Here is a 121896-nt window from a genome sequence, read left to right as displayed (position 1 = left end):
GCAGAAGTGGACAGGGGTGTGTGTGGTCTGCTGTGGAGTCACCTTCTGGCCTCTGCTGCCATGGTGGTGAGAGGAGAAAGAGGGTGAGAGAGAATGTCACCATTCAAAGTGGTGAGCCATGGTGAGACATGAGGTAGAATTCAGGAGCCTTAGGGTGGCCTCACTGCCAGATTTCACAGGTACCTGGAATGCCACCATTAGTGTTGAAACACTGTCCCAGTGGATATCAGAGTGACCCATGTAACAAGTGACACACAAACCTTTAACATATAAACACTGAATACTTTAGAGTTGATTAGTTTATTAGTATTTTTCCAAACCTGAAGAATGGTGAAAGTAAGTTTGTGGTAAAAAGTGTGAAAGTAAGTGTGGGGAAAACAGTAAGTATGGCTTTGGGCAAGCCGTTTCCCTTCTATGGCTCTCAGTTTTCCCATCTGCACAATGAGGGGGGTGCACTGTGCAATCTCTAAGACACTGAATTTCAGTCTGTTCTCTACCCATCAGTGGATATATGAGATGCAATGCAGGGGTGCTGGTCTGTCCCTGGTAATGAGTGAGGATATGAGCAAAGCAGTGAGTACAGCCTGGAATTTCAGCTACTCGGGAGGCCGAGGTATGAGAATCGCTTGAACTTAGGAGGCTGAGGTTTCAGTGAGCTGAGATCTGGCCACTGCACTCCAGCCTGGGCGACAGAGTGAGACTCTGTCTCAAAAAAAAAAAAAAAAAAAAAAAAAAAAAAAATCTATGACTATGATTCTAAGAGTGTAAAATTCCAAGATTTTCTTTAGAATTAGTAGAATAGTCAAGATTGGGGGCAGGGCAAGGCGTGGTGGCTCATACTGTAATCCCACCACTTTGGGAGGCTGAGGCAAGTGGATCCCTTGAGGTCAGGAGTTTGAGACTAGCCTGACCTACATGGTGAAACCCCGTCTCTACTAAAAATACAAAATTAGCCAGGCGTGGTGGTGCACGCCTGTAATCCCAGTTACTTGGGAGGCTGAGGCAGGAGAATCGCTTGAACCCAGGAGGCGGAGGTTGCAGTGAGCAGAGATCGTGCCATTGCACTCCAGCCTGGGCAACAAGAGCAAAACTCTGTCTCAAAAAAAAAAAAAAAAAAAAGACTGGGGGCAGGTTGTACCTCCTAAAGGGTGGGGCCCCTAGTTCCCCCAAGAGCAGGGAAGTCAAGTGAATGTTCTGTTGATGGGCTCTATTCAGAGCGTTTGGGAGGCCTTTCAGGCCAAGTTGACCAAGGAGGAGGCCTGCTGGAAAAGTGGCAGAGAGGTAGGAATGAGCCTGGAGGACCAGGCTTAGGCTAGGGCGCTGTTCCGTAACTCACTAGCGGTGCAGTCTTGACCTCTGCTTTAGCCAGGGCTTTTCTGGCTGCAGGAGCTCAGACCCCACTCCAGTCAACTAAAGTAAAGGGGACTTTCACATAAGGATAGAGTGAAGCCCACGGGAGTCCAAAGACAGGCTCGCAGGCCTGAGGGACTGAGTCCCTGGACTAGAAAACAGACACACTGAGGTAACTGTCTTCTGTTTCTCTCAGGAGCCTCACAACCATCTTATTTTACCTGTATGTCTAGAAAATTCTGTCCCTCAATTGGCAGCTTCCCAGTGTTTTCTCACCTCTGCTCCCAGCCTCTTCTGCTCTCAGGCCCTCCAGTCTGGGTGGGCATTTCAAACCGCCCGGGTGTCACAACATCCCCATTCACAATTCCTGACAGAGAATCGAACTGGCTCCGCTCCCAGGCCAGCCTAAGGCAGGGGGTCCGTCCAGACCTGGTCCCACCAGCTGGGCGGGGCCTGGGCGGGGTCCCTGGGAGCCTCCGGCCTGGGCACCCGCATCCTAGAAGGAGACCGCCCGGCGGTCCCGCGGCGCACTGGCGCCCTCGCCCTCGCGCTCCATAGTCTCAAAGAGCAGCCGCACCAGCGCCAGCCGTCCCTGGGCCACCAGGGCCCGGGCCAGACCCAGCACCTCGTCCGTGTGCCCGCGCCACACGCGCTGCAGCTCCTGGCGCAGGCGCGCCGCAGGGTACTTGTCCTGGGCGCGGCGTAGCCAGGCGTCCACCTCGCGGCCCAGCTCGCAGTCGCTCATCTGTGCCTGGCTCCACTGCGCCAGCAGCGCCTCGAGCAGGCAGCCGAAGCCCTCGGTGTGGCTGGAGCCCGCGTCGTCCAGCTCCACCGCGCGCTTGAAGCAGGCCGCCGCGTTGGCGTCCTCGCCCTTGATGCGCAGGCACTTGCCGCGCAGCAGCTGCAGCTCGGGCAGCGTGGCACCCAGCTCCGACTCGCCCGCCTTGGCCAGGAACACCAGCGCCTGGTTCAGCGCCGCCTCGTCCACCGCCAGCAGCTCCTGCACTGCGTCCACGCCCATGTAGTAGTAGACCTGGGGTGGGGGACACGCCCTTCACTGCAGGCCCGGCTCCATGCTCATTCCCGCCCCACGCTTGCTTAAAAAAAAATTCCATTCCTTCACTCATTCCCACCCTCTCTCCATCGACAATTATTAATCACACGTTTTATTCCTGCTCCTCTAGGAAAAGAGTACCCCGATTCCAGTTCCAGCCCCTTCACACCTAGCCATGTAACCTTGAGTGAGTCAATCTCTGGATCTCGGTTTTCTTGTATCTAAAATTATGATATTGTCACTTCTTGGTAAACATTCCCTGAACACAAAGAATAGATATCTTCAAGATCAAGAATAATGCCCACACTTCCTGAGTGCTTAGGAAGAGCCAGGCCTTGTTCTAAATGCTGTACACACATCTTATTCAATCCTCACCATGGCTGGAGGAGATGGGTACTGTTATGAGGGAGTGCAACTTTTTCCTCTGCATCCTGGCCTAGCCCTGGCCTAGCCTGGCAAGGAGTAAACAGATTCTTGCTCAGCTATTGGCTAAGCCAAGAGACTGCCTTACCTGGCCGATGTCCAGGTACGCCTTGAAGCCTGGGCACACCCTGACCACTTCCTCTAGGTCAGCCTTGGCACAGGCCAGGTGGTTCCTGTCAGGCATGCCCCCGAGACCCATCTTGGCCCGCTCCAGGTCGTGCAGGTAGGCTCTGATGTGGATCTGCCAACAGAGAGCCAGCTTAGGAAAGATGATCCAGGCAAGGGCCTCTGCCCTCCTCTCTGTTCTAAATGAACCCAGTCTTTTTTTCTAACAGCAGCCAGGGAGGTTCTGTGCTGCAGTAGAAAGACCCTGAGGCTGGGACCCAGGAGTCCTAGGTTCTAGCCTTGGACCAACTTGGGCTAGCCACACCCTCTTTCTGGTCCTTAGTTTCCCTGTCTGTGCAATGAGTGAATGAGTTTCCCTCTCTGTGCAATGAGTGATGAAGTAAGAGTCCCTTACTCATTCAACAGATATGTATTGAGAGCCCACCATGTGCCAGTTCCTATGTTGGGTACAGGAGGTACCGTGGTAACAAGATAGATGAGGTTCCCGCTCTGGCGGAACTTAACATTCCAGTAGGGGAGGCGGTCAATAGGAAACAGTACTATTTCAAGTGGCAAGTGCTATGACAAAATAAACATGACAATGGGATAGAGATGATTGGGGAGGATTATTTTAGGTAGGATGGCAGCACCAATTTTGGGAGAGTTTATGTCAACAAGCAGTTTGGGAAGAATGGCAGGTAGCCCCAACTGACAAGCATCACATTACAAATGATCTCAGACCCTTGCTTTCCTTAATTCCTCCATTTTCCTCACACTTAAGAGCATTTACAAAGTTTGGAGGTTTAGGAGTGGTGGGTTTGGGTTGGGTAGGAGGAAGTGAGGGAAAGGGGGCTATTGTTGTTGAAGGTATTAATGCTTTATAGTCGTCAGAAGGGCTTTGATTATAAGACAGCATCATGGAGGCAGGGGGAGATGAATCTCTGGCTTTCGGGTCAGTTGGACTAGGGTTTGAATTTCAGTCCTTCCCTCAACCCCTAGCTATTAGCCATGTCATCTGGAGGGAGTTCCACAACTCTATGAACCTGAACCTCATTTCTATATCTGAAAAATTAGTTCATGAATATCTTCCTGGGGGAATTACCATGATGTCTGAAAGAACATATTCTAGTCAGGAGCTAGCATATGGAAGGTGCTCAGTTCATTCATTCGTTCAGCAAATATTCATTAAGAGCCTCCTCTGTGCCAGCCACTGTTCCAGGCATTGAGAATGCAGTAGACAACAAAACCACAAAAATCCCTGCCCTCAAGTAGCTTATATGTTTTGGGGGAGAGAGAAAATAAACATGATAAAGATGTAAATAGTGTGTAGGGGAGTGATTAATGCTAAGAAAACTAAACGAGGAAAGGAAAACATAAAACGTTGGCGGTGGCGAGGTGTGGTGGCTCACACCTATGATCCCAGCACTTTGGGAGGCTGTGACTGGAGGATTGCTTGAGCCCAGGAATTTGAAACCAGCTTGGGCAACATAGGGAGAACCCTGTGTCTACAACAAATAGTTTTTAAAAAATTAGCTGGGCGGGTGTGGTGGTGCACACCTGTGGTCCCAGCTACTTGGGAGGCTGAGGTGGGAGGATCACTTGATCCCAGGAGTTCAAGGCTGCAGTGAGCCATGATCACGCCACTGCACTCCAGCCTGGGTGACAGAGTGAGACCCTATCTCTAGAAGAATTTTAAAAATAAATAAATTAATATATTTATATAAATATATATAAATAATATAAATATATATATATAATTAAATGTTGCATGGCTTTGATATTTTCAATTAGATGGCCACTAGAAGACCTGTAGGAAGTGAGGGAGGAAGCCAATCAGATACCTGGGAGAAGAGCATTCCAGGCAGAGGCCCTGGCCAGTAGGGTTGGAAGACTGAGAGAGGCATGAACAGAGGGAGGTGGGGTAGAGAGCTCATGGGGCCAGGGCCATGCTTATGGGCCGCAGCATGGACTGAGGCTTTTACACAGATAATGTGAGTTCCCTCCTCCTCACCGTCTCTTCTCCACCATCCTGTGCTCCTCTGGTCATCTGAGTGACCTTTGGCACCACAGAGAGGCCAGGATCATAAGACACCAGATGGTGATGGAGGGAGGAGAGTAAAATTGGAGTTTCTGATTATTGAATGCAGTTCTTTGGGGAAGTTCCCTGCCTCCCTGGTTATATGTGGCCTCATATGTAGGATGGCACATGTCTGGCCTCTCTCACAGGATTCTTGTGAGCATTAAATCAGATCACGAATATGAAAGTGCTTGATGAAATGCAGAATTTTATAGAAATATTTTATTATTTACTATTATGGTTAATATTATTATCTATAATAATAACCACATCCATGACAGTGAAGGAATTTCACTCCTGCCTCATACCTGCTGGCAAAGTAATTAAGCCACTGAGACCAAGACTGGGAGAGGATTTGCCACTAGGTCATGTGGATGGTAGTGGAGAAGATGAGGGGATGGGGGGACTCTTCGGCTTGCAGTGAAGTAAACTTGGAGCTCCGAGTCTGCTTCCTCAAGCACATGGGCTCTGTGTGGGCTCTAGGGGGTGGGTCTGGGACCGGTGCAGGAAGCTAGCGGGAGACAGCACTCAACTAAGTGTGTAACTTGCAGACCTAAATGACTATGCAGTGGACTGCCTCAAGAGACAGTGAGATAATTCAAAAATATGCCTAATATTAAATTAGTAGCAGTCAGTCTCTTATGAAATCTTACTGTGTGCTTGATGCTGAGTTTTACATACAAAATCTAATGTAATTCTCATAACAACTCTATGAGACATATTATCATCTACAGATAAAGAAACTGAGACTCAGAATCTGGGCAAGAGTATTTTGCCAAAGGTCCCATAGCACGTGGTGTTGTGGGATTTGAACCAAGGCTGTCTGTGTTCAGAGCCAGAGCTCTGATCCACTATATTAAATGACCTCTACTGGCTTTCAGAGAAGCACCTCCTATGTCCAAGGCACTGTGCTTTAGATGCTACCTCACTGCGTCTGTTGACAACATTTTAAGGAAAGTGTTCTTATTTATATCTTACAGATTTGGGAACTGAGGTTTGCGGGGGGGTGGGTAAGTGGCTTGCCACAAGTTCCACAAGGTAGAGAAGCCAGATTTCAACTCTGGTCAGTCTGATTCCACCTGTGCCAATCCAGAAGAGGCTGGGGGCTCACTGACCAGGCATTGTAGAAGGGATTCCTGCAGTGAGTGGAGGCTTATGCATTCTTTCACTCAAAAACCTTACAGGGCTGGGTGTAGTGGCTCACACCTGGAATCCCAGCACTTTGGGAGGTCAAGGTGGGAGGACTGCTTGAGCCCAGGAGTTTGAGATCAGCCTGGGCAACATATGAGACCTCATCTCTACTAAACAAAACAAAAATTAGCTGGGTGCGGTGGTGTGCCCCTGTAGTCCCAGCTACTTGGGAGGCTGAGGTGGGAGGATTGCTTGAGCTTAGGAGGTCTAGGCTGCAGTGAGCCATGGTGGCACCACCATACTCCAGTTGGGTGACAGAGTGAGACCCTGTCTCAAAACAAACAAAAAGCTGTATAGAACCCAACTGTGTTTTTTGATGGCTCCTAAGCTCCCTTCCACCATGAGGATTCCCTGAGCCTTGGGCCCTGGCAACAGGGTCTTGGCCTATGGCCCTTGTTCTCTGATTCCCAGTGGCGGGGTGAGGTGGCGCAGGAAGCTGACCCACCTTGGCCCTTGTGCAGTACGCCTGCCAGTTGAGCTCTGGATCTTGTAGGACATCCAGGGCCATGTTACAGGTTCCAATGGCCATATCCTGCTTTCCTAGGAAGTAGAAGATTTTGGCCAGGCGATTCAGGATGGGAGGCTGGTTCTTGGCGATCTCGATGGCCTAGGTAAGGGAGGAGTGCAAAAGCAAACCACTTGCTTGGTCGTTAGCCAGAGCTGGCTAAACAGTGCTGAACCACCGGAACCCCATTTCTGGATACATCCATATCAACACAGTGCCCTTTACCCATATCCACCCTTATCCACCTGCCAGTAAGTTGTCATATCATAGAACCCAACACCTTGGGGCACAACCCATTGACACTCAACTCCTGAGAGCCCGGCCCATGACCACATCACCTGTCACATCCAATAAAGCCTTCTAGATCCTAGTCAGACCCCTCCTTCCCAGTGTATGCTCCCCCATCTTCCCGGGGCAGGTGAGAGGAAGGGCCAGAGGCAACCCTCATCCCCCAACCTTACAAAGTATAGGGTTTTTACCTGGGTGATAGCACTTACCCCCACTATTGTCATTGACTGCTTCTTGTTGTCAGTGACTTACCTTAGGGTCACACAGCCTATGGCCAGGACTGGCAAGGAGACCCCAGCTAAACTCGTCATTCTACTATGCCACTGGGGGTGGGGAGGTAGGGAACTCCTGGCAGAGGGAGTACTGTGAATGGAGGCCTCAAGGGAAAAAGTCTAAGGGTCTGTTTCAAGGCTGGAGAAATGGGCTGGGGCCAGATTTGGTATGGGGAGGGTCTCTTTTGTTTTGAATGAAGAGAGGATGGAGAGCAAGGTCTGGAGTAAGTGTACTTCCTGGGTGGACCACGCGGTGGGGACTGATACCCAGAGAAGCCTGGGTTCTGGGTGGAGAGGCTAGGGTGCCAGGCTCCTTCTCAGTTTAGAGGGTGGGTGTGGCTGGGGGCACGTACCTTGCCGAAGCAGTCCAGAGGTTCGGTCCCCGAGTACCCGCAGTCATGGACGCCCATGGGGGTGGTGGAGAAGGTGTCATTCCGCTCCAGCAGCATCCCGAGGTAGCACCAGGCCAGGGCTGGGGGTGAAGGGTGGGAGAGGGTCTCTAGGAAGCAGCAGGGTGGAGAGAGGGAAGGGGCCATCTCCATCTTAGGTGTTGCCCGTGAAGACAAAGCAATGGACAGTAGCGTGAGATCACTGAGGGCAACTTGCCAGGGACAGAGAGAAGCAAAGGTGGAGAGAGGGGCCGTGTGAGGGGTTAGTGAACCCGTTTTAGTGCTTATTCTGTGTTCAATGTGTCATCCGGGGGAACTCATTTCAGGTATGTAGGTCTCTTCTGACTTCAGCTCTCACCAGCTCTGGTGGTTCTAGTCCCTGTTCTTGCTCTCTGGCCCTGCAAAAAAATGACTCAACTCCTCTTCAACGGAGGCTTCAATCTTCTGACAATAAATAATTGGAAACAGGGGAAACTACCTCTCACCCTCCAGGTCATGAGCTGCAGACGGGAAGCCTGCAGTCACAGTGACTTGTAGTTGGCATGTTCACTTGGGCAAGGTATGTGGGCTCCTTGAGGTGCCCAGATGAGTGTAGGGGACAGAGAGAAGGAGGAAGAAACAGGAGCCAAGAGAGGGAGGTAGTGCCAGAGGTGGGTGCAATGCCAGCAGGCTGGTGGTGGGGGACAGAGGCTGCTGTCCTACCCATCCCCTGGGCCCCTACCTTGGTGGCGGGGGTCCTCAGACTTGAGCACTTGCCGGAGCAGAGCCAACGTGCGGTTGAAGGCGGGCAGCCTCTTCTGCTCCTCACTGCCCAGCTCCAGGAAGATACCATCTAGCCTGTGGCCAAGAAGGAGATGTGGTTGGGTGGCACCCCCTCCCAGCTGTCCTGTGTGCTGCCAGCCCTGCCCAGGCCCGTGGTGGTGGTGGTGGGGTTTGGGGAGCCCTTTCCAGCAGGATGGACCCAGCCTCCTTTGCCCTTACCCTGCTGGCTGGGTACCAGGCCACACCTCTCCCTCCACCATCCCGTACCCCTGCCACCTTCTTGCCTGACCTGATGTAGAGTGTTGCCATGGTGAAATACCAGCCCCTTTTCTCCTCCATCGGGATCTAGGAAAACAGAGAACAGCCCTCGCTGCCATTACTGAGGTACTCTGGCCATTGTTCATAAACTCCCACACTTGCTGAACCCCAAGAAGCAGCAGGCACAGTGGGAAGGGCTTTGACCTTAAACACCCTTGATTACAGTCCTGGCTCTGCCCGTGACTGGCTGGGTGGCCTTGGGCAAGTCACTTCACTTCTCTGACTACAGAGGCTTTGTGAGGGCCCCCAGTGAGGTGCCTATCCTAGAGCAGGTGTGGTAAGCATTTCCTCCCACACCCTCCACAGGCTCCCCAACCCCAGGGCGCATACCCCACTGCTCACCCTCTCCTCCACGCCCACCTGCCTCTCCCTTTGGTGCCATCCCTGCAGGCTTTACCTTCCTGAGAAAGCCCCTTTGGGCATGTTAAGTGAGCCCAGCTCAGCTGAAGCCCAAGACCCCCCTGAACTGTTTTGCCATTATTATTCCTGCCAACCTTGCTGTGCGACTTGGGCACCAGATAAAATATTTATGCTGTTATTTATGGGAGTAGCTGCTCCGGCTTCGGGAAGGAATTTTAATGAAAACCAATAAAACCCCCAGTGCATATCAGCAGCTCTCCCTCAGGCTCCAGCCCCTCCCTCCACATTCATCTCCCATCCCTGATCTGGAGGCTTCACTCTGCACTCACCACCCCCACTGTGGCCTCCTCAGCTGTGGGGGAGGGGAGTCCATCTTCTCTCTACCCCCATCCCCAGCAGCTGGGGTGAATGCATTTGTCAGCACCTATGGCATAAGGCCCTGCGTTGGGTGCTCTGGGAATGTGGCACTGAATGGGACCTGCACCCTCACCCGAACGCACTCACAACCTGGCAGCGGAAGCAGACCCAGGCTTCAATAATAGGATGCGGCTCAGTGCCTGCATGTGCCAGGATCCTGACACCCATCTTCTCCATCTCACAACAAACCTATCAAGTAGCTGTTATCCCCATTTTATAGAGGAACATATTGAAGCTCAGAGAGATAAAGTGATTTGCCTGAGGTCACACAGCTTTTGAGTGCCAGAGCTGGGATCCGGTCCCCGTTTATCAGCTTCCAAAGCCCATGCTTGCTTCCCCACACCGGGTTGCCAGTAGCTGTGGTATGAAGCCAGGTCTGATTGAGGCCATGAGACTGGTACAGAGGGAGTGCGGGGGATGGGCGGGCCACTCCCAGTTGGGGGATGAGGGCTTAAGGAGGGTCTTGGGTCACATTGGCACTTCAGAGGGTGGGCTCCAGATGGAGAGCTCCCATGAGCAGAGGCCTGGAGACGTTAGGGATGGGGAGCTGATGGGTGTGCAGCACAGAGTGTGTGAATGGGGACCCGGGGGGGCCAATGCTAGCAGGTTAGGCTGTGGCTGCTCCGGGGACACCTTGGATGAATTTGGAGGGAGGAAGAAAGGGAGGGGTCCTTATGAGTCAGATCCCACCAACTGGTATGACTGCCCTTCAGGACAGGATCTGGAACCCAGGTCCCAGTCAGACCACCCAGAAGCGGTCCCACTAATTGCATTTCTCAGTCAATATTCCCTGAGTAGCTTCTCGTGTGGCTCTCGGCTGGGCAATAAAGACAGGAGACAGAAGGCAGGTCCCACATTTAGGGACTCTGGGTCCTGCAGGAAAGCCAGACCCAAAGACACAATTAGAGTAGAAGGAACACGGGGGCTATGGGAGCTCGGGGAGGTATCCTATACAATCCAAGGACTTCCCCATGGTTTTCCAGAGGAGGAGGTACTAGGGCAGTGTCCTCAAGGACAAGTAGGAATCACTCAGGTGGATACAGTGAGAAAAGGCAATCTAGGAGGATGGGACATCAAGTGCAAAAGCTCAGAGAAGAGCGAGCAAGGTATGCTGGGGTCTGCCTGCAGCCCAAGGACTGGAACCCTGATAGTAAGGGGTGAAGGGAAGAGCCAGCAGGGGCATAATCAGGAGGGGCTTCTGAGTGCCAGGGTCAGGACTTGGAGCTCATCTGCAGGGTACTGGGGAGCTATAGAAGGAGAGAGAGCTGGGGAGTTGGGCACAGTAGCTCATGCCTATAATCCCAGCACTTTGGGAAGCTGAGGCAGGAGGATCTCTGGAGCCCAGCAGCAGTTCAAGACCAGCCTGTGCAACATAGTGAGACCCTGTCTCCTCAAAAATCAAAATCAAAATAGCCAGGCACAGCGGTGCACATTTATAGTCACAGCTGCTCTAAAGCCTGAGATGGGAGGATTACTTGAGCCCAGGAGTTTAAGGCTGCAGTGAGCTATGATAGCACCTCTGCACTCCAGTCTGGGCAAAAAAGTGAGACCTTGTCTCAAAAAAAAAAAAAAAAAAAAAGAGGCTAGAGCTCAGGAATGCCAAAATCTGATTGATGTGTGCTTTTACATTTGTATCACCTTGAAAGGTAATCCTGTTACTTAGGTGGGAATAAGCAAAAAGGCAGGGACAGGACTCTGGATACCCTTATCTGCTTTACTTACACTGGACCTGGGAAGGAAGAAGGAGACTGGGATTTATGGAGCACCTAGTGTGGGCCAAATTGGCATGATGTGTCAAAACCTGACCATGCGAAGGATCAGGGGCACGTGGTGCCTCAGGCTTCCTGGCTTCTTCTGCTTCTGCTGCTTCTGCTTTTCCTTCTGCTTCTGCTGCTTCTTCTGCTTCTGCTGCTGCTGCTTCTTCTCCTTCTCCTTCTCCTTCTTCTTCTTCTTCTCCTCCTCCTCCTTCTTCTTCTTCTTTTGAGATGGAGTCTTGCTCTGTCACCCAGGCTGGAGTGCAGTGACGTAATCTTGGCTCACTGCAACATCTGCCTCCTGAGTTCAAGCTATTCTGCCTCAGCCTCCCGAGCAGCTGGGATTACAGGTGCCTGCCACCACACCCGACCAGTTTTTGTATTTTTAGTAGAGATGGGGTTTCGCTATGTTGGCCAGGCTGGTCTCGAATTCCTGACCTCAAGTGATCTGCCCGCCTTGGCCTCCCAAAGTGCTGGGATTACAGGCGTGAACCACCGTGCCCGGCCCCCTGGTTGCTTCTATGTGAGTGATCCCATGACCTCTGGTCCCTCACCTGCTTTGTGGTTGGCTCAACTGAGTCATGGTGGGGAGAAAGAGAACCCACTCTCCCTTCCTTGCTCCTGGCGAGGGAGCCTAGCATCCAGCAAGAACAGGTGTAGTAGACTTGGGGGGTGGGAATGTGAAGAGCTGAGGCTTGTGTGCCTGGCAGGCCTGGTCATATGAGATGGGCGACCTTGGGGGATGAGTTACCCCTGGCAGGTTATGTCCTTATCTGCAAAGGAGGATAATCATATGGGCTTCTCAGGAGTTGTGAGGGCAGTGCCTGGCCCAGAGTAGATGTCTGTTCCCTTCCTCCTGGTCTGGGTAGAGCTGAGAGCTGAGTGGGGTTAGGGTTCTCTAGGAGGTTGCTTTGTCTGCTGTGGCATGTTTCAGTGCCCGATGAGGCAACATGGTCTTTGGCCCTGGAATCTGGAGCCATCCTGGGGCACCCTGCTGTCCTCTCCCACTATGCTCCCAGGACCTCAGAATCTCCAGTCCCCTATTGGGTCCCAGGCACCTTTCTTGCCTCCACAGGTCCTCAGTGTTGGAGACTAATGTGTTGTCCTCAGGGCTTTCCCAGCCACTCTCTTGCTTGGTATTCAAGTGGCAAGAAATTAAATTATGTGTCCAAACCACACTTAGTACATGATAGAGCTGGGGCTTAGACTCATGCCTCCATGATTCTATTCCTAAGCCTTGTCCACAACACTCAGTTATCCTGATCAATCTCCTTACTAGATATCCAAGGACACCGAGAAGAGAGAGGCGAGGTGGCTTACCTAAGGTTCCACACTAGTTAGCATCAGAGTTTACAATCCAGTGGTTTCACCACCACTCTGCGCGCTGTTGAGTATTACTGATTAATTCAAGAGACTGGTTACGGTTTTCACTAAGCAAGCAATACCACCACCTGGTGGCAGTATGCCTGAATTGCAGGGGCAACTCCTAAGGGTCAACTCTCCTCCCCTTTAACTTGATGACTAAAATTGATTTTCAAAAAAGTAGCTAGTTGGGTGACATCTGTGTGACAAATCGCTAAAGTAGTCCCTCATCAGATCCGGCTTAAGAGCCGCATTTGCAGGAGGGCTTGTGGGGTTGCAGATGGGGTCAGTGGATATGGAACAGAGTTAATACAATACACAGATCTAGTCAGAAGCCTCACTGTGCCCGGGCTTTACTCCTCTATCCCTGTGGTGAAGCTGGTGTTGGATGTTCACTCTGTGCTGCAATTCTGGCTCTAAAATAGACTGTCTGTCTCCCTCTCTTTTTTTTTTTTTAGACGGAGTTTCGCTCTTGTTGCCCAGACTAGAGGCCAATGGCGCAATCTTGGCTCACCGCAACCTCCACCTCCAGGTTTAAGCCATTCTCCTGCCTCAGCCTCCCAAGTAGCTGGGATTACAGGCATGTGCCACCATGCCCAGCTAATTTTGTATTTTTAGTAGAGACGGGGTTTCTCCATGTTGGTAAGGCCAGTCTTGAACCCCCAACCTCAGGTGATCTGCCCGCCTCGGCCTCCCAAACTGCTGGATTACAGGCTTGAGCCACTGTGTTCGGCCTTGGACTGTCTCTTTAAAAATCCTTCTGGTTGTAACTTAAGCAGTAACTGAAGCAGCCGCTGAAGCTGTTACCAGGGGCAACCTGGCAAGCCATAGTGCGTTAAATTAAATTAAGCAGGCTTGTGACTGCCCCCTCCCCTCTTGGAGAAGGGAGGGGGCATTCCACCTCTATCCTGGAGAATAAAGTTGCTGTGAAACCTCTTATGGCTGCAAGGAATTCAGTTACAGAGTTTATGACTCCCAGAGGCAAGGTGTTTGGAGGCAGCCTGGGAGGGGGCTCACAGGACTTCTGCCAAAAGAGGAGTATTTACGGTGAACCTGCCTGGGGTAGGTGGCCTCCGGTCAGGACACCCCCCCCCCTTTCTTTCATTTGGTCCTTATCACAATCCCATGGGCTGGGGATTCCGTGGTCTATGAGAGAGGCTGGCCAGCGTGTGAGTCCAGGCTTTGTGCTGGAGGAGCTTACATTAGGCTGCTGTTCTGTGGCAGATTCATGGGAGGGAACTAGGCGAGGCCCATGCTGACCCCAAAATGAAATTTGTAGACCCTGGTACAAGCTGAAGGTGAGAGAGACAGATCTCAGGTGAGGTGTTCTCAGCACACTTCCTAGCTCTTCTGAGGCCCTCGCTATTACTTTCCTTATATTAGGGATGGGGAAACCAAAGCAGAGACCTGCCTATTTGACCTGGTACTTCAGGCCAGGTCTCTCTGACTTCAGTGCTCTTCCCACAAGATCCAGCTGCAAGGAGCTACTGTTTGTACGGTGTTTACCATTTACAAAGGGCTTTCACACAGATTCCATGTGATCCTCAGAACAGCCTCATGGAATGTAAAGGGAGTATCATTACCCTCTTCATACAGCTGGGAAGACTGAGGCAAGATGCTATGTTCAGAGTCACATGTCCAGTGTGACAGCCTTGACTGAAACCTGGAGATGATGCTCTTTTGCTATACTAATAATAGCAACTTTTGAACACTTACTATGCACCAGGCACTTCATTTACATGTGTTACCCCATTAGGCTTTCTCAAGGGTTACCTATGGGGTAAGGATTGTTATTCTCCCAAGTTACAGATGAGGCAACTGTGGAACAGAGTGCTTAAGGCATGCACCCAGAGTGACACAGCTAGCAGGTAGTAGGGCTGAGAACTCTGCGACTTAGCTCCAGAGTCTTTGCCTCCAACTGCCTTAGACAAGTGGTTCTCAAAGTGTGGCCCTCGGTCCAGCAACATCAGCAGCATCACCTGGGAATTTGATAGAAATGCAAATTCTTGACCCACTGAATCTAAAACCCTGGGGGTGGGAGCCCAGCAATCTGTGTTTTAACAGGCCCCCTACTGCATGCTGAAGTTTGAGAACCATTGCACGAGGCTCTCACTGTACTACCCTAAGGTGGAGCAAAAATGGGCTAGAAAATTTCTCTCTTTTTTAGTGAGTAAAAGGTCAGAAATTGTGATCCTCAGGGAAGCCTGAAGATCGAAGCTCCTGTGGGCTGGGTGAGTAAGCAACAAAGGTTAGTGACCTGGCAGAAACTGCAGGAAATGGTAGGATTAGGATAAGCCATTACCAGAGCAGGTATGTCTTAACTCGGGTCGGGTACAAGGTTCAGCGTCCCATTTACGTCAAAAGACAGCCCCGAAAGAAGGAAATATTGGGGAGCTTGGCTATTTTAAGTTATTCCAATAGAAGATCTTTCACTACACCAACAACTTACAATATATATGGATTTGAATAGGCTATACAGAGACCTTGCTGGTTCTTAAAGAAAATATTTGCCTTGTATTTTGAACTTTGCCCCTGATGATGGGCTGTCCTCTGGATTCAGAGTCAGTTCCTGAAAGCTGACTAATTTTCTTTCTGGGGAGGAGGAATGACAAACAGGAAAGAACATTTCTCTAGTGTCACTGGGCTCCTCAGTGCATCATGGCACTGGGTTCTCACAGCAGCCTTAGAAGGTGTGATGTATCTTCCTCCTTTTACAGATCAGGAAACAGAGACTACAGAAAAAGCCACCAGCCCAGCCCCATAGCCCAGGGCAGAAGTGCCAGGATTCAAGTTCAGATCTGCCTTCCTCCAATGCCCCTGTTGTTTCCACCTCATCCTGCTGACTCCGTGAAGGCTGACACTGCAGAAATAAAAGTCACAAGGTGGCAGGCCTGTGGATATGTCCTTCCTGCACAACTGGAATGTCCTCTGTGATGACACAGAACAGCCTTTCTGCTCCTGCACACGGAGCCCCGCCCCACCTGGCCCCAGCCTGCCGCCTGTGGGCCATGTACAAGACAGGCAGGGAAGAGGGTTGCTGTTCCCCACACCCAGCTGCAGGTGGTGATGCTCTTGTGCTCCTGCCTTGTCAGGTGTGGGGAGGAAACAGAGGTTGAGATTGGAGTCCCACCCCTGCCTCTCACTCCTCTAGGGGTCCTGGAGAGCCCACTGGCATGGCTCAGCTTCTACATCTGCAAACAGGGGTGACCCCACGTGGCCTGCCTGCATCAACAGACATGTTGGCTGGGGTGATATGTGCACAGGTGGAGGGAATTTGGGATTTGAGTGTTATGCCATGGAAGCACATATTTGGCCCTGTCTTGGGCTCCCTGGATAATTCCCTGTGGATTTTAAGCTTTGAGCAGCTCCCTGTTGGTCAAAGCTCCTTTCTGGTCCTAGGTCTGTCATGCAAACACAGGCCCTGTCAGTTTTGCTCTGTGCTGGATCCCAGACTTGCTGGACTGTGTTGAGCCACTTCTCTGTTTCACTATCCCTAGTGAGAGGGCAATTCCCTGTCTGGTCCAGCGTCCAAATCCAACTCTAGCACCGGCAGTAGCTGAGTGGGTCTGCAGGAGTCTCTTACCCTCTGCACTAACAACAGTGATGCCTGAATTTTCTCAGCTCCTCCCGTGGGTCTGTGCGGTGCTGCACTCTAACATACATCATCTTTTCTCCTGCAAAAGAGGTGGTTGGGCCAGATGATGCTTAAAGCAGTTTTGGCTCTGGGCTTCTGTATCTGTGAGGAGGAGGACACCCAGTTCTTAAACTTCCCAGCCAAGTGGGGAGAGAAGCCAGTAGCAAACTTAGAGGGCATTGACATGCAAACGTGAGCACCCCAAGGCCACAGAAGGTTGAAGCCAGACCCTTAGGAAAGCTGTCCATCTTCCTGGGCTTTGATGTCCCATAGTCCTGAGTTTAGTTCCTGCCAGCCACATGTGCCCCTGGGCAAGTCACAACACCTCTCTGAGCCTTAGTTTGCTGTCTGTAGAATGGGGTTAATAACAATGTGGATTTGCCAGCATTTCTGTGAGGATCAAATGAGATAATCGATGAAAAGCACTTGTGTGCACAGTGCCTGGGATATCATCCAGCTTCATCTACCTCTTCTTGTAGCTGAACCAAATCAAACCACTCAGAATTGTGGAGTCGCGTGTGTGTGTATGTGTGTGTGTGTGCGCGGGTGTGCGTCTGTGAACACGCATGCATGCCAGATATCCTAGGCTTGCTGACCTCTGACACTCTCTTGGGCCTTCCTGCCAGGTCCCCACCCCGCTGGGCGCAGTGATGGATTGGAATGCCCACACCTTTGTTTGTGAGTCTGGCCGCCTCCCTCCCCAGCTGCCTCAGCTGGCTGGTGAAGTGTGGACAGCCCCGCAGGCACTGGGTCAACCTGGGCAAGTCCCTTCCCCTCCCTGAGCCTGTTATGCCTGGGGTGTGAGGGGGAATCACAGCACCTGGCAGTGTGTCTGTGAGGTTTGAATAAAATTAAAATGCGCGAAGGCAGGTAAGATCCTGAGCTCAGTGCCCGGTGCACAGCCGCCATTGCAGGTGTGGTTCCTGTCATCACTCAGGGCCTGCCTTGGTGTGTGTGACTGCATGTGTGTGTTAAGGCACCAGTGTTTTGGGAAAAGGAGAAGAAAATAACATAACTGAGTTGGCTTGGGACAGGGATTTTTTTTTTCTCTTAGACAGTAAGTTCAAGTTACCTTATTTTAAAAAATAGGGATTTTAAAGACAAAATCCAGATATTCGACCAAATTAAACAATGGCTGCAAACTCCCCTTGGTGTTCAGCTCTATGTCAGACATTGAGGAGGGTGGATGGGGAAGAGAGAGAAAAGCCCAAGACAGAATGCCCACACTCTAGGGGCAAGACAGAAACCACATGGGGGTAAACCAGAGGCTAGAAGGCTCTGTTGAAGAGCAGTGGCGAAGTGCTGTGGGCCAGAGCAGGCAGGGAGAAGCCCCAGGCAGGACCTCACGTGCTTCTGCCTGGTGGTCTTCATGTTCTCTCAATCCTCACAGCAACCATGTGAGGTTCATGTTAGAACCCCATTTTACGGAGAAGGAAACTGAGGCTCAGAGGAATAAAGAATTGCCTGTAGCCAGCTAGTGATGGAGGCAGAATTCTCACCTGGTCTAACTCCAAAGCTTGTGCTCTTAATAGCTACTCAATCTAGAGATTTGCCACTGACAGTCCATCTGTGAGTGTGTGAGAGATGGCGTGTGCAGACTTCCCAGTCTCTGGACATGTGTGTATATTTACAGGGGTGATGGGAGGAGGAGGGGAGTGATCAAAGCCATCTGTCTTCTCATATTTTTTTGTAATTTAAGAAAGAGAAATGTGGCTGGGTGCAGTGGCTCACGCCTATAATCCCAGCACTTTGGGAGGCGGAGCCAGGCGGATCACCTGAGATCAGGAGTTCAAGACCAGCCTGGCCAACATGGTGAAAACCAGTCTCTACAAAAATACAAAAATTAGCTGGGCATGATGACAGGTGCCTGCAATCCCAGCTACTTGGGAGGCTGAGGCGGGAGAATTGCTTGAACCCGGGAGGTGGAGGTTGCACTGAGCTGAGATCATGCCATTGTACTCCAGACTCAGTCTGAAAGAAAGAAAGAAAGAAAGAAAGAAAGAAAGAAAGAAAGAAAGAAAGAAAGAAAGAAAGAAAGAAAGAAAGAAAGGAAGAAAGGAAGGAAGGAAGGAAGGAAGGAAGGAAGGAAGGAAGGAAGGAAGGAAGGAAGGAAAGGGTAGGGAATGAAGAGCAAATAAGGGAAGTCACAGAAACAAACCCCCTCCTATACAAACACTGATTATTTTTAGATTATGGGCTGAATGATTAACTTTTATAACGTTTTCTTGTATAATTTGTTCTTATTATTTTGTAGTTTAGGTTAGCAGATGAGCAGCTGTTCACAGTTCTTCAGCAGCTCTTTGTCCTTTGAGCTCCAGAGGCTCTTCCCCACCTGGGAGAGTCCCAGCCCCACAAAGATGGAAAATCTCTCACTGCAGGGGGTCCCTCCTCCTCCTCCTCCTCTTCTGGTCTGACTTTGACTTCACCTTCTACCTCATCCTTCCCAGTCTCTGGACACATGGCAACCCACCCACCTCCTCTCTCTCCATACTCCTCTGCCTTAGATTTCCAGGAGTACACCTGTGAGGGGTCTCCCCTCACCATCCTGCTAGCCATCTGCATTATACCCACTTCTCTGAATTCTCCAGAAAGAGCAAAGACTTTGCAGTCAACCAGGGTGGCATGGATTTAACTGCCATTTACTAGCTCTGTGACCCTGGGCAAGCTTCATTCCTTGCCCCAGTTCAGCCAGCACTCAAGCCCCCATGCTTTGCAGGCCCCACCACAGGGCCTTTGCATGCACCATGCCCCTGCTGGGTGTGTCCCCACTCATTCCCGCCTGGGAACTCCTGCTGAAGGGGCGTGTTCCCTCTCTGACTCAGTCACTCCCACTCTATCCACAGGGCCCAGACTTTCCAGGTCCCTGTTGATACCAAGCTTCGGACCCCATATCCCCAGAGTGTACTTTCATTGTCAGCCCCTGGGGCCCTGTTTTGGGTTCAGAAAGTGTGACCTCTGGGTGTACAGTACTTAGAGATAATTGCCAATGACACAGGCCTGTGATGAATGCCTGTGTTCTCAGCCAGCAGTAGACATGTCTCTGATTTGTCCCTTTGGCTCCCACTCCCAGAAGAGGGGCTCAGGTAAGCATAGTTAATGAAGAAGCAAATGTTTGCTTCTCCTTTTGTTCAAGCGCCTCTTAAAGGCAGGGACTTCTTAAAAACAGAGTCTGGCACACAGTAGGTATTCAATAAATGTTAAAATGCTCAATAAATACCTCTCAGACATGCACAGAATTTTCCAGTTTATGGGCATTTTTACTCCCATCATTTGTTGCATAATACCAATAAAACTGGAGCTGATCAATGTTTATGAAGCGGGAACTCAGGCAAGTGACAAGAGATGACAAGGGACTTGTCCACAGCCACACAGCAAAATAATAACAGAACTAGGTGCTCAGAACCAAACCTCTGGACTCTAAAATGATGCAACCATCATTAGTGTCATCCTGTCTGTAACTATTTCTTGAGCACCTACTCTGTGCCAGGTGCTTCAGAAGCATGTCATCTAATCCTCAGATGATAAATGGGGTCTCCAAATCCCAAACTCTCTCTGGAGGTTTGTGTAGGGGGCTGACCACAGCTGCTCTATGCAGAACTGTGGGGCAGCTGCTGGGCCACGCCCCAGGACACAGCACAGAGCTGGCAGCCACACCCCCGTGGAGCAATAGGCTCCCTCCCTGGAGTGCTGGGCATCCTGCTTAGCACTTTCTCATCTGGATGTTCACTCACTGGGGAGTCCCCACTGTAGCCGTGTTCCCAGAGAGGGAAGAGCCAGCCTCTGTTTGATAGCTACCCCGCAATCACTGCTTTCCTGCTCACCTCCTCCAGGAAGACTTCCCCCAGTGAATGGCCTCCTAAGAGCAGGAAAGTGCCTCAGAGACCATGTAGCCCCTGCTTCCTGCACCCATTTTACAGATGAAGAAACCAAAGCCCGGGGAGGAGAAGGCCCCACTGTGGGTAGTGTTGCAGCTGAGACAAGAACCTAGGCCTGCTGGCTCCTAGCCCAGGGCTCTTCAGGCCCCTTTCTGCTGCCATGACCTGCTGCCATGACCACACTCAACACATCAATGTTGGCTATGCCTTCCACTGAGGGTAGCCTGGCATTCAGGGCCACAGGCTCAGGACTGAAACAAGAGACCTGGGTTCTTGTTGACCTCATGCAATCAGTGGTCATGTCTACACTCAGCTTAAGAGCAGAGGAAGCTCTCCCAGCCAGGGAGAGGGAGGGGTCATCTGTGACCCTGCTCATCCCTGTGCAGGCTCTTTCTAGGTGCTTTACAAATATTAACTGTTAATTATGACATCAACCAAGTGAAGGATGTCCCTATTTTACAGATGACAAAGCCTATGACATATGTAACATTACTATCTCCATCTTACAGAGAAGGAAAAGGAGATTGGTGGTGCTAAGCACTGATTTGAAGTGAGTGAGCATGGGGGAGCTGGAATTTGGACCCAGACCATCTGACTCAGAGTCAACTCTCTTAACCCCTACCCTGCATGCTGTCCTTAAGTCAGGTCCATGCCCTCCAACCTGTACCTTCTGAGGTCTTGACTCTCACATCTTCTCTTACAGAAGCCATGAACATTCATGGAAAAGGCACTGAGGGGAGTGTGCAGAGCCTTTGTGAAGGGAGTTGTGCTACCCATGTGTGAAGGCTTGTTATTTACATATCACAAATCTAAAATATTATAAAACATAATTGTTAGCAGCTCAACCCTGTCTGTGCTGTGCCTTCATGGAACCCCTCTGAACTGTGGTTTCCTATTCTGTAAAAGAGAATAATGCTCTACCACATCATTTGTCTGTCATTCAGTACAGGCTGCCTCCGAGATAGCCCCAGTGATCCCCACTTCCAGGTATTCATGTCTTTGTGTAATCCTCCCCTTTGAGTGTGGGCTGAACCTGTGACTTGCTTCTAATGAGCAGAAAATAGCAAAAGTGGTGAAATGTCCATGTGGCAAGGAAAAGAGGGAAGCCATTGGCAGGAGCCAGTGAGGAACTGAATCCTGCCAACAGCATGTGAGTGAGCTTGGAAGAAGATCCCCCTAGTCAGGCAAGCCTTCAGATGAGACCACAGCCCGAGGGCACTGAGTGAAGCCATGCCTGGATTCCTGACTCACAAAAACTGGGCCATAATATATACTTAATATTTTAAGTTGCTAAATTTTGGGGGTATTTGTTATGCAGCAGTAGATAATATACCTAGTATTTGCCTATTGAGTGCTAGGCCCTATGCTGCACATATATCCATTCATTTATTAGATACATTTATTGAGTGCCACTGTGTGCCAGGTGCTGTGCCGGTGTGTATTGGGTTTACAGTGGTAAACCAGACAGACATTGTCCTCACTCTCAGAGACCTCACGGTTGAGCTGGAGGCTGGGAAACGGACAGTGTGAGCAGTGCTATGGGAGCCCAGAGGAAGCGCTGACCCAGCCTGAGGAGTTAGTGGCGGCTTCCTAGAGGAGGGGATGTCTGAGACCAACCCGAGACTAAAGACAACCTTCTAGGCAAAGGTGGAGCCAAAGGGCACCCCAGGAAGAGGCTGAGAAAGGGACAAGGTGAGCTGTAAGGAGATCTGGCCCATGGAGGAACAAGGGGAAGTAGAGTGTGGCAAAGTGACACACAGTGGCTTGGAAGGGGGAACGTGGCAGAGGAAGGACAGACAGGTAGATCATGGAGGATGTTAAATACCCATCAAAGAGCCTAGGAATTATCTACCAGGCAGTGGGGACATGGCCCGCGAGATGGAGCACCACCACACTGGCAGCAGATGGGAAGATGAGGCAGAAGGGTCAAGCTGGAGGGCAGGACCCCAAGGATGGGTGACAGCTGCTACACTGGTGCATGCAGGAAGGTATGGAAGCTGGGCTGGCAGAGGAAGGCTGGAGAAGTGTGGAGAGACCTCAGAGATAACAGGAGGTTGAAGGGACAAGATTTGGGGACTGAATGGATGGGGATGGAAGTGAGCGGGAGAGAAGAGGTGGGAATGTGACCAAGTTTCTGGCAGGATGCGTGATTGTGCCTTTTACTTAGGTGGATGTGCACAGGCGCAGGAACAGGCACTTGCTGGGAGGAGCAAGGTAAGAAGGATGAATTGCCCAGGTTGGGCTTGTGCTGTTTCCAAAAGAGAGGCTTGGGCAGGCAGTCCTACTAGGAAGCGGTTCCACTCCCTAGACCAGGAGAGGGCTACAGGAGTGGCTGGGGCAGGCCGGGGATGCACATTGGACAGGCATTTGGGAGACCGAAGAACCGGGGTTGAGGGAGAGTCAGGGGTACCGGAGCATCTCTGCAGACAGAAGGGACCATGGTCACAGTCCTCCCAGCGGGAGGTAGGGAGACAGGGGTCACCCACCTGCTGCCCGTAGCCCAGCGCCTTGTCGTAGAGCGCGATGCCTGCCGCCAGCCCCCGCGCACGCTCCTCTGGGCTGGCGCAGCCCACGTCGAAGCCGTGCGCGTAGCCCTGCTCGGCCAGGCAGCGAGCGGCGCGGAGCTGGGGGTCCCCGGCGGCTTCGGGCTCCTCCGCCAGGCCCATGAGGCCGGCCAGCCGCGCGGCGCACGCCTCCTCCTCTTCCTCCTGGCCCAGCCGCCCGTACACGTGTGCCAGATTGGCCCAGGCGTTGAGGTTGCCCGGGTGCTCGCGGGTCACCTCGAGGAAGCACTCGCGGGCCTCGTCCAGCTCCTCCAGGTAGAATGCGAAAGCGCCCAGGAGGTGACGCACGGCGGGGCGCTGCGGGGCGGCCGCCAGCTCGAGCTCCTGCCGCAGACCCTCCCGCTGCAGCTTCATGTCCCGGGCGCGCTGCGGGGCCGGCGAGTGCGGCTCGAAGTTCAACTGCATCTCCAGGTGAAAGTGGCCCGGCAGGTAGTCCAGGTCGTCGATGAGGGCGTCTAGGTCATCGGCCACAGCCTCCGGCTCCGCCATGGCTGCCCCCTTTGCTTCCCTGGCCTTGCCCTTGTGCCTGAGGCTGCGGAGGGCAGTGGATGGGGGCGTCCCCCGAGCGAGCGCCGTGCGGGAGGCGAAGGGCAGCCGGCAGAGGCCCCGGGCCCGGCAGCCTCTAGGTCTCAGGGCGCCTCCCGCAGGTGGGTGGGCCCGAGGAGTGCCCTGTGGGTGTTTCCGCTTTCGCTGCTCAGCTGCTTCTAGACGCTGACATTGCACAACCAGGTGTGCCAGAAGAACAAGCGCATTGTCAAATACGAGGCGTGCAAACTTCGGTGCAAAGCAAAAGGCGTGTTTTTACTCTGCTAAGCAGGGAGGAAACTGAGGCTCAGAGGAGAAAACTGAGACTCAGAGGAGGAACAGAACTTGCCCAGATCACAGAACTGGGCGTACCCAAGTAGGTAGGCCTGGAACCCCAGGTTGCTGAAGGTCGGGCCCTTCCTCCAGGGGCGCTCCTCCGCCCTGTCTGCTTGAGCTGAGTCAGGACTGGCCAGTCTAGCTGCGGCAGCCACCCTCACTCCTGCCGCTGTCGCATCCTGTCCGCAGGTCCTCAGTGCTCTTCCTCTGAATGGAACCTGCCACCTCCCTCCTCTCTTTTTTGACCATTATTTATGAGGCTTCCTACGTGGAATTTCTCTGCGCCCCCTCTGCTCCGCAGTGAGCTCCTGTGCAAAGACTATGGGCTGCATGTGCTGGTTCTAATTCTGCTTCTCCAACCCTAATAAAGTATGACCTGCCACACTTTCATCACCTGTGATGTGAGGATGACAATCCTTCCCCATTTATCAGGTAAGCCTGATAAATGGCCACTCTGGATAAATGTTAGCTCCCACTCCTCCAGCTTGGTTCCCATCCCATCCTGCACCCCACCTGTGGTCCCAGTTTTCTTGCTTTGGCCAGTGTTCCTCCCAGGTCTAGAGTGGTCCCCTAACCCCTAGCCTGGAGGCTGGCTGGCAGTGCTCCCTGCTGCAGGGGCCAGTTCCTCCCGCTCTTCCTTCCACCTGGGCCTGGCTCCTGCCATCCCTGTTGTTTCAACTTGATAGACAGATGAAAAATATATACAGGTGAAATATAGTTGGAGTATCTCTAAAGATATAGATGTAAATATTTACATTTCATGTAGATGAAATATCTATATATTTCAAGATGAAGCAACAGAGACCAGCATTTCAAAACAGGAAATAGAGCCAATTAGGAAACTTGAAAAAAATTTGACATTAGCAAAAAAAAAAAAAAAAAAAAAAAAAAAAGTTAAATTAAAACAACATCCTGGTGCTATGTTTCACCTGTTGATTTTTAAATATAAAATTAATTGTGATGAAACTTGTTCTCTTACCCGCTTGAGAGTATCAGGGATGGATTGACAGAGGCTTTGGCTTTGAAAAAAAAAATTGCAGGCCGGGCGCAGTGGCTCACGCCTGTAATCCCAGGACTTTGGGAGGTCGAGGCAGGTGGATCACCTGAGGTCGGGAGTTTGCGACCAGCCTGACTAACATGGAGAAACCCCGTCTCTACTAAAAATACAAAATTTGCCAGGCGTGGTGGCGTGTGCCTGTAATCCCAGCTACTCGCTGAAGCAGGAGAATCGCTTGAAGCCGGGAAGTGGAGGTTGCAGTGAGTCGAGATTGTGCCACTGCACTCCAGCCTGGGCAACAAGAGCAAAAAGCATTGTCTCAAAGAAAAAAAAAATTGCAACAACGTATACTTCACAAAAAATTTATGGTGTTAACCATTTTCAAGTGTACAGTTCAGTGGCATTAAGAGTATGAATGCTCCCTTGGCCTTGTCCTTGTCCCTGAGGGCACTGTTGTACCACTGTTTCCACCTTCCATCTCCAGAACTTCTTCATCTTCCCAAATGGAAACTCCATACCCATTAAACAATAACTCCTCATTCTGTCTCCACCCAGCACCTGGTACCCACCATTCTATTTCTGTTTCAGTGAATTCAACTACTCTAGTTACCTTACATAAGTGGAATCATATAGTATTTGTTCTTTTGTGACTGGCTTATTTCCCTTAGCATAATGTCTTCAAGATTCATCCATGTGGTAGCACGTGTTAGAATTTCTTTCCTTTTAGAGGCTGAAAATATTCCATTGTATGAATATATCACATTTTGTTTATCCATGTATCTGTTGATGCACACGTGTGTTGCTTCTACCTTTTGATTGTTGTGAACAATGCTGCTATGAACGTGGGCATACAAATACACGTTTGAGTTCCTGCCTTTAATTCTTTTGAGTATATGCCCAGGAAAGAAATGGCTGGATCATATGGTAATTCTATGTTTAATTCTTTGAGAAACTGCCATACTGTTTTCCATAGCAGCTGGACTATTTTACTTTCCCACCAGTGATGACCAAAGCTTCCAATTTCTCTATAGCCTCTCCAACATATGTTATTTTCTATTTTTTAAAGATAATAACCATCATAATGGGTGGGTTTGGCTTTTGATTGGACTCTGAAGAAGATAAGTAAGAATTGGGTGGGAAGGGTAGGTTGGTGGGGGGCGCATATCATCAGCAGCAAAGGTATGAAAAGGCCAGAGGCTCTCCAGGGGAGGGTGTGTCCTAGGGATAGAGTAGCCTCGTGGCTGGAGGTTTCAGACCATGGGGCAAAGATGGCTTGACTTGATTCCACTGACATACGAGGTGGCTCTGGAGTCTGGACGGGTTAGACAGTCTTGCAGCTAGGGAGCTCTCAAATGTCCTTATGAGTCCCATATTCATGGTGTGACCCTATGCCTGATGAGATGTGACCAGGGCAAGTTATTCTCCCCATCTGAGCCTTAGTTTCCTCTTGTGTACAATGAGGGTGCAATGGTGCCTATAAAAGGAAATGGGTGAGGTGCTAGACAAGGAAGCTGCTGTGATGGGAAACTTTGGGCTGACCAGAGCAGACGGCCTTGCTGCAGAGCTGACTCACTTGGCCCGTTCTGGCCTTCCTGGCAGCCAGGACTCCCAGCCCAGTGGACCTTGGCTTATAGCCTTTCGTCATTCCTCCATGGGTCCTGGAGCCATGGGGCTCAGGCCGGAAGAGAAGCAGCAATGTAGCTGCAGGCATGTCTGGACCACCCTGAGAATACCGGAGCAGACCCAGGGCTGGCTGAAGTGCACAGGACTGGAGAGTGTGCACATCCACACCTCACCGACACCTCAAAACAGCCTTTCCAGGAAGCTACAGTCATAGGTCCATGTCACAGAAGAGGAAATTGAAGTTGGCAAGGGTAACTTGCCCAAGGTCAGCACCCAGGAAGTGGCAGAGCCAGATTTAAATGTGTCTTTGAGGATTTATGTGTTATTGGGTAGCTGGACTAGATGCATGTATTCATTCCCTTGTCATTCAGCAAATATTTCCTGAACATTTACTATGTGCTAGATGCTGCACCAGGAGGAAATGAGACAAGTGTCTGTCCTCAGGCATCTGTAAAGGTCCCTAACCAAGGGCTGGGAATGACCTCCAGTTGAGTGCCTGCTGTGTGCCAAGAGTATTGCCTAAATCAGGTCATTTCATCCTCACAGCAGCCTGGGAGATAGAGATGATTACTTTCATTTTATAGAATGAAACCGATAATGCTGTGACTCAGAGAAAGAAGTGACTTGCTCAAGTTCCCACAGCTGGGAAGGGCAGAGTCTGCTTAGATGACCCAGGCTCTCCATTCTGTGCATGTTCCTGAGGCCTGCCACCTCTGACCCTCAGCTCAGTGGTGCAGTGCAGACGCTCTGCCAGCAGTGGCCATGTGCCCGCCAGGCCTGGAGCCCAAGAGTCCAGCTCTCAGCTGTGCTGGGGAGCCGCACTTCTTATTTAAATACTAGCTTGGGATGTCAGAAGGGCATTGGGTGGGGCCTGGCAGAAGACCCACTGTGCCTCTGGTTCAGCTTCACCATGGGCTGGAAGCAGGACCTCTGGTACAACCTATACCTCTCTGGCTTCAATCCTGTCACCATGGAATGGGATATGAATCTCTGCCCCACCTTTGGGCCTAAGACCCTTGGGAAGATCACAGGCCATCGTGGGAGAAATTAGACAATCTCAGAGCATGGCTGTGGAGCACTGGTTGGGGGGTAAGGCAGAAGGGAAGAGAGAACTGACTATGCCCTGGGTGGGGTCCATACCCTCAATTCCTTTCTTTACTTAGAAAGTCATCCACATGGGCCGGGCGCGGTGGCTCACGCCTGTAATTCCAGCACTTTGGGAGGCCGAGGCGGGCGGATCACGAGGTCAGGAGATCGAGACCATCCTGACGAACGCTGTGAAACCCCGTCTCTACTAAAAATACAAAAAAATTAGCCGGACGTGTGGCAGGCGCCTGTAGTCCCAGCTGCTCGGGAGGCTGAGGCAGGAGAATGGCCTGAACCTGGGAGGTGGAGTTTGCAGTGAGCCGAGATCGCACCACTGCACTCCAGCCTGGGAGACAGAGCCAGACTCCGTCTCAAAAAAACCAAACACACAAACAAAAAGAAAGTCATCCATATGCTTCAATGTTGAGTTTGGAATTCTCCTCCTCCAGGAAGTCTTCCCTGACCTACCTACCCACGGGCTGGGTCAGAGGCCTCCCTCTCTCATGGACCTGACCATAGTATGTGGTCATTGCTTCCCCCATTATTTTCAGGGCAAGGACCACATCTGGGTCCCAGGCATTCTGCATGGTGTTTGCCCAGAGTGGGTGCCAGGGACGTCTAGGGGCCGATTGAATCCTGACTGCCCCTGCAGCCTTGCCCAGCCCTCCACCCTCTGGCTTTCCTTGCCCTTTCCCCCTTACTTCGGCTCCCCTGACTCCCGAAATGGAGAAGGAGCTGGGATGTCATTTGCCCAAGTCTGCCCTCTCTGTGGGCCTGTTTCCCATCAGCACAAGGTGAACATTAAAAGGTTCTTTCTGAGCCTAGGCAGGCTCCATGCAGGGCTCTGGGATAAAGCCAAAAATCAGAAATACTTGCTCAACAAATGGCTGTAAGACCCCACCCACTGGCATCCATAGTAAATACAAGAAGGGCCATTATATCTGCAGGGGCCAGGGAAGGACCGTGAAAATGTGCATGGACAAGGGAAAAATCAGCCCGCTACGTGTGCACGCCGGTGGGGGCGCCACGTGGGCGAGGGCGCGGCCTACGGGGCGCATCACAAGGCCCACGTTGCCGTGGCAGCAGCGGAGGCGGTCGGAGCGCAGGCCTGCCATGAGGGAAGGCAAGGATGCCGCCGGAGCTCGTGGCTGGAACCGCGCCGGCTCCATGGCCACTAAATGGTTCACCGGGGCGCCCTTCGGGGTGCAGAGCCACAGGTGGGGCCCATTTGCGTCCTGGGCTCATGCCCATGGTCCAAGGCAGCTGCTGCCCACCCCGAAGCCACCCTTGGCCTCGGGAGAGAGGGTGTCCACCTACACACACGGCTGAGCCTGGCAGGGGCGGCAATGAGGAGGGGCTGGGCTTTCTCTCCCCCTCATACTTACTGCTCTTTCCTGCCCAGGGTTCTTTTAGCTTCTAAGTGAGTTCTTTAAAACCATTCAAGAGCACCTACTATGTGCCAGGTTTACAGAGGTAACATGGCCTGGTCCATAGCAGGCCACTCAGCTCAGAAGTGGTAAGTGAGATTTCAGCCCAGGTGTCTGTCTTCCATTCATTCATATTCCACTCTGTCTCTTTCTCTCTCTAACCTACTATGTTCCAGGCACAGTTCTAGGATCTGGGGCTACAGCAGTGAACACAACAGCAAACCCCTGTACTCACAGAGTTTGCTCTTTTCTGTGAGGGGTGTGGGTGAATAATAAACAAAAGTATGTGTATCTGTAAAACGTTGGGTATTGATAAGGACTGTGGAGAAAAATGAAGCTGGGAGGAGGAGCTGACGGGTGGGGTGGGGTGAGAGCAGCCTGGAACATTCGAAGCCACTGCAACTCCACTGCTTTTCTTTCATGAGCTTGCTCCAAAGTCACCTTCCTGGGCAGCCAACTCCCCCATGCTCCAGAACTGCCCACGCCAGGGCCGGGTGCCAGGCACGGGGCTCTCACTGGGCCACCGTCCCTCCCTAGGTTTGACATCTCTGCTGTTTATCCCAACCGGAAGAAGTTCAGCACCTTCACTGAGGCCCCATACTCCATGCGTTATTCTACCCAAGTGGTGAGTTTGCACAGCTTCCCTGACTCCTCCCACAAGGCCTGAGCGCCGCCCCTTAGAGCTGCCTACTGTGGTGGATGAGCTGAGCTGTAGAAGGGGCGTACCTTCTACCATCTTCCGGCACGGAGCTGGGCCCACTGTGGGGGCTTCCAGTGTTTGATAAACAAGGGACTGCACCACTTCCAGCTTGTGCACTGACTACTTCTGGGCTCTTGAAGGCGCTATTATACCTCCCTGCAGTGAGGGGCAGTGATAGAGGATGTTGTGATTGCACCTTGAGTGCCAAGCCTGTTGATGCCAGCCTTGGTGCTGAGGGTGGGAGCCACAGGGGGGATTGCCTACTCCCTTCCTCCGGGTCAGGGTGGTGGCTTGGTGAGGGCCTGCTCTGTGGGTGGACGGGGCGGGTGTGGCTGTCACAGCTCTGACCACACTCTGACTCAGTCCCACATAGGCCCGGGGACTTACAGCTCAAAGGAGACCTGCTTCAGCAAGAATAAGCTGATGAAGGAGGTGGACACAGGCTGGGCCAAGGCCCAGGAAGCCACGCAGCTGACCCAGCTACCCCACTTCCAGTACCAGGCCATCATGAAAGAGAAGCGGCTGCAGGTGAGGCCTCTGGGGCCATGCCTCTCCCTCTCTGGTGCCGGGTCTTCCTGTCCACTGCGGCTGCTCCGTGTGGCCTTCAGTGTCCTTCCAAGGCCAGATGGAGATTACCCTTTAAGGAATATCATCATGCCTTGGGCTTTTTCCTGTGTGGACTTTCCCAGGTTTAAGGCTTTCATTTTCTCTCTTCTCTTGGCATAGGAGCAAAAGCTGGGGCCCGGCTCCTACAATGTCAAAGACTTCTTAGAACAGCTGCAGGAGAAACCGTGTAGCACCCGGGGGCTGCTCAGCTCTGGGGAGGTTCGCTTCCGAGGACTCATTGGGGTAGGTGTTCTCATCTCTGGAGTCCCGAGCCTGGCATACATTGGGTGCTCAACAAATTCATTCACTTATGTATCCATCCGACCAGCCAGGAATAAGGATTAAGCACCTCCTAAGTGGCATACACTGTCCTAGGCCTTGGGGATCTAGCAGTGATGAAGACAAGGTCCCTGCTCTCATGAAGTAGATGTCCTAGCAGTAGAAACAGTAGTACAAAAAAGGAAGTGTAATACATATATAAGCAGGGCTATGAGCACAAATTAGACAGGGAAGGGACAGGCAGTGATGGGGGTGCAATTGATAGAGCGTAGTCGTGCTCTGGGAGGAGTGACATTTGAGCAAACCTACAGGTCATGAGCAATGGAGACTTGCAATGTCTGGTAGAGCATTCCAGGCATTGGGAGCAGCAGAGGCTAAGGCCTAGAGTGGGAACATGCTCGTCGAATCAGACTGGCAGGCCGGAGGCCAGTGTGGCCAGAGGGCACTGGCTGAGGGAGAGAGGAGGCAAGCAAGAGGGCAGAGGGCTGGGTCATGAGGACCCTACAGCCAAGGTGGGGCCTTGGTGTTATTCCAGGTGCTGCCAGAGGGCAGTGGAGGGCTTTGACAGGAGGAGGACCTGATTTACCTTTTTAGAGGAATACCCTCGTGAGGGCCAGGATTTGGAGGAGGCGATGGTGCTGAGAGGTGGGGGTGGCAGCGCCAGGGGATGATGATCCCATCAGGAGGACACTGAGTGAGGCTGACACTCAGTAAGGGCATGAGGGAGAAGGCAGGAGTCACCCCCTACTGAGGGAGTCAGGGCTGCAGTTTGTTGGCCTCGACCTCTCTGTGCTGGACACTCTGTTATCCTTCTCCCAGCCCCTCACATGGGCCATGCTCTTTCACATGGTTTGCCCCTGCTGTTCCCTCTGCTAGGAATGCCCTTCCTCCCTTGGCAGCCTCTTCTCCTTGGGCACACCTACTCATCCCGCGGCTCTCAGCTTCCAGAAGCCTCCCTCGGCCCCACTAGGTGGTGTCTCCCTTCCTAGGAGTCTCCACTGTGGTTGTGTGTTTAGCGTCCCTTCCCCACTGGACAGCAGCCCCTGAGGGCAGACCACGTCGGCCTGGTTCCTTCACTGCAGCATTCTGAGGTTCTAGCAGTGCCTGGCACACACAGGCACACAATAAGTATTTGTGGACTGAATAAGTGCATGCATCCTGAGTATCAGGTGCTCCAAAACATTCTCTCTAATTGTTTGCAACCACTCCAGATGAGGCCCTGGAGGCTCAGAGAAGATAAGCAAATTTGCCCCAGGATGCACAGCTGCCAAGTGGGCAAGCTGGGATGCAGACATGGGAATGTCCAACCCCAGAGCCAGGCTCTTTCTCCTACACCTCGCCACTGGGAATGCTTCTATGAAGGCTGGAAATTACTCCTGACACGGTCTGGGGATGAGCAGATGCATCTTCAGGTGCAGAAGCTGTAACTGTAACTTAGGGAGAGGGAATACCTGGAGCATTTGAAAATGTCATTACCATCCAATCTAAAGTAATAATAGTGGACATGTAGCATAGCACTTACCACATACTAATTAATTTCATATTTATGACAACCCTATGATTATGTCCATTCTACAGATGAGAAAAATGGAGTACAGATTGGTTAAGTAACCTACTGCCCAAGGTCATGAAGCTATCAACTGGCAGAAGCAGGCTTTTGAATCCCAGGTGTCCAACATCTACCTTGCATTTCATCCACAGGCTTGGCCCCTATAGTTCTTGGACTTTGCTCCCTGCGTCTCTTTGGAGGCCAGGGCCTGGGTGTGGGAATTCAGCCGAGCTGATGGCAGGGGAGCTAGGGGGACAAGCATGACTCTATTTCCTTCCTGCCTTTGCTCTTTTTGAGTGGGGGACCTTCCCACCTTCCCTTATACCTATCTTTTGGGGATCCTTCTCATTTTTCAAAGTCCAGCCTGAAGAAAAAAACAAAACAAAACTTAAAAGTGATGATTCATTCATTTCCACACTCCCCCTCTTCAATTAATCATTCCTGTTTGAATCCCCAAAGCTCAGACAACATAACATTCTAGTTAAAACTATAGACTTTCCCATCAGCCCAAGTGTGATGCTGAACCTCTGAACCTGAAGGTTTTAAGGAAGAAATGGGATTATCTTGACAAAGTGCCCAGTGCTGGGCTTGCCTCTGGGCTCCAGGAGCAGGGCCCTTTTCACCCTTGGTATAACCCTCATCTTCAACGTCTCCCAGGTCCTGTGGTGCTCACTGCCCACCTACCCCAGTGCTTTCCACTGGAAACAGTAGAGGCTCAGAAAGGTTATGGATTTTGGAGCTGAAACTCTCATGCTGTCTCTTTCTGGAGGTGGGACCTGACACATACAGTTTGCCTCTCTGAGACTCAGTTTCCCCATCTGTTAATTGTGGATGGTGCTGACTTGGTCTCCCCCAGTCACTGCCAGGACCAAGATGTTAAGGCTTGTGAAGCACCTAACACACCATTCCGGGATCCAGCTATCCTCGGGGGCTTTCTCCAGAACATACATGGGAACCCGGGAAGGAGACATGTAGTCCCGTTCCTCTGGGAGCAAACAAATCTGATGCCCTCAGTGACCTGACTCCCCATGCAGAGGTCCCTGCCCTCCCCGCCCCATCCTGTTTCCCCAGGGCCAGGTTCCAGGCTCAGAGGTAGGGCACAGCCGAGCCATCGATGGAGCAGCAGTGACCCCGCGTGGCTAAAAGGTGCAGAGCAGCAGAAAGCATTCTGCCAGGTGGACTGCTCTCTTCACTCGGCCTACAAAATCACCCTTCTGACCCTGGCAGCCCAGGTCCCAGACGGTCATTCCAACCAGTTTCTAACCTCTCCTCCTGCCCCTCAAGACATTCAGCCACCCCACACTATCGTGTGTCAGTGTCCACTCTGTGCCAGACACTGTTGCCCGTGAGCCTCCACTACTGCTCATACCTTCACTTCCAAGTTCAGCCTCTTCTCCAGGGCCCTACTGGCCCGTCCATGCTATGTCTCACTGCCTCTTCCCTGCGTCCCACACTCTGACATGGTGGGCCCCTCGCTGCTCTCCAAGCACATGCCATTCCGCCCAACCTCCTTCCCTTGCTTGCAGACAGTATGTAACTTCATCGCCATTACCTGGAAGAAAGTATTCCTATCCTATGGTACCAGTATGGACCATGAGACTCAGAAGGCCCAGGGTCACTCAGCTAGGAGGCAGCAGAGCCAGGATCTGAACCCAGAATGGGAGTCCTTCCCTGTCACAGCGCTGTTCATAGCACATTGAGAAAGCCCTCATGTCACGCAGGGCACCTCTGTGTGAAGGTTGGAATTGCCGAATCCACTGAAGCAGGCAACTATCTCAGGTGGTAGTGGGAGGAAGCCTTCATTCCCAGGAGAGATGACATTTGAGCTGGCTTTGCAGAAGCAGTAGAACTGTCCAAGGCAAAGAGGGCAGGAAGGGCATTCCGGGTGGTGGTTACAGCATGAGCCAATGAGGGAAGAAGGTTGGGCAGAATGGCATGTGCGTGAGAAGCAGCAAGAAGTCCGCTATGTTGGCCAAAATGTGCAATGTAAGGAGGAAGCAGTGAGATATAACTTGGTCAGGCCAGTGGAGCCCCGGGGAAGAGGCTGAACTTGGAGGTAAAGGTGTGAGCAGTGGTGGACGCTCACAGGAAACAATGCTGTGTGTCGGAGGGCGGGTAGCAAGCGGGCACCCTGAAAATCCCATTCCCTTCTTGGGGATGGCAATCTCAGGTGTTTGTTCCTCAGGCACAAGGAGTGGTTCTGACAGCCTCTATGCCCCCACCCCTGCCCCACAGAACTACTATCCAGGCCCTGGAAATTATGGGGAGAAGGGCAACCCATACACCAAGCTGGAGGAGAATGCCTGGAACCGGTCCCATTCCGAGGGCCTCATGTGCAGGATGAGCAACAAGCCGGACCCCCGGCCTCATCAGGTACCCCCTTGGCTGGCCAGGCCTTGCCTGCCTTCCCGTCCTGCAGGGGCACTCCCAGGGCAGAGGGGGCAGCTGAGCTCTCCTGCAGGCCTCATCACCTCTGCTGTGCTCTAGGGGAGTGGTCTGGGACCCGGCACCTACTCCTTCAAAAGTGACCTTGAGACATACGTGGCACGATCCGTCGGCACCCGCGGCCCCTATGACACTTTTTCTGGTGATCGGAGCAAGCCACTGCCTTATGGGCACTACTCCATGCAGGTGTGTACCTGGGATGGTGGAGGGTGTTAGTCCATGCCCCTGCAGGATGACAGGCCTCACTACTCAGCACCAGGAACACCAGCTTGTGCGCCAGGCTCTACATCGGGCCGTCCCTACACCCCCTCACTTCACTCTCACAGCCAGGGCCAGATCTGGCTTACCATGTTAGGCAGGGAAAACTGAGGCTGGCCACCCAGCTGGAAGGAACGGAGCTGGGATTTGAACCCAAGGACATCTGTCTGACTTCACTGCCAGCTCTCTCCTCTGCACTGGCATGAAGTGCCCAGGAGGTGAAGATGGCCTACAGTGCCAGGGGAGCTTGGTCATGAGGAACCTTGATGGCACAAGGGGGGGACGTCCTCCTATTTTGGAAACGGCAGGCATTATAGACCAAGCTGGCTGGATTAGTGCCAGTGCTGTTAACAAAGCAGAGAACAGGAGGCCCAGGAGGGGAAATTGAGGTAGAATTTTATCTTGATGGCCTCCTTTCCCACCCCCGTCAAGTCCCTGTGATGTGATCTCACAGTGCACTTGCTTTGTGCTCGTGGCCACTGGAATTAAGTTTTGTCTAATTCCCTGTTTATCTTGTCTCCATTGCGCATTCTCGCAGTGGGTATGATTAAGTCAGGTAGTAGGCGAGGTGCAGGGGAAAGCAGCCCTTGCGGAACTTACATTCTAGTGGGGAAAGAAACTCAGTCATCAATGAGTAAGAAAAAAATTCTCGAGTGTGAGCAGCCATGAGTGCTATGGCAGAGCTCAGGAGCGCTTAGGAGGGTGGAGGTTAACGTAGAAGGACCTCAGGACCAGCTGGCAGGTAGCCACTGAGCTCTCAGCCTTCGACCTGGCTGCTCCCTGGAGCCCCCCAGACCTCCCCATGACCAGCTATGGCAGGGGTCAAGGGACCCTCCTCAGGCACTGTGGCCAGTGCCCATTCTGACTGGCCAGTGCCCAGGCCACGCTGTTAGCTTTTGTTTGTTAGAATTTTTTTTTTTTAAGATCAGTTTCAGGTTCACAGCAAAATTGAGTGGAAAGTATAAGGAGTTCCCATGTACCCACTGCCCTCCCCATACCACGCACAGCCTCCCCCACGATCAACATCCCACAGCAGCCTGGTCCGTTTGCTGCAGTTGAAGAACCTACACTGATACATCATTATCGCTGCAAGTCCGTGGCATACCTTAGGATTCACTCACGTGGTGGACATCCTGTGGGTTTCGCCAAATGCGTGACACGCAGCTACCATTTTAGTATCATACAGAATAGTTTCACTGCCCCCCAAATCCTCTGTGCTCCTCCAGTCACTGTGGTTTTAAATATTTAAGACATCGTTCCTGCTTAGAATGGTGCCAGACTCAATACATGTCCAACAAATGAAAGAAAGAAGAAATGGATGAAAAGGAGCTGGGCAGTAGGGTGTGGCAGGTGCATGGTGCAAGAGACTAACACCGCCCCAACCTGCTGGTTGGGGGAAGACTATGTCCACCAGCCCAGGTCAGGGTGGCCTCGAGGCTGGCCTGACCTCCGGGATGTCTGCACAGCAGGATAGTAAGTGATGCCCCAATGCTTTTCTCTGGTTGCGGGGGAGGGTTGAGAAAGGAGCTCTGATTTTCCTGGCGTAACAGATTGCTTTTACTCTCCTTTTCTCAGAAAAAAAAGCCCAGGGAACTGATGAATTTCAAGAGCTTTGTAGAAGAACTTAACTCACGTCACAACAAGAAGCATGGGGTTTTTTCTAAACTTCCCCGCAACCCAAAAACCCCTACAGAGAGGATTTACTGGGCCAGCCTCAGCCAGTGCCCCCGCACGCTGGTGAGTTCGCTCCTGTGGCTGGCCTTCCTCTCTCGGAGGGCAGCTCTCCTTCCGGGGCTGGGCATGGGGTAGTGTGCCTTATTTCATGGGGAATAACTCAGTCTTGGGATCAGACTGACTTGGTTTCCAGTCCCGGTCTTGCACGTTGGGACATTTTAGGTGAGACCTTGTTTGGGCCTCGGTTTACACCCCTGTCCTATGAAGATGGAGAAGTGGTTGTGAGAATTAGCTGGGGCCCTGTACTCGGAGCCTACAGCATGGCGCCTGGTACCCAGGAAGCCCCCAGCCAATGCCAACCTTCCCCCTGCGCCTCCCTCCTCTGGCCTCAGAGCGTTGGAGGATGGGCAGGGGAAACTGGAGCAGGGCAGAGTACAGTCTACCCACTGGAGGGCCTGCCCACCTGCTCCATCCAAGGGAGTGGTGTGCTGGGCCCTGGTGTTAAAGCAGTTCTCTGGGGGTCTGAGCAGGCCCCCAAAGCAGGGTCTGCCCCTGCTAGGCATTTTACAGCCCGTCTGAGGTAGGAATTATCATTTGCATTTCACTAAAGGAAACTGAAGCCCAGACCTGGAAAGGGATTGGCCAAGTTCCCCCAGCAAGGGTGAGAAGGGGCTGGGATTGGAACCCAGCTCATCTGGCTCCAAGTCTGCTTGGAACTTGGAGTGGTGTGGTGTGGTGTGGTCTCCTTCCTCAGAAATAGGGTCTTCAGCTCTCCGGGCCTCACCAGACAATGAAGACCCTTGGGCACCTAAAAAGAGGCATCAGGCTGTGACGGGTGTTTGTTAGATGGGTGGCATGGGTCATGAGAGCCCTTTTGCTCAGAGGTAGCTGGGTACCTCCACCATCCTTGGCTCAAGACCCAGGCTGCTGGATGGATGGAGTCAGCTGGCCAGAGTCCTCACCTGCCCTGAGCCCAGGCTGACACTGCCAGCCTCTTCAGATTTCAGCCTTCCTTCCTTCCTTGTAGGCCACATCTGGCCCCAGTTTCTGGCTTCCACAAGAGAAGAAATGCAAATCCGTCAACCAGCCCCCGTTCCTGTTGACCTCCAAGGGGTCAGGCGCAAAGTCCTCTCAGATGATTATGGGAAGCTGGGTGAGTGGGTCTGGGGTGAGGGATACATGGGAACTGTCTCCTGCCTCTATAGCCAACACCAAAGCCTCTTTGTCCCCAGGTAACCGATGCTTTGAGTGAGCCATATGCCTCCCCTTTCTTTTCCCCAAGGGACCTGAGTCCACTCCACTGTCTTATTTTCCTAAGGCATTGGTTCTCAAACTTGAACTGATAGTAGCCTCACCTACAGAACTTGTTAAAACACAGATGGCTGGGCCCCATGCCAGAGCTTCTGGTACAGTAGGCCTGGGATGGGACATGGGAATTTGCATTTCCAACAAGTTCAGGTGATGGGGATGATGCTATTGCAGGGACCACACTTTGAGAACCAATGATCTAAGAAACATCCCACTGCAGCCATGCCATTCTAGAGAAACGCTCCTTCCATTCTCTGTGTTTTTCTTGGGCCTCAGGGGCAGCTGGTGAAGCTGGTGCATTTCCTGTCCCTCGCTGAGCAAGGCCCCCTTCTGTCCCCTTCCCTTTCCCACTCTCTTCCTCATCTCCAGAGGCAGCCATCCCCAAGTGTGCAATGTAATCTTTAGTTAGTGTTCTTGTAAACCAGCTAAATTCTTGGCCTTGGGCTTTGACCTCATTCTGTTTCTTACTCCACCCCTCTTCAGTTTGTAAATGCACCTTTTATTGGAGTCTAATAATCATAGAGAAAGGCGCTGAGTCCTAAGCGCACAGCTCCATGAATTACCACATGATGGCCGTAACTACCTCCCAGAACATTTAACAGCTCTTATTTCCAGCACCCCAAGAATCCCTGCCATTCCCACCCCCACCCCCACCCACAATTAGATAGCCTGTTATCCTGACTGACTTCCAGTAGCACAGGTCAGCCACCTCACCTCCTTACCTTCCCACACGGTGGCAAGGTCCTCAGCGTGCCCAGACCCCAGTGACCAATTCTTGTGAGGACCGGCTGGTTGTCCCTGAATCCTTCCTTTTTCCACCTCTAGCCTGCACCCCCTGCAGGGGAGAAAGTCTTTACCTGAGAGCCCCCAAGTGAAATGTTTAGACCAGAGCCAGATGACCCTGCTGCTACCACAGAGCCAGCCACTGTGAAGTGGGAAGGGCTGATGTGAGGTCTGGGTTCTGGCGGCTCAGTTGGCCACACCCCACAGGGTGGGAGAGCCCCTCTACTTGTACCCCCGAAACCTGGGCGCCTCATGAAACAGGCTTCTCCCTTGTAGGAGGCAACTTGTGTTTAGCACGGGACTAGCTCCTGGGTTCTAACATCTCCCCAGCCCACCCCTCAGGACTGCTCCGCAGATGGCTGGGTTCTTGTCCTGCCTTTATTCTGCCCTTGCCATGTTACCTTGGGCAAGTTACATCTCCTTTCCCAACCTCTCTATTGGTGCTTCTAAGATCTGTGACCCCGATATCTGGGTGGGATGCTGTATTCCCTTCCTAGAGCTGCCACAAACTAGGTGGCTTAAAGCAACAGAAATATTCTCTGACAGTTCTGGAGGCGAAAAGTCTGAAATCAAGGTGTCTGCAGGTCCGCGCTCCCTCTGAAACCTATTGAGAAGAATCCTTCCTTGCTTCTTTGTAGCTTCTGGTGGTGGCCAGCAATCCTTGATGTTCCTTGGCTTGTAGTCATCACTCCAATCTGTATCCTGGCATGGCTGTCTTCCTGTGTGTCTCTTCTTAAAAGGACACCAGTCACATTGGATGAAGGGCCTACCTTACTGCAGTATGACTTAATCTTAACTAATTATGTCTGTAGCAACCTTATTTCCAAATAAGGTCACATTCTGAGGTACTGTGGTTGCTCGGGGTTAGGACCTCAACATATCTTTTTGGGGGACACAATTCAGTTCATAACAGATGGAGTAGGGAAGCGTCCAAGAGGAGGAGAGGAAGCTGAGACGCAGTCTCCAAGCCAGGCTTGCTAATGTCCTGCCATCCTCTCCCTGTTGTAGAACCCAGTAGGTGTGGGCCGCTACCTCAACACCTGGCTGATGGAGACAAAGGACAGGCGGCAGCGATACCGGTCCCTATTCCTGGGTGGATCCAAACGCTACCTCTCAGACCTGGCCCGGGACATGCTTATGCAGTGAGTGCAGCTGGAGCTGCAGGCGAAGGGGTGAGGGTGGTGGTGGGTTCTTACTCTGGGGTGGGTTGGTAGCTCCCCATGTTTGGTTCCCATGGGAACACAGCTTCTGCCCCTAATGCCAGCCAAATAGCAGAGGCAGTGGAGGGATGTTCACGTTCAGATCCTGGCTCTGCCACTTACTGGACATGGGAGGTTGGGCATGCTGTATCACTTCGCTGAGCCTCATTTCCTTCAGCTGTCAAAAGAGCAGATATTTGAGGAGACCCAAATGAAATGATCTGCTGAAAACCCTTGGTAAGGAAAAGGTACTCAATCGACCCTAAATCCGCCACTTGGAGCCCACACAGTCCAGTCTCAGCTCTCAGTGGCTTCACCACGTGGAATCTGTTTCTTGGTGTTCATAATGGGGGTTGCTAAAACTCATTTCAGGAGGTTGCAAAGCCTAAGAAGGGAAAAGTACATTAAATACTGTGGCAAACTATACAACAGCTTGTAAATGTTAGCTGCTGCCATATTTTATTGACCTAAGAGGCCATCAATTGCAATATAATAACAATTTCAGAAATGTTACAATGTTGACAAACGTGCGTGTTAGAATCCAGTTTTTTTTTTGTTTTTATTTTTTTTTGTTTTTTTTTTTTTTGAAATTATGGTGAGGACATGAGGACCAGATTCTGAGGACCAGATTTCTCAGGAGAAATCAGCTTTTAAATGTAATTTCAAAAAATATTTTATTTTTTATCAAAGTTGTGCTGTGTCTTCCTCCTTCTCAACTTACCCCCTTGTTTTGGTGGGTTCCTGAGAAAGGGCCAAGGAAGGTAAGATTTTTGATAGAATGTATGCCTGAAAAAGTTTATTTTTCCTTTCTGCATATCTGATCAATAGTTTGGTTGGAAATAAAATTCTAGGTTGGATATAATTTTCCCTCTGAATTTTGCAGGCCTTTCGTAGCTTCCTAGCTTCAAATATGGTTGTTGAGAAGTCTTATGCCATTCTGGTTTTCCGTGCTGTGTATGTGACCTGCATTTTCCTTCCTGGAAGCTTTCAGGATCTTCTCTTTGTACTTCCTGTTCGGATGCGTCTTGGCATGGGTCTGTTTCATCCTTTGTGCTGGGTACTTAGTGGGTTCCCTCCATCTGGAGACTCAGCACCTTCTATTCTGAGAGAATCTTTTGAGTTTTGTCTTTGACGATTTCTTCTCCTCTGTGTTCTCTCTGCTGCTTTTCACGTATCTCTTTTAGATGAATGTTAGATGCCCTGGTTTGGCACCCTAGTTTTCTTACCTTTTTTTTCCTCTCCTTTCTTATTTTCCATCTTACCTTTTTGTTCTACTTTCTGGTAAAATTTTCTTGCCCTTATCTACCCTAGTATTACTTTTAAAATTTTGGCTATCATATTTTTTCGTTTCCAAGAGTTCTTTTGTTGTGGATTGCTCTTTTCTTTCTTCTTTTAATAGCACCCAGTTCTGTGTCATGTATGCGGTGTGCAGTATGTTCTTTTTTTTTCTTTTAAGATGAGGTCTCACTCTGACTCCCAGCCTGGAGCACAGTGATGCAATCTTGGCTCACTGCAACCTCTGCCTCGCAGGCTCAAGCGATTCTCCTGCCTCAGCCTCCCAAGTAGCTGGGATTACAGGCATGCACCATCACGCCCGGCTAATTTTTGTATTTTTTGTAGAGGCCAGGCTTCGTCATGTTGCCCAGGCTGGTCTGGAACTCCTGAGCTCAAGCAGTCTGCCCGTCTCAGCCTCCCAAAGTGCTGGGATTACGAGTGTGAGCCACTGTGCCTGGCTGCAGTATGTTCTTTTATCTAAGGATGTTAATTAAGTTTTCCTGAAGTTCTTTTGCCCTCCTGTGTTGTCTCCAGTTCTTTCAAGTTCCTTTTTTTCTTTTGCTTTTTTGTTCATATTGAAGAGGAAAGCACTAAATAATACTGTGAGTCTGGGTGGGGCCTGTCAGTTGCTGTGAGTGATTGGCAGTGGATCTGGTCTTTCTGTTGAGACCCTCAAATGCCAGTGTCTCTAGGTATTTTCTGTGGGACTATTCAGCTTCTCTAGAAAATAATCTTCTGTCCTGGGTGGGGGTAACTGTGGTTGTTGGTGATTAGAGGAAGGAGACAGGGCTGTCTCATTCAGCGTATGGACTGCCTCCTACCCCCTCTGTTCTCATTGTGGGACCTGTCTGCCTACATTCCACTGTGCGCCTCCTCCTAGCCCCCTGGAATCTATCCACAAACCAAACCTCCAGTCTACTGCTGACTGGGTGAGGAGTCAGCGGGAGGTCGTGTCTAGATGGGATCTTATTCTGTTACCCAGGGGGGAGTGTAGTAGCACAATCATAGCTCACAGCAGCCTAGAACTTCTGAGCCAAAGCAATCCTCACCTTGGTCTCCCATGTAGCTGCAACTATAGGTGTGTGCCACCATGCCTGGCTACTTTTTTATTTTTATTTTTGTAGAGACAGAGTCTCACTATGTTGCCCAGGCTTGTCTTGGGCTCAGGCTATCCTACCACTGTGACCTACCAAAGTACTGAGATTATTGACATGATCCTCTATGTCTGGCCTCACCTGTTTTTTAAGATACCTGTGCGTCCCATTCCTAGATCTTTCTGAGGTTTTGTGGCAGGAGTTGGCAAGTGTCTCCCCAGTTTTCCCTACCCTTCCTTCCTTCCTTCCTTCCTTCCTTCCTTCCTTCCTTCCTTCCTTCCTTCCTTCCTTCCCTCCCTCCCTCCTTTCTTTCTTTCTTTTTCTTTCTTGCCTTCTTTCTTTCTTTCCTTTCTTTCCTCCTTCCTTCCTTCCTCTTTCTCTCCTTTCTTTCTTCTTTTCTTCCTTTCTTTCTTCCTTTTCTTTCTTTCTCCTTCTTTCCTTCCTCTCTTTCTCTTTCCTTCCTTCTTTCCTTCCTTCCCCCCCTCCCTATTTCTTTCTTTCTCTTTCTTTCTTTCTCTTCCTTCCTTCTCTTCTCTTTTCTTTTCTTTCTTTTTCTTTTCTTCTTTCTTTCTTTCTCCCTCTCCCTTCCTTCCTTCCCTCCCTCCTTTCTTTCTCTCTTTCTTTCTTGCCTTCTTTCTTTCCTTTCTTTCCTCCTTCCTTCCTTCCTCTCTCTTTTCTTTTCTTCCTTTTCTTTCTCCTTCTTTCCTTCCTCTCTTCTTCCTTCCTTCCTTCCCCCTCCCTCCCTCTTTTTCTTTCTTTCTTTCCTTCCTTCCTTCCTTTCTTTCTTTCTTTCTTTCTTTCTTTCTTTCTTTCTTTCTTTCTTTCTGTCTTTCTGTCTTTCTGTCTTTCTGTCTTTCTGTCTTTCTCTTCCTTCCTTCTCTTCTCTTTTTCTTTTCTTCTTTCTTTCTTTCTCCCTCTCCCTTCCTTCCTTCCTTCCTTCCCTCCTTCTGCCTTTCTTCCTCTTTCTTTCTGTCTCTCTTTCTCCCTTTCCCTTCCCTTCCCCTCCCTCCCTCCCTCCCTCCCTCCCTCCCTCCCTCCCTCCCTCCCTCCCTCCCTTCCTTCCTTCCTTCCTTCCTTCCTTCCTTCCTTCCTTCCTTCCTTCCTTCCTTCCCTTTTCTCCTTTCTTTCTCTCTCTTCTTTTCCTTTTTTACAGTGCAGAGGTATGAACACAGCTCACTGCAACCTTGACTTCTCAGGCTCAAGCGATTCCCCAGCCTCACTCTCCCTAGTAGCTGGAACCACAGGTGTGCACCGGCACGCCTGGCTAATTTAAAAAGTTTTTTTTTTTTTTTTTTTTTGTAGAGACAGGGTCTCACTATGTTGCTAAGGTTGGTCTCAAACTTCTGGCTTCAAGTGGTCCTCCCACCTTGGCCTCTCAAAGTGCTGGGATTACAGATGTGAGCCACCAAGCCTGGCCTATTTTTAGTTTTTAAAAGAAACTTCCATACTGTTTTCCATAATGGCTGTTATAATTTACATTCCCACCAAAAGCATGTAAGAGCTCCCTTTTCTCCACATCCTTGCCAGCATTTGTTACTTTTTGTCTTTTGATAGTAGCCATCTTAACTGGGGTGAGATGATATCCCTCAATTGGGGTTTTGATTTGCATTTCCCTGATGATTTGTGATGTCAAGTATTTTTTCATATACCTGTTGAGCGTTTGTATGTTTTCTTTTGAGAAATGCCTACTCATGTCCTTTGCCTACTTTTTTTGTTTGTTTGTTTGAGATGGAGTCTCGCTCTGTCACCCAGGCTGAAGTGCAGTGGCGTGATCTTGGCTCACTGCAACCTCCACCTTCTGGGTTCAAGTGATTCTCTTGCCTCTGCCTCCTGAGTAGCAGGGATTACAGGTGTACACCATCACCCCTGGCTAATTTTTGTATCTTTAGTAGAGACGGGGTTTCACCATGTTGGTCAGGCTGGTCTTGAACTCCTGACCTCAGGTGATCCGCCCGCGTTGGCCTCCCAAAGTGCTCGGATTATAGGCATGAGCCACTGCACCCACCCTGCCCACTTTTTAAACAGGATTATTATTATTATTGCTGTTGAGTTCCTTGAACATTCTGGATATAAGTTTCTTGTCTGATGAATAGTTTGCAAACATTTTCTCCTATTCTACATGTTGTCTCTTCACGCTATTGTTTCTTTTGCTGTGCAGAAGCTTTTTAGTTTAATATAGTCCCATTTGTGTATTTTTGTTTTTGTTGCTTGTGCTTTTGAAGTCTTAGTCATAAAGTTGTTGCCTAGAACAATGTCCTAAAGTTTTTCCCTTATGTTTTATTCTAGTAGTTTTACAATTTTGGGTCTGACATTTAAGTCTTTAATCAATTTTGAGTTGATTTTTGTATATAGTAAGGGGTCTAGTTTCATTCCTATGGATATTCAGTTTTTCTAACATCATTTATTGAATGGTGTCAGAATAATACCATTCTATGTAAGGTCATTTTAACAATATTAATTCTTCCAGTTCATGAACATTGGATATCTTTCCATTTGTTTGTGTTCTCTTCAATTTCTTTCATCAGTGTTTTGCAGATTCCATTATAGAGGTCTTTCACCTCCTTAGTACATTTATTTCTAGGTATATTTTTTGGCAGCTATTGTAAATGGGATTGTTTTCTTGATTTCTTTTTCAGCTAGTTACTGGTGTATAGAAATGCTACTAATTATTGTATGTTGATTTTGTATTCTGACAACTTTACTGAATTCATTTCTCAGTTCTAAGAGTTTTTTGGTGGAGTCTTTAGGTTTTTCTCTATATAAGATCATGTTGCCTGCAAGGAGGGACAATTTATAATAACTTCCTCATTTCTAATTTAGATGCCTCTTATTTCTTTCTTTTGTCTGAGCTCTGGCTAGGACTTCCAGTACTGTGTTAAATAGGAATGGTGATAGTGGGCATCCTTGTCTTATTCCACTCTTATTTAATATAGTATTAGAAGTCTTAAATGTTTATTGATTTTATGTTGTCAAAAAATCAACTTTTCGTTTTGTTGATCCTTTGTATTTTTTTTTAAGTCTCTATTTTGTTTAGTTCTGCTCTAATCTTTATTTCTTTCCTTCAGCTAATTTTGGGTTTGATTTGTTCTTGACCTTCTAGTTCCCTGAGGTTCATTGTTGTTTATTTGAAATCTTTCTACTTTTTTTTTAATGTAAGCATTTATTGCTATAATCTTCTTCCCTCTTAGCACTGCTTTTGCTGTATGTTATGTTTCCATGGCTCACTACAGCCTCAACTTCCTGGGCTCAGGTGATTCTCCCACCTCAGTCTTCTGAGTAGCTGGAACTACAGGTGCACATCACCATGCCCAAGTAATTTTTTGTATTTTTAGTAGAGACAGGATTTCATCATGTTTCCCAGCTGATCTTGAACTCCTGGGCTCAAGTGATCCATCCACTTCAGTCTTTCAAGGTGCTGGGATTCCAGGTATGAGACACTATACCTGGCCTCTTTCTTAATTTATTCCTTGACCAAGTGGTCTTTCAGGAACATGTTGTTTAATTCCCATTTATTTGTACAATTTCTAAAGTTCCTCTTGTTATTGATTTCTAGTTTTATTTTATTGTGTTCTGAGGAGATACTTGGTATGATTTTGATTTTTAAAAATTTGTGTGACTTGTTTCATGGCCTAACATATGGTCTATCCTGGAGAATGTTCCATGTGTTGATGAGAAGACTGTGTATTCTGTAGCTGTTGGATGAAATGTTCTGCAAATGTCTGTTAGGTCCATTTGGTCTATAGTGTAGATTAAGTCTCATATTTTTTGGTTGACTGTCTGTCGGATAATCTTTCCAGTGCTGAAAGTGGGGTCTTGTCTACAGCTATTATTGTATTGAGGTCTATCTCTCTCTTTAGTTCTAATATTATTTGCCTTATATATCTAAGTGCTTTGGTGTTGGTACATATATATTTACTATTGTTATATTCTTTTGATAAATTGATCACTTTATCATTATATAATGACTTTCTTTGTCTCTTTTTATTTATTTATTTTTTACTTAAGGTCTATTTTGCCTGATATAAGTACAGCTACTCCTGCACTATTTTGGTTTCCATTTTTGTGGAATATTTTTTCCATCCCTCCACTTCCAACAATCTATGTGTGTCTTATCAGGTGAAGTGAATTTCTTGTAGGCAGCAGATAGTTGTCTTCTAGACAGCAGCCAGTGTATATCTTTTAATTGGGAAATCTAAACCACTTACATTCAAAGTTGTTATTGATAAGCGAGAACTTACTCCTGTCATTTTGTTGTTTTCTGATTGTTTTATATATCTTTTGTTCCTTTCTTCCTCTTTTATTGTTTACTTTTACAGTTTGGTGGGTTTTTGTAGTGATAACGTTAGACTACTTTCTTTTTCTCATTTGTGTATTTGCTGTACCAGAGAGTTTCATACTTTTGTATGTTTTCATGATTGTAGATGTTGTTCTTTCCCTTCCAGATGTGGGACTCGCTTAACCTTTTCTTGTAGGACTGGTCTAGTGGTGAATAATTCCCTGTTTTTGCTTGTGCTGCAAATAATGTATTTTGCCTTCATTTTTGAATGATAGCTTTGCTGGGTATAGTGTTTGTGGTTGACAGATTTTTTTATTTGTTTCTTTTGTTTTTTTCCTTTCAGTACTTTGAATAATCATTCTGTGCTCTCCTGGCTTGTAAGATTTCTGCTGTTTTGGATTTTTTTTTTTTTTTTAAGACAAGGTCTCACTCTGTCATTTAGGCTGGAGTGTAGTCATGCAATCATGGCTTAGTGCAGCCTCGACCTCCCAGGCTCAAGCAATCCTCCCACCTCAGCCTCCCAAGTAGCTGGGAGCATAGGCATGTGCCACTATGCCTAGATATATATTTTTTTACTTTTTAGTTTTTGTAGAGATGGGGTCTGACTGTGTTGCCTAGGCAGGTCTTGAACTCCTGAGCTTGAGCAATCCTTCCTGCCTCGGCCTCCCAAAGTGCTGGGATTACAGGCGTGAGCCAACATGCCTGACCAGTCTTTAACTTTTGACAGTTGGACTGTAATGTATCTTGGAGAAGGCCCCTTTGATTGTATCTATTTGGGGTTCTGTGGGCTTCCTGTATCTGGATGTCTATATCTTTTGCAAGACTTGGGATGTTTTCAGCTGTTATTTCATTACATAGGTTTTCTATGTCTTTTCCAATCTTTTCCTTCTGGAACTCTCAAAATTAGAATATTTTATTCCATTGTGGTGTTCTGTTATGTATACTTTCTTTATCTTGTAAATTTTTTTCTTCTTTTTTCTGTCTGACTAGATTATTTCAAGATGCCTGTCTTCAAGTTCAAAAATTCTTTCTTCTGCTTGATGTAGTGTATTGTTGAAGTTCTTGATTGTATTTTTAATTTCCTGTATTGAATTGTTCAGTTCTAGGATTTCTGTTTGGTTCCTTTTTAGTGATATCTTTTTGTTGAATCTCATTCAGATCATCAATTATTTTCCTGACTTCTTTGTATTTTTTATCTGTTTTCTCTTATATCTCATTGATTTTTAAAATATCATTATTTTGAATTATTTTTCAGGCATTTCATAGATTTCCTTTTGTTTGGGATCTGTTACTGGAGAAATATTGTATTCCTTGGAGATATGATGTTTCCTTGCTTGTTCATGTTTCTTGTGTCCCTGTGTTCATATGTGTGCATCTAGTATAACAGTCACTTTTTCCAATTTTATGACTGTCTTTCATAGGGAATTACTTTTACCTGTAGATGTATATATAGTGTTGGTTGGGTACAGTACTTTGGCTTTGATTCTGTGTGGATGCAGTAATGTAGTTTCTGTATGATTTCTTCAGCTATAATCAGCATCAGTGGTGTCTTTGGGTTTCTTAGTGGCTTAGGCTGTGGTTGTTAGGAGAGGCTATGCCAAGGCTTTGCTGGGGGTGGGGGTGCCAGGTGGGCTAGTCCTCAGTGACCAGTGGTGGCACAGTGGGCTGGGTATATCAGTCCTTGGGCCCCTATTTAACATATGTGAGTGCTGACAGAGACAGGTTTGGGTGGGCTGGTCCTCAGGCCTCCAGGTGGTGTGTTTGGGTGCTGGTGTTGGCAGTGGTGGCCTGAGCCAGTGGGTCCTTAGGCCCCTGGGTGATATGCATGGCATCGGTGGTGACAGTAGTGGCAATGGGCCACACTTCTACTCTAGCCCCTGAGTGGTTCATGTGGGTGCCAGCAGTGGCAGTGGTGGGCAAGAGGGGCCAGTCCCAGGCTCCTGGGTGGTGTGTGTGTGCCAGCAGTGGTGATGGCAGGCTGAGTAGGCAGGTCCCTGGGCCCCTGGGAGATGCATGCATGGGCAGTGGGTAGGTGCATTAGTCTACCCCAAGGTCCCTGGACAACATGCACAAGCCCTGGTTGCAGTGGCTACAGGCAGAGTGGGCCTGTCTAAGGGCTCCCTGACAATGTACATGGGCTCTGGCAGTGGCAAGTGGGGTGGGTGGATCCTTAGGCCCCAAGATGCCACATTTGGGCACCAGAGTTCAGGTAGGGTGGGCCTGTCCTCAGGCCTGGAACAGTGTGCAGGTGTGCAGCAGCTCTGCCACTGGAAGAGGTAGGGTTGCTGTTAGTGGCAGTGGTTCCAGGCAGCTAGCTGTCAGGCTCTGGGGAGCACAAACTTCAGCTTTCTTTGCCCCAGGTCAGCTTATTTAGTGCACTGCCCTGCCCATTCCCCAGGGTGTAGGATACTGCATGGGCTAGAATGCTGGGGACCTGTCCACACTGCTGGGTCCAGCTGGCATTGGAACACTGCAGCTCTCTGAGTGGACATGAGGGGATGTCAGCAGGGCCCCAGGGATTTGGAGACACAGGATCTGTAGGGCTCCAGAGCAGGATGTAGACTGGTGGGGACTGGGCTTTCAAAATGGTGCTGTGTTGCAACTGCTTGGGTATCAGGGGATAGGTGGGACCAGTGCAAACTCCCTCTTGGGAACAATGCTGTCACATGCACCCCCAGAAGTCCCCTGTATTAGTCTCAGGGCCTGCAAGGCCTGAGGGCTCTCCTGTGGGTAGGATTGCAGGAGCCTGTGGGGGGAATGTGGACCACGGGGGATCTCTTGCTCACCCTTTCTCCACACTGGGGACTTTTTCCTGGCTCTGAGCTGATCCCGGCCAGGCCAGCTGCTCCGCTTCCTTCTCCTTCCATGCCTCGGAAGTTCTATGCTGAATTCCATGTTCTCTCATTTGCTATATGCAACGTGTGGTTATCTGCTTGCTCTTTTGGTCCTTCTTTGTGGAGGAGGCAAGTGCTCGGCACCTCTAGTCAGCCATCTTGAAGCCCCCTCCTGTTGGTCTATGTTTAAAAAATTCCTTTATACTTTTAATGGGTTGCAGGAGGAAGTAGAGATAAATGCATATATTCATCTGCCTTGTTCAATGGTAAATCATATGAAATGAAACACTTTTGGGGTGCAAAAGCATTTTCTTCCCCTTTCTAGTCAAGGTAGTTAGCCTTATTTTAGGGGTGTTAAAACCAGGACCAGAGAGGGGAAAATAGGAGGACAACTTGCCTAAAGTCACACAGTTGGTGAGTGACAGAGCTGGCACTAGAATCTGGTCCTTCCCCTTCATGGGCAATGTCCTTTTATCAACACCCATGTGAGGATTTGGGGGTGCTAGGGCAAGTACCATGCCCAGACTCCTGCAGGGCCACTCCTCCCAGCTGCTCTTTTGCAAAGTCCAGTCTATATGCTGTTTGCTTAGCAAAAGACTCTAAGGAAGGGAAGGGTGCCCCATCCCCACAGGACCTCCCCCTGGACATCTGTGTTCTCCCTCTGGACATCTGTCTTTCTCCTGTGTTCAGCATCCTCCTTCACCACTGTTAACACATCCAACACTCAGGCCTGTGAGAATTACAGGATTTCCAACCCTGGCTTAGAATTCCATGTCTGCCACTTAGCTGTGTGACTTGGGGCAAGTTGCTCGGAGAAGACTTCCCTCATCTGAAAAATGAGGGTAAACTAATAATCACCTTCAGAATCCATTATGAGGACTGAATGAATGACACAGGTGAATGTACACTGCCCCTGTCGATGCTGTTTTGGAGGCATGTTGCACATGCTAGCTTCCTTTTCCCTTAGCAGCTGCTCCTGCCTTGGCAGAATTCCGTTGTGCTTATTTATATAACGAAAAAGTTCTTTGCAGAGGCTTAAAATGCACGACATCCAGAAAGAGAAACTACAGTTACTTAAATCACCCTCTGTTGCCAAAGACCCAAGCAAAAAGCTCTAGTAAGATAGAGATTTTTATATAGAGACTGGGGGAGAAATAGCAGGTCCTTTGAGGCTTGAGGAGGATGAGGGCTTTGAAAGAGAAGGCCAAAAACATTGAGTAACTAGAGGTTTCTCAATGAAGTCAAGAACAAGATGGGGATGCTTGTGTCATTGGCATTATTTAACATTGTTTTGGAGGTTGTAGCAAAAGCAATAAGACAGGAAAAATAAATAAGAAATAGAAAACTTTGGTAAGGAAGAGCAACGTTATTACAATTGATAATGATATGTGTGTTTACTAAAAAATTCCAAGATAGTTAATTTTAAAACTGTAAAGCTAAGGCAAAGACAGGCAACAAGTGTATAAATGAATATTTTCCTCTTATACTGCAGCCATAACAAATGGAAAATTAATTGAGGCAAAAAAAGGATCCCATCCTTTCTTTTAGACAGGGTCTTGCTCTGCCACCCAGGGCTGCAGTGGCACGATCATGGCTCATTGTAACCTCCACCTCCCAGGCTCAATAGACCATCCTGCCTCAGCCTCCTGAGTAACTGGGACTACAGGCATGTGCCACCACACCTGGCTAATTTTTCTATTTTTTGTAGAGAGACGGGGTGTCACTGTGTTGCCCAGGCTGGTCTCAAACTCCTGGGCTCAAGTGATCCTCCTGCCTTGGCCTCCCAGAGTGTTGGGATTACAGGTGAGCCACTGTACCTGGCCAATATCCCATTCTTTTCTTTCTTTCTTTTCTTCTTTTTTTTTTTGATTTTATTTTTGAGGGTTCTTTTTACTAAGATCCCATTCTTATTAGCAACACAAATGATAAAATACATTTGGGATAAACTTAATTTGGTATATTTAAGGCATAAATGAAGAAAAATAGAAATCTTCATTAACAGATGTTAAAGAATGCCTGAATAACTGGATGAAAAGACATGATATTGGAAAAATATTAAATCTTCCCAGTGATGTCCACATCTTAAGTCAAATCCTAAAGAGGTTGATGGGGCCAGAGGGGGCAACTGGATAAATTGATTATAAGCTTCATCTGAAAGAGTAAGATACATATAAATATATTTTAAGATAGAGGAATAATGATCCCACTTTAAAATCCATTGACATATCTGTAGATAGCATCATATGGAGGACTAAGCACCACACTGTTGGCCATGATTATGTGTGGAGGGCAGGGTTACCAGATTCTTTCATATTCTATCTTGTTGAAATGTTTGAGTTTTTCAAAATAAGCATATATTGTTTTATAATCAGAAAAAATGGTACAAATCAGGACAAGAGTGCATGAAATAAACTACACAGAATATGAGTTCCCCTTTTAGATCCATCTCCAACCAAGAGTTACCCTTTGTCTTCCAGACCTCAGTTTTCCCATCTGTAAAAACAGAAGAATTTATACCCCAGGGGACCTGGTGAGGCCTAAGTCTTATGAATGCTGCCAAACTGAAGCCAACCAGCAGGTCCCCATGGGTGTCAGACTGTTAGGCTGGGGCGTGATTCTCTCTGAGGCTCAAGTTCAGCATTGTCCATGAAGCCCTTGCTCTACTTGGGCTCCTGGCTCAGGAGAATTATGCCAGGAGGCCCAGAAGACCGATCACAGGTGTGAAGGATTTCTTTATGCACTTTTTCACTGACTGATTCATTTGAAAAACCTACCCTGTGCTTGGTTCTGTCCTGAGCGCGTCTGAGCTACTGATTGTTTTCAGGTGACCGGAAATAGTCTGCCATTCCCTCACTGAAAATTTCATTTTTGCATTCATATTTTTAAGTTTTAAGAGTTATTTTTTTGTTTTCTGAATGTTCCTTTGATAACAATATGCTCTGGTTTCATGAAGGCAGTGCTTTCTCATCTTTCGAAGATATTAAGACAAATATCTTCAAAAGATTAAAGATTAATATCTTCTTTTTGAAGATATTAAGACTATTTGCTTGACATTGTCCCCATTTTTTTCCAAATCTCATTTTTCTGTATGTTCATTTTGGCCTCAGTCTTCCATATCAGAGGTTTTTCCTCGAATGTCTGGCGATCCTTGGCGCTGCATCCCTGTCCAGCTGTAAATCCTTCTGAAGGCTCTGGGGTACTTATTGATTATGGACTCCACCACAGAATGATCAGGCTGGGTGTTTTTACTGGGTGAATTCCCAATGTCACTACTGTTAGAGCTTTCCTCTTGGCCTTGGCCAGAGCAAGCTTCTCTGGGGGATGTAAGCTTGGCTGTCCAAGCTCTAGAATCTAAGTCGAAGGGAAGAGGCTACAGTTCTCAATATTTAGTGATTAAACTTCTATTTAATTCCCTGTTTGTTTGTTTGTTTTGCGACAGAGTTTTGTTCTTGTTGCCCAGGATGGAGTACAATGGCGTGATCTCAGCTCATCACAACCTTCGCCTCCTGGGTTCAAGTGATTCTCCTGCCTCAGCCTCCTGAGTAGCTGGGGTTACAGGCATGTGCCACCATGTCCAGCTAATTTGGTATTTTTAGTAGAGACAGGGTTTCTCCATGTTGGTCAGGCTGGTCTCGAACTCCTGACCTCAGGTGATCTGCCTGCCTTGGCCTCCCAAAGTGCTGGGATTACAGGCGTGAGCCACCGTGCCCAGCCCAATTCCCTGTTTTAAATATGGTACTCATGATTTCAACTATGCCTGGTGCCATCCTGAACAGAGAATCTGTCTCCAGAGAATAAATCTCCAATCTTCTGCCAGGCTAAATGAAGGGCACTCATCTGGCTGCAGACAGTGGGGGAGATAAACTGATATTATACAGATTATCAAACTGATATTATACAGATCGATCCCTGTTTTCGGTTTCATCTTCATTCCCACTTCCAGAGGTACCTGGTGCTGCCAATTCCTTAGTCTTTTGGAGTCGGGGGATTCTTAGCTTTACCCTCTACTGATTTGGGGTTTAGCTTTCTTAGGTCTACTAGGTTAGTCACCATTCTTCCATCTGCTTTTCAACTTCCAAAATATTTTTTCTTCCTGCTGCTTCTTCTATTCTTTTTGTCCTTGTGGGTATATGCCTTAACATTTTTATTCCTTTACTTTGTTTTAGTGAGGTTTCAGGAGGGAGAGAGGTTAATATACCCATCCAATCCATGAAACGTTTGGTGAAATTTCTGGGTTTCAAAGGTAAAATAAAAATCTTGCTAGTATCATATCTAAAATGACACTGAACCTGCAATCTAAATAAAAGACAATCGGGCATATTTCATACTTCTCTTCTGAAACATAAATGATAGAAAACAGTTTATATAATTCTGAAGGAAAAGAATTGGGACTATATAGAGTCCTCTATGTAGCCAACCAGTCATTCATGTGCAAAGCAGAAGAGAACCAGACAGCAGTCTGGTCCAGAGTGGCTCCAGCTTCATGGGGAGGGCACTCACCCACTTCCCCAGAGCTACAGGGCAGCCTGAGAAGGATGAGGGCAGGTGGAGCCCAGGACTTCTCTCTCTCTGTCCAGAACACTTTGCCCACTCTTTCCCCCGAAACTTTCTGGAAGATGAGAGCAGAAGGGAAGGCTCTTTGAACGCAGGGAAGCTGAGGCATAGTTGGCCTTCACCATGACCCATCTTCCTGCCCTTACTCCACCTGACCTTATTTGATCACTCTCCTTTTACCTTTTGTGCATGCTGTTTTGGTGAGAGATTTGGAAGTTTGGGTAGGAAAGAGGGACTCAGGAAGTTCAGCATGTGGAGTCCCCTCCTTCTCCCCTCAACCCCCTCTGCACGTTTACTCTGGGACACGGAAGTCAGTTGGTTGCCATTCAGACTGTGTGGCACCAGGGGAAACTGGGCTTCGCTCCAAGAGAAGGCAGTTGGGAGAGAAGGCCCTACTTTTTCATTTCTCCTTCCTTCCCTCTCTCCCTTCCCCCCTTCCTCCCCCACTTTCTTTCCTTCCTTCCTTCCTTCCTTCCTTCCTTCCTTCCTTCCTTCCTTCCTTCCTTCCTTCCTTCCTTCCTTCCTTCCTTCCTGCCTTCCTTCCTTCCTGCCTTCCTGCCTTCCTGCCTTCCTGCCTGCCTGCCTTCCCTACTGCCTTCCCTCTGTCCCCCTCTCTCTCCTTATTCCTCTCTGTATTTCTGGTGGAGGTGGATGGGGTAGAAACTTGAGCATATTTCTGGGCTGATGGGCAGGGAAGGAGTGGGAGATTCCTTGTGAGGTGGTGGAACATGCTCTTTGCTTGGGCTGGAGGGGTGATCACCCTGAGCACAGGGAGAAACGTTGGCCTTGGATGGGGGTAGGGGGTGGGGGAGAAAAAGGGTTGATGATTTAATGAATTTAGTGGATATTTGCTAGGGGTCAGAACATAGAAGGTCTCAGGCAAACGGTGCAGAGGGGAAGGATTGATTTAGCATCAGGTACATGAAGGAGGGCTCAGCCAGGTGCCATGAGCATGTGGGCATGTCTACCCTGAAAGGTGGCCTGGAGAGATGGAGGATATTCCAGGCAGCCAGTCTGGGTGTGAGGGGTAAACGAGCCTGGCCTGATCAGGGATGGCTGAGCAGCGGGAGGGTGGGCTGTGGCAGGGGATACGGAAGAACAAAGCCAGGTGGATCAGGTGGGGTGGGATCAGCCGAGTCGTGATGGAGGAGTCTGGTGTCTTTGCTGACGAATACCTGCAAATCAAGCAGCCAGTAAGTGTTCTTCAAAGTGCAGCTGACGTGGGAGGAAATCTTTGGAAAATGCCACTTGGAAGATGTAATGTTGGGATGGGACTCGCCTTTGCCTTCTCATATCTGAATTAACAGTTGCTTAGGTAGGAAACCTTTAGGGGGTTATAAAATATTACAGTAGACCCCCCAAAAATGTGTCCTATATTGAGGTAGGGGACTGCGGTTCTGTTGTTTACAAGCCATATGCTATTGACAAGTCCTGTGACCTTCCTGTTGCATATTTTGTTCCCTAAATGACGTCAGCATTTATAGCCCATGTCCCCATAGGTAGCCTGGACTCCGCTCTGTGTCATCTGCTTGATGGCCTTCAGATCAGCATGGACTTTTCACCCTGACATGGCCCGTTTGAGGCTCCAACAAGTTGGTGAACATTGGGAGAAGATGCAGGTTAAAGTCTCCACTTTGGCATCTCTTAGCTGTGTGACCCTGGGCTACTAACCACAACTCTCTTTTCTTAGCTGTAGAATGGGCACAATGAAGCCTGTCTCACAGGCCAGGGTCTATGTGGAAGACTTGCCATCCAACTCTTTCCCCATAGCCCAGCACCACACAGCAGGGCACTGCTGGCACGTGGGAGGGGTGAGGTGCCTCTTCTTCATGGTGCCAGATTCTCCTGCCCAGTGGCAGGACGGTTAGCATTCCAGGTGCCTGCCCACTGGTTGGGGAGTAGTGGTCCAGAGTCTTTGGGAAGACCCCAAAACCCTCTTGCATGTTTCCATTGCCCCCAAGGGGGAAAATGCCACCCCCAATTTAGCTGATTCAATTCAGGATACATTTACTGAGCACAAAGAATGTGCAAGGAAGTCTGCTGGGATCACCCTTGAAGGGGTCTGTGTGTAATGGTTGGAAGGAGCAGAGGCCTGGGAGGCAGAACAGACTTTCTGTCCCTAATCTATGCAGATCATTTCATCTTTTTCTGGCATCGAGTATACATTTGTACTGGATACCTATGTTTAAGGCTATGGCTGTTTTTCCAAATTGCTTATAGTTGAGGATAGACTGTATGGGAGTGGGAAAGAAGAAATACTATGGGAGTTCAGAGGAGGCAAATGTTACATTGAATTTGGAGCTGTCCAAGCAGGGAGGGCTGCTTGGAAGAAGTGGCATTTGATCTGGTTCTGAAAAGCTGGATAAGAGTTGGGCTTGGAAAGGGGTAACAACCATTAATCAAAGGTTGACTGTGTGCCAGGCACTGTACTCAGCTCTGTATAAACATCTCTCATCCGGGAGTAGTGGTTCATGCATGCAATCCCAGCACTTTGGGAGGCTGAGGCAGGCAGATCACCTGAGGAGTTCAAGACCAGCCTGGCCAACATGGTGAAAGCACGTCTTTACTAAAAATACAAAAATTAGCCGGGTGCGGTGGCAGGTGCCTGTAGTCTCAACTACTCAGGAGGCTGAGGCAGGAGAATCGCTTGAACCCAGCAGTGGAAATTGCAGTGAGCTGAGATCCCGCCACTGTACTCCAGCCTAGGCAACAGAATGAGACTCCATCTCAATTAAAAAAAAAATCATCTCTCATGGGCATCACAAAGCCCTGTGAGGTATGTAATAACTGCCTTTATTATATAGATGAGGATGAGGAAACTGAGTAACTTTCCCAGAGCCACAGCGAGTTACTGACTATAGCAGTTAGCTATTGCTACATAACAAACCACCCAGAAATTCAGTGGCTTAAAACAATAGCCATTTGTTATTGTTCATGAGTCTATGGGTTGGCTGGGGGCTGGCTGGTCTGGGATAGTATTGGATGGAACAACTAGACTCTCTTCTACACAGACTCCAGCCTTCAGCAGTGTAGCCCAGGCTTGCCTCTATGAAGGAGGCTGGGGTTTGAGAGAGGAAGTGTGCAAGGCCTTTTGCAGCCCAACCACACCATTATTTCTACCACATTCTGTTGGCCAAAGCAAGTTCATGGCTAGCCCAGATTCAAGCAGGGCGGGGGTGCGTGGGGAGTAGACTCCACCTCTTGATGGGAGAGGCTGCAATCGCATTGGAAAGGCCACCAATACAAGGAGCTATGGAGGCCTGGGCCATTTTTGCTCTCTGTCTAGTACAGTCACAAAATAGGATTGGGTCTCTGGTCCATCTGGCTCCAAGCTGTGTTGTTTCTTCAAGGGTTTTCTTCTTCCAGGGAGGAGAAAAATATTTAGGACAGAGGGAAGAGCATGAGTGAAGGAAAGGAAGCAAAAAGTTCAGGACATACCTGGGCAATACTAAATGGCCCATTTTAAATGATGTGTGGGGTGTGTAGAGGGGAATAGTGGATAATAATGCAGGAGAGGTGGTTCGGTCAGTCCTTAGAGGGCTGGAATGCATAGCTAAGCTGCTTGGACTTTATCTTGTATGTGAGAAGCCACATAAATTTTTTAAAGTTGAATTTATTTATTTTATTTATTTATTTACTATTTTTTTCGAGACAGAGTTTTATTTTGCTCTGTTGCTCAGGCTGGAGTGCAATGGCGTGATCTCGGCTCACTCCAACCTCTGCCTCCTGGGTTCAAGCGATTCTTTTGCCTCAGCCTCCCGAGTAGCTGGGATTACACCTCCCACCACACCCGGCTAACTTTTGTATTTGTAATAGAGACGGGGTTTCGTCATGTTGGCCAGGCTGGTCTCAAACTCTTGACCTCAGGTGATCCACCTGCCTTGGCCTCCCAAAGTGCTAGGATTACAGGCATGAGCCACCGCGCCGAGTCTAAAGTTGAACTTATTATAGTATAACTCACATGCAGTAAAATTCATTCTCTTTAGGTATACAACTCTATGAGGTTTTTTTGTTGTTTTTTGAGATAGTGTCAACACTCCGTCACCCAAGCTAGAGCGCAGTGGCATGAACATGACTTATGGCAGCCTCAACCTTCTGGGCTCAAGCAATCCTCCCACCTCAGCCTCCCAAGTACTGGGACTATAGGTGTGCACCACTGCACCCAGGTAATTTTTAAATTTTTTGTAGAGATGTGCTTTTGCCATTCTGCCCAGGCTGTTCTTGAACACCTGAGCTCAAGCAATCCACCCACCTCAGCCTCCCAGAGTGCTGGGACTACAGGCATGAGCCACCACACCCAGCCCAATTCTATGAATTTTGACAAATGCATGTAGTTGTCATACATATCACCTCAGGCAAGATGTAGAATATTCCTATCCCCCTTATGCTATCTGTAGTCAGTCTACTCCTCCTACTGCCATCCCTGGCAACTCTGTCATCCCTGGAGTTTTGCCTTTTCCAGAATGTCATATAAATGGAATCATCTGTATGTAGAATTTTGTATCTTTTTCTTTCAGTGCTCTTGAGATTCAGCCATGCTGTTGTTGTGTGTATCCATAGTTCGTTCCTTTTTAATGCTGAGTTGGATCGCACTGTATGGTTGCGACACAGTTTGTTTATCCATTCCTAAGTTGAGGGACATTTGGATTGTTTACAGTTTGGGGAATTTTACAGTTTGGGGAATTTTAAATAAAGCTGCTACAGTTACATACAGGTCTTCACGTAGACATACGTTTCTATTTCTCTCTGGTAAATATCTAGGAGTAGGATTTCTAGGTCATTTGGTGGGTGTGTGTATAACTTTGTAAGAAGCTGTTGAACTATCTTGAAATGGCTGGTCCATTTTGCACTCCCACCAGCAATGCATGAGGGGTCTAAGGGTTCTGCATCCTTGTCAGCACTTGGTATTGTCAGGGTATTTTCTTTTCTAATTTAAGCCATTCTAATAGTATATTTCATTATGGTTTGAATTTGCATTTCTCCAGTGACAAGATATTGAGGATCTTTTCATATGCGTCCTCTGATGTCTTCTTTTGGTGAAGTGTTTTCAAATCTTTTGCACATTTTAAACAAATGGGTTGCTTGGTTTCTTATATTCAGCTTTGAGTTCCTTAGATATTCTTTTTTTTTTTTTTTTTTTTTTTTTTTGAGACGGAGTCTCACGCTGTTGCCCAGGCTGGAGTGCAGTGGCGCGATCTCGGCTCACTGCAAGCTCCGCCTCCTAGGTTCACGCCATTCTCCTGCCTCAGCCTCCTGAGTAGGTAGGACTACAGGCGCCCGCCACCGCGCCCGGCTAATTTTTTGTATTTTTGGTAGAGACGGGGTTTCACTGTGGTCTCGATCTCCTGACCTTGTGATCCGCCCGCCTCGGCCTCCCAAAGTGCTGGGATTACAGGCTTGAGCCACCGCGCCCGGCCTTGAGTTCCTTAGATATTCTAAGCATAAGACATTTATCAGATATGTGTTTTGCAAATATTTTTTTCCCAGATATCCAGAAGGATTTTAATGGGAAGTAATTATTGTGTTTAATAAACATACTTATGGCATTATGGACTGTTGCGGGGATAGAGACAAGGAGGCTGCCTCAATGGTAGAGATGAGAAATGAGGCATGGGGCCGGGCCAGGGGCCGTGAACATGGGGAGGAATGGAGAGACAGGAGGCGTGGAGACCCACTGGATGGTGGGAAAGACCTTTCTTACCCTGGTGAGTCCTCCCTCCTTTGACAAATATTTGTTAAGCACAGGTAATGATCTAGGCATAGGGGAAATACCAATGAAGAAGTCCAAGTCCTGCATTCATGGAGTTCACATCTTGTTGGGGAGGACAGACAACCAACAGATATATCAAGTGTGTAACGTACGGGCTGGCGGATGCTGTTTGACACACACAGCAAGGGGTTCTTATGGAAGTGCCATCTTCCAAAGGGCTCATGGGATGGGAGGTTGAGTCCTCCGGGTTTCCACTCATGGGAAAGAACTGGAGCAGTGGAGGGAAAGTGGGACTGAGGTCAGGGCTTACATTCTGGCCCTGATGCTGGCCTTCAGGTGACCTCAGGAAGTTCCCTTCTCTCTCTGGTCCTTGTTCTTCCTCTCAGGGTTGGGTCAGATAATCTTCCAGGCACTATGATTTTGTACCTGAAGTTCTTACAAGCCAACTTGGGTGCTTTAATGAGCTGAACTGGGTATGAATCGCTGGAATCCCATCCTTAGAATCAGGCTGTTTTGTTGAAAAGGTCTAGAGGTCATCAATTTTGGCCTCTCACCAATGTAGGATCTCCTGTGAAGCAGAACCAACAGGTACCTGTTCATCCCCTATGGGTGTCCCTCCAGGGATGAGGAGCCCACTCCCTTCCAAGGGGTCACTTCCATTTTTAATTTTTTTCTGTCTTTTTAAAGGGAAAGGATCACACCATTTACTAAGGGGAAGTGCCCTCCAACTGTGGATTACAATTCAGATCCTACTTCTTAAAGCCACATGTGAAGGACAGCCCGCAGTGACCGGAGAGCCCAAAGGTCTGAAGACAAATCTGGGGGTGAGAGCATGGGTGTGGGAGTGGGGTGTCTTAGAGAAAGGACACATGGGCCTGGGAGAAGGGAGAGATATATGGGGATCACCTTTGCTGGAGCTGCATACCTGAAGGTCACAGTGTCTTCCAGGACAGCTGGGGACAGGTATCTTTTGTTGCAGGAGATCAATTATCCTGAGAACTCAACTCAGTCACTGACATGAACATGGGGGCCAGAGAGCAGATGGACTGAAGGGATGGGACGTGGTTGACACTCGTGTGACCCTTTCTATTCTAAAGCCAGAGTGCTTGGCCCCTTGTTTATTAAAGTTCAGAAAGTGGTGGGAGAGTGTAGCATGTATTACACGGCAATTCTAGGACTCTCCAGGAACACCCCATTGCCATCTCAGGATGCTTCTGGAAGCTTAGCAGGGCCTCACTGATGAGGAAACTGCTGACTTCAGGCAATGTCCAGCCATGGGGAACATCTGAGTCAGCTCTTGTGGGTACCTTTCCCTCACTGTTTTATGTCATTGAGAATCGGGGAGCAGGTTGTCCCTAGAGGAGACTGGCATACCACAGCTTCGTCCACAAAGCTCACATGATAAAAAATACTTGAAACACTTTCTTCAGTGTGCGAGTGTCTTACAAAAAGCAGTTATTCACCAGTGTCAAAACAAATGTTTTTGAAGAAGTAAAGCCGTCTTTATTCACTTTGCCAAGGTATTGCAGATGACCAGCTTCCCACGCCCAGTAGCTGATTCTCAGAACCTGGTTGCCACACGATTGTCTACGTTTGATGCCCACTTATTGTTATGTTACTTGTGGTCCATGTTGCAAGAGGGTGCTGAAGGCATACAACCTGGAGGTTGAGTGGGAAAAAATTGCTAGCCTCCTAAGCAACCAGAGAGGTGCTAGAACCTGATGTTGCTTTTTAAAGATTTATGTGCTGGAGTGTTCAACCCAATCACCCACAGGACCACGTCTAGAAACTGAACTGGAATTCAGTGGTTATGAAACATTTATTATTTTTGGGGGCTGAGGAGCTCTTTTTTTCTTTTTTTTTGCAAACAGAAGCTTTTAGGGGAAGTCCAATATATAACAAACATGTAGCCACTTTGAATCAAGCTGGGTGAGGCCAGGAGTCCAGCCCTCGGGGCCAGCCCCTGTGCCCTCTTTCCCTGGGATTGTTAGGAACCAGGCCACACAGTAGGAGGTGAGCAGTGGGTGAGCACTGCCTCCCGTCAGATCAGCGGCGGCATTAGATTCTCACAGGAGCCGAACCCTATTGTGAACTGCACATGTGAGGGATCTAGGTTGCACGCTCCTTATGAGAATATAACTAATGCCTGATGATATGAGGTGGAACAGGTTCATCCTGAAACCATCCTCCCCCGCCACCCCGCCCTACCCTGGTCTGTGGAAAAATTGTCTTCCATGAAACCAGTTCCTGGTGCTAAAAAGGCTGGGGACCGCTGTAATAAAGGACTTATATCCAGAATATATGTGAGTTCATATGTATCTCAATAATAAGAAACAACAAAATAAAAAAATGTATAAAAGATGTAACAGACACTTTACCAAGAAGATATATGTATAGCAAATAAGTACATGAAAATAAACTCAATGTCATTAGGCATTAAGGAAATGCAAATTAAAACCACAATGAGATAGTACTACCCACCTATTAGGATGGCTAAAATTGAAAAGACTGACCATACCAAGTGTTGGTGAGGATGTGGAACTTTTGTATACTGCTGGTGGAAATGTAAAATGGTACAATTATCTTAGTTCATGTAGAAGATGTTAACATCAGGCCGGATGTGGTGGCTTGCACCTGTAATCCCAGCACTTTGGGAGGCCACGGTGGGCAAATCACCTGAGGTCAGGATTTTGAGGTCAGCCTGGCCAACATGCAAAACCCTGCCTCTACTAAAAATACAAAAACGTTAGCAGAGCGTGGTGGTGGGCGCCTATAGTCCCAGCTACCCGGGAGGCTGAGACAGGAGAATTGCTTGAACCCGGGAGGCAGAGGTTGCAGTGAGCTGAGATCGTGCCATTGCACTCCAGCCTGGGCAACAGAGCGAGACTTCATCTCAAAAAAAAAGATGTTAACATCAGGGGAAGGTGAGTGAGAGGGACTGCTGTACTACCATTGCAACGTTTCTGTAGAATAAATTGCAAATAAAAATAAAAAGCAATTAAACAAGTTAAAATATATGCAATAAAACTTTTAAATAGACTGTTTACCTTACAAAACAAGTACATTTGTTCAAATATCTCTATCAGCTATTATATTACAGACAGTCACTGTCACTGTAGAGAAGGTCAGCAAGGCCAGGTGCGGCAGCTCATGCCTGTAATCCCAGCACTTTGGGCGGCCAAAGCGGGCAGATTACCTGAGGTCAGGAGTTCGAGACCAGCCTGGCCAATATGGTGAAATCCCGTCTCTACTAAAAATACAAAAAAAAAAAAAAAAATTAGCCAGGCGTGGTAGCAGACACTTGTAATCCCAGCTACTCAGGAGGCTGAAGTAGGAGAATTGCTTAAACCTGGGAAGTGGAGGTTGCAGTGAGCAGAGATCAAGCCACTACACTCCAGCCTGGTCAATAGAGCAAGACTCTGTGTCAAAAAAACAAACAAACAAAAACAACAACAAAAAAGGTCAGTAAATTTGTGACGCTTGCCTTTTTATAAGAGAAACCTGTGTAACAACTTTATTTATTTATTTATTGAGACAGGTCTTGCTGTGTCCAGCCCAGGCTGGGGTACAGTGGCGTCATCATGGCTAACTATAGCCTCAACCTCCTGGTCGAGGAGCTCAAGCGATGCTCACATCTCTAAGCCTCTCAAGTAGCTGGGACTATAGGCTGCACCACCACACCTGGCTAATGTTTTTGTTGTTTTAGAGATAGCATCTTGCTATGTTGCCTAGCTTGGTCTGGAATTCCTGGGCTCAAGCTGTTTTCCCACCTTGGCCTCCTAAAGTGCTGGGATTATAGGCGTGAATCACCAAGCCTGGCCACAAGTTTTTTTTTGTTTTTTTTTGAGACAAAGTCTTGCTCTGTAGCCCAGGCTTGAGTGTAGTGGTGGGATCTCAGCTCACTGTAACCTCTGCCTCCCAGGTTCTAGCTATTCTCATGCCTCAACTCCGCAAGCAGCTGGGATTACAGGCATGAGCCACCATGACCGATTATGTTTGTATTTTTAGTAGAGATGGGGTTTTGACTGGTCTCGAACTCCTGGCCTCAAGTGATCTACCAGCCTTGGCCTCCCAAAGTGCTGGGATTACAGGTGTGAGCCACTGCATCTGGCCCCTGGCCACAACTTTAAATCAGGCAATTCTTTAATATTTTGCCATGAGATAAGAATGAGTTCATGTGTGTTACAAAAATAATGTGTGCTGGGGAGGGACATTCATCTATAATGAAGCAAAAGGCTCTCTGGCTGCCAGAGCCGGCTGTGCTGCCTATGGAGGGCTAGAAGTGCCAGGGACTCCATACCCCTCTGGAGCTACCCCCACTAAGGGAAGTTGGTTATAAATACCAGCTCCCTCACCCCTTGTGGGATGTACCTTTGAAACACATGTTTTACATTGGCTTCCAGTTTTCCGAGCGCAGTTACACTGTAGTGGCCACCACTGGTAACCTGCTTGAGAATGAACCCATTATTGGCCGTCATCCCTTCCCTACTCCCCTGCTGGTGTTTACTTCACCTCCCAAATAAACTGCTTGCACTCAAATCTTTGTCTTAGGGTTGGCTTCTAGGGAAACCCAAACCAAGACGAACACATTTTTTCAGGCATTCCAATGGATCATCCTGTTACACCCAGGGCTTGGGAACCTCATTTGGTGACCACTGCTCTGCTCTGCGATAGTAACTCCATCTGTCTGTCCAGGCTCTCCTCGCACACCCCCAAGACAGCCCTTCCCAGTGCAGGGCAGCTATGATTGTAAAAGGGTCCTTTGGATGTTGAGCTGAAATCTGGCTTGTTGTGACCCTTGCCCTCCTGCCTGGGCAGGGCCATAAGAGGACATGGAGTTCTGCAGGTTGTTAACTGGGCTCTGCTGGGGCCTCCAGCAATCCCTGGGGAAGGAGGGCATGAGGGCGTGGCCACAAGGGCTGGACTCCTGGCCCCACCCAGCTTGACTCAAAGTAGCTCCATGTTTGTTATATATATATCGGACTTTCCCTAAAAGGTTTTGTTTGGGGAAAAAAGCTCCACAGCCAAAAATGAAATGAATAAATATTTAATAACCACCAGATTCTAGTTCCATCTCTTGAAATGGTCCTGCAGGTGACTGGGTTGAACCCTCTAGCACATACAACTTAAAAAAGTAACAGCAGGTTCTAGCACCTCCCTGGTTGCTCAGGAGGATGGTGATCTCTCCCACTCCAGTGTGAGATGCTGCCAGGTTGTGGGAAGCCCTGAGCAGACCAAAAATAGCCTTTTACAAGCCATGCCCCAGACTTAACATCCAGGTTCTTACTATGCCTTCAGCACCACCTTGCAACATGGACCACAGGTAACGCAACAATGAGTGGGTGTCACACATAGGCAGTCCTGCTGCAACCAGGTTCTGAAGAACGGCTAGTAGGCATGGGCAGCTGGTCATCTGCAATGTCCTGGCAAGGTGAAGCACGGCTGGCATAGCTGCTCACTTTACAAGGAGAAACTGAGACCCACAGGAGGAATAAGTTTACATAGGTTGCATGGCGTGGTTGCTTTAGTAAACATTAATAGAATGGGACTTCATTTGCTGTGTTAGGTTCTTATCAATACCTAAGAGTGATGGTTCTGACCATTGTGAACGCTGTACCATGCTGTCTTTGGCTTTTTACCTTGATTTCACAACATCCCTCAGCACACCAGCCAGGCCAGCTCTGGCAAGCTCCCTTTGTTCAAAGTTCAGGTCCTGCCATCCTCATCGCTGTTGGCTGCTCGATGCCTGCCCTGGGCCTGAGCAAGCCCAGGTCCCACTCTGGCCCTGCCATAGTCTTTTGGCCCTGAAGGCAGTTTCACCTTCTCCAACTTGACCCTTGGAGCTCCTCCTTCTCAGAAGCAGTTTACACCTGTTCCCAGGTTCAGCTGATCCACTCCCTCTTCCTGGACCTGCTGCAGCATTAGCCAGGGAATGGGGGTTCACCAATAATGAGAATGATTAACAAGGGAGTGGGGGATGATCACAGAGATGCCTAAGGTTCAGAAGCCTGAGAGGCGAACGTACTGAGGCCAGAGCCAGGGCGCAGGAACCACCTTTCCTGCTAAGCTTGGATTTGGAGGGCTCAATATGGGAGATCTCTGTTAAGTGGTGTGTTGGTAAATGTCTGTCTCTCAAAACAAAACAAAGCCCTCCTATGATAGTTAATTCTATGTGCCAATTTCACAGGGCTATGGGGTGCCCAGACATGTGACCAAATATTACTTTGGGTATGTCTGTGAGGGTGTTTCTGGATGAGATTAACATTGAATCAGACTGAGCAAAGCAGGCTGCCCTTCCTAAAGCAGGTGGGCCTCATCCAATCAACTGAAGACACGCGCAGAACAAAAGGACTGAATGAGAGGAAACTCCTCCTGCCTGAGTGCTTAAGCTGGGACATCAGGCTTTTCCTGCCTTCAGACCTGAACTGAAAAGTGGGCTCTTCTTGGGTCTTGAGCCTACCAGCTTTTGGACTGGAACTTACACCATTAGCTCTCCTTGTTCTCGGCTCTTTGGACTCAAACTGGAACTACATCATTGGCTTTCCTGGGTATCTAGCTTGCCTACTGTAGATCTTGGGACTTCTTAGCCTCCATAATCACATGAACCAATACTTTATAAGTCTGTTTCTCTGTCTCTGCATGTGTCTGCCTTTCTATAGTCATGTGATACATAACATTTTGGTCAATGATAGACTGCATATACAATGGTGGACCCATAAGATTATAATGCCATATTTTTACTGTACCATTTCTATATTTAGATATACAAGTACTTACCATTGTGTTATAATTGCTTATAGTATTCAGTACTGTACCATGTTGTACAGGTCTGTAGCCTAGGAGCAATAAGCTATCCCATATAGCTAGGTGTGTAGTAGGCTGTACCATTTAGGTTTGTGTAACTACACTGTGTGATATTCACACAATAATGAAATCACCTAATGATGTATTTCTTAGAACTTATCCTTGTTGTTAAGGGATGTGTGCCTGTGTGTGTGTATCTCCTATTGGTTCTGTTTCTCTGAAGAACACTGATGGATAGAATAAGTCCTGATTTGTAGCGCTGCTAATTTCTGTGGTGTAAATGCTCCCCCTGTGGGTGATTTCAGGTTGCCAATGTCCATGGAAGTGGAAGGAGATATGCATCATAGCCCTTGTAAGCTGGTACAAGCCATATCCAGCACACCACTGACCCCCTCCCACAAACACCTTTCTCACTCCTCCCCCAGGGGGATCAGACTTCAGGTCTGCCAGTGGGGTAACTAGAAGTTCCAAGGATACGCATGTGAGTTCTCTTCTACTTTCAGCTTCCATGAGGTCACGTAGTGAACAGATTGTTGACACCCTCCTGTAAGGAGGTTGGTAAACCAAGCCAAGGCCCCTCAGGTGGCCCTCTTGCTTCTCATAGGTCTTGATGCCAGGTTCATGGCTTGAGGCTTGTAAGGCAGCTGCTGCTAAGATTCAGATTTGGAACTGGGAACAGCAACATACAGAGTGTCCAGTCTAGAGCCTAAGCTCAGCAAACCAAGGAGCTCTGGGTTGGGCTCTCAGGCACCAGCCCAGATAATGCCTTATTGATTGACTGATTGATTGACTGATTGAGACAGGGTCTTGCTCTGTGTCACCCCAGCTGGAGTGCAGTAGCATGATCATAGCTCACTTCAGCCTCAAGTTTCTGAGCTGAAGCAATCCTCCTGCCTCAGCCTCCAGAGTAGCTGGGCCTACAGATACCTGCCACCATACTTAGCTAATTTTTAGACAGGGTCTCACTATGTTGCTCAGCTTGGTCTTGAATTTCTGGCCACAAGCGCTTCTCCTGCAGTGACTCAGGAATCCAGGTTCCTTCTGACATTAAGACTGTCCAACCACCTATGGCCTGGTTGTCATTTGCACTGAGTGAAGGGAAGGGGGGAGCCAGGAGACCTCATACAGGTTTTTATGACTTCTGTTTACATTCCACTGGAAAACTCTTAACACAAGGACACAACTGGTTGTAAGGAAGGCTGGGAAAGGTAGTCTAGCTATGTGTCCAAAGAACGGACGAATGCATTTTAGTGGACAGCTAGTGGGTCCACCAGTTTGTAGATGAGGACAATAGTCTCAACAGGATTAACTTGCTAAAATTAATTGGTCACAACCAAGTGACAAAGCCAGGCCTCCACCCTAACAGAGCCACCATCATCTCACTTGGACTGCAGTGGGGGCCTTCTCACTGGTCTGCTTGCCACCCTGCACAGAGAGGGATCCTTTCAACACTTACTCCAGTCACACTCTGACAGTGATAGAAATAAGCCTGTCAGTTCCTGCATGTTCTTCCAGCCCTTGACCATGGGCTCATGGATTCAGTGAGGGCAACTGAGTTGGAGAATGGCACAGCCTGCACCCGAGCCCAGCTTTGACTCCACATTTTGGTCCCCCAAGCAAGAAACGACAAACACCAGCTTCCAGGCCACTTTTATTTTAACAGAAGCAGCAGCCCCACAACCACGGGGACATGTCTTCCAGATAGTAGACACAGTGCCTGTGGCTGTAAGAGCCTGACAGGGGAGACTCATGCCTTTCTCTTTGGCCCCCATGACCAAAGAAGAAAATGAAAATCACACACCATACACTGCCACACCCATCTCCACCCCTCCCTTTCAGTAACATCCAATTCATCCTTCTGGCCAAAGAAACTGGCTACAATTCTGATTCTACAGAAAACCTTCATGCAGCCAGGAAACTCGGGGCTCTGGAGGGGAGAGGCTTACTCTGATACTTTCCACATGCACTGCCCACTGGCATCAGGTTTAACTCCACCCAAAACCATCACACAGATGGCCAGGGACAGGACTGGCTACAAAAAAAAAGCCATGAACTCAGCTCACCATGCTAAGAAGACTGCCTCTTTCCAGGCAAGATTCTACTGGAGCAACATAACCTGAGGGTGTGATTCCAAAATACCTACCCTTCCAAGCCCCGGGTTGTGGATAAGGTCTGGATTTTGGTTATATGATTAAGGGCGACAGAGGCTGCTGGCATCTCTGGCTACAGTCCCAGGCGCTTAGGGTTGGAGGCTTCACTGGCGAAACAATGGCACTGTTTGATTAACTAGCTCGTGTTAACCATTCATCTACAGCAAGTAGAATCATCAGTTTTGCACTGAGCGAGGAAGCACATGGGTCTCCTATGAGAGCTAATGCCAAAATTCACATGCTTTGTAAAATAGAGGATGAGGTTTGTTTCTTTCTTCTGCCCCCTCCAGAGGCCAAATGGGTAGGGTAGTTCCTTTGCCTTCTGAGTGCCTGGATGCCCCCAGCCCTCACAGGACCCTGCTAAGACACTGGCAGTATGCCAAGCCTTGGGTGGGATGGGTGAACACCCCTCAGTCAAAGCGTGACTCTAAGAGGATTCTGGCACCTGGAATGACAAGACGGATGCTTCCCTGCAAGCCAGGTATGAGCCTTTCTGAAAATGAGATGAGAGCTGGTCTTGGGGTTGAAGGAAGGATCTTGAATGACAGATAATCCCCAAGTGTCCAGTGGATCATTTATTTTTCCTCTGACTTTCCACACAAATGAGGCTTTCTGTGGGTTTTGCAACCACAGTGTCTAAGACAATCAGAAGGGTTCCAGGGAGGTCTTGTCTGTAGCGATGTGACAGATGAGGAAACTGCAGCTCAGAGGACAATGACTTGCCCACCTTGTACAGCTCGCTGACAGTAGAGGGGGCTGAAACCTAGGTCTCCTGACTCACAAGCCACAACCATGACTGGCTCAGCTCCCTTAATTCCAGTTTCCCTTACGTGACGCAATTCCTTCTCAGATTCGGGTTTTGAGCTGAGGCTGGGCAGTTCTTAAGATAGAGTTGCATAAACAACCAAGCTTTGTGTTATAACAAGCCAGGGAAGGACCTAGGGAGGTTCCCTTCCCTCTGGAACGGAAATGGAACTTTTCTCTGAGCTTAGGATTTGTAAGGCACTGAAATTAACTATAGCTGGGGTGGGGAGTGGTGGGAGAAAGAAAAAAAGAGGGATGAGTGGTTGGAGAAATCAAGTCGATGCTCTTTTCTTCCAGCCCCACAGTGAGAATCCTACAGAAACATGAGAGTGGACTCCATATTCCCACCTGATGCTGTCCACTCCCCAGCCCCCATGCTGCAGAGCAGCGTGGACCCACTCCCACCATGACAAAGTGGGTTTTGGGACAAGATGAGGCCTGCAGGGTTGGTGAGCCAAGAAGAATGAGCCCAGGTCCCCTGGATCCAATTCGGAGCAGAGAGCCCTCTCTCCACCTAGGTGTCCCAGGCTGAGGCTGGGGCAGGATCCAACCCGGGCATGCCTTCTCCAGGAACACAGGGCTCTCCAAGTGGACTCAGTGGTGGCTGGGGAGGGTCTGCAGGCCCAGGCATTAAGGAGGAAGGGGCAGGATGGCACCAAGGATGGCAGGGAGAACTTTGGCCTCGGACCTGGCTTTGGCACGGTGTATCTTGGGCCTCCCCGCCCCGTGGCTGCCCTCCTGAGATCCCAGGGTGGGGAAGAGCTGTCCTTCTCCTGTGAGGACCTTGTCTGCCTGATAGAGGCGATGGCAGGGCAACTCCAGGGCATCCCCTTCATCATTCCGGCCATGGCTGTGCACAGGTGACCTAATGTGGAGCCTTTTCAGACTCCACTGCAGATGTGACGCTGAACGGGAAGCAACAAGAGCTACCACTTACCCAGCACCTTCAATGTGACTGGTGCTCAACTCAGATGACAACAACCTGCACGTAGCTATTACTATCCCCTTCAACTGATGAAGAGACCCGGGCTCAGAGGGGTTAAGAGACTCACCCAGAGTCACACAGCTAATGAGTTCTAAACGGGGAACTGGATCAGGCTTGTCTGACTCCAAATCCCACATTCTTTCCATTCCACTGGGCTGCTCCCGGAAGCCAGGAGGAAGGTGGTGTTGGGCTGTCAGGGTGGGATTTCTGGAGGGGTTTCTCTCTGAAAGTGTGGATCTGGGAAAGCAGCCAAGCTTGAGTGAAGGGAGGATGCCTGACCACTCACACGTGTCTGTCTCTCCAGGCGGGCTCCAGTTCAGTGCCTGGCGGCCTTGCAGATCTTGTCGTACACCTCGGGGAAGGCGTCCTGGCAACCGAGCTTCTCTCGCAGCTTGTGGTACAAGGAGCCATCAAACATCTCCCAGAACTCCTCCCGGTTCATGTAGCAGTCAGCATACAGCATCTGGAAGCTGCAGAGGCAGAGAAGTGGGTGAGGACGCCGGGAGGCGCATGGAGCGCAAGGTGTGAGAGAAACCCAACTGCTCACTCTGCAGCCCAGAACGAGCTTTTGGAGGATTTCTCTTGTTTAACCCCCTTAACCTGATGAAGAAGATGGTGCAGGTATTCTTATCCCCCTTTTGCAGGTAGGGAATTGGGGCTTAGGGGTTAGGTAGCTTAGCAGTCGAGGCAGTCAGGAGTAGAGCTCAGACTGCTGGGCTTCTGCCCCTCTGCTTGGCCACAGGCACACCCTAATGGAGCAGTGGGGCTGTTTTCTTTTCATCTGTTATTGATTTTCAATAAACTGGACATAAAGTATACAATTGGATGAGCTCGACACATGCATGCAACCAAGGACTCCAGTCACTGCAGTCCAGATCGTGGCTACAACCAGCAGCCCCAAACTTTCCCCGGGCCCCTCAGTTATCCGTCGCCCTCTGCCATCCCCAGGCAACTACTGATGCGCTTTCTATCAGTATGGATTCGTGTGTGTTTTTGGGAATGTTATACGAAAGGAATCATATGGTATTCTTTTTTCCTGGCTTTGTCCATGTTCCACTCAATAGTTTATCCAGGCTGTTTTCTGGGCAATCCTCTGTCCTGGGCCTCTCCGTGGCTTTCATAGTCAGGAATCCATCTCTCCTTAGCTTTGGCCTTTCCATCTGGAGCAGTCGCCCCTGGACACAGCTAAGCCCACACCCATCATCTGTCCCGTGGGGAGAAGTGGGGTGATTCCCAGGTTTCTGGCTGGAGCAGCTGGAAGGGTGTGACGTGTTCCCTGGAGGCAGGGGTGCAGGGAGAAGAGGGCAAGTAGTCCTGCCAGCCCACCCGCTGCCCATCTTTCACAGCTTACCCAGAGGCCGCCACAGCTCCAGGGGCCCTCAGGAACCAGTTGATAGGCCTGGGGCTCCTGGTTCTCCACAGAGCTGGCCTCATTCCCCTGCAGCAGTACCCTGAGGCTGTCAGCTAGAGGGACCATACTATACTCTGCGCCACTCACCCATGGACGCTGCGGACAAACTTCTCCAATTGCCTCATGCAGGACCTGGCTTCAAAGTGTTTCACACGCGGCTCCCCATATGCTCCAATGTCGATGTAGAGCTCTGCCTCATTTCCCTTGGGGTGCACCAGGCCTGGCTGGCTGGGCAGGATGAATGGACACAGCCAGATGGGGTAGACCTGGGTAGACCAGGGAGGTGGGTATTGGTGCTTTTTCTCCAACAGGTGACAGGTTCATGGCTGGCGCGCTCATACCCACCCAAACGAAGGCTTTGCAGCATTCTCAACACCCCCTCAGGTGCTCTCGGATTCGCTCCCCACCCCCCAGCCCTGGCTGAGAACACCCTGACTCCGCCACCTTGGAGGACACAGTCAGAGCAGGTCATGGGGGTACTCGATGCCAGATCCTATGACTCCTCTCCCAGGGGGGCCATCACTGAGTGGGCCAAGGCCTCAGCAGGCATAGGGACAAGAACCGCATCTTAAAGTTGGGAAAACACCCAGAGGGCAGGTGTGCCCAAGGTCGGTCACACGGTTCAGGGGAGGAGACCATGGATTCCAAGGGAACACGCCTAGTGCGCCCGCCCTGCCCTCCCCCACTCACGTGGATGTCGTTTTGGAAGGTGTGCAGGGCCTGCTGCAGGCACTTCATGGGCACCAGCATGTCCTGCACCACGTGGTGCTGCTCGTACAGCTTGCGCAGGGTCTCACCCTGGGTCAGCTTCAGGAGGGAGATCTTGGGAGGCACCATCCAGCCAAAGAGGTAGCGGAAGATGGGGTTGTTGCCAAAGGGGATGATGTCCTAGAAAACAAAGATTAGGGATGGAGAGAAAAAAACCAACAAGGGTTGAATGTCTCCAAGTGCAAGGGGCCAAGGGCCAGGTCCCATTCTGTGCTTGACAGAAGCATACCTGGGTCCAATTCCCCTCTTTGGAGGGGGTGTGATGGGACCTAGGGCTTTACTAGTCCGATCTAGGTTTGCTTCTCAGCTCTGGCATTCCCCAGCAGTGATGACCCCGAGCTAGTTACTTAACTTCTTTGAGCTCAAGTTTCCTTATCTGTAAAATGGGCCTTGTGAGGATAATGAGACCGTGCCTGGAGTGCAATGATGAGGTAGCTATCATTCCTGGTCTAGCTGTTGAGATCTGGCCGGCATAGAGCTGGCATTCCATAAATGTTGAAAAACGAATGCTGTTGAATGAGCATAGTGATACTCAGAGAACTTAAGCAGTCTCCCTAAGGGCACACAGCCAGAGACAGCTCTCATGGGGTGGGTGCAGTCTGGCTCAGGTTCGACAAGGAGCCTATTGGTTTGCAGCATTCCTTGCTCACAGCCTGACCACCTGCCTGGCTGCCCCAATTCAGTCTCCCTGGAAACCCTCCTGCGCAGAGGCTGTTCTTCTCTTCCATGCCTCAAACTGCCATGACTCACTCAGCACTGTGGCCTCCTGGCGATGCCCCCGACTCCCCTCCAGCTCTGCCCACCTCCAACAGAGAAGACTTTGGCCCCTGGCTCACAATCTTCCTCCCTGCTTGAGTCCTGCCATCTTCCTGAGGGTCCCCAGTGTCCACTGTTAGCCGATTCTCACAGCTCTGTGAGCCCTTGAAGCCAAGGCCGCTCCTCCATTCATTAGACAGTTCCGAGGGGCCTCTGAGGTCAGGAACCAGGTTCTATGCTGGGTACTGGGGGAGCCAAGATAACTGAGACACGGTCTCTGTCCTTAAGATGCCCACTCCCCCAGGTGTGGAAGACACAGGCCACTGGATGACAGTGTGGGAAGAATGGGGACAAACAGAGGCTGGGGCAGCACATTAAAGGGTCCACATCAGACTAGGAGACACAGCGACTCCCCAAAGCAGCCACGTGTGTAAGCACTGAAGGCTGAGTGACCCTTTCCCTCACTCCCCTGGAATCGCCAGACCACTCCCATGAAGTCAGGGACCTGCCTGCTTTCTTCTGTTAGATCCTGCCGCCTTTGCTAATGTCTGGCATGCAACGGGAGCTCAATAAATAGCATGGCTTTTATTGTTTCCTTGGTTACCTTTGGAAGACCTACACACACCCACAGCAGAAATCCCTGTAGTACAAAGGTTAAGCCTCCGTGCGCATTCCTGACCCTGTTTCCCTCCTAGAAATGATCTGATCTCACTCCCCACCCACCCTCAACTCCTCTCCCCCTCCCTAATGGCAAGCATTGGTATGAATGATTTGCCTACCCTTCGGGAGACATCTGATACACAGAGAAGCAGAAGAGCTTTAAAAAAACAGAAAACAAACAAACAAAAAAAAACAAACTCACAAATGGTGGCATCTTGGCACACCTGCTCATCACTGTATCCTGTGTATCAATACAGAGAGCACTACTGCCTTCGGTTGTGGGTGCCTAATGTGTGCTGCAGGGGTCCACAAATTTGGCCCATCCTCTGGTTGTGTGTTCCTTTACAAATTGTCCATGGCTGCCTCCAGGCTACAAGGCAGAGGAGCAGTTACTAGAGAGGCCTTATGGTCTGAAAAACCTAGACTGTATACTATCTGACCCATTGTATAAAACGCTTACTGGATCGGGTACGGTGGCTCACGCCTGTAATCCCAGTGCTTTGGGAGGCCAAGGTGGGCGGATCACTTGAGGTCAGTAGTTCGAGACTAGCCTGGCCAAGATGGCGAAACCCCATCTCTACTAAAAATACCCCCAAAAATTAGCTGGGCATGGTGGCAGGTGCCTGTAATCCCAGCTACTCAGGAGGCTGAGGCAAGGAGAATCGTTTGAACTGGAGAGGCGGAGGTTGCAATGAGCCAAGATCGCGCCACTGCACTCCAGCCTGGGTGACCCTGTGAGACTCCGTCTCAAAAAAAAAAAAAAAGAAAGGTTATTGACCCCTGCTCGATTACAGCGGATGTGTCATAATTTATTTAATCACTTCTATACTGGCAGACATTTAGATTATTTCCAGATTATGCCAACTAATATCCTTCATATATGTATCTTTGCCCTTGTATATGTGTCAGAAAGATAAATTCCCAGAAGTGGAAGATCTTGGCTTAAATGGTGTGTGCAATTTTCATGGATACCATTTCAGAGCTTGTACCATTTTATACTCTCCCAGACAATGTAGAACACTGTTTCCCTTCTCCCTTGCCAGCACGATGTGACATCAAACTTCTAGATCACTGTCATTCATTCTGATAGGGAAAAAATGAGACTCCTGGCATTCTGTTTTGCCCTTCTCTATTTCTGAGTTAGACAGTATCACTTTGACGTTTAAAAGTCATTTGTGTTTTTTTCCTAACAATAGTCAACTGCTAGCCAAATATATCAGCTGAAACCATTCCTTTTCCAGTCTTAGCCTCAGAAAGCTCAAGTTTTAAACATGTGCCCTGCCCTTCTCCTTTCCCGCTTCTGTCCACCCATTACTTATCCTATGTTGCTTAGTGACCTGTGATCCCAGGGTCCTAAGCTGCCCTCTTGCTGAGGCCAGTCTTTCTGGAGCATCTCACTGCAGACCTTGCTCTCTGGCCACCCTTGCTCACTGGCTATAGGGCCCCACGGCAAATCCAAGGGGCCCAGCCTGAGCCAGGAACCCCAGCCCCAGAGGGAGGTCCTGGGGCAGTGGCCTTCTATGAACACAAGGACACTATCTTATCCTTTCTTACTGGTGTTAACTCCCTGTGTTAGCCAACCGCTTATACTGAAACGATGATGAGGGAATGATAAGACAGAGCTGCCCAGCTTGGTTCCTTTCAGTCCTTCCTTACTCACCGTAAGTCAAAGGTAGTGTTAGTAGAATGTAACAAAGAGAAATAAAAAGAGTTTATGCAGCATTCTTAATGGAACCAAGAAATACATATATATGAGTTAAATATTCTTATATTTATAAATATATTTAAACAATGAACAGTAAAATTCATACTAATACTTTAAATTTTTATTTACTTAGAATGGCATTAAGTTGCAAATATTTATGATGAGAGAGACCATGGAGAAAGAAAAAAGCTTTGTATTTTAGTACCTTTAATGGCACTTTTGGCCTGCTTTTTGCACTGGGCCCTGCAAATTATGCAGCTAGCCCTGACCCCACGTGTTGCTGATTGACCAAGCTGGGGGAAGGGAAGTGACTACACCAGCCAGTCCTGGCACAGGTGTGACCAGAATGGACTAATCACCCAGAATGCAGCTTGTTAAGGGGCTTAGCACCCAGGCCTGGTCACACTGGTTCATTCCAGAGCCTTACTCATCAGGGAGGAACCCGGGGGAAAGGCTGCCAATGGAAGGGGGAAGAATTATCCCAGCAGAGGCAGGGAAAAGGCATGCATTTGAAATTGTTTATTCCTCCCCTCTAGAAATGTCTTGCCTTCTGCATTTCCACTGTAGAGGATGCTGCGGTGCTCCGTGCAGATGCCCGCTCCAGGGAGGCACCCATTCCCCCACTTGCACGGGGTGCTGACTGCTGACACTCAGGGAGAACTGCCTTTGGCAGAAGGGAGCTGCCTCATCCAAGGTCAGCCTGCACAATGACTGGTTGATGGGGCAGCATTTGGTGGAAAGTCCTAGCCCACGGGTCTCAAGGTGACACAACTCTGGAAGGCCATCTTACCCCAGGGCTGCCTGTCAGCTGAGGCCTTCCTTGTGACTGCACCACAGCTTGACTTCTTCCTCTTCCCAGTCCAGCTTCCCTACTACCGCGCGGTGACAGATCACAAGAGGTCTGAATGTTCACTTCCTGCATGCAAATGCAGGTTGAACACACCCATTCTTCCAGATTCTTCCTTTGCCTGATGTCAGTGTGGGTCAGTGTTTATTTAACAGCACAAATGTGTAAGACAAACCTCATTTTGAATCCTAGCTCTGTGTAGCAGTTTTGTTTTTATCTTATTTTTTTTTTGCGGGGGGATGGAATTTCACTCTTGTTCCCCAGACTGGAGTGCAATGGCGTGATCTCAGCTCACCACCACCTCCGCTTCCCAGGTTCAAGTGATTCTCCTGCCTCAGCCTCCTGAGTAGCTGAGATTACAGGCATGTACCAGCACGTCTGGCTAATTTTATATTTTTAGTAGAGATGGGTTTCTCCATGTTGGTCAGGATGGTCTCAAACTCCCCAACTCAGGTGATCCGCCCACCTCCACCTTCCAAAGTGCTGGGATTGCAAGTATGAGCCACTGCGCCTGGCCTTCTGTAGTGGTTTTAAAATATGCCCCTAGCTTCTTTGCTAGTCCTTTCTTTAAGAAGTGGAGCTCAGTGCCCCTCCCCTGAGTATGGGCTGGATTAGTGACTCTGATCTAATAAGGAGAATATGGTGGGAGTGAGAGGTGTGGCCTATGACGGGGTCGTAAAAGGCACTGCAGACTCCTTCTTGGTCTCTCTCTTGGATCACTTGCTCTGGGGGAAGCCAGCTGCTTTGTCATGAGGTCACTGGAGGAACCCACGTGGCAAGGAGCTAAGGTCTCTGGTCAACATCCATGTGAGTTGGAAGCAGATCTTCCAGCCCCAGTCAAGCCTCCAGATGACTGCTGCCCTAGCCCACAGCATGAGAGTCCCTGAGCCAGGACCACCCAGATCAGCCACTCCCAAATCCTTGACCTTCAGAAACTATGATATAATAAATGTTTGCTGCTTTAATCTTTAACTTTTGGTTTTGTTCATTATGCATGAATAGATCACTAATACACTCATTCTCTGAGTTGTGTTATTTACTTTGTCTCAAACGGTTTCTTTTTTTTTTTTTTATTTTTGAGACAGAGTCTCACTCTGTCGCCCAGGATGGAGTACACTGGCATGATCTTGGCTCACTGCAACCTCCACTTCCTGGGTTCCAGTGGTTTTCCTGCCTCAGTCTCCCTAGTAGCTGGGATTACAGGCATGCCCCAACCCACCTGGCTCATTTTTGTATTTTTAGTAGAGACAGGGTTTTGCCATATTGCTCAGGCTGGTAGTTACTTTGGATAACCTAATCCTCAGTATTCTCATCTGTGGAATGGAAATAACACTAATATCTACTCTCAGAGGGTTGTTGGGAAGATGAAGATAATGCGTGGAAAGTGTTTGGCATTAACGTCCACCACAATGAGAGTGGCTAATGTTAACCACTGCTGTTATCCTTCTGATCCTCTTTCGCTGGCTTCTCTCCTTTCTCTTAACAAAACCACACTCCACAACCTTAACATTGTTCTTGGCAGGGATCAAGAAGGACTCATAGTGGCTTCTGCTTTTGGCAAAATTGCCTACCACCTGCTGTGGGCCTTGACATTGCCCAAGATTAAGACTAATGGGTGTGGGGGAGACCCCATAGCCCCCCAGGCCATGATGAGACCCTCACCCCTACACTCCTCCACCCCTACCACTACCCAATCACATTCTGCTTAAGATACCTACCCAACATCAGAACTGACCAATCACCTTCTTCTAGGAACCCACCAGGTGTAATTCCGTCATGCCTTACGTTCTGTTGTCCTTAGTCACCATGGCCTGCCAGGTGCCTTGTTACTGTGATCTTAACCTACTACAGCAATGCAGCAACTCTTAATCTGACTTCACTTGCCACTGCCCCACCGCCCTTCCTCAAGCCCTGTTCTCATGGTCTGACCTCAGCAAAACCCTCTCCATTCTCAGTCTCTTCTCTGAACATTCCTTTCCCCTCCTTGTTCTTAATTAGAACCCTGAAGCCCTCTTTAAATGGTATCATTTTCTCCCCTAAAACCCTCCTGCCACTGGGATAGATGGAGGTGAGGTAGGGTCCCCCTGGCCCCTCATTACTGCTTCCAGATCTCTGTTCCTCCCCCGTGCCCAGAAACCAACCTCAGAAACTTGGAAACATGTGCCCAATACCTCCCCTGATAACTGTTAGGCAGGAATCTAGACCCAACATGGCAGCATCACCCGGCATGGCAGGCCCTTTGTTAGGACTCCCTGCCCTTCACTTCCTGCTAAGACTCTCAGTGCGCGAAAAAAGCCTGCGCCCGCCAAAAAACCCCCGCTCTGCGCAAGCTCCTGGACACATCATTCCTCAGAAATGGAAACCTACAAACCCCGCCTACCTCGCCCTATAAAAGGCCCCCTGATACCCGCCCCGAGTGTGACTTCCTCGGCCCTCCTCCTAGGGGACCGGTGAACCTCGCCCGCGAGCCCAATAAAGGCTACCTCTGTTCTCATCTGCCTTGTGTCTTCTTGCTTGGCTCCCCATTACATTACAATAAGCACAGCTCCCCTCCCCTCACTAGAGTGTGGGTCACTGAATTCCCTGAATCCCAACATCCTTGGTTCCTTTCACCAGATCCTAGAAAACTGCCACTTCCCTCAACATTAACTTTTGGTGACTGAAAACCCACAGAGAAGGTCCTGACCACGCCTGGTCTCTCTGCCCTTGGCCTTCTTTCTTTACATTCCAGTGATCTGATCTTTCACATGTCCTTGGCCACTGGCTCTCACAAAATACCCTGGAGGAGGGGACAGAAATTACTACCCGTGGGGATCCAGTGTGGGAGGAAGTGAGCCCACTGGCCACACGTGGCCTAGTGCCTGTTTTTGTAAATTTGGTTTCACTGGGGCCAGTCATCCCTATTCATTTATGTACTGTCCTTGGCTGTTTCCATGTGGCAGACCTGAGGAGCTATGATAGATTCTGTGGCTTGCAATGCCTAAAATATTTGTTGTTTGGCCCTTTAGGAACGTTTGCTGACCCCTAGGCCTTGTCACCCTGCCCTGCATTCACTGTCTCCATAGCTTCCACTACAAGTGTTTGTTCTCAGCCATCACCGCCTCTCTTCCTAGCTTACGCCCTCTATTCCCCTGACTTTGATGCTCCACTTCACCCAGGGCATCCTGTCCACCAGATCAGTCCCTTGTCAGTCCCTGGGGGCCTCTCACATCCTGCCTCCCCTCCATGGCTGGCTTAGATTTCATCATAACCACACCCTTGGGTTCTCACTCTTCCCTACACATCACACTCCCTGCAAAACCTCGGCCATGGTTAAATATAACTCTCTGCCTACTCTGTACCCCACCCACACAGATTCCTGAGTGAAAACCCACAACCACAGAGCTGGTCTCACTGTAAATTCATGAGTGTGAATCCCTGGTAGGCCCAGTGCTACCTGGCAATGCCACAGTGTTTTCCCAGTTAGTTCATTGCCCGCTCTCTGAGGGACAGCTTCACATCTCTTCTCTCCTCAAACCATCAAAATCTTCTCCCCTTTCATCTCAGCCAAGATCCTTATTTCATTGAGAAAACAGAAGCAATCAGAAGAGAACTCTCACACCCTCCCACCACCCTATGGTCCTCCTTCCCTCCTGACAATGGGATGAACTTTCCATGTGCCCATCAAAAGGCAACCTCTCCACCTGAGCTCAGGAGCCACTCCACCCCCCTGCTCAAGGCTTCGCCCTTTCAATATACCCTCTTCTGCACTGTCATTTTCCCCTCCACTGGATCACTGTCATGACTGCCACCTCTCCCATCTTAAAGCAATCACACAAAGTACCTTCACCTGGCCCCACACCGGCCTCCTGCCATCACCCTGTTTCTCTGCCTCCCTTGACAGTGAGCCTCTCTCTCACAGTTTGTTTTCACTGTCTCCACTGCCTTGTTTCCAGTTCTCTCTGGAACCCACTGGTCAAGGTTTCACCCCTATTGCTTAAAGTCAATGACGACATTCCCATGGCCAAATCCAGTCTCTCCTTCAGCAGCAGGTGGCATAGTTGCTGGCCTTCCTTCTGAAACAGTCTTCCCTTGGCTTCTGGGATGCCACATCCTCCTGGCTTTGTTCCCCTGCCCTGGTTGACAGCACTTTCTCTTGCCCTTGGCTCGTTCCTCCTCCCCTAACCTGCTGGGTGTCCCAGGGTCTTCTCTATCCACCCTCACTCATCTCCCTCCATGGCTTTAGAAAACATTTCTCTGTGGCTAAGAAATGTGCAGATGGGGCTCCAACCTCCACTGAACTCCTGAAGTCCCAACACACATCACTGGCTCCTGCTGTCATCCCACCTGGACATCTGAATGGCTTCTGATTCCCCTTTCCAGTCCCCTCCCCCATGTTTCAAATGGCAGTCAACCTTGGCCCTGAACCTTGGAATCACATCCATGGTCAAGCTCTCTGGAAATCCTGTTTGTTGGTTCAACTTGCACTGCATCTCCCAGATTTGACACTTCTCCCCTGCTGCTGCCCAGACAACAGTATCTTCTTTCTTCTACTCTTCCACTCTTGTCCACTCCTGCCCCCATCCACTCCATCCAGCTGTCACAGTTATTCTTTTAAAACAAAAATCAGGCCATGTCACTTTCCTGTTCAAAGCCCTCACTGGCTTCCTATTATACTTAGAATAAAATATAGAGTCCTTCCTAACCTACAAGGAGCCATATGATCTAGCCTCTGGTGGCTGTTTGACCTCATTCCTCACCATAGCTCAGCGTGGGCATGCTGGCTCCTCAGCCTTCTTGCTGTTTTTCAAACACAAGCAGCCTTGCTGGGACACCTGGATAGCTATATGCAAAAGAATGGAGCTGGACTCCTACCCCACTCAACAACCTAAATATTAGAGCTGCAACTATAAAGGTCTTTGACGAAAACACAGGGGCTTCGACTTGGCAATAAATTCTTATATACGGCACTAAAAACACAAAAGGGAAAATAGATAAATTGGAATTCATCTAAATTAAAAACTTCTGTACATCAAAGGACATTACCAAGACAACGAAAAGAAACCTACAGAATTGGAGAAAATGTTTGCAGATCATATATCTGATGAGGGCCTACTATCCCGAATATATAAAGAACTCTTACATCTAAAGAACTCTTACATCTCAACAACAAAGACAAATGACCAAATTTTAAAAGGCGGCAAAGGATTCACATAGACTTTTCACCAAAGAAGATATACAAAACAGCTAACATGCATATAAAAAGATGCTCAACATCATTAGTTTAGAAAATGCAAGTCAATACCACAAATCCACCAGAATGGCTATAATAATACTACTAATAATTTAAAAACCAGAAAATAACAAGTGTGGGTGAGACTGTTAAAAAAAATAAGAGCACTCATACATTGCTGGTGGGAATGAAAAATGGCACAGCCTCAGTGGAAAAAAGTTTGGTTGTTGCTCAGAAAGTTAGACACAGAATTAGCATATGACCCAGCAATTCCACTCCTAGTTCTAAATCCCAAAGAACTGAAAACAGGTATTCAAACAAAGACATGCACATGAAGGTTTGTAGCAGCACTGTTCACAGTAGCCAAAAGGTTGAAACAACCCACATGTCCGTCAACAGATGAGTCACAAAACAAAATGTGGTTTCTCATAATGAACTACTATCCCACCATAAAAAGAAATGAAATATTGATACATGAAAACATTATGCTATGTAAAAGAAGCCAGTCACAAAAGGCACACACTGTATCATTCCATACATGTGAAATATCCAGAATAAGTAAATCTATAGAGACAGAAGATGAATTGGTGGTTGCCACAGGCTGGGGAAAGGGGAGAGAATAGGGAGTGGCTGCTTAATAGGTATAGGGTTTCCTTTTCGGAGATGAAAATGTTTGGAACTACACAGAGGTAGTGGTTGCACAACACTGAATGTACTAAATTACCCTGAACTGTCCATTTTCTAATGGCTAATTTTCTGTTAGCCCAGCTCAAGCCCTGGGCTCTGGCTGTCCCTCTGCCTGTGAACAGAGTTCCAGAGTTCTCCCCGGAGTTGTTCCTGGCCTGCCCTCCCTATGTTCAGGTCCCTGCTCACAAAGTCGTCTCCTGAGGGGCTCTTCCTGACCTTCCGCCACTTAAAGTGTCATTACTCCTCATCCACCCACCCATCTACACATGCAATAGCAAATTCTCACTCACCTTTCACAGCCAGGCTCGGCTGTTACCTCAAGCCCTAGGCAGAACTAGCCACTTCCTACTCATGTTCCTGCGGCCCTTTACAGTGCAGGGATCTGTCTGCTCACTGTGGCTAGAGGCTCAAAGGCAGAACAGGTTTGTGTTCCCCAAAGTACTGGCCGAGGGACCTACTCCCCAGCACCAAGCAGACGCTTGCTTAAGAGCCTGCTGCTTGAACTGAAGATAGTCGGTTCCTTCAGAAGGAAACAACTGTGAGAAGGTGTTGTAGTTCCTTAGGACAAAGCCACTCTTTACCCTGAAGGGAGAGAGCATGGCTACAGTGTTAACTGTCCGGGCTCCCTGCCCAGCTGGCCCGGAGGAGCCAGGGCTACAGAAACCCAAGCCTCACCTGTAGCTCCCAGAAGATGCTGCGCGTGTGGCGGTGGTAGTAGTGCCTCAAGGGAATGTACTCCAGGCCCTCTCGGTTTGTCTTCAGATAGTTCTCCACGTGCTTAAAGAACCACGGCTTGTAGTAATTGCCAATGCTATTCAGCTGAAATGACAGAGGGCACTGTGATCAGGCTGCAGACAAGCGCCCAGCGCCATCGGGGCGTAACAGCAACACCCGGCTTCTGTTCAGCACTCCTGGCCTTTTCAAAGCTCTTTCATGTCTATTACTGCCTTTGAGACTCTTGAAAGCTGGTGAGGTTAGGCACAGCGGGTATCCTCTAGCAGAGAGAGCAGGAGCTCAAAGAGGTTAAGTGCTGTGTGCCCAGGGCCAAACAGTGAGTCCCAGACAGTCTAGAGAACTCAGCGACCCCAGCCTAGCCTGGTGCAAGTGTTTAACAGAGTTAAACATTTAACTGCCCTGATGCAATGCTCCATGCAGGGGAATTCCCTCCCTCCCTCCCTCCCTTCCCATCCTCCCCCCCTTCCCATCCTCCCCCCCTTCCCACCCTCCCCGAGGCCAGGGAAGCACCAACTCTAGGCATGGGTCAGCCCCTCAGCGCAACCCAGGGCTCACGGCACTAACTGGTCATGGCACTTTCCCTGCTGTCCCTGGACCAAGCTCCATAGTTCTCTGGGCACAGCAGCCATCATCGTCTGGAGGATGCTCACATGAATAAGGCTCACACCTCTCTGGCCCTGGGGGCTCCCACACCCAAATCTTCTGTTGAGCTAGTGTCTCCTTCAGCCCTAAATGGTCACGACTCAATGTGCTGTGTGCCTTGGGATGGCTGAGCTTCTCCTGGCCTCAGCTTTCTCATCCATAAATGAATTCTGGCAGAGATGCTCTCAGGGGGAGGCAGGGGGGATCCTGGAAAAGCACAAGCTTCAGGGTGGGCAGCTGGGGACACACCCAGTTCCCCAGCAGCTGTGTGGCCTCAGGCAGGTCACCTCTGAGCCTGTTTCTTCACATGTAACATGACAATAAAAACACATATTTGTGCGAGTTCTTTGCCTATTAGACATTACATACACATGACTTTATAAAAATGGAACCATCTTATATGCATTATTTGCCAATTTGCTTTTTCCACTTACAACACACTTGGCAGAGCCTGGGCAGGTTACTTAGCATCTCTGCAAGACTAAAAAAGATGATGTAGAAAGTGTGAAGCACGGTGCCTCGCCCACAGGTGGCTGGAGTATCAGTCCCCAGCCATCCCCTTGCTGACCTGCTCTACCCTAGAGCCAGGAAACACTTTGCCCTGGATCTCTGGCCTCCAGCACTTGCAGCTTATCTGTGTGCCACCCGCTTGTGCAGGCCCACCCTGCTGGTAAGGCCACCCTGCTGGTGAGGTCACTCTGCAGGGAGGAAACTGGGGCTAAAAAGCCTCTTTGCCCAAATTAGTTTTGGTGTGGACGGTATGGGGCAGGGCAAAAAACACTCACGCGTGGCCGGGCGCGGTGGCTCAAGCCTGTAATCCCAGCACTTTGGGAGGCCGAGGCGGGCGGATCAGAAGGTCAGGAGATCGAGACCACAGTGAAACCCCGTCTCTACTAAAAATACAAAAAATTAGCCGGGTGCGGTGGCGGGCGCCTGTAGTCCCAGCTACTCAGGAGGCTGAGGCAGGAGAATGGCGGGAACCCGGGAGGCGGAGCTTGCAGTGAGCCGAGATCGCGCCACTGCACTCCAGCCTGGGCAACAGCGTGAGACTCCGTCTCCAAAAAAAAAAAAAAAAAAACACTCACGCTGGCCTCTGCATGCTAATGTGAACAGGGGAACCCAACAGGAAACAGAGCAACCTGATCTAACCCCAGGGGAGGCGTGGCATATACCTGGCAGTGGCACCAGCTGCATAATGAAAGTGAGACTTAGGGCCACCTGGATACAGGTGCTCCTGGTGCTCACTGATGCATCAGGAGCCATGCAGAGAAGCCCAGGATATGGGAAAGAACCCAGATAGTCTGTCTCTTCCAGGCACACACCAGCTGAGGAGGCCAAGTGGCTGCACAAGCTCCAGTCCACCCCAGCCCTTGACTGCAAGCCACTTCCTATCTCTGGGCCTCCCCTGTGAAATGGGGGCAGGCTGCTTCTCACAGGATTGCAGCAAGCTTTACACTGGGCAGTGTCTGCAGAGGGCCCATCACAGGGCCTGGCACACAGGGACAATTCCTGAATGCTTAGAAACAGAAATGTTTGGAAGCAATGCTCCTAAAATGAAATGCCCAGACGTCTAATGGCATCCACCGCTCTGCCCAGCCCTGTTCCCATCGGGTATCAGGGTCTTGCTCACTGGGGCACTTGGCAAATATCCTTCTGCTGCTGATTCTGGGAGGGCCTTTGGGTAAGGCTCTTTGTGCCTCATAGTCTTCTTCTTGGGAAATAAGGGAATCATATCAGGCCTCTAAATATTTTAAAAGCTGTGCAAACCCCTCTGCCAAATCATAATCTTAGGTGGCATCTAATACCTCAAATGGATGACAGCAGAGCCACTTTGGGTACAGTGGGGGTGGTGACTCCCCTTGGTCCCATCCCTCAGCTTTCCTACCCCTGAGAGCCTCAAGGGAACACCTCAGAGCAGTCGGAAAGCTCTGGTCTAGATGTCCTTGCTAGGTGACTTGGTGCTAGGTGACACACACTGGGCTTTGGCCTCAGTCAGGCAGATCCAGGGGCCCGGGAGGGCCAGAGCACTTCAGCTCAATGTCCGGTATTGCCACCGCTGTTCCAGGACCTCCAGCACTTACCGGAGTATCCCACAGGAAGCAATGTTTGCATAGTGCTAAAGTCTGCAGGCTGATATGTCAGGGAACCAACATGGAACCAGGAGTCAGAGGCTGGAATTTAAATCTGTTCTGTGCTAGCTGTGTGTCCTCAGAGAAGTCTCTTTCCCTTTCTGGGCCTCATTTCCTTATTTGTAGAGAGGATTGTACCAGATGATTTTACAGCCCTTCACAATTTTAAAATGTTTTAAGTATGTATATAGGTATAGGTTAAGAGTCTTAAGGGATGCCTATCCTTTGATCTGCGATTTTACGTTAAGATATTACTCAAACTACAGACAAAAGATGTTCATTGCTCCATTAATTAAAATAACAAAAAAATTGGAAGCAACTTAAATTTCCAACTATGGGCAGCAATAGGGCATTCGTTTCCTCAATGCAATGTTCTGTAGATGGACATTAACAATGACAGTTACGAAGGCAATGTAACAACATGGGGAAATGCTTATCACAACAAACAAGAAAAAGACCAGGTGCAGTGGCTCACGCCTGTAATCCCAGCACTTTTGGAGGCCAAGGCAGGTGGATCACTTGAGCTCAGAAGTTTAAGACCAACCTGGGCAACATGGCGGAACCCCGTCTCTACTAAAAATACCAAAATTAGCCGGGTACAGTGGCATGCACCTGTAGCCTCATCTACTTGGGAGGCTAAGACAGAACTGCTTGAGCCTGGGAGGTGGAGGTTGTAGTGAGCCGAGATCGCACCATTGCAGTCCAGTCTGGGTGACAGAGCGAGACCTTGTCTCAAAACAAAACAAAAACCAAGAAACAAGAAAAGACAAATGTGAACAAGTGATCAAAGCTGAAGACAAACAAACTGCAAAATGCTGCAAAGAGAGGCTCACTCTCATAAGTGATCCAAGAACTGCAAAATAAAACGAGATACTATTTTTAACCCTATCAGATTGGCAAAAATGAAAGAGAGATCCTATTTAGTGTTGGCAAGAATGTAGGGAAAAAGGTGTTCTCACACACCATTGCTGCAAGTAGGCATAAATACAGCTCTTCTCGAGGGCTGTTTGGTCATATCTATTAATATTTAATGTGCTCAAACCTTTGTGTAACAAATTCCATTTCTCTGACTCAATCCTACACAAATATTTGTACAGAAGGACAGGATAAATGTAAGAGAGTCTTAAATCTTAAATGCAATCTTATTTGCTTATAGCAAAACAGTTTATGCAACATAAATGTCAGTAAGGGCTAAATTAGGCCAATTATTTACATGCAAAAGTGGGATATTACACAATGAAATGAAGACATGCTCACATACACATACACACACACACACACACACAGAGAGAAATAGGTCTTGGCTAGGTGTGGTGGCTCACACCTGTAATCCCAGTACTTTGGGAGGCTAAGGTGGGAAGACTGCTTGAGGCCAGGAGTTCAAGACTAGCCTTGGTGACACAGCAAGACCCCATCCCTACAAAAAACTTTTAAAAATTAAAAAATTAACCAGGCCGGGCACAGTGGCTCGCACCTGTAATCCCAGCACTTGGCTTGGGAGGCCAAGGCAGGGAGATCACCTGAGGTCAAGAGTTTGAGACCAGCCTGGCCAACACAGTGAACTCCATTTCTACTAAAAATACAAAAATTAAGCAGGTGTGGTGGTGCAAGCCTGTAATCCCAGTGACTCAGGAGGCTGAGGCACGAGAATCATGTGAACCTAGGAGGCAGACGTTGCAGTGAGCTGAGATCACATGCTGTACTCCAGCCTGGGCGACAGAGCGAGACTCCATCTCAAAAAAAAAAAAAAAAAAAAATTAACTGGACATGGTGGCACACACCTGTAGTCCTAGCTACTTAGGAGGCTAAAGCGGGAGGATTGCTTGAGCCCTGGAGTTCAAGGCTACAGTGAGCTGTGATCGTACCACTGTACTCCAGCCCAGGCTACAGAGACCCTGTCTCAAAAAAAATAAAATAAAATAAAATAAAATAAATAAACAAATATAAATAAATAGGTCTCAAAGAATGCACATAAAACTGTTATACATAAGTGGTTACATGCTGGTGTAAAGAGATGCACTTTAACTTTTTCTTTATATATTTCAGCATTGTTATATGATTTTAAAACTTTAAAAAAATCCACACACAGAAAGAGGAAATAAATACAGTTGTCTCTCAGTATCCATGGGGTATTTGTTCCAGGATCCCCCAAAATCCATGAATGCTCAAGTCCCTTATATAAAATGATTTAATATTTGCATATAACCCTATGCACATGCTCCTGTATACTTTAAATCATCTCTAGATTTCTTATAATGCCTAATACAATGTAAATGCTATGTAACCGTTAAGGAATAATGACAAGAAAAAAAAAGTCTGTCCATGTTCAGTTCAGATGAAACCACTCATTGGGAACGCTTTCAATCTGCAGTTGGTTGAATCCACTGATGTGGAACCCACAGACACAGGGGCCAACTGTACACCAAACACATTAGCAACACTGGCTTTGGGTCATGTTTACAGATAGAGTCTTTTCTTTTCTTTTCTTTTTACTTGTTTGTCCTTCCAAGTCTCTTACAATAAGCACAAATCCTTTCTAAATGGAGAAAAAACTGCTAATAAAAATCACATGGTATACGTGGAAGGAATGTCAACCTAGATTCCAAGGCATCAAATCAATTACTCGAATCTTGTGGAAGTTTACATTACCTCTTTTAAGTGTTGGGATTACAGGTGTGAGCCACCGTGCCCAGCCTACAATACCTCTTAAAGACGCAGTTTCCTCATCTATAAAATGGGGTTTGCTATAAGGACCAAAGATTACATCCACTAAGAGACAGGCACATCCCAGGCAGGTGGTAAGGGCAGAGTAGATGAAAGCTTCCATCACTGTCTAAGACATCTATGACAATAGATCCTGTTACCTGTACCCCAGGTGGGTTGACCCAGGCAGCAGCCTTGAAGAGGTGGCAGCCAGGGTCAGGATGGGGGAACGGGCTCAGTCCCACCACACTCATGCCTCCCTAGTCTTGGTCTGCAGCAACTGACACCCTGGCTTACCTTGCTGGGCTCTACTTCATCTGTCATGACCCCTGTCATAATGACGGCCTCATCCAGGGAGTAGAGCAGCCCTTCCACGAAGTGGTTCTCCTGCCGCTGGGACTCGTGGGTGAACTTGGCACAGATAGCCTCCAAGCCCTGCACTGGCTCGAACCGCAGCTTGACGTACTTCTTGGCAGGGATGATGCGGATCTCAGCGGCCACCAGGAAACCCAGCGTCCCACAGGACCAGGGTACGGCATAGAACAGGTCTGAGTTTTCAGACTATGAGACAGAATTGATGTGTTGAGAGTTGGAACCTTGGGCCCCACATTATGGCATGCAGTTAGTGGGGGGAGCAAAGCCTGGGAGAGTCCCTATTCTCTCACTATCTTGTGTAAACCCAAACAATGAGCTTCACAAACTGTGCTTGCTGGGCTTTAGTTTCCTCTCTGCAGCTTCGACATGACATGGAACCTAATACTGCCCTCTGTCTCAGGGACCCTCACTGAGAAAGCATCCTCCTCTTCCCATCTAGGCACAGCCCCTGACCCACAGGCTATTCAGGAAAAAGCTGGGACTGGCACTGCTGCCCAATGACCCACAATGGCAGGGGCATTGCCCAAGGGCAGAGGTCCAAGGCCAGGCCTTGACACCCTTAGTGGGTGTCAGGCAATGTAGCTGGGGAACGTTAAAATGCCTCCCTTCTGAACCATAACTACAATTTACAAGGCCTTTCCCAGTCCATTGGCTTGTGGGATCCACCCCTGACAGAGTCTAGGGAGAGTGCTGGCACCCCCTTAAGGAAACTGAGTCTCTGAGAGCTGCCATGACTCACCGAAGTCTTCCCAGAAAAGTCCGCTGCAGCAATGCCAGGGCTCAGGCAAGACCACCTAACTCCCCAGCCAGCGTTTTTCCTACAACACCTCATCTGCTTCCATAAATCAATGTCCAACCTCATCATTTTATTGTTTTGACATATGTCTTGGACACAGACAACTGACATTTCCGTGGCCATTCTAACTGGGATTCTTTAGTTCTAATAAATCTCTTTTGCAAAAGTCCAGCCTTGTCTTGCCTTTACTAAGAGGACAGCCCTGTGCAGTCTCCACGAAACCTGAATGCTCTTGGTGGCCGGCACAGGGAATGCGGCAGGGCAGGAGAGCTGGAGCAAGGAGGTTCTGCAGCAGGCTGGCAGAAGCCTCGGGAGCAGCAGCACTAGGCTCCCCGATTCCCCCTTGGGCCCGCAGCTAATCACATTCCCCTGGCCATGGCAGTGACAATGACATACTTGCTGCATGCTCAGCTCTATGCAAGGAGCTTCCCATACAGGACCTACTTATTCCTCTCGACCACGTATTTGTCAGTGAGGAACCTGGGTCTCAGAGAAGGGAAGGAATTCACAAATGTCTGTCTCCTTTCTCTGCCGATAATACATAGGTCAAAAGACAGGGCTCCCGCAAGCATTCAGGAAAGTAGAATGAATTGATGTGAATCTTGCTAGGGGTATCTCTCACCCAAGACCAGTGCTGCCAAGCTGGGAGTCTTTCCCTGGGCCCTCTTCTGTGAAGTGAAGGAGTCTGGTGGCTCCCTGAAATACCTACTTCAACAGGACCGACTGTCCCTCCCATTCCAGGGGCCCCTCACACCTGCCAGGACAGATCCAAGGTTATTTAAAGTGTCAATCCTATCTCACCCCTTAGGTAAAACACTTTAAATGTTTGAATCCCAGTTTGGGTGGTAGAACTGTCTTTTATTTTTCTAAAACAACTCTCTAATCACTTTTAGTTACCTGATCACATGCTGCATAAAGATGTTTCAGTCAACAATGGGCCGCAGATACATAAGATTATAATGGAGCTGAAAAAGTCCTGTTGCCTAGTGGTATCACGACTATCGCAGCTGTCCTAATGTCATACTCATGTGTTTATGGTAACACTGGTGTAAGCAAACCTACTGTACTGCCAGTTGTATAAAAGTATAGCACATATAATTATATACACTACATAATAGTTGATAATGATAAATGACTCTGTCATTGGTTTATGTATTCACTACACTGTATTTTTAATTGTTATTTAGAGTGTACTCTTTCTGCTTATTAAAAAAAAGTTAACTGTAAACAGCATCAGGCAGGTCCTTCAGGAGGTATTCCAGAAGAAGGCATTGTAGTCAGAAGAGATGACAGCTCCATGTGTGTTATTGCCCCTGAACAATTTCCAGTGGGATGAGATGCGGAAGTGGAAGCGTTATTGATAATCTAAACTCTGTGTAGGCCTAAACTAACATGTGTTTATGTCTTGACTTTTTTTTTTTGAGACAGGGTCTCGCTCTGCCACCCAGGCCAGAGCGCAGTGGCGTAATCACGGCTCACTGCAATCTCTGCCTCCCAGGCTCAAGTGATCTTCCTGCCTCAGCCTCCAGAGTAGCTGGAAATACAGGAACACACCACCATGCCCAGCTAATTTTTGTATTATTTGTAGAGACAGGGTTTTGCCATGTTGCCCAGGCTGGTCTCAAACTCCTAAGCTCAAGCAGTCCACCTGCCTTGGCCTCCCAAAGTGCCAGTATTACAGGAGTGAACCACTGCACCCAGCCTTGTGTCTAAGTTTTTAACAAAAAAAGCTTAACAAGTTAAAAAAAAAGTTTAAATAGAAAAAAGCTTATAGAATAAATATACAAAGAAAGAAACTATTTTTGTACACCTGTACAATGTGTTTGCATTTTAAGCTAAGTGTTACTACAAGAGTGTAAAGTTTTTAAAAAAGTTTATAAAGTAAAAACGTTATAGTAAGCTAACAGTAATTTATTATTGAAGAAAGCAAATTTCAAAAAATACATTTAGGGTAGTCTAAGTGTACAGTTTATAAAGTCTAAAGTGGTGTACAGTAATGTCCCAGGCCTTCACATTCACTGACCACTCACTCACTGACTCACCCAGAGCAACTTCCAGTCCTGCAAGCTCCACGCATGGTAAGTACACTATATAGGTGTACCATTCATCTTTTACACGGTATTTTTACTGTACCTTTTCTAAGTGTAGGTGTGTTCAGACACATAAATACCATTGTATTACAGCTGCCTACAGTATTGAGCGCAGTACCACGCTGTGGAGGTCTGTAGCCAAGGAGCAGCAGGCTATCCCACGTAGCCTAGGTGTGAAGTAGGCTATCCCACCTAGGTTTATGTAAGTACACTCTTATGTTTGCACAATCACAAAATTGCCTATAACTTGTTTCTCATAACATATCCCTACTGTTATGTGACACATGACTATACCTCACAGTGTTAAGACACACCGCTTTGATGTCAAGGCCTGACTTCCTCCAGAAAGGCAGGATGGCATAATGAATGGCTAAGGGGAGGGACCTGGGAGCCTGATTACTGGGGTCTGAGTCCCAGCTGTGTGACTATAGCAAATGTATTAATCTCTCTGAGCTTTAGTTTCCTATCTATAAAATAGGGATAATAATGGTACCTCCCTCATTAGGTTGTTGAAGGATTACACGCATGCCTTAATATATACATAAAGCATTTATAACATTGCCCAAGCTCATATAAGGGGTATACAAATTTTTGTTATGGATACAGACCCAGACTGAACAGGTATTTGAAATGAAGCACACCTAGAAGAGCCACCTCCCTGACCTCAGGATCCTTAATGCCCAGAGCAGGCTGGCATGGACGTCTCCCATTGCTGAACTCACCGGAGTGCATCGCACAAAGCTGCCATCAGCCAGGACCAGCTCATAGGCAGTGCAGATGTGTTGGAACAGGCCGTACTTGTGGGACGATGACTCGATGCCTGTGCCCATGATCAAGCCCCCTGCAGAGACATCACACAAAGTGTCAGTAGGGAGAGCTGCGGGCACAGGTTTGGGGGTGGGTTGGAGCTGGGGGACCTCCTAGCTTGAGGGAGGCATGGTAGGCTAGAAGAAATGGGGCTGTTGACTTAGGGGAGATTTCCCACCTGTCAATCTAGAGAGCAGGAGAGGGAAGGAGGAGCTTAGATGGGAGCATGAGGGCATCCTTAGAGGAAGGGGGTGGCGAGCAGACCTTGTCAAGGGTACTCAAACCTCACCTCTGGCCAGACTCAACCTAGAAATCTTCTGCATTCATCTTGAGACAGACTTTAATGAAAAGGGAGGTTGAAGGGGTAACAGGAAGCCCTGTCCCATGGGAATAGTTAAAAGAACTGAAGGTGTTTTCCCTAAAGAAGAAGACGCTTTGGGGGCTATGAATCCTATGGGAGGAGAAGAGAGACTAGATTTTTTCTGTGTGTTCCATGGGGTGGAATTGGAGCAACGGGAACAAGTCACAGGGAAGCAGATTCAAACCAGAAATTAAAAGTGCCTTCTGATAACCTGAGCTGCTCAGAAATGGAACAGCAGGCAGTGAACACCCTGTCATTGGAGCAGGCAAGTAAGAGACAGAATGACTTCTGTCACAGATGGAATAGCAGCGATTCCAGGACTAGATGGAGGGTGGCCAAGGCCCATCAGCTCCGGTCCTAGGACCGTGTGTCTCTTCTTGCCCATTAATATAGGGTCCTCACCCACTGTGAGGTCATCAAGCTCAGGCAACACGGGGAGAGTCCAGCCAATGGAAGTCAGCAGGGCAGTCACCTGGCCCATGGTCACCAAGGGCTCCACACGGACAATCTGTTGACACAAGGAAAGAAACCCTGGGTCAAAAGGAGGCTGCCAGGCCCAAGGGGAGCTCCTACACACAGAAGGTGTCATCTCAAACCTCTCAAACCTTCGCAAATACTCACTGCAGGGATTCCTATACAGTCTTTACAGGCTCTTTCTAGAACATTGTCTTTAATTACAGGGAATGTGATTTCTGGCTCTCGGTTAGCTAGTGTTTAACCTTGCTCTTCAAGTATCTTTATACTAAATATTTGATTTATCCTTTTCTAAATTGCAGGAGAAATACTCATTCACTTAGAAGATACAGCAAAAGTGAAGAAGAAAACAAAAATCACCCATCCTGGCCGGGCGTGGTGGCTCATATCTGTAATCCCAGCCCTTTGGGAGGCCAAGGCGGGTGGATCATCTGAGGTCAGGAGTTTGAGACCAGCCTGGCCCACTTGGTGAAACCGTTTCTATTAAAAATACAAAAATTAGGCGTGGTAGCGGGTGCCTGTAGTCCCAGCTACTTGGGAGGCTGATGCAGGAGAATCGCTTGAACCCTGGAGGTGGAGGTTGCAGTGAGCCGAGATCTTGCCACTGCACTGCAGCCTGGGTGACAGAGGGAGACTCCGTCTCAAAAAAAAAAAAAAAAAAAAAAAAAAATCACCCATCCTAGTTCTTCAGAGTTACTAATATTAATAACAGAGTGTATTTACTTTTTTTTTTCCCCACACATACTATATTGGTACTGTGAACCCCAAATATCAGAGACAGGTCTCAGTTAATTTAGAAAGTTTATTTTGCCAAGGTTGAGGATGTGCGCCCATGACACAGCCTCAGTAAGTCCTGACAACATGTCCCCAAGGAGGCTGGGGCACAGTTTGATCTTATACATTTTAGGGAGACAGGAGACACCAATCAATATATGTAAGAAGTATATTGGTTCTGTCCAGGAAGGCGGGGACAACTGGAAGCAGGGAGAGGGCTTGCGGTCACACGTAGGTAGCAGACAAATGGCCGCATTCTTTTCAGTTTCAGATAAGCCTTTCCAATGGAGCTAATCAGAATGTGCATCTTATCTCAGTGAGCAGAGGGAAGACTTTGAATAGAATGCAAAGCAGGTTTGTCCTGAGCAGTTCCCAGCTTGACTTTTCCCTTATTTTAGTAATTTGGGGGCGCCAAGATTTTCCTTTCACACTATTTTGTATGTTTTAACACAACACACACAAAAAGCATATCTCATTTTCTGTCTTGCCTTTTTAAAATGTAACACTATACTATGTCCATCATCTGTTATCATTACACATTCTTGGAACACGTGATTTTTTAATGTATACATCCTCTGGACTTCTACTTCTAGCCGAAGTGGAACAACAGGAACCAGATTTACCCTGCTGCCTGAAAAAAAAACCTGACAAAATATATGAAATAAGAGTTTTCAATGTAGTGGACATAAACAATGAAAGTGAGTGATCCCTCAGAGAGAGGAAACAAACAAGGCGAGCTCTGAGGCGGGAGGATTGCTTGAGGCCAGGGGTTCGAGACCAGCCAGGACAACACTGCGAGACCTAACAATAAAAAATAAAAAATAAAAAATTATTTTAAAAAACGGTGAGCTCTAGGGATGGCCCATCTAACTGCCTGGAGTTAGGCAGTGCAGGGAGAGAAACCCAGGTGGAGCCCAGTGGACTTTCTAAGAGTTAAAAAGATGGAGGTGAGGCTGGGCATGGTGGCTCACGCCTGTAATCCCAGCACTTCGGGAGACCGAGGTGGGTGGATCACCTGAGGTCAGGAGTTCAAGACCAGCCGGACAACATGGCAAAAACCTGCCTCTGCTAAAAATACAAAAAATTAGTTGGGCATGGTGGCAGGCATCTGTAATCCCAGCTACTCAGGAGGCTGAGGCAAGAAAATCACTTGAACCCATGGAGGTTGCAGTGAGCCAAGACTGCACCACTGCACTCCAACCTGGATGACAGAGCGAGACTCTGTCTCAAAAAAAAAAAAAAAAAAAAAAAAAGATGGAGATGAGAGTTTCAGAAGACCAAGGTGAATAGAGCGTGCAGAATACAGTACCGGAGAGGAGAGAGTTGCACAGAGAAAAAACTGAAGAAATGGAAAAGGCGTCCTTGGGAATTCAACTGAGTACTAATCGGTAAATACACGTGAGGCTGTTACCTGAGGCTGAAGCCAGGTAAAAAACTGCCAGAAAAGACAACAGGTAATAGACTAGGTGTGGTGGCTCATGCCTATAATCCCAGCACTTTGGAAGGCCAAGGCGGATGGATCGCCTGAGGTTAGTCAGGAGTTTGAGACCAGCCTGGCCAACATGATGAAACCCCACCTCTACTAAAAAAAATACAAAAAATTAGTTGGGCATGGTGGTGGGTACCTGTAATCCCAGTTACTCAGGAAGCTGAGGCAGGAGAATCACTTGAACCTGGGAGGCGGAGGTTGCAGTGAGCCGAGATTGCACCACTGCACTCTAGCCTAGGCACCAAGAGTGAAACTCCGTCTCAAAAAAAAAAAACAAAAAAAAGATAACAGGTAATAGTACCAGGGGATCAGACAGGGCAGGAGATAGTGTCTGTTCCCACAAGCCAGACTGGTAACCTGATGATTCACAGGGCACTGTGTAGAGTACTCAAAATAATCTTGCCTCATAATTAACTCGAGATTAAATACTGCCCTGGCCCCATCTAAAAAATCAAGACCCAGTGGGATCAAACTATTTCCAAGTAACATAGCTGCCTCCTAGAGCAAAACTCAAAATTTATCGGAATATAAAAACACCCAGCTCCCCAAAAGGTAAAATGTCGAGTATCACAATGTCAGAATCCAACAGAATTTTACCAGGCATACAAAGAGGGAGGAAAATTCAACCCACAATGAGAAAAATCAATCAAGACAACAGACCCAGAACTGACACAGATATTAGAACTAGCGAACAGGAACATCAAAACATTTGTAATAACTATATTCTCTATATTCAAAAATTTAAGTAGAGACATTAAGAATATATTAAAAAGATCCAGCCAGGTGCAGTGCCTCACACCTGTAATCCCAGCACTTTGGGAGGCCAAGGCAGGCAGATCACCTGAGGTCAGGAGTTCGAAATCAGCCTGGCGAATACGGCGAAACCCCGTCTGTACTAAAAATACAAAAAAATTAGTGAGGCACGGTGGTGCGCACTTGTAATCCCAGCTACTCTGGAGGCTGTGACAGGAGAATCACTGGAACCCAGGAGGTGGAGGTTGCAGTGAGCCGAAATCACGCCACTGTACCCAGTCCAACCTGGAGGACAGAGCAAGACTCCGTCTCAAAAAAAAAAAAAAAAAAAAAAAAAAATCCAAATCAAACTTCTGGAAATGAAAACCACAGTGTCTGAAATGAAAGATACAATGGATGGCACTAACAGGAAATTAGAAATCGCAGAAGAAAAGATTAGTTAACTTAAATACACAGCAACAGAAATCATCCAAAATGAAAGAGAGGAAAAATTTTTTAAATGAACAGTGCCTCAGTGACCTGAGCTGTAGAAGAACTTGAAATGGCCTAATATATAGGCCTAGCAGTCTCTAAACTAGATGAGAAAAAGGAGGAGACAGAAAAATAGATGAAGAAATAATGGTCCCCAAATTTCCTGATTTGATGAAAAATCATGACAAATTCCAAACAAGAATCACGAAAAAAACTATACCAAAGCACGATAGTAAAATTGCTCAAAACTAGTGATAAAAAAATCAACATACTTCTAAATAATCCATGGGTCAAAGCAGACATCAAAAGCGAAATCAGAAAGTATTTTGAACTGAAATAAAAAGAAAAGAAAACATAGAAATTTGTGAGCTGCCTCTAAAACAGTGCTTAGGGGAAAATTTATAGCACTAAACATTTATATTAGAATAAAAAAGGTCTAAGTCAATGACTTAAACTTTAAACTTAAAAAACTAGAAAAAGAGTAAAATTAAACGCAGTGTAAGAAAAGAAAGGAAATAATAAAGACCAAAGCAGAAATCAATGAAATTGAAAATGAAACACACACACACAAAGGGAAAAATCAATGATATCAAAGCTAGTTTTTGAGAAGATCAATAAAATTCAATAGCCTTTAGCCAGACTGTTCAGGAAGAAAAGAGAACAGAAACAAAATACCAATACCAAGAATGAAAGACTTGACATATTGCTACAGATGTCTACAGGAAGTATTGCGAACAACTTTATGTCAATAAATTATACAACTTAGTGAAAAGGACAAATACCTTTGAGACATAAACTACCAAAGCTAACCCAAGAAGAAATAAATAAACTGAAGAGCCCAATATCTATTAAAGAAATTGAATTTGTGCTTAAAAACTTGCTCACAAAGAAACCTCCAGGTCCAGAGAGCTTCACTTTAAGGTTTCTATAAAACTTCTAGAAGAAAATATAGAAGAAAGACTTTCTGACATTGGATAGGCAAAGATTTCCAAATAAGACATCAAAAACACAAAGTAGGCCAGGCACGGTAGCTCACACCTGTAATCCCAGCACTTTGGGAAGACAAGGTAGGTGGATCATTTGAGGCCAGGAGTTCGAAACCAGCCTGACCAATGTGGTGAGACCCCCCCTCTATTAAAAATACAAAAATTAGCCAGGTGTGGTGGTGCGCACCTGTAATCCCAGCTACTTGGGAGGCTGAGGAACAATAATTGCTTTAAGCCAGGAGGTGGAGGTTGCCAAGAGCTAAGATAGTACCACTGCACTCCAGCTGGGGCCACAGAGCAAAACTCTGTCTCAAAAAACAAAAATATAAACAAACAAACAAACAAACAAAACCCCCACAATGCATAAAAGAAGAAATTAACAAATTGGGAAAAATTAAAACTTCTGATTTGGCCAGGCGTGGTGGATCACACCTGTAATCCTAGCACTTTGGGAGGTCAAGGCAGGCATATCACCTGAGGTCAGGAGTTCGAGACCAGCCTGGCCAACATGGTGAAACCCTGTCTCTACTACTAAAACTACAAAAAATTAGCTGGGCGTGGTGGCACATGCCTGTAATCCCAGCTACCCAGGAGGCTGAGGCAGGAGAATTACTGGAACCTGGAAGCCGGAGGCTGCAGTGAACCGAGATCGCGCCACTGCACTCCAGCCAGGGCGATGGAGCGAAACTCTGTCTCAAAAAGAAAAAATAAATAAAGCTTCTGAGTTTTAAAAAGATAAGCCGTAGACTGCAAGAAAATACCTGCAAATCATGAATCTAATAAAGAGTGTTGTTTCAGGGTCTAATATCCAGCATCGATAAGGAACTTAAACTTACAAGAACAAAACATCCCCATTAAAAAGTGAACAAAGGACATGAACAGACACTTTTCAAAAGACAAGCATGTGGCCAAGAAGCATATGAAAAAAACCTCAACATTACTGATAATTAAAGAAATGCAAATCAAAACCATAATGAAATACCATCTCACACAGTCAGAATAGCTATTATTAAAAAGTCAAAAAATAACAGACGCTGGAGAAGTTGCAGAGAAAAAGCAACATTTATACACTGTTGGTGGGCGTGTAAATTAGTTCAACCATGTGGAAGACAGTGTGGTGATTCCTTAAAGACCAAAAAACCGAAGTAGCATTCAACCCAGCAATCTCATTACTGAGTATATACCCAAAGGAATATAAACCATTCTATCATAAAGACACATGCATATGTATGTTTACTGCAGCACAATTCACAATAGCAAAGACATGGAATCAACTTAAATGCCCATCAGTGGTAGACTAGATAAAGAAAATGTGGTACGTATACCATGGAATACTATGCAGCCATGCTCCTTTGCAAGAACATGGATGGAGCTGGAAGCCATTATCCTTAGCAAACTAACGCAGGAACAGGAAACCAAATACCGCATGTTCTCACTTATAAGTGGGAGCTAAATGATGAGAACACATGGACACATACAGGGGAACAACAGACACTGAGGCGTATCAGAGGGTGGAGGGAGGGAGAAGGGAGAGGATCAGGAAAAATAACTAATAGGTACTAGGCTTAGTACCTGGGTGATGAAATAATCTGTACAACAAACCCCAGGACACACGTTTACCTATATAACAAAGCTGCACAGGTACCACTGAACTTAAAAGTTAAAAAAAAAAAAAAAGTTTCCTGAATATATAAGAAAACAACCTGATTTTTTAAAAATTGGCAAAAGCTTTGATCAGACCTCACTGAAGAAGATACACAAATAGCAAACACACACATGAAAAGATCATTAGTCACTAGGGAAATGTGCAATGAAAATCTACTACACATCTATTAGAATGGTTAAAATTAAGACTAACCATACCAAGTTTATTACAGTGTGGAACAAGAACGACACTCACACTGCTGGTGGAAATGTAAAATGCTACAATCACTTTGGAAAAAAAATTTGGCAGTTCCTTAAAAAGTTAAATGTACACCCACCACATGATTTAGCCATTCCACTCCTAGATATTTGCCCAAGAGAAAGGAAAGCATATGCCCATACAAAGACTGTTCACAAATGTTCCAATTTAGTTGTAATTGCCCCAAACTGGAGCCAACCAACATGTCCATCAGTAGGTGAATGGATAAACCAACTACAATACGTCCACACAATATGTGTGGGAATATGACTCAGCAGTGAAAGAGAATGTACTATTGACACACGCTTCAACATGGATGAATCTCCAAATAAAGATATTCAGTGAAAGAAGCTAGACAAACAAAAAGCACCATATGATTCCATTTATATAAACTCTAGAATCAAACTAATTTATAGTGGCAGAAAGGTCATTGTTTGCCTAAGGCTGTGGGGGGCGGGTCGGGGAAGAGGTAGGGCTAGGGGCTAGAGGAAGGGATTACCAAGGAGCATGAGGAAATTTTGGGGTGTGATGGGTATGTCTGTTGTCTTGATTGTGGTAATAGTGTCACCACACTTTAAATCCATCAATAAAGCTGTTAAAAAAATGGCATAGAGAGATTAAGTAACTTGGCCAAGGTCTCACAATAATAACAAAATGCCATCAAGTAGACATACCATATTTAATGACTCCCCTATTATTGGATATTGTGTTGCTGTCAATTAGAAATAATACTGTGATATAATTGCTCTGTGTTGGGTATCTTTAATTATATTGAAGTCTATTTCCTTTTTTCCTTAAGCCAGGTTTCGAGAAGTAAAATTACTAGATGGGCCAAAGAGTATGTACATTTCAAAGGCTATTAACCAAGAGGGTCTCCAGGAAGCTTGTAACTAGACCCACGCCTCTCAGTCACTTCTGTAGCCCATTTTTTACTACCACACTTCTTTATCAGGAAGGGGTAAGTAGATTCCTTTTTGCCTCTCATTTTTGCTCATGAATTCCCCAGTCCTGACTTCCTGTGGAAACACAAAGGGTTCCCCGGAGCTATTATGACCCATCTCTCCCCTGGTGGCTGTGAGGCTTAAGGACAGCAATGGCAGGGAGTATCTTCTATGACTGTGGGCATTGGTCCTGTCCACTCTGGGATGCCCTTGGCTACAATCATTTCCCTATGAGTCATTTGCACCAGGGGCAGAGCCCCACCTGCTCCCAGAGCCCGGAAAAGTGCTACTCTCACCTGTTTCTTGGTGTCCACTTCCAGAATGTCCATCAGGTTGATCATGATGTTTTTGTGCGTCTTCTTGTACTTCCCGACACGTAGTGAGACAGTGAGCCAGCCAGGGCGCCCCGTGCACATGAAGGTCTTGCTGCCCTGCTCCTTCCATTCCCGCACCTGCAACCACAGGACAGAGGGTGAGCTGGCCCCACCGGGGATCCCCCGAGCAGCCTGCAACCCTGCTTTCATCGAGAGGGAGCTGGGAATGATGCCTCCATCAGGCACTGGAGAAACAGAACGATGAAAAGACCTGCTGGCCCTACCCTCTGGCCCCTCCCTGGCCAGCAGGGCTAACAGAAAAGCCAACATATTGCTACAGCATAAGGCAGAATGATGAAAGAGCTAGAATAGAGGATCAAAGTGTTCTGAAAACATTAACTCTAGCTGGGAAGTTCAGAAAAGGTTTTGTAATGGTAATAATAGCAAGTATAAAAATGATGACCATTTACTGGGTATTCCCAACACACTAGGCATCTCCTTGCACACTGTCTTGTGTAATTCCTACAACAGTCCCAGGAAGTTAGGATGACATCCTTTTTTTGAGGATGAGGAAACTCAAAAGCAAAAGAACTTGTCCAAAGTCACACAATTGGTAAATGGCAGAGCTGAGATTCATAGCCAGGACTGTTTGACTTCAGGACAGGAAGGATAGATGGGGCTGTGGTAACAGTTCACAGGGTAATAGCTAACATGTATGGAGGCTTATCACATGCCAAGGCCTGTTTAAACATTTGTATATGTTAACTCATGCATCACTTTGAGGGGGAGAGGAGGAGCAGGGAAGGACCACCAAGCCAATGGAAGGAAGAGGTTTTACAAAACCTCTAAGGTAAGTGACCAGAGCACAAAACACAGAACAAATGGCCCATGGATGACAAGCCCACCAGAAACGCAGGATGAAGTATTTCTTTTCTGCCGAGATAGACAAGCGCAGGTAGGTGGATATTTGTCGTTTTGACCTGTGACCATCCATTTCCTCTTCATCCACTTCAAAAATCCCCATCTTCCTTTGGTCCAAGTGAGATTGATTCTACTCCCCTGCCCCAGGAGGTGGGTATGTGACTGAGGTCTGATTCTATCCTTCTGGCCAAAGAGACAGGTTAAGGGATGGGTCTATGACCCAAGTCAAGCCAATGAGACCAGTTCCAGGACAGCCACTCTCTCTTTACTGGGGTTGCTAAGCTGGTTGGATATGAGCCAGAAACTGTTGGGGCCTCTGCAAGGAGAGAGGCTCCAGAGAATGAAGTCAACCTAGAAAAGCAGGGCCAACAGATGGCAGAGGGATGGACAGATGGAGATGGGGGACAGAGGATCCTGGATCCAGCCATGCCTGATCCAGTTGTACTCCCAGACTTTTCAGGACCTGAGCCAATAAAATCCCTTTTTGCTCAAGTCAGTTTGAATTGAGTTTCTTTCACTTGCAACCAAAAGTCTGGTCAAATACTGGTCAGGTCTCCTGGAGAAGGCTGCATTGGAGCTGGCCAGGCAAACAGCTCAACATGGGGAAGGACTATCCTTTGATCAGAGGCCAGGGAGCCAGTAGGTGGCAGGTATTAAGGAAGAGATTCCTGTGATTTGGGGGAAAAGGGATGATAGGTGGGATTCCATGACCAACCAGGTTTTGTCCCTGCCTGAATCTGCAGCCATGGAGTTTGATACAAGCCCAGAGATGGGAGGGAGTGATTAGGGGTGCTGCATTTAAGCTGGAGGCCAAAGAGAGAGCCCAGAAAAAAGGGCAACTGGGTCAGACAGCTATTACAAGCCAGGTGTGAGGCAACTAAACCAGACCTACAGGGGGGAAGGGAAAGCCTGGGAAAGAAGAAATGTCAGAGTTCAGGCTCTGAAATCAAGCTAACCCAGGTTCCAGCCCCATTTACTGAGTACTCTTCCTGAGCACATGGCTCACACTCTGAAACTCAATTTTCCCTGTTTGCAAAATAGGCACAAGATCTACCAGGGTTGCTGTGAGGATGGCAATGGCACATGGCAGATCTGGGGTAGAGGCTAGTCCAGCTGGGCCCCTGTCTTTCTGCTCACAGTGAACCTTGTGGCTTAGCTGAGATTAATAAGCACTCGCTAGGCTGTATTGAGCCAGGTCCTACGGGCCACAGGCGAGTCACATAAGTCCCTGATTTCTAGGAGCTCACAGTCTGACAGGGGAGACAAGCAGGTAAATGGAGAATTTGAACTCGAGAAAACAGCTAGGAAGCAGGGTGCAGGTGGGGAGGGAGGACAGGCAGAGGCTCTGGAGCCATGACTGTGACCAGCAAAATCCAGAGCTACAGGGCAAAGTACTTCCAGACACTGGGTTCTCCCACCAGGCCCCAGGTCTTATGCCTCATGGGAACGTCTCTCCGCATCCATCTTCACGCTCTTGCCTACAGCACCCAGCGCGGAGCAAGCAGAATATGGAGGCTGCTACACCTACGGAAGAGTGTCAGCAGGAAACAGAAGCTCTGCAACCTGATGCCAGCAAGAGAGGAGCATAAGGAGAAGCAGAGGGAGTCAAGAAACTGCCCAGGTCCCTGGATGCAGAAGAGGCTCCACTATGAGCCACAGCAGGTCACAGGCTCCGTGGGTGCCTGAGGAACTGAGAGATGGACCGACTGCCTTTGTCAAGGAGTGAGACCTCCGTCACCAGAGGCTGTGCGGCTCTTCCCTCCCGCTTCTTGGCTGGGTTCTACCTTCTTGCTTTAGTCTTCTATCCTAAACCCAATCAAAAGCGTCTTGCTGCTACAAAATAAAGTCCAAACTCGGCCTTGGCATCAAGGCCTCTCTCCAGCCTAGCACCAAACGGACTTTCCGACGTTCTCCCGCTTGCGCCCTGCACTTTTAGGCTTCCCAGCCTTTGCTCACACCAGTCCCTCCACCTACACACCTTCCCCCAATCATTTCCCATACTTCCCAATCTCTAGACCCAGCTCCACCTCCCGGAAGCCCTTCCTTCTCTGAAATGTTTGGGCCAGGTGAGAGTTACCTGAGTGCTGCGCACCTCCCCCTCTTTCCCTTCTTCATCTCCCTCCAGGTACCCGCATATGCCCTGCATACAGTGGGCACTTTGCCTGTTCTGCTCCCCCGACCCCATCACATTTTTGTTTCGTTCCAACCCCTCTCCAACGCCAGCTCCCCACCCCCCCGGGAAGTCCAGGCCGCCCCCGCACCGCAGCTCCTGTCACCACCTCGCGTCCCGCTATCCCCGCGCACGCCGCCCCCAGCCCTGAGTCCCGGCCGCACCCGGCGCCGCTCACCTGCTTCTGGATGTCCCGCACGCGCTGCTCGTGCAGGCGCGGCGCGCTGCTGAGCTTGAACACCACCCAGGCGCGCACGTAGTAGTAGATATCGAAGATGAGCGACAGCGGCAGGAGGAAGAGGCACACGAACACCCAGCGCTGGTGGATGAGCACGAACTCCAGCCCCTTCACGCGCACCCACAGCAGGAATAGCAGCGCGCACACGGCCAGCGACACGGCGGGCTCCATCATGCGGCGCCGCGCGGGGAGGGCTGCGGGCTCGCGCCTCCTGTCACTGCCTTCAGCTCCGCGCCTGGCCCGCTCTGCGCCCGCCGCCTGCCGCCAGGGGAGCCCGGGATCGCCCGCCGCCTCGCGATTGGCTCGGGTCGCCGAGGTCCGGTGGGCCGAGACCCGGGCGGCGACCAATGGCGAGCCGCGCCGGGGATCGGACCAGGAACCCGCAGCTTTCATTGGCTGCAGGAGTCGGGCAGCTCCACCCTTTTCTCCCCGCCGCCGCGCGAGGCGGGGGGGGTGGCAGGGACTGGGTGCCGGTGGGGTCCGCAGCGGATACCGGGGGCGGGCGTCTGGCGCTCAGGGCCTCCGGCCCTCGGGGCTGCAGGGCCGCCTCCTCCAAACGCGCCTTAAGCGGTTTTGCAGTGGCTTTCCGCCCGAGGGCTGGGAGGCGCCCCGGCCCTGAGTCAGTCACCATTTGGCCGGGCAGGCGGTTCCCGGGCGCGGAGGATGGAAACCTGACGATAACCTCAGCAGGTCGTCGTGCCACTCGGTGTGCGCAAGGCCTCCAGAGGCATCTTTTCATTTTTAGGGGTCGCTTTCCACGAATTCATTTGAGCTACACAGCAGTCCTGGGCGGTGGGGAGTGGTGAGCTCCATTGTATACACTTGGAAGCAGCCCAGAAAGGTGAAGACCTGTTCGTGAACTCCAGAGGCCATTGGAAGCGTGGAAGGCTATGGCTGGCACTCTTCCTCTTTTTCCAGTTGACTGAGGCAGATGGGAGGCCCGGAGGAGAAAGAATGAAGGAAGGCATTTCAGCCCGAGTAAACTCTCCAGACCCTCTCTGTGCCAGGCAGTGTTGCAAGCTTCGGGTAGGGTGGTGAGCAAAGCAGATGGCCCTGCCCTCACTCAGCAACCAGTGTAGGGGAGCTGCCACAGTTACCAGCAAAAGCTGAAATCCAGCGCCGTTTGCATTTCATATGGAATTTTAGGAAGTTTTCGAGACGTTTTAGTTTAGAAGCTAAACATGACATACCAAGCTCTTCTCTGTCTGGCCTTACATACCTATCCAGTTCCCTCTCCATTCATCTCTGCCCTGACATGCACTCTTAGAAGGCCCCCTGGGCCTCAGCATTCCTCATTTTTGCCCTGCTGGTCAAGCTAGTACCTCTGAATGCCCTTTCCCATCCCCTTCTCGGAGTTCACGTCACACATTCCGAAGCCAGCTCAGGGCCACCTCTAAAACATTTATAGCACTCCCCTCCCCAACCAGGTGCTCATTAAATAGTGTGCATCCCTGTCACCGTTCTTTCATATTATTTTATAATTGTCTCTTTGTGTATCTCTCACCCCCACAGACTGAGCCTTAGGGCAAACAATGGCTTGTTCACTTTTGTCCTTCCAGCTTCCAGCACAGTGCTTTGTGCACAGTAAACACTCCAGCGTCTGTTGACCAATGAATGAATGAAGATCGTAGGCTCAAATATTCAAGTTATCAAAGTGCAAAGAATGAGAGGTTGTTTGCACTGGACTTCAAAAATAAATAGCCTGAACCTGTACTGTCTTACACAACAGCTATGAGCTACTGGTATATGGCTAGTCCAAGCTGAAATGCCCTTTAAGAGTAAAACACACACTGGATTTCAAAGATTTAGTACACAGAAAAAATGCAAAATAGTTCATTAGTAATTTTTATGTTAATGACGTGTTGAAATAACATTTTGATATACTGGGTTAAGTAAAATGTAGTATTAGAATTAATTTCACCTGTTTTATTCACTTTTTTAAGGTGTCTACTAGAAAATGTAACATTACAGATTTGTCTTGTATTACATCTCTAGAAGCTCCAACCAACGGGGGGACCCTGAAGTATGAAGAGGAAAGCCGATGTGAAAAATGCCTCTCCCTGGTTCTGTCTGACTCTGTTAGAGAGGGCTTTGCTTTAGAAACTTAACTGTTCTGATTATTTTGGGGGCATGAGGTAATCTGGAAAGTAAAGTTCAACCTAAAAATTAACTGAAGTGTTGAGTGTTGTGTAGGAGAAACAGTGGAAATTACTGGTTAATCAGAATAGTTTTATACTTGGGTAGAGAAGGATGGAGTCCCAGAAAGTAGATAAGACTGATCTTTAGGAAACAATTCCCAAAAAAGGAAACGAATAAAGTACTCAGGTTGGGTGTAGTGGTTCATGCCTGTAATCTCAGCACTTTGAGAGGCCAAGAGGGGCAGACTGCTTGAGCCCAGGAGTTCAAGACCAGCCTGGGCAACATAGCAAGACCCTGTCTCTCCAAAAAAAAAAAAAAAGAAGAAGAAGAAGAAAGAAAAAGAAGAAGAAGGAAAAAAAAAAAGGCTAGGCATGGTGGCATGCACTTGTAGTCTCAGCTACTCAGGAGGTTGAGGTGGGGGGATCACTTGAGCCTGGGAGGTCAAGGCTGCAGTGAGCCATGATCACGCCACTACATACCAGTGTTAGCAACAGGCTATCTCAACAACAACAGTAAAAAAGTGAACAAGCACTCAGAACAATTGTTTGTTCAGTGTGCATGTTTCTCATTCTCTCTTCCTGCTTACCCTCCTCATATTTCTGATTCTTCTTTTCTCGAATCTCCACAAACTCTAATCCTTTGGGTTGCTTTTATCCAGGTAAGGAAAACAGTCACTTGAGTTGAGCCAATTAATTAATTTTTTAAGTTACCATATAGTAAAACTGCTTAATACATAAGCAATAACTGTACAATAACTGCTTTGTACAGCTGATGAATGTTAGCGTGATGAGGAGTACTACCACAACGAGGATACAGTATAGTTCCACCATCCAAAAAGCTCCCTCTGCTGCCCCTTTGTAGTGATACTCTCTCCCACCTCCTAGCCCCTGGCAATCATTGTCATTGTCCTGTTCTGTCACTAAAGTTTTGTTTTTTTCCAGAAGGTCATATGAATGGAATCATATGATATATAACCTTGGACCCACTAATTTTTGCTGGAGTCAAAGCAGCTCTCTTTGTCAGGAAATCTACTCATATTATGCATCACTTACAGAGTCGATGGAGCATGCAAATAGTCAGAATGCTTAGGAATAGGATGTTCTGGGCAACAACTTTTCAGGTTAACTAGGTAAACCCCTTTTATAGTTTGACCACGTAGCAATCTTTCTACGTTGTGAGTCTCTACTTCGTTCTTGATAAATAGAGCCTAAAGAACACAGGTTTTGGTTTTTTTTTCTTCAATTAAAGAGCACGATAAACACCAGAGTCCTAACAAATTGCGTTTTCTTATATTTGTACAGGGCAGCTACTGAGATCATTTGATCTTTACAACCAGTCTGAGGAGTGGCAATGCAAGGAATTATTAGTATGTGTTATTTTTAATAAATGGGGACATTTAGACTCAGGTTAAGTGACTTACCTGATCAATGTCTTATTCTGGTGAATAGAGAATTCTGATGCAGTTGGTCTGCAAACCACACTTCACACAATAATCAAGGGAGCAGATTCAAATGATGGAAAGATCCAGAAAATGGGAGCCATTCATGTGGTTCTGTTCCATAGATATGAAGTAGAAGTTTTAGAATAGGGTTTGTTGAAGTGTGGTTTGCAGACCAACTGTATCAGAATGCTTGCTAAAATGCAGTCCTAGACTCTACCATATCCCACTGAAGCTAAATCTCCAGAGGTGGGGCCAGAAATCTACTTTGTAAGAAGGCTTCTACGTTATACTTATTCAGGCTAAAATTTAGGAGATTGGACTGAGTACTAATCCTGGAACTTCTTTAAGAATATTACCTTTGGGCCGGGCACGGTGGCTCAAGCCTGTAATCCCAGCACTTTGGGAGGCTGAGACGGATGGGTCACGAGGTCAGGAGATCGAGACCATCCTGGCTAACACGGTGAAACCCCGTCTCTACTAAAAAATATAAAAAACTAGCCGGGCGAGGTGGCGGGCGCTTGTAGTCCCAGCTGCTCCGGAGGCTGAGGCAGGAGAATGGCGTGAACCCAGGAGGCGGAGCTTGCAGTGGGCTGAGATCCGGCCACTGCACTCCAGCCTGGGTGACAGAGCGAGACTCCGTCTCAAAAAAAAAAAAAAAAAAAAAAAAGAATATTACCTTTGTTTGACTGGGCACGGTGGCTCACGCCTGTAATCCTAGCACTTTGGGAGGCCGAGGAGGGCGGATCACGAGGTCAGGAAATCGAGACCATCCTGGCTAACACGGTGAAACCTCATCTCTTCTAAAAATACAAAAACTTAGCTGGGCGTGGTAGCAGATGCCTGTAGTCTCAGCTACTCAGGAGACTGAGGCAGGAGAATGGTGTAAACCCGGGAGGTGGAGCTTGCAGTGAGCTGAGATCGTGCCACTGCACTCCAGTCTGGGCGACAGAGCAAGACTCCGTCTCAAAAAAAATATATATATATAACCTTTGTTTTAAAATAAAGCCCTAACAGGCCAAGGTTGATGGCTCATGCCTGTAATCCCAGCACTTTGGGAGGCCCAGCGGAGGCAGGTCACTTGAGGTCAGGAGTTCGAGACCAGCCTGGCCAACATGGTGAAACCCCATCTCTACTGCAAATACAAAAATTAGCGTGGCATGGTGGTGCACACCTATACACCTATAATCCCAGCTACTTGGGAGACTGAAGGAGGAGAATCACTTGAACCTGGGAGGTTGAGGCTGCAGTGAGCTATGAACAGCACAGCTATACTCTAGCCTGCGTGATAGATCCTGTCCAAAACAAAAAAGAAGTCCAAATGCAGGTTGACCAAGAGTTGGTTAATTCATTGGTCCAGTGACAATTCGAAAGACCCAGTTCTTTTTATCTTTTGCCTACTCTGTCTTCTCAGGTTAACTCCCCTGATGATGGCAGAGCAGCCATGTTGCAGGTGCTACATCAGATACAGTAACATCTAGCAAAATAAGGGGTACCAATTTCAGATGGAAATTAACCATTTCTGCAGCACATTCATTCAACGATTTTAAATGTGTGGGAATTGTGCAAAATGCTGGGGACACAGTAGCGAATTAGACACAATTCTTGTCCTGACAGATCATGTGTGGATCTAGGTAATCAACAGATAATTATAAATCAACATAAGTACTATGATAAGTGTACTATGGAAGCACCTGATGATATCTATCTATCAATCTATAGATAGGTAGATAGATAAAGTTATATGCAGCCCCGAAGGTCTTCTGAGAGGAAGTGATGACTAAGCAGAGATACTGTAGGATAAATGGAAGTTAGCCAGGTGAAGTATTGGGTCTAAGGAATAAGCATTCCAGAACAGGGATGCCATGTGCAAAAAGCTCAGAAGCAAGTGAGTAGATGTGATATTTGGGGGAATTGAAAGTTTATCCTGTACAGTACAAACAATAGAGAACTACTGGAAGAGTTTTGAAGAGAGAGTACCACCATCATCACAATATTTAGGACAATTGCTCTGACTGCAGGGAGACAAATCAGTGGTGAGCAGGAGTGAGGCCAGGTAGGATGCCGACAAAAATCCAGGTGAGAAGTGATGAGGTTACAAAGTTAAGGTGGTATCAGTAGAAATGGAAAGTAGATGAATAGTTAGAGACAGATTGAAGGAGAAGGTAGGAAAAAAGAAGAGGAGTCAAAAAGAAGAGGAGTCAAAGATGAGTTCTGGGCATTTAGATTGGATGACAAGGATGTTTACCAGCATGGCAGAGAATGTAGGTTTAGAATCAGTCTTGGGGTTAGAGTGGGAGGTAAGAGGAATTAGAGGTCATCTGGTATGGTGAAAAGAAATGATAACTGAACATCTTCAGGGTGTGCATAGCAAAGCCACAGAGTACGTCTCCTGTATCCTTTCCCTTTGGGTTGCTGATGTCTTCTTCCCAAGATGTCAATGAATCAATCTGACAAATTAGCCCTTACTAAAGCATGGCTATCTTTGAAGCAATAATATTTTCTTGAAAGGAGATTAATAACAGCTATAACATTGTGTTTTATGTAAAAATCATTATATTGCTTCTGTAAACATGGCATATGCTTTTCTAAACAATTCAAACTGTATAGGGAAATACAGAGAAGAAACTAAAAACTGACTCATTCCATCATGCAGATGACTGAAGTTCACATTTTCATGACATTCCTTTTAGACATATCTCTAGACCCATATACACATATGTATAGTATTTAATAAAATAAGAGCAACTCTATAGGAGCTTTACAATTTGTTTTTTAAAAATTTAACAATATACTATAGACATATGGTTTCTTTATATTCCACTGTGTGTATTCAGGTGTATGTGTATAGGTGTGTGCACACCCATATGTGTGTAGCTTAATTTACTCAAAGAGTCTATATTGAAAGACATTAAAGTGTTTTTAAAGTTTCGTTATGATGAGCAAAGTTTCAGTGAATTTTCCTTGTTATTCACATTTTCAAACTGTCAACCTAAATAACAACGAGAGACTCTCTAAAATAAATATATTTGGGAATAAAACATTGTGATGGGAATACATGTGCCATAGTAAGCTATGTGCATTTTCAGGGAGGTAAAGGAAGACAAAGATTTTTAAAGGAAAAAATGAGGAGGATTACACAATTGTTTTGAAATAATTATCCTTGGCTGCAAAGATAAGTAACAAGGGTTATGCCTCACCGAGGGTACACAGGAAGTTGCTGGGCAGATGTCCTTGTAGAATCATTTTTTGTGTAAGCTTGTGATGGCCTTTAGTCCAAGGTTGTGGTTTTCGTAGTCTTTTTTTGTTATCTGGCATACATGATAACCCTCTTTTCATGGCCTTCCCAGCTCTATTTATTAGGGTTTTCTTGACATTAGTGAATCCATTTTGATGCTGACAACTGTTACAAAACTTAGAAAATTTTCTTAAAATAAATTTATATTTTAAAACCTAGGCCAGGCATGATGGCTCACACCTATAATCCCAGCACTTTGGGAGGCTGAGGTAGGAGGATAGCTTGAGCTCATGAGTTTTGAGACCAGCCTGGGCAATATAGCGAGACCCCATCTCTACAAAAAAACAAACAGCATGACCTATTGCAAAATCACTCTCTAAAAATGCTATCCACAGGATATAAAAATAACAATGTCTCCACCTGTTACAATTTTTTTTTTTTTTTGGCGATGGAGTCTCGCTCTGTTGCCCACACTGGAGTACAGTGGCACGATCTCAGCTCACTGCAAACTCCACCTCCCGGGTTTACACCATTCTCCTGCCTCAGCCTCCTGAGTAGCTGAGACTACAGGTGCCTGCCACCATGCCCGGCTAATTTTTTTGTATTTTTAGAAGAGATAAGGTTTCACCGTGTTAGCCAGCATGGTCTCGATCTCCTGACCTAGTGATCCGCCCGCCTCGGCCTCCCAAAGTGCTGGGATTACAGGCATGAGCCACCGCGCCCGGTCCCCAATGTCTCCACCTTTATATCACCATGATAAATCGACAGATAATTATAAATCGATTATAAAACAACGATCTCTTTGTTGTTTAAATGGTAGGAATTTCAGATACTTAGTTGGTGGCTCCACCTGGCCTTTCAGTATCTCCCATATCACACATAAAAGGAATTTGCTTAAGACCAGCCCACCATGGAGGAAATTCATTCATCAGTCTCCTTTTCCAGACTGCCAAAATGTTTAGTTCTCAGGACTTTCTAGATAAGAAAAACAAGTGAATGTCCCAGACTGACCAGTCATAGTGATCCAAAGGCAGTCAGCAGAAATCAGTGTCATTACCATTTCTATCCTTGGTGCTGTGGCAGCCCAGAGTATTTTCACCCTTTATGATCATTCTCAAGAGCAGTTCTTGCTGTTCCTTTGTGACTACAACCTTCTTTGTGGTCAGGTCAGTGACAAACTTTCTGACCAATGTTCTTGAGTCAACACTCATTCATTTAAGAAAGCAATCAATAAATCATTGAGTGTCTATTAAACATCTTCAGAGTAGTCATAAAGTTCCTACGTATTAGCTTGTATCCCCTGTTATTTATTAGTTTTAATTTTTTTCTGGGTGGAACTTTATGATATCAGGGGCTTATTTCATACCTTCCAGCTGTCATCATGGATGGAAAGGTGCAGAACATGGCAACTTTTACAACTGGGATGGAGAATGGAGGACAGCATGCTTAGGGACCTGAGGCTATGCTTTACTATAAGCCAGGCATGCTGCCAGATGCTGGACATAAAACAGAAAATGAGATGTTCTTTTTTTTTTTTTTTTTTTTTTGAGACAGAGTCTCACTCTGTCGCCAGGCTGGATCTCTGCCTCCCAGTTTCAAGCCATTCTCCTACCTCAGCCTCCTGAGTAGCTGGGATTACAAATGCATGCCACCACATCCAGCTAATTTTTGTATTTTTTTTTTTTAGTAAAGAGTAGGTTTCACCATGTTGGCCAGGATGATCTTAATCTCCTGACCTCGTGATCTGCCCACCTCGGCCTCCCAAAGTGCTGGGATTACAGGCATGAGCCACTGAGCCTGGCCGAAATGAGATGGTCTATGCCAGACCCTCATGGAGCAGGGCTTGTCAACCTCAACATTATTGACATTTTTGGTTAGATATTTATTTGCTGTGGGGATGTCTTAGGTATTGCAGATTGTTTAGTAGTAGCTAGATGCCACTAGCACCCTCCACCAAGTTGTGACAACCAGAAATGCCTCCAGACATTGCCACATGTCCCTGAGGAGGTAAACTCTTCCCTGGTTGAGAACCACTGGTGTAAGGGGAAGACAGACAGAACGAGAAGTCACAAGTGAAATTCTTCTCAAGTTACACAATAGAGAAACATAGACTGGTGAAGCAAGGACTTCATGAAGTCCAGGGCCTGACTGCTCAGAATGTGATCCTTGGACAGGCACTGCAGTCTGGATGACAGAGCGAGACTCCATCTCAAAAAAAAAAAAAAAAAAAGTGAAGGCCCGGGCGTGGTGGCTCACGCCTGTAATCCCAGCACTTTGGGAGGCTGAGGCAGGTGAATCACAAGGTCAGGAAATCGAGACCGTCCTAGCTAACATGGTGAAACCCCGTCTCTACTAAAAAGTACAAAAAATTAACCCGGCGTGGTGGTGGGTGCCTGTAGTCCCAGCTACTTGGGAGGCTGAGGCAGGAGAATGGCATGAACCTGGGAGGTGGAGCTTGCAGTGAGCCGAGATCACACCACTGCACTCCAGGCTGGGAGACAGAGAGAGACTCCATCTCAAAAAAAAAAAAAAAAGTGAATTAAATCACAAATATCACAAAATCTAGAAAAATAATGTTATATTTTAATTAACCTGCCAGATACACTTCTCTAATACTTTTCCCTCCTACATTTTGGGGCTACATTCTCTTTTATCATTTCTTCATGTGACGACAATTTTTTGGCATTTTATACAGACAGAATAAAATGATAATCCAGACCTTCTTCCAACATGGTTGATTAAAATTTATTTATTTATTTATTTATTTATTTTGAGACGGAGTCTCGCTCTGTCACCCAGGCTGGAGTGCAGTGGCCGGATCTTGGCTCACTGCAAGCTCCGCCTCCTGGGTTCACGCCATTCTCCTGCCTCAGCCTCTGGAATAGCTGGGACTACAGGCGCCCGCCACCTCGCCCGGCTAGTTTTTTGTCTTTTTTAGTAGAGACGGGGTTTCACCGTGTTAGCCAGGATGGTCTCGATCTCCTGACCTCGTGATCCTCCCGTCTCGGCCTCCCAAAGTGCTGGGATTACAGGCGTGAGCCACCACGCCCGGCCTAAAATTTATTTTTTTATTATTGATGTTTGGAACAGTTTTAGGATATAAATAGCTATTGTTAACACTATGATACAATTTGATTGTTGTAAAATTTGGTAAAGACTCTGTTAAGTTTTTTTTTTTGAGGTGGAGTCTCACTTTGTTACCCAGGCTGGAGTGCAGTGGCGAGATCTCAGCTCACTGCAAACTCCGCCTCCCGGGTTCCAGTGATTCTCCTGCCTCAGCCTCCTGAGTAGATGGGATTACAGGTGCCTGCCACCATGCCTGGCTAATTTCTGTATTTTTAGTAGAGATGGAGTTTCACTTGTTGGCCAGGCTGGTCTCAAACTCCTGACCTCAGGTGATCTGCCTGCCTTGGCCTCCGATGTGTTGGGATTACAGGCGTGAGCCACCGCACCCAGCTATTAAGTTTCTTTCAATTATGAGCTGTAAGGTTTCAAAGCATTTCAAATTTTCTCATGTGGTGAACAATTTCTGCTTTCTGAATTGAGTATACTCATTAACCAGGGCTTCAGGAGATGATCTATCAAGTGAGTAGGTCTGAAGCTGAAATATCATTAATTTCATCTAAATACTTTTCTGTGTATGCAGTTTCAATGACAGACAATAAACTGAGCTGGGTCTTAAATGACAGACTCAGTCCTTGCCAAAAGGACAGTCATGGACCAATGAGGGGGAAGATATGAAAACAGCTAGCTATAAAGCAGGCAGTAGGAAGCACTAACAAACTTTACGACAAATACAACAAATACAACAAATACATGTTCATAACGGTTTAAGATAGGCAATAATCCTTTCCATAAATGTTCATCAAGTGACTATTATGTGCCTAGCACTGCTAGGCATGGACTGAGAGGAAAGAGGAGTATATACAACAGGTCCTCTGTCCCATGGATCTTAATTTAGTAGGTAAGATGTGTATGCAGAAAAAGCAATGCCAATCGCAGTAGTGGTAACAGCTCATATTTATTGAGCATGTGTTATTTGTCAGGCACTGTGATGATTAATTTTAGTGTCAACTTGACTGGGTTAGGGAATACCCAGACTGTCGATAAAGCAGAAGAGAGCTGGCATTTGAATCAGTAGACTGAGCAAGGAAGATCCTCAGTGTCGGTGGGCACCATCCAATTGGTTGAAGTCCCAGATAGAACAAAAAGGCAGAGGAAAGATGATTTTGCTCTCTCTTCTGGAGCTAGGATACCTATATTCTCTTACTCTAGGTCCTCAGAAATTCAGGTTCTTCGGCTTTCAGATTGAGAAACTTGCTGTGGCCCCCTGAGGTCCTTGAGCCTTTGGTTTTGGCCTAAGAGTTACACTATCAGCTCCCCTGGTTCTCAGGTCTTCAGACTTGAACTTGGAATAAGCGAAGCCACTGGCTTCCCTGGTTCTCCATCTTATAGACAGCATACCATGGGACTTCTCAGCCTCCATAATTGCATGAGCCAATTCCCATAATACATCTCCTTTTATCTATCTATCTATCTATCTATCTATCTATCTATCTATCTATCCATCCATCGATCTGTATCTATCTATCTATCTATCTATCTATCTATCTATCTATCCATCCATCGATCTGTATCTGTCTGTCTGTCTATCTATCTATCTATCTATCTATCTATCTATCATGTATCTCTGTCTGTCATCTGTCTATCTATCCATCCATTCATCCATCTATCTATCCTATTGGTTCTGTTTCTCTAGTGAACCCTAACTAATACAGGCACAGTTCTAAATGCTTTACATTTAAATATAATACAATAATGTGATTAAATACAACAGTAAAAGTAGAATGTGCTAAATATTATACCTCACAAGTGGTCCAATACTGATTAAGTACTTAAAAGGAGGGAAAATCTTCTGACTCAATAATAATAGGTATTGAGCACCTGTTGTGCACCAGGCTTGACACACCCATCATCTCAATATAATCCTTAACACATCTCCACCAAGTGGACATGCCCTCCATATATCAGTGTTCAGAGAAGTTAGGGAGCTGGTCCAAGGAGAGTAAGTGGTGGAACCAGGTGCTGGACACTGGACTTCTTAGGAAAGATGTCACAAATCAGGCACTGATGGCCAGAATGGGTCTCAGTTTTGTTCAACTTAAATATAGGATACAGGCATGTAGTCCAACAGACCAAAGAAGAGTAAAAGTATTTTAACAAAAATAGCAGCCTCCTGCTCCTCTCTTCCATACCCCAGCCCTGCTTTTTCCTCTTGCATCTGGTTCCATTTGGCAGGACAGCTCCCTGAGAGCAATGACTGTCCCCTAATCTCTGTGTGCCCAGTGCCCAACCCAGGCCAGTGTCCTGAAGTCAACTGGTCCTTAGTTTGATCCTTTTATTTTTATTTTTTTAAAGACAGGATCTTGCACTATTGCCCAAGCTGAAGTGCAGTGGCATGGTCATAGCTTACTTGCAGCCTCGAACTCCTGGGCTCAAGTGATCCTCTCACCTCAGCCTATAGAGTAGCTAGGACTACAGGTGTGCACTACCACACCCGGCTAATTTATTTATTTTTTGTACAGATGGGGTCAGGCTATGTTGCCCCAGTCTGCTCTCAAACTTCTGTCCTTAAGCAATCTTTCCACCTTGGCCTCCCAAAGTGCTGGGATTATAGGCATGAGCCACTGCCCTCGGTACGCAGCTTGATTCTTGAGTAAGAATCATTTCAGTTTCTTCTCACAAAGTCAGAACATTAAAAAAAAAAATTAGTGAGTAAGCATAATATACAAAAATATTTCCACTTAGTGGTCAGACTAACAGTAGCTTACTGTTGAAAACACCAACAAAACCAGGTGAAAGTTAGCCATACCCATTTCATTCAGATAGTCCCAGCTGGTGTCCTGGCTCTTCTCTCCATTATCCTTGAGCAAGTTATTCAGCCACTCCAGATAAGTTCTGGCATGTGTTAATTCTCCACGAATATCTGTCATTACCATTTCCTAACAGAAAGGAGCAAATGTCTTTGATCATTTACTAAGCCTATGCCCACATTTTTTGGCAGGGATAAACTATCCAAAAGTCACAGACTATTGACTTAAATGAATGTATGGAATGAAAGCACTGATTTAATAAGCTCGGTGGCATGACATTCTCAGGGCATGGGTGAGGAGGAAGCTGACGCAGGAGCAGAGATGCTAATGGGGGTGAGAGCAAACTGCAGAGGCAGCAGGATGGCTGTGCACACAACAGAAAAGCAGCGTGGGGGTTTAATGAGGGACACACAGTCCTCTTTCTTAAGTAGCCTCCTGGAGGGCATGACCATGAGTTTGACAGCTCTTTATAGCAGTAGGTGCAGATAATGATCACTTGAAGTATCAATAAAAGTGTCAATCAAAAAAATATGTTCAGAGAAGCACCCAGCCAGGCCAAAAAAAAAAAAAAAAAAAAAAAAAGGTGTATAATGTTTTTTAAAAAGACACCTGAGAACCCGTTTGACTTTGGGAGAACTGTTTTAGAGAAACCCACTCAGTCCAAACTCTTACACACTAAGAAGCAGTGCTTTCTAGATTTTAGGAGTTCATGGCCCAAAAAAGAATTTAAAAAAATTAAGGCCCACCACAGGGCTGCCAACTTGTTATTGTGGCACGTAAAGACACTAAGAAACAACCAACGAAAGAATCACCACCTACTCTTGTCATATTTTCATAGAAGATAGGACATTAATGTCAGAAACAATAGGAAGATCCCAATCTTAGCATAAAGGATAGTCCTTCAAATGGAATACATTTAGCATTATGAAAAGCTTGCTACATTTCATATTTTTTCTGACTTTCCTGTAATTTCTGGAAGCATTGTCACGAACCAACCAAATGGACCGTGCATTTAGAAACTACTATCCTCTAATGCTGGTTTTCAAAGAATGGGCTGTGGGCCAGCAGTGTCAGCATAACATGGGAACCTGCCAGAGATACAAATTATCAGGCCCCATACCGGGCTGAAGCAAAAGTTCTGGAAGTGGGCCCAGCAACCTGTGTTCTGACAAGTTTTCCAGGTAGTTCTGGCATGCCCAAGTTTAAGAATTAACTGTTGTGAAAGGAAAATATCTTGGGGCCCCAAGGTCACTAAGCTTGAAGGAAAACTCAAACTGGAAATGGCTCAGGACAAACCTGCCTCCCATTCTATTCCAAGTTCTCTCTCTGTTCACTGAGATAAATGCATATCTGATTGCCTCCTTTGGAAAGGCTAATCAGAAACTCAAAAGAATGTAACTATTTATCTCTCCCCTGTCAGTGACCCGGAAGCTCCCTTCCACTTTCCCTTAGAGTCTTCCTGCCTTTGCTTCAAGTTGTCCCGCCTTTCCAGACCCAACCAATGTACTTCTTACATATATTGACTGATGTCTCATGTCTCTCTAAAATGTTTAAAACCAAGCTGTGCCCCAACCACCTTGGGCACCTGTCATCAGGACTTCCTGAGGCTGTACAATGGATGTGTTTCCTCAACATTGACAAAATAAACTTTCTAAATTAACTGAGACCCAGCCGGGTGTGGGGGCTCATGCCTGTAATTCCAGCACTTTGGGAGGCCAAGGCAGGCAGATCATCTGAGGTCAGGAGTTCGAGACCAGCCTGGCGAACATGGAGAAATGCCATCTCTACTAAAAATGCAAAAATTAGCCGAGCACAGTGGCACGTGCCTATAATCACAGCTACTCCAGCCTGGGCGACAGAGCAAGACTCTGTCAAAAAAAAAAAAAAAAAAGGAAAAAAAGAAAAAAAAAAGAAACATGTTTCTATGTGAGTTACCTCAGGTGGTTAGAAACTGCCAGACTAATCTCCTTAGTCCCAGTTCTGCCCTCTTGAGCCACAGTCTCCCCCACTTGACAACGCTGTATACATTTGAAGATGACTATTCCATCTCCCTTCTCTGTGCTCTTAACGCAGCCAGTAGTCTTAATTGGCCCTCACTTTCACTCGCGTCTGTGTGAAGAGACCACCAAACAGGCTTTGTGTGAGCAACAAGGCTGTTTATTTCACCTGGGTGCAGGCCGGCTGAGTCCAAAAAGAGTCAGTGAAGGGGGGTGGGGTGAGGCCGTTTTATAGGATTTGGGTAGGTAAAGGCAAATTACAGTCAAAGGGGGGTTGTTCTCTGGTGGGCAGGAGTGGGGGTCACAAGGTGCTCACTGGGGGAGCTTTTTAAGCCAGGATGAGCCAGAAGAAGGAATTTCACAAGGTAATGTCATCAGTTAAGGCAAGGACTGGCCATTTTCACTTCTTTTGAGGTGGAATGTCATCAGGCCATTTTTCACTTCTTTTGTGATTCTTCAGTTACTTCAAGTCATCTTCATACCCTGCAGGTCACAGGGGATGCGATGGCTTAGCTTGGGCTCAGAGGCCTGACAATCCTGCCTTCTTATATTAATAAGAAAAATAACATAAAATAGTATTGAAGTGTTGGGACAGAGAAAAAAAAATTGTTTTTGTGGGGCGTGGCATGGAGAGATAATGGGCGATGTTTCTCAGGGCTGCTTTGAGTGGGATTAGGGGTGGCGTGGGAACCTAGAGTGGGAGAGGTCAAGTTGAAGGAGGATTTTGTGGTAAGGGGTGATATTGCAGGGTTGTTAGAAGGAGCATTTGTCTCACAGAATGATTGGTGATGGCCTGGATACGGTTTTGAATGAATTGAGAAACTAAACAGAAGATACAAGGTCCAAATAAAAGAAGGAGAAAAATAGGTATTACAGGACTTAGAATTGGGAGGACCCAGGACATCCAATTAGAGAGTGCCCAAGGGGGTTCAGCGTAATTACTTGCTTGGTTGGCAAGTTTTTGGGCTCTATCCTTGAGTTTTTTTATGTTGTCATACACCAGGTCATATTGATTTAGGTAAAAACAACACTCTTCATTTAAAAATATACAGAGTCCTCCTTTTTCAGCAGTGAGTAAGTCAAGGCCTCGGTGGTTTTGGAGGACAACTGCAGCTAAAGAGTCAACTTGGGCCTGGAGGACTGTCAAACTTTGTGATGTGTCTGTGATGCTAGCAGAGAAGTCATTAGAGAGGCTACAGAAGGCCGTGACAGAGGTTGAAATGCCAGCTATTGCAGTACCAAGAGGAACAGTGGAGGCAGAAAGTCCTAAACCGGCAAGCAAGGGAATTAGTGGAATAACTCTTTTTTGTCATGTCAGTGTTATGAGGGGAACACGGAGCTCTTCGGTCCCATTTGCAAATTGAATTTTGGGAGTAAGGAAAACTAGTGTGCATGTGCCCGTCCAATTAGCAGGTAGACACATGTAGGTAGAGGATCCACAGAGGAAGAAGAGACCTTGTGCGAGGCAAAACTAGAAATGCAAAGTAAAAAGATGAGAAGGAGTGCTGAAAGGGGTGTCATGTACCCAGACTCCTAGGGATCCAGCTAGGGCGGCAGCCATCAGAGGTTGTAATGGGGACCAATGGGTTAACTGCGTAGAGGGGGAGGTTCGATTTTCATGGTGTATGAGAAAACATTGAGTGTCTAGGAGCAACCTTTCACTGTTATTTTCGGGGCTGGGTATAAGTAAACAAGAAGAGGGCCTGGGAGGAGAGTCTGATGAGCAAAGGGAAGGTAGCCAAGGATGGAGTGAAATACAGGGTAGGTGTCTTCCTAAGCAATAATTACTGCTAATATTTTTAAGTTTGCCAGTATTGATAGAGAGCTTATCTGTAATACGGAGCTGGAAGGTTCCAGTTGTTTCAGTGATGTGTGTAGTTGGGCTTTGGAGATGAAGAGTAAAGGAACATCGAGAAGGTGAAAGGTTACCCAGGGGAATTCCAGTGGGTCTTTGCCGAGAGATACATAAAGGAGCAGCCACAGGAATAGTAGTTTGTGTTGTGAGAGGTCCAAATATGGGGGGCGTAGAGTTGATATAAGGAGAAAGGTTTTTTAAGTAAGTGCAGAGGAGGGTGGCAGCTTGCTGATGTGAAATGTCTGGGGAGGTCTTGCTGGATCTGTCTAGAAAGTAAATGAGTTCTTCAGGAGAGTAAAAGTGAGGGCTGCTAAAGGAAGTTTGGAGGCGTAGGGAGATAGGAGATGTTGCCCAGTCTGTATGTAAGGCGAGGATAGCTGTGTAGGCACTGGAAGAAAGGGAAATGCAAAACCAGTCATTGTTCACTAAGGAGGGATTAGAAACAGCTAGGAGAGAAAGGGTAACATTCATAGTGTGGTGGAGATAGCTGGGGAGAGGCAGAGGGTGGCATAAGAATGGGAATGAGAATAAGAGTGAGTATAAAAGTAAAGAATAGAACTTCCTCAGGGCGGAAGTGTTGGAGGGTGCCCTCCCAGCAAAGATCATCTATCCACTCTAAGAGGGAGTTAAGAGTGCAGGTTTGGGGATAGCACCAGGAGATATCAGCTGTGATGACTTGGAGAAACAGTGTAAACCGGCAGTGTAAACAAGAGTAGGGCATTTATAAGTAGCTGAGAACGGAGAATAGGAGTATGGCTAGACAGAAGATAGTAGGGATGACTAGTTTTGGGGCTCAGTCCAAGTAGTGGGGGTGACTGCATAAAGCCCTGTTGCAAAAAGTAGGGTAAGGACGAACAGACCTAATAGAATGAAAGGATGTATTAGACTTATAAGGGTTATTACTGTTCTTCAGAAATGCGAGTGAGTTTAACGGAAGTAGGGGAGAATACTTGTGACTTCCAGGAGGAAGAGGAGAAATTAGACTGGCTGTCTGACGGACACAGCTTTATTCTGCAACGGTGAACCCAGTGGGGAGGATCCTGCAGGCGGATGGCAGTTGGGGTACTATCGATGACTAAGTAGGGTCTGATCCATCGAGGTTGTAGAGTTTGAGGGGTCAGATTCTTAACAGGAACTGATCGTCCAGCTAGGATATCTTCGTATGGCTGAGAATCTGGAGTAGGCAAGAGAAGATTAGCAGCCTGGCGAATTTCCTGTCTAGCCTGCTGGAGGACTGGAAGATAGTGGCCTAGAGGG

At 47.9% G+C, this 121896-nt stretch overlaps 3 protein-coding genes across 6 annotated transcripts; 1 reads left to right on the top strand and 2 right to left on the bottom strand.

Annotated features, from left to right (window-relative positions):
* Window positions 1-283: 283 nt before the first annotated feature.
* Window positions 284-23324, bottom strand: TTC22 (tetratricopeptide repeat domain 22). 2 transcript variants are annotated; one of them, XM_005543266.5, is made up of 7 exons: window positions 22623-23324; window positions 8706-8761; window positions 8376-8491; window positions 7619-7764; window positions 6646-6807; window positions 2916-3068; window positions 284-2383 (listed from the first exon to the last, which is right to left on the bottom strand). In XM_005543266.5, exons 1-7 carry the CDS (start codon window positions 23187-23189, stop codon window positions 1847-1849), a joined length of 1737 nt encoding a protein of 578 aa, XP_005543323.2. In that variant the 5' UTR covers window positions 23190-23324; the 3' UTR covers window positions 284-1846. The 2 variants fall into 2 exon arrangements, with proteins under 2 accessions (XP_005543323.2, XP_005543324.2); XM_005543267.5 differs by having other exon boundaries at window positions 7619-7737.
* CIMAP2 (ciliary microtubule associated protein 2) lies at window positions 22716-61588 on the top strand. Of its 2 annotated transcripts, none has more exons than XM_074005942.1 (10): window positions 22716-23993; window positions 29232-29319; window positions 29758-29922; window positions 30121-30243; window positions 34064-34201; window positions 34316-34459; window positions 36107-36268; window positions 37233-37358; window positions 39305-39438; window positions 59926-61588. In XM_074005942.1, the coding sequence occupies exons 2-10, from the start codon at window positions 29299-29301 to the stop codon at window positions 59996-59998; spliced, it is 1086 nt and encodes a 361-aa protein (XP_073862043.1). In that variant the 5' UTR covers window positions 22716-23993; window positions 29232-29298; the 3' UTR covers window positions 59999-61588. The 2 variants fall into 2 exon arrangements, with proteins under 2 accessions (XP_073862043.1, XP_065378097.1); XM_065522025.2 differs by lacking the exon at window positions 22716-23993 and adding an exon at window positions 28020-28484.
* A 6092-nt stretch (window positions 61589-67680) lies between these two features.
* On the bottom strand, window positions 67681-104348 carry DHCR24 (24-dehydrocholesterol reductase). Of its 2 annotated transcripts, XM_045370429.2 has the most exons (9): window positions 104040-104348; window positions 100753-100908; window positions 93068-93173; window positions 92220-92338; window positions 88534-88797; window positions 82703-82846; window positions 72083-72280; window positions 71480-71658; window positions 67681-70451 (listed from the first exon to the last, which is right to left on the bottom strand). In XM_045370429.2, the coding sequence occupies exons 1-9, from the start codon at window positions 104271-104273 to the stop codon at window positions 70298-70300; spliced, it is 1554 nt and encodes a 517-aa protein (XP_045226364.1). In that variant the 5' UTR covers window positions 104274-104348; the 3' UTR covers window positions 67681-70297. The 2 variants fall into 2 exon arrangements, with proteins under 2 accessions (XP_045226364.1, XP_045226370.1); XM_045370435.2 differs by lacking the exon at window positions 88534-88797.
* Between the last annotated feature and the right edge of the window lie 17548 nt (window positions 104349-121896).

This window comes from Macaca fascicularis, chromosome 1 (genome assembly GCF_037993035.2).
Source record: "Macaca fascicularis isolate 582-1 chromosome 1, T2T-MFA8v1.1".
Classification (NCBI taxonomy): domain Eukaryota; kingdom Metazoa; phylum Chordata; class Mammalia; order Primates; family Cercopithecidae; genus Macaca; species Macaca fascicularis.
This window is presented reverse-complemented; position numbering and strand designations above follow the sequence as displayed.

Bases quoted from the DNA above. Each gene is read 5' to 3' on its own strand.
- TTC22 (XM_005543266.5), bottom strand. From the start codon at position 23,189: ATGGCGGAGCCGGAGGCTGTGGCCGATGACCTAGACGCCCTCATCGAC. The intron at 6,808-7,618 runs GTACGTGCCCCC...TCCCTTACCTAG, and splicing joins CTCTGGACTGCTTCGGCAAG to GCCATCGAGATCGCCAAGAA. The intron at 2,384-2,915 runs GTAAGGCAGTCT...CCCCCACCCCAG, and splicing joins CGTACCTGGACATCGGCCAG to GTCTACTACTACATGGGCGT.
- CIMAP2 (XM_065522025.2), top strand. From the start codon at position 28,102: ATGCAGGGCTCTGGGATAAAGCCAAAAATCAGAAATACTTGCTCAACA. The intron at 30,244-34,063 runs GTAGGTGTTCTC...CCTGCCCCACAG, and splicing joins GCTTCCGAGGACTCATTGGG to AACTACTATCCAGGCCCTGG. The intron at 37,359-39,304 runs GTGAGTGGGTCT...TCCCTGTTGTAG, and splicing joins AGATGATTATGGGAAGCTGG to AACCCAGTAGGTGTGGGCCG.
- DHCR24 (XM_045370429.2), bottom strand. From the start codon at position 104,273: ATGATGGAGCCCGCCGTGTCGCTGGCCGTGTGCGCGCTGCTATTCCTG. The intron at 100,909-104,039 runs GTGAGCGGCGCC...CTGTGGTTGCAG, and splicing joins TGCGGGACATCCAGAAGCAG to GTGCGGGAATGGAAGGAGCA. The intron at 72,281-82,702 runs GTGAGGCTTGGG...TTTGTTTTCTAG, and splicing joins GCATCTTCTGGGAGCTACAG to GACATCATCCCCTTTGGCAA.